Here is a 144,179-nt window from a genome sequence, read left to right as displayed (position 1 = left end):
GGACAAGTTTTCAATAATTTGAGCTTAATGCTGGGAATCCCAGAGGCTGAGATGGTGGGATGTAGGTTTAAGCTTGCTAATAATGAGGAGGAACACTGAGGAGAAGATGCCAGATAAACCAGAGGGTAAACCTGCAAATGTCTGGCTTATTTACTGCCAAATCCATTGCTTGCTATTTGTGTCTGCCAACCCCAGAGACTTCCAAGAACTAAAAGTATCCTGGGAATATGTGAGGCAGTACCCTTCTTCCCCCTATGTACTGCCTTTCTCTCAACCTTGGTCTACCCTCCTGTTAGCTTCTCCTATCTAGCTGGAATCAATCTTTCCAGAAATGTTCTTAGTTAAACAGACACAAGCGTTTTATGCATACACAACGCTTCCCGCACACTCATGTGCATACACGCAAACACACACACATCTTATCCTATGCTTATATTAATACATTTCATACTACAATATATGGTGCTTCTATAGACAATAGTACCAATAAACTAGTCTATAGACCCTAAGAACAACATTGGCGGAAGTTGAAAAATGAAATATTACATCCACATCTATTACAATTTTTTTAAATAAATTTATTTATTTTATTTATTTATTTTTGGCTGTGTTGGGTCTTCATTTGCTGCACGTGGGCTTTCTCTAGTTGAGACATGCGGGGGCTACTCTTCGTTGTGGTGTGTGGGCTTCTCATTGCGGTGGCTTCTCTTGTTGCGGAGCACAGGCTCTAGGTGCATTGGCTTCAGTAGTTGTGGCGTGTGGGCTCAGTAGTTGTGGTTCGTGGGTTCTAGAGCGCAGGCTCAGTAGTTGTGGCTCACGGGCCTAGTTGCTCCGCGGCATGTGGGATCTTCCCGGGCCAGGGCTCGAACCTGTGTCCCCTGCATTGGCAGGCAGATTCTTAACCACTGCACCACCAGGGAAGTCCCAATTACAATTTTATTTGTCAATTATACCTCAACAAAGCTAGGAAAAATAAAATAAAATACATAATTTTCAGATTGAGAAATAAAGAAATAAGTTAACAGGATTTATTTTATTTTATTTTATTTTTAATTGGTGTACAGTTGCTTTACAATATTGTGTTAATTTCTACTGTACAGCAAAGTGAATCAGCTATATGTATACATATAACCCCTCTTTTTTGGATTTCCTCCTCATTTAGGTCACCACAGAGCATTGAGTAGAGTTCCCTGTGCTATACAGTAGGTTCTCATTAGTTATCTATTTTATACATAGTATCGGTAGTGTATATATGTCAATCCCAATCTCCCAATTCATCCCATCTCCCCCTTCCCCCTTGGTATCCATATGTTTATTCTCTACGTCTGTGTCTCTATTTCTGCTTTGAAAATAAGAACAGGATTTTTAATTATATGTAATTCACTGATGTCAAATATTGAAGAAATGTTATTATATGTTAGGATATAAAGATAAGTGTTAGGCTATAATTTGCTTGAGAATATTATTTGTTGAAATTATTTTTTTCTGGAGGGCTTAGATTTCCTTTATCTTATTATCTTGGTTAGCAGGATTTTTTTTCCTGCTTTTTCCTTTCCTTCTACAGTCTCCTGGAGACTGTAGAAATGGATGTTTTACTCAATCTATTTATACGTATATTAGGAGCTTTTTAGCAAATAGTTTGTGAAAGAAAGGAGAGAATCACAGAGGGGAAGTTTACATGAGAGTTTTTGTTTCTCTAAGGCAAAGGGTAGGTTCTAAGCTCAGCACAGGTTGAGGTTCCCCAGGTCACAGGCTTGCTGGGCTATGAGAACTGTACCCCAAATGACCATCCTCACCCTTCAAAGGAAGTGTAGACAGATATTTTCACATCTAACCACCAGGCTCATTTCTCATGTCAGGTTTCTATAAAATTCCCTGCATTTTAATTGCCCAAATTAAAGGGTTAGAAAATCAGTCATAATAATAATTAAAAAAAAGTTTCCCACAAAATCATCATCCATTCTTAATTTTTCATTCATCAGTATGTCTTGTCCAAGTCTCCTAAATTCTAGCACTGTCCTTGATACATGAATTAGTTAATGTACAGCCGAAGTGGATTGTGTGTGTCGATTTCTGTCATCTAAATGGCTTCTGTTCTTTTGAAACTCTTTACAAAAACTCTTTGGAGTGTTTTGCACACAGTGGCCATGTTTGAAAGACCTTTTCTAAAAAAGAAAACTACTCTTTAGAGGAAGCATAAATGAAATAACCATCAAAATTCGCTATGCCCCTGCGAAAGGTTGAATTCAGAGAGTTAAGTGAAGTACTTCATCCAGAGTGCCGCTATGATGCGGATGAAATGAAATGAAAGCAATCTTTACGCGAGAAAAAAATCTAGCCCCCAAGAAATCTTAGAAATGCTTACTAGTTCAGTCTAAACTATGAGGCATGAGCCACGATCGGTGAAGTATTCCTCCTCAGGTTTCAGTAACCGTGAAGGTAGTTTTTATAAAAGTAGTTTTTACCCTGTCCATAGTGATAGCTAGAAAAGATAAACTCCTACACAAGGTAATGGTGGGGGCAGCGTGAGAGGAGGTTCCGATCTGTGTGGGAAGCTGTAGGTGGTCAGGGACGACTCAAGAGTCCGAGATCAGGCTCCTAGTCATCTAGCTTTAGCAGTTCCCAGCTACTTTTTAGTTGCTTGGTCGGTCTGTTTTCTCTCTCTCTCTCTCTCCCTCACATTCAACACATATGTTCAAAAAACAGCTTACATTTCTCATTAAGACACTTGAGTTTGCATGAACTTGCATCAGCAAATGGAATAAATTATTAAGAGCTTATTCACACACATTTTATCATTCAAGCCATGTGTTCCTGTAAATATCTTACTGAGTTGTTCTATTTAAAAATAAAGATGCTGTGTCATTCAATATATTAAATTCAGCATTTCATCTGAAATTCTCCAAGGCCTTGAGTTACAGTGTCATAGTTTTTTACCAAAGAAAGAATTTCTATCTTTGCATCATTCAATTTAAGATATTGTGGCTCAAAATTACCTTAGCAGAGAATCCACTCTCCCACAGAAACACTTACTGGACAGGAACTGATATTCTGAATGTTACTGGTTTTTTTTCTTCTTAAAAGAATTAGCACATAGCACAGGGAGATCAGCTCGGTGCTTTGTGACCAGCTAGAAGGGTGGGAAAGGGAGGGTGGGAGGGAGGGAGACGCAAGAGGGAAGAGATATGGGGACATATGTATATGTATAACTGATTCACTTCGTTATAAAGCAGAAACTAACACACCACTGTAAAGTAATTATACTCCAATAAAAACGTTATAAAAAAAAGAATTAGCTTTGAAATCTTTATTTAAAATGTTAACTTTTATTCTATCAAAAACCGAACAATCTCAAACTTCCGTATTTTGTGTGTTTTGTGTAAATGTATTTATATGTGTAAGTATCTATGGCTTTATATGTATTTTGTGTATGTGTACACACACATAGAAAGGTAAATGAAATAAAAAATAAAACAGAAGTCACAGTAGAACATTACATTTTCACAACTTTCTGTTATTTTTACAATCCTACCACCACCAGAAAATGTCTCTGGTGGGTATTGAAAAATCTAGCAGATGGAGATGACTACATGCACCTGTAGCTTCCCTAGAGCTCTGAAATGATCGTGAGGCCATGCCTCTCTGTCATTCAAGGAGCCCTTCCGCTCCTCATTAATACGGGGCAGTTAAACTGAGTGCAATGCTTACTTCCCGGGTCTCAACGCCTATCACCACAACCTGAGGAGGTAAGAAGGTACTTCCTCTTTATCCACAATTTTGGCACAAGTTTCTTTGACCAAATTTCCAGAAATTAGTTCAAATTATCCACCCAGTTATATCTGAGAGCCCAAGGGAACCATATCACATACCCTCCAGGATAAAGATCTCAGGTTTTCAGATTCCAGAAGACTTGACCTGCAGTCACTCAGCTGCATCAGGTAAGCCATGGTCCATCTGCTGGCTTGGACTATGAAGGTGAATATGTCAGAAGTTAGAAGTTACACTGCTATCTTGCAGAGACGTGGAAAGTGATGTGTATGCTGTAGAGCCTAAAGCCAGACCCTGGGGACCCAAAGACCAGGGCTGAGGATATGGTGCGTGAACTCCACAAGAGGATGGTCACCACTGGAGAGAACAGAGGCCAGAGATGAGCAAGAAATAGTGGGTCTCCTCCAGGAGTCAAGCAGTAAGATCCAGGCAAGTTACTCATCAGTGAGACAGGCAAGAATGCACGTTCTCACCTCCTCAAAAATACGAGTGACAATTTGTAGTTGTGCTCATCTGACATAATTAAACTCACTGCAGATGGTATAATTCTTTGCATTGTCATGTAGATTATACGACTACTCTGCATATACAGCCATTTCAGTGGCGCATCACTTCGTTTCCTCTGCTCTCGCAAATTCTTTGATGCAACAGCTTCGTCTTCAAGTCATAGCACTGTTACCTTCAAGATTCTGCAAGCACTAAGCAGCAATTATAGTGACAACAGTTCCTGTAGAATTTATGAAGTGTGTGCTCAAGTTAAAGCCTGAGCTGAGAAAATGGAATGCCTTTATGAGATTCTATTGCAGAAATCTATCCCAACAACATGATACTATCTTCAAGGTGATTAATGTAGGACCAAGATAGCACACTTCTTCCCCAGTCAGGGTATAAAGATGATTACTACCGATGTACAAATATTCCTAAACAACATATTTTGGCTCTACCCTCTAAGTATAACTGAACTTGACTTCATAATCCCAAATTCTCAGACTAACAGTAGAAGAGCATCTTTCAAACAGAGCTTCCAGAGTGTACAGGCATCACCAGCCAACCAGCAATCCTGTCTAAAGAGCAGTGTCCATACGCTAACACTATAATCTGCCCTACCTAGAATGACCTTCCCCTGGAAGCTATGTTTTAGTAAACTTTCCAGACTCTGACCCAATACAATTTAGTGCTTTTGTTCAACCACACACATGCATGATCTCAAGTCATCGTTTCATTTGTCAAGATTACTAACAAATGGCAAATGGATGAAATCATACTGAGAGAATTTCTCCAGGTCAGAGATAGACTGTGATTCTCGTTTCATTCACATATAATTTCTTATAAGTAAACAGTTATTTCATTGATCCCTTCCAAATATTTTCAACTCTATTGTAACTGCTACATTCATGTTTACCTTGATTCCTCTTCATTTTTGGCCAGCTTAGTTTTGCTGTCTAGCTATAACCATTAAAGTGAGGAGTCAAAAAGAATTTTCAGTCCAGGATAAAACCTTTAACCTCCAACACGTCTATTTCATGACTGTGATGACGTGGACCCAAAGAAAAGCCCTGGGAATTGGATGATTTCATTTGGGGCCTTTGACCTTTTCCACCTGCTGTTCATACCCAGCAAGCTTAAAGCCTCACCTTACTCTCGCCCTGGGGTTTTCCTAACAGTGGGCAGTAGCATACTGTTTAGCTCTGTACAACTTTCCACTCATAGATACAGACCCTTTTTAGGAAGAAAAGAACCAAGTAAGAAATTTTACTATCTCATCTCAAGGGGTTCTGGGTACAATAATTTTTCTTACTCCTGACCCTCATGGCTGATTCCAAGATGTGACAACTGACTCTGACCCAGCTCCTTATCTGAATACTTTGGCTTGTTTATTTCTTGGTTCTCACTCCTGAATTTCTCCAGTAACTTAATATCCTGATTCATTGGTTTGACTGAGTTTTTGTACTAACTGGCAAGTCAGACCTCCCAGCCTCCCACAGAAAGCCCCTTATGCCCACAACTTACCCATACAGCACTCTAGCAGTACCAGTACTGCCTGGTAGTACTAATACTGTCTAGCAGTGCTGTCAGCTGAAGCTGAATCTATGCTGAGGCATTTCCATTAAAGTTCTAGCAACTACTAAAACAGTTGCTTTCTGCTTGCCACTTGTTTTGGAGCTACTTGACCATTTGACGACATTATGTATATTTATTTTAAAAAGTTGTCTTCTACTTGTAAATTTGCTCAAAGCCTCACCTCACTTTTTTTTTCTTTTTTGCCCCATTCAAGCTCTTAGCCTGGGTACATTCTTGAGGGATGACTTTGGCAATATGTCCAGTAGAGAGTAGAGACAGCCCCCATCTGAAGATGTGAATGAGTTTCACACTCCCAGGCTACTTCTACTTATCACCCCCAGTAGAATTTGCTTAGGCAACAAGTGGAGATGTGGGGATTTTTTTTTTTTTGGAAGATTTTTTAGGAGGTTCTTTGTAAGAAAAGCCATCAGAGTGAGAAAAGAGCCCAGCTTTTCCAAGAAGCACAGCCACAGATGTCTTTGTGAGCGAGCAAGGACACGAGGGCAGACAGCTGCTGGACCCTCTGGCTGCCTCTGAGCAGGCGGGGGCAGGTCCCCGGAATCACTCCCTCACAGGGGCGGCCAAGCGTGCCTTTTCGAGAGACAGGAAGTGAGAAGCGTGGGTGGGCAGGGCGTTCGACAGCATTTTGAGGAGTGGTTTCAGAATGAGGCAAGAAGGGCTCCAGATCTGCTTGATGGATTATAGAACGAGGGACAGGAGATTGTGCCGTTTTGTTTATTTTTCTCAGAAGTGGTGCTGTGGGCTGTGAGATACCCTTTAATGTTTTTCAAAAGACAAAAATAAAACCAGAATTAAATTTTAAAGTTTGATGGTTATTGTACATATTTTAGTGTCTCATAGGGCAGTCTATCACTTAGTATTTGCTGTGTAGCAGATCACTCTAAAACTGGGTGATGTAATAAAACAACTAATTATTTAGCTCACAATTCTGTGGATTGCCAGTTTGGCCTGGGCTCAGACAGGCAGTTCTTGTCTCAATGGGACTCATATATGTTTGCAGGCAGCAGCTGGTCAAGCAAGGCAATTACGCTTTGGGGGGTTGCTGGCAATTAACTAGGCAGGAGATGGGGGGCATCTGGGATACACGTCTCTCCTCTTGTTGGGAGAAACTAAAAAGTCGCATTGCTTCTACCAGCACTAGGGTAGAGTCTATTTCTCTGCTGCCTGAATCTGGGCTGGCCTTGCAGCTTGCTTTGCTGATTTAATGTGTAGGAAGCCAAGTTGCATCATTTCTGAGCGTGTTTGCTTCTGCTCTCTTTATTTAGAACCCTACCAGGTAACCAGTGAAACAATGATGAAATGTCATTGAAATCTGAATTGCAATATGGGGGTGAACACACGGTTCGACACTGGCTACTTCAGGTAGAGAATCAAACTTACGTGATATTGTGTTGCTTCAATAACTTAAGGAAAACTCAATATCTCTCTCATGAAGTTGTGAAGCTGTCATCAGTTTTTACCCAACATCCATGAAGCACTAAGTTTCCTGAGAAATGGCAAATAGCTAAGTGGGTATCCTTCTTGCTTGGATTATTGCAGACTTAATTGCTCTGCTTCACTAATTGATCGCAGATTCTTTATGCAGGTGGCTATTACTGTGTGACTTGTAATCAAGCAAGCTTTGAATTATGGGCATAAGGTATTTCACCATAAACTGGACAGATTCACAGAGAGCATGCATCTCTGAGACCCTAAGGAGAAGACGGAGTCTTGTAAACTATACCAGTGACACAATACAGGATGGAAGTCTCAGAGGCTGAAAAAAAACAGCAGGCAAAAGAGAGGTTTCTGGGGTGGTTCATGATCTCAGAGACACACAGACCATGTAGAATGACCTCACTTCCCAAGAACAAGTGATTCAGAGTACGGTGACAAGGATTCTCATGGCTTCGGCTTCCCATTCCAACTGGAAGGCAACCTGTGGTCAAAGAATGTCGCCTGCCATATCAGTAAACAAAGGATGTGGAGGCCATCTAGCGATCAGCCACTGCAGCCACCCCCCAACTGTGCACCCTGAGGGGATTCAGGATAGAAAAAACAGGACACTGGCCCTAGACAGCTAAGGTGCACATCAAAGGAATGATTTCAATGAGCCCAGACTCTTGCATCTTCCCGTACATCGAAAAGTGCTAAATTCATTAACTTGAGATATCCGGATTTTTTTTCAATTAACAGTAATCTTTTGATGTTCTGCCTGGTTTTTGTTGTAAAAACTCCTGTATACCCTGGCTCCTCCCTCACCTCTTCGGAGCAGTCCCTCAGAGCTCTCTGAGAGGTTATCTCCCGGGCCTAAGTCCTCAGTAAGTTTGCCAAATAAAACATGATTCTCAACTTTTAGGCTGTGCATTTTTTTTTTCAGTCGGCAAACCACAACAGATCAACTGGGAGAAGTGACAGGAAGATGTTTGACAAAGGAGAAGAAAGGTCCAAGTGGAATATACTTATGGCTAACGACGGCTGAAGAATCTTGATATTCCCACCCTAAGATGAAGTATAAAGAGATGAGTCTTCTGTGGCTCTCCAGGAGCAACATAGAGGAGGGAGAGTCAATCCCAGAAAATGCAGTGGACTTTGAGGGCTTCAAATAACGCCACAGCTTCTGAAGTCAGGCCCAACAAACAAGAACCTGGTGGTGGAAATAATCAGGTTCCCCTATTCTAATCAGCAGACATCCCAACCACAACTTACTGTCCAAGCCCCCACCTTCCTGTCAGCCTGGACCTCAGACTGTGGCTACATTTACAAAGTTGACTTCATCAGCCTGAGATGGGTCACAAACAGGAGGGCTGCAATTCACAAACCCTGCCATGAATGGGCAGCTAAAAGGCTGCCTCCTTGGTAAGGTTCTGTTTCTTGAACTGGGTGTTGGTTACACAGGTATATTCAGGTTTTAAAAATTCATCAAGCTGTATACTCATGATACATGCACCATTTCTATATATTAATACATCAATAAAAAGTTTAAAAGAAAAAATGACTACTCCCTAGATGCTTCCAACACTGGGGTTTGGACATACCTCTGACTTTGCTTGTAACTGTGAGATGATACTTTCCAGAGAAACAAATATTCCTTTTCCCATTACCTGTGGTCACAACCCTAGGAATAAAAAAAAGAAATCATGCAGACACTTCCCCAGCAGAGCCTGGCAAAGGCAGGGGAAGTGCAGTGACACTGACCAGGGAAGAAGGAGATGAGGGTTCCTGCTGGCCTGTGAATAGAAGGACGGTGAGGAACAAAAGGAGTCTGGACTTCTTGGAACAGAGGGTGACATAGATGTCATTTGGGTGTCACCAGAAAAACTCCATGATCACTTATGGCGAGAAGAGCAGTCACAGAGACAAAATTTGTACATTTTGGAGGATGGGTTATAAAACGCCCCAGTCCTCCACCTGTGAGTCTTTCAGCTGTTGTGTCTCTTTTTGCTTTTAAACTATTACCACACTCACACAGGACACTTCACATTTGACCCTCTGCTCACAGTACGTGTGGAAGTTTTCCCCCGCAGCAAGTAATTCTCTGCCACCTCAGCTGGGTGTCCATGAATTCAACTAAATTCTGGTAGGGCAGAGGGATTGAAATGGAGAAGTGAATGGGTAGAGAAAAAACCAGAAACAGCGAAGGCTTTTACATTTAGCTTTGAATCTACTTCTCACCCCAACTGACCTTAGAAATTCTTGATTTATTTGTGTAACAGTCATAAAATCACTCTGTAGGACAGTGTGAAAAATATGTTTCTGCCACTCATAAACCAGGGTCTGAATCTTAGCTACGCTAATTACCGGCTGAGGTAAAGTGACTTAGATGGGTCCTTTGGTTCTCGGCAGGGTTGAATTGGATACCTGCACCTACTCTTGTTCCGTTCTCCTCTCTTATTGGCTGATGCCGTGTTGAATCAGGTGTCAAATATTTTGAATATTACCTCTGCTTCTCTGAGCTTCCTTTTCCTCATGGATAATAGAGGCCTAGTGACACCTTATTTGCTAGTTACTAAAAAGAAAAAATGAGATAATGCAGTGCTTCTCAGACTTTAGTGTTCTTTAATGAGATCCCCTCTTATAGCTACCTGGAGATCTTGTTAAAATGCAGATTTTGATTCAGTAAGTTTGGGTTGGGGCCTGAGATTCTGCCTTTATTACACTTTCTTACAAGTGTTTTGCTGGTCCAAAGACCTCACTTTAAGTAGCAAGGAGGTAATGTTTGTAAAGCAACTGGTACATAATAGACGATCAGAAATTATTGCTAGTCATTATTTTCAATTATCATCAAACTCATAAATATAAATTGCTTCCATTTATATTTAATTATCATGCAACACAATAATCATAAAGTTAACTTTTCTTATAAACTTGGCTTAATTTCAGCAATGGTCTCTGTCCATATGTGTTTATTGTTTATATTACATGGCTCATTTATACACAGTTTTAAAAACCACAGAGAGAATGACATGAAAATCACTTCAGTTTATAATTTTTTTATTCTCTCTCTCTCCATTTTAGTATATAAAGAGGAAACTATAACTTATTAAACTGCAAGAGATATTCCTAGTTTCATCCAATCAAAAAATATTATTGTCACTAGTAATACTTGTTAGCTTCATCCAGTAACAAAATATTATGCTCAATAATGATACCAATTATTATGTGTATGAAGAAGAAAAAACCAAATAATAATAATAATAATAATGATAATTTGGTGCACCAAATTATCTGAAAATGGTGTTGTCTTTCGAAATCACAGCCTTATATCAGAAGTTCTTTCTCCATTTTTTCTCTTTCCTTAATATAGTTGTATACTCTTAAACTTTGCATAAGTCCTATGTTTGACCTTTGTAATTAAAAAATTAAAGGAAAAATATTTATTATTTTGGGTCCTTGTTTACTCTTGACTTTCCAGAACACTAGCATCTTTGTAAAATAGAGAAAATTTCCTTCAGAGTGAAGTACTTTCCCTTACTGTCAAACATTTTTACAGAACAATGAAGGACATGATGAGAACAGTTTTTCCTAAGGCCGAGTTACTCCTTGGTAGTAAATTCGGCATTCAAGTATACAACTATTAATTGTGCCGGGAGTCCAACTCTTCTAGGTCTTTAATACTTTGGTTTAAGAGCTGAAAGAGTTAATATAATTCCATGAGTAGAATCCACTCAGAGTCGACACGTGGTAGAACAATGTGAGAGTAAAATTTTTGTGATTTTTTTTTTCTCAACTATATAAGGGAACTTAAAAAGCATAAAGCCAATCAAAATGGAAATGTGTTGTTTGCTATTTAGGGTGTTACCAAATTATAGAATCTTTGACCTGGATGAGATTTTCAGGCATCATCTGTCCCAGTCTCATTTTTAGGAAAAGGAACTGAAATCTCCAACGGTTAAATGAGTCTGATTTGTAGTGAGGTTGTTAGAATGAATGCCATGGGAGAATAATGCATTGGTTTAAACTAAACTTCTATAAACAGATCTCAGCATTTTGTTCCTTGGTGTACAAAATTATTTCCAATACAAGCTTCAAAATTATCTTGTGAGTTTCAAAGTGTTGGAGGTAAAGTTTTACATTTGTTATGTAACCTTCTGAGTCCTTTGCGATAAAACACTGAGGGCCCCTCCCAAACTTTAGCACAGTAAATGGCTTTTCCTTAAAATATCCTTAAAGCTAATCATTTTAGTAACTGTTCCTACAGTTTTAAAGTTCCTGTCTATTCCCAAGTGTGCAAACCCCGCAATGCTGTAGATTTGGAGTTAAGATCTGAAGATCACACGAAGATCATTGGCTGTAAATGAGGGTCATAGAAGGTAGAAATCACAGCTTAAGATCAGAAGTTATTTTTCTGTTTTAGATTTTCAACTGAAAACATGAAAATGCTGTAAGAAATATGTGTCTTCAAGTAGGATGTGTAGGCCTTCTAATACCCAAACTCAGTTTTGGCACAGATAGAGAATGTATAAATTATTCAGTGTTGGTCTTATAAAATTTGGTCCAAAATGCCTGACTTCTAAGTTAATGCTCTTTGGGTGGTAATTCCTGTAAGATAGGAATGATCAAAAGCAACTTTAATGTTGAAAACAGGTATGGTCCCTGAATTTGGATGAGAAAATATATTCATTCATATTGAAAACAGGAAGGAATACAGTTGTGGTGAGGATAAAAGTCTAAGAGGTTGAGTGTCAAAGATTTCTCCTGGGATGTCTCTACACTGTCAACACCTGGGGTTGCCTTTTAAAGATCACCATGTCTCTGGGCCTGGCATATAGTAATAACTAGACTTTGGTCCCAAACAGCTGCATTTCTGATTTATCTACAGCCATGATTCATATCCATTCTCTCATTCTCTTTAGAAATAAGATTTTTGCCCCTTCTCCCTCCCAACTGTTTGCCTGATATATCCTCTTTTATGGTATAATTTTTCAGAAAAAAAATCAGATCTAGTCAGGAAAAAGTGATATTTCAATGGTTTGCATTATATGCTATTTAGCCCTTTGTTATATACACTGGAGTTTTTTTTTTTAAAAGCATGCACGCACGCGCACACACAAACACACACACAGTAATGAGGAAGAACTCAGTGAAAATGTGTAGAACTACTCAATTCCTTAAAATTTTTTTCCATTGGGAAAAAAAAGAATGGACAAAAAAGTCAAATTTAACCATTATACCTTGAGTACAACTGTTCCCAGATTTTTATGAAGGGGTATTCAGTTTTGCAAAATGATGACAAAAATTATCTGTTCTCTATGTCAATTTTCATCCAGGTGAAATTTTATCAAATAGTGAAATCAGCTCTACTCCTGGTTGTTACTGGAGTTTGAATCTGAGAGAAAAAAATGCCTTTTTTTTTTTATGAAGTAGAAAGCCCAAATTAATACTAAACTAGGCTGGGAGACAGTAGAGCAGAAGTCGCAATATTACTCTTCCGGTTGGCTAGCCACCCAGATGAGGCTCCTGGCACAACTATCTCCACCCTTGAAGTAATATTACAGGTGATGTCCTGAAGTTTTCATGCAAATACACCCTCTAGTTTGAATCTCTCATGGAAACAATGAAGACCAAAATTTGGCAAGAGGTCATGGCCTCCCTCTTGAAGGACTCTGGAGGATTATCAAATGTGTCTTATCTTCAGGAAACTGTCACCCAACAGACGGAATCTAGTTTGAACAACTCCTGAGGATCCTGTATTTTAATGGGACAAACATTGCTAGGTTCGTTTTACCATATTTCTTTTAAAACCTTACGATGATGAAGCCTTTGAAAGTGAATTTCTCAACTGTGGTACCTACATGATTGTCTGCATTCAACCTCCACTCTTACTCATGATTCGGAATCTGGGATGTTGAGAGGCTGGGAGGAAAAAGAGCCTGAGTTAGGGGTAGAGAGGGAGCGGAGAGGGCCTGGAATCATGCCAGAAAGGAAGCATGTGGAAGCACTTTGCCTGTCTTCCTCAGGATGCCTGTGGACTGCCTGCTCACGAGGCGCAGCTGAGGTCCATGGGAGCCTGGTTACCGAGTGACACATTTAGCTCATCTTTAGAGACAGGTTGGATTTGCCCTTTCCCAAGCCTAAAGCTGGGAAACTTCCTTACCTTAGCCTCTTTAATACTCTTAATATTACTTCCAGACAAAGGAAGAAATACTGAATATGACTTTCTCTTTCCCAAACTCAACTCTCAGTGGCCTTGTCTTATACTTTACCAGTCTCGTTTTCTCCGTTTTCCCCCTTTTCCCTCAGACACTTGTACCCTCAAGCCATGTGAAATTAATTTTGGATCAGTCACTTAAGGCATTAGTCTTCATGTTTCATTAAATTTTTTTCAACTCATTTCCTTATTTTTCCCTGAAGGTAAATCACTAAACAAAATGCTCTTTTGTGAACAGTAAAAACCATTTGGTCAATAGTCAGCTTTTGCTTGACGTTGATGTTACGTGGCTTAGATGGGTACTAGAAGCAATGCAGTGCTTTACGGACCAGTAATGCCTTTATTTCATGACGGTGTTCTAGAGAGAGTCCAGCTTCCCTTTTACAGTCAGAATGATGGGCGGTAGAGATAAGAAGATCTGTTCTTGAGTTTTAGAGACTCTCCCTTCTCCAACATTTCATGAGGTAAATGAAAATGATGTCTTGTTCCATTTTCCATTGACCATCCCCTTGTTCTTCCCATAGTTTTTAATGGAAATAATCTTCTTGCTTAATCGTCAATAAACTCTGAAAGAAATGTCTATGCTCTGTCCAACACTTTAATTTATGGGATCATTACTAGATTGGTCCTGAGACACTCTGGGAACACTTCAAAGTTTTAATAGCAGCAATTACGTGGTGCATTTGTATAGCACTCTGTAATTTTTATAGAAATTTCAGAAAAGGAAAATATCAGTTAGATCTAAAGCTTCCAATCTATAAGAATGACTTGACTTTCCACCTTATGCTGTTGGCTGATAAATATCTCCTTGCTCTTTTGACATCACACTAAAATGGCATATCCTTGTGAAACATTAAGTAATTATTCTTCTCATATGGAAAGAAACTGACAGGGTAAATGTCATTTTGTGTTAATTCAAAAGACCTTTTAGAAGACATGTTCAAAAGATTTTAGGAGACCTTAAAGCAACAGTACTGGTATTTTGATGTCAAATATGTTTACTTTAATAACTCAGATTAAAGACATTGTTTACTTCCTAGTTTCTGTTTAGATTTTTTTTAGGTTGATTGTATGTGCAAACTACATTGCATTTTAGGCTTTTCTTCTTGTGGAAAATTTTTGAAAATACAGAAATAAAGTGAAAAAAATATAACAAACAGTCATGATTTCACCACTCAGTATTGATATTTATAACATTTTTGTCATAAAAAGATAATGTTGAAGTTCTCTTTGGAATCCACTGACTTTCCAAAATGTGTTTGTGGAAGTGGAATTGTAGAAGTGAGATCTTCTCATGGTGTCAGTCTATTTTTCTGAAGTACAATGCCTGTTGTGATAAGAGCTGAAATGTACCAAACAGTCAAACTCCAACACAGTCTGTCTTCTCCAGCGTATTGCCCACATGCTGTTGGCAGTTTACTCTCACCATGTCTACCAGAAAAATTAACACTCCAATATAATCAAATGGTGTAAATAACCCCTAATGATTCCTATTGGGTTCTTCACCCACAATGATTTCATTTCTGAACTTGTAAAAAATTTTTTTATTACTTTGGGGAGGTTTGCCACTGCTAAAAATTCTATGGACTATCTTCTTGTATAATGAGAAAAATATACATGATTCCTATCCTATAATGCCAGTGAAGCAATATAGAGGCCATAAGTACAATTTCCCCTCTAAGGAAACACTCAGCAACTCCTTTTTAAAAAGGGAGTGGGCTTATTTCTAAATTACTTTAAAGAATGAGTGTTTAAATGTTAACCTGGCTGCTAGCTCTCTCAGGGAAAGAAATAGGAAGATGAAACAGAGGAACATTCCTAGAAATGAGTGTGTGACCTACGTGGTCCTTACAGTAAATTATACTAATTTTACATTTATGTTTATGTGTTGTGGCCCTATTAAGCTGATATAACTTTTCCATTAAGTGGGCAGGTGGATTTCCTGTAGTACCCCCAAGTGCCTGAAGAGGTATATTGTTTTCTCGTTTCCATTACAGCATAGAGACTAAGAGGGAATCCTCTGTGGTATTTTCACATAGGTTGTGAATCTTTTATCTGTAGGTTGTATTTGTATCCAAGAGGTGAATATTAGTAGCCTCTTGGTGGCAGAGTGACTTTCTTAAGAAAAAGGGGTTTCCCTGTGCATGGGGGGATTAACCTTTCAAAATATATGTTTCTACTTCAACCACTTAGTTACTGTTTGATTCAAAGGCTGTCATAAAGACAACCTCTCCACGTCTTTATTAGACCTTGTAGTACACTTACCTAGATCTGAGAGGAACTTTCAATATAGAGCATGGTGAGTAACGTATCCTCCTGCCTTTACTTTCATTTCGCTTACTTACCAGAGTTTGCCGTAACTTAATTTCTTTTTAAAATGCCTAGAGTTTTCATATTAAAACGGCATGTGTGATTGGTTTTTGAATTTGGTAATATTAGCGATTAAGATCTGGTTTTGTGTATTCCAGGTGGGAAATGAGATAGAATGTATAAAATGTGATAATGTGTGATGTTCTCCTTTAAAATTTGTATAGCTTTCACCAGTTAGCCCCTTTGTCCGTGTCAGATAAGAGATTTTGAAATGACACATTTAACTATGTGATGTTATCCTATTTACTATTTCTAACAATTCTGTAAATAATAACCAAATCGAAGCACTCATATGAATAATTTTACTATGATTGTCCTCTTAGGCAATATTGCAGGGTTCAACAATCTTGATTAGGCAATGTGCCGTGCAAGGATCCAGGCAATGTGTGTCCCTGTAGTGGATAACCTTCATTGTATTCTTCATGGTATTATAGAATCATGCTGATGGGAAGCATAAAAAGTTCTAAAAGAATGTATTTCTAAATATAAAGTCACTGGGTTGATTTATTTAAATTGTCAAATCTTCCAAAGGAGATTGGAAAATAAACTTCCCTAGGTGCAATTTAACTGTAAGCAATCAGATTGACATCCAAGGAAGGTTCATTTTAAAAGCCAGCAGTGGACAAAGGGAGACGAGTTGGCTGTGAGCACAGTGATGATTTTTTTCATTAATCTAGCAACATTAAGTTTCTGGCTTAGCCACAAAATGTTCTGTTGTGAAATACTAAGGGGCTTCATTATTCTTGGGAATCTCAGGCAATGCCCTGTTGCAGAAACTCTGAAAGCCCTTTTTTAAATGGCAAAGCATCCAAGGACCTGCTCCCACAGCACAAGGCCTTAACATGATGGGTGACAAGCAAGTATCTGTAGAATGGGTCAATGTTAACACAGACAATTTTCAGAAATGTTCTCCTCAAATTTTTGAGGCTAATTTTATTTTTCAATCGGAATTGTAATATATTTTTAAAATCCAGAAAATAATGGGAAACAAATCCTCTCATTTTCTCCTTTCCTTTTCACTCTGTATCTTTGTCTCTCTCTGTCTCTTTCCTGTCTTTCTCTCTCTCCCTCTATCTGTCTCCCTCTCCACTGGCTTCCCTTGCTCTCCACTAAGTCTACATTTTAATTAGTACATCATTGGCTTCCAGTATAATTATTCCATTGAAATTTGCAGCCACTGTACAATTTCCCAGTTTTAATGAGATAAATGAGGCATGAATGAGGAAGAAATAATCATTCTTAAACATGGGAAATGTAGTATTAAACGCAATTCCTCCAGTTAAAGGAACCTGAAACACAGGTGTTAGAGGGGCCTGTGGAACAACAGAAGAGACAGGCACCATCCTATATGCTTCATCAATCAAGGTCCCTTACTCCTTGACCATCTTCTTCCACTGGGGTTAAGCATCTTTACCTAGATAGTGAGGGGGTAGGGGGAGGGGGGAATGAAGATGCTTACCAAGTTCTTTGTCGACTGAATACTTCCTGCAGAGAATAAAACCTTAGGCCTTGTTTTAACTGTTAACTTTTAAAAATTGCTCTCTAATGTTTTATGCTTAAGTGCTGTAGCTCTCACTTTGTAAACTTCGCTTCCTCATTAAGATCAGATAATGAAGAGGTCTCAGAGGAAAACCTGTTAGGCACAGTTGTTCTCCCATCTGTTTGGAGTTGTGACAGTTTAGATATTTCAAACATTGTTTTCATGAAGGAAGAAGGATTTAAAATAAAAGAAACATATTTTACACACATATGTCCTCAAGTCTTTAAGAAAGATGAGAGAATTTTAAAAATGTCTTTCTACTGAAATTGCACAGAGCATGAGTAAACAATCAATTTTATTTGAAAACACTGCCAAGATGAAATATCCCCAGGGTTTTAAAATAAAAACAACATATGGGTGAAAATTATTCTAGTGGCTGCAAAGCACAGTCGCAACAAATGGATCCCTTGATTGATCTAAGAATGTAAAAAACTGTGGATGACAGAGAAAGAGTCACAGTGGGGCAGTTAGTACACAGTTAATAGATTATTATGGTAAGTAATCAAAGTTAATTATTCTATACTTTTGCTAAGCTGAGAGAAGAAATATATTAAGTGGCATAATTCATAAAATACATTCAAAAGTAAATTACTCCTTTCACAGTTTTAAAATACATCTTAAATTACAAGATGGTGAAATGTTTCCTTTTTTTTTTTAAATTTTATTTATTTATTTATTTATTTTATTTTTGACTGTGCTGGGTCTTCGTTTGAAATGTTTCCTTTTGATGTGAATAAATATTGATAGATTATGTCCAGATGACAGATTGCATGCTTACAAGGTATATCAGTACATTCTTCAGTAGGTTGCCATATTCACCTTTTTTCCTTCAGTTTTGAAGAATATGTTATCACTTTTCACAAACTCTTTACTAGGAGAAGTTGTTCAAAAGTGTTCTGGGAAGAAAGCTTACATTTTTTTCAACTACAAAAGGCAAAACAACTGTAGATATTAAAATAAGCAAAAAGCTTTTCAGCCTGAAAAATAGGATAATGTGCTTCCTCTTTGAATTTTTCTTGTAGAGAGGAACATAAAACATTGGAACAGTATCGAAACAATCAAATTTGATTTACAGTTGCAAAAAGTGAGTAGGAAGATTCTCAACCTTAAAGTGTTTCATGTAGACAAATTTAATCCTACCTAAATGTGTGTCAAAAAATAAGATAAATTTCTAATTAGAGATTATTCTGTTGCTTTTTTTTTTTTCATTTTTTAAAATATTTATTTATTTATTTATTTATTTTTTGGCTGTGTTGGGTCTTCGTTTCTGTGTGAGGGCTTTCTCTAGTTGCGGCAAGCAGGGGCCACTCTTCATCGCGGTGCACGGGCCTCTCACTATCGCGGCCTCTCTTGTTGCGGAGCACAGGCTCCAGACGTGTAGGTTCAGTAGTTGTGGCTCATGGGCCTAGTTGCTCCGCGGCATGTGGGATCTTCCCAGACCAGGGCTCGAACCCGTGTCCCCTCCTGCATTGGCAGGCAGACTCTCAACCACTGAGCCACCAGGGAAGCCCTATTCTGTTGCTTTTTTAAAAATAAGAAAAAATATCAAAAAATAAAACTGTAAACATTAACGTTAGATAAGACTAAAGCAGAGACTATGTAATTAGTCTGGAAGGAGCTTGAATTTCATATGTAAAAGCAAAAGGATGGATTCTGTATCTGAAATCCAGTGTCCGGAGGTCAGGTCTCATCTCAACTTTTCCTTACCAACAGAAAGCATTTATTAAAATCTCAGGGCTGAGCTCATTAACTATTCATTTTTATTATACTAAACAGTCATTTATTTTCCTTTGAGTTGTATTGAGATGGCATAGTTCTTTATATATGTATATGTTTGTTAATCTGGTGATAATCACCTGGATGTTAAAATTCCAAGGTAATTTCTATGTAGTCACAGATATTTAGGTTTATCACAATTCCTTGATGTTAATAATAATAATCTTATATTACTATAATAATAACATAATAATAACATGGTAAGTAATGTTAAGTACTTATAATAATAATAATAATAACATATTATTATCATTTTGAAAGTACACAGACTCGGACATGGCTTCTATTGCTAAAAATTTGGTGCAGGTCAGAATACACCCATCTGAAGTATATTCCCATAAAACAACACCTCCTTAATCTCCCAGTTTCATGACTATCAACAAAACATTCAACATCCATAAATAATAACATACATAAAATATTCATGTCCCATAAAAATCACTTTCTCTACAGGTTTTCCAATGAGTTTTGAATGTTAAACAGTATTTAAATTCTACAATAGTTATTTAGAACTTACTATTCACCAGAAAACTCCGGGCAAATCTCCTTGTAGTGCAGGCAAACTGGCAGTGCTTTCAAATGCAACCTCTTGTGTTTAATCTTTATGTTTTTCCCTTTGAAGATAGGAAGCATTATTGTTACTTCACAGATGAGGATATTGGGGCTCTGAGAGTTTAATTTGCCAAAAGTCACAAAGCTTGTTGAGTATAAGAGATAGATTGGGACTCACATCTTTTGACACTTACTTAATCCAATCATTCTTTGTAATATGCATGTTAAGAAAGGTGAATTTCTAAATTGGGGGACCTCAGGGGAGTCCTTCAATAGAAATCCACAGAAAGAGACTAATTCCCCAGATAGAGCTGGATAAAGGCCCAGAGCAAGCACATGCTTGTCTTGCTGCAGAATGAAAGGCCATGCTATGGACAACAAGACCCTCTCTATGAGGTAAGAATTGGCCACTGGTCATATTTCAGTAAGCCTCTAAGACATTGTGTCACAAGAGATATTGCAATATATATAACGCTAGGATGACCAATTTCACAGCACCCAAGTGTTGGAAAAGCTCTTAGCCATTATAATGTCCAATCACTTCAAATCTGTGAGATGATGATAAACAACTTATCCAGGGACGAGCAAGTTTAGTGACAGCCCTGGTAACAGAATCTTGGTCTCTTGACTCCTGATTCAGGAACTTTTCCAATTTCAGTCCCCAAATGTTAGTTTTTCATAAAGAAGTAGTGCAGGTGCCCTGAAGTGCTTGAACAATAGAGTATCTGTGGTGGTAAAGAATTTTACTCTATTGCTATAAAACAAAAAGACTTCTTAGAAGGAAATAGATGATGAAAGTCCCCTGATTGGGCAACTTTCTCAGAAATATGAAATGGAAAAAAAAAAACACAGCTCTTCTTTTAGGTATCTCTTTCTTTTGGTTTAGCCAAACAATGTGTAGCCAAAAATCTCTTTCCTATTCTCGATCTCCCTTGAGCCATTACTGTAAATGAGAGTGATGTGTAATTTTTCTCTCTTCCAATTTCTTCCACAACTGTACTCAAAGGGCCTTAAGTACCTGTTTAGATATAGGGATCTTTTTTTTGCCAGAGAAAATAAATGAATGAAAACCTAGAACAAATGCTTTTTTTTTTTTGAGTGGCATTATCGTATTCTTAAAAAACCCTGTGCATTTGCCTTATTTATCATAGAAATTATCTGAAATATTTCAGTGGAATTTAACCCTGTTTCTAGGCTAAGTGAATTCCTTTTTCTTTTTTAATTTTTTTGACTATAAAATTATTTTGATAGGGAGCTCTGGGGATAAAACTTCTTGAACATACAAACAGGTTTAAAGAGTGATTTAGACTAAACTAAGGTATTATTAGGAAACCTTATTAAGATTTTGTATTAAAAATGTTAAAGTTCCATGTACAACTTACTGCTGGCATAATTAACATCCTTCAATTCATTCATTCAACATGTGTGGCACATTTAGCATATTACAGACACTGCACCAGGTACCGGGGATTCAGCTGTGAGCAAAACAGATGTAAAAATCACAGAATTTACAGTCTGGTGGAGAAGAATGGCCTTAAGCAAATACTCACACACCAAAATAGTGAAATTACAATTATGATAAATGCTACAAAGGGGAGATGCATACAGTTGTAAGAATGGATATTAAAGGAATTTGTACAAGATAAGTCAGGAAAGATTTACTTTGAGGGGAAGAGCAATCTAAGCCAGAGCAGCTTCAAAGGTTACAGCAGAAGGGAGCGTGGTACCTTCAAGGAACTGACAAAAAGGCTAATGGGTGATAAGAAAAGTGGTTGGAAGTTGCTTGTGGGTCAATGGGGGAGAGAGGGGAGCATTTTCAGTTATCATAATGACTGGAGGCCGGTGATGTCAATACCAGAAGAGTTGCCACACAGCAAAGAACCATCACTTCCTATATCCAATAGTGACTGGTTTGAGACAAGCAGAGCCCTTTAGTTATGAGAAGGACTTTGGTCACTGTAACGGAAAACCATGAAGGTGGTTTATTTGGGGGGTGGAGAGAGGGGAGATGACAAGATCAAATATGTGTTTTGAAAAGAACACTATGTCTACCATGTGGAGAGCCAATTGAAGGGAGTCAACACCAGGAAGAGGCAGACCAGTTAGGATGCTACTTTAGTGGTCCAGGTAAAAAGGAATGGTATTGTCAGTGGTTTGCAAGCATTGGAAAGAAGCTATACAATACTTGAAGTTATTTCTTACCAGCCAATGTAATAGAACATTAAGCATAAAGAAAAGTTTGGCCCTTTATCTCCCCAATTTGTTCTTGAGTTTTGTACAGGTCACCTAATTCTACTTTAAGGAGAACCAAACACAGAGAACAATAGCACCCGTGTCTCCTTCCCACCATAAGGGTTAACCCAGTAGTGATCCTGGTCATCACCCCCGGTGCTGACAGTAAATATTTGGCAATAATCATCATGGAATTTTACAATTCAAGGGACATTAGAGATAATCCAATCAGGCCTTGATTCTGCCGAAGAGGGCTGAAATCTAGAGAAAATAATTAAAATGCTTAAAATTTTACATCTAGTTAATTTAGGAATTGGGACCAGAAAAAACTAATAAAAACGAAAGAACTTCTAGTTTCTAATCTAGTGCCTTTTTTCATATTTCTTTCTTACTAATAATCGCAAGGATCTCAAAACTTATGCATGATTATCTACATATTGGCAACAAATAAGCTCATGCTTTGGAAGTTACAAACGGCTCTGAAAAATAGACTTGATAGTTGCTGAAAGTCAAGCTCTTTTTTAAGAGCATTGTTTTTTGTTTGTTCACTTTGCTTTTTTTTTAAAAAAACTGAATTTGAAAGCCTTGAGGCAGGACATTCATTTACTTGTTCTCCACAGGCCCTACCACCACCTAATGTGGCCAATTTATCTTAGCTTCCTGATACCCTGCAGGCACTTTCCCACTCCTGACTGAAATCACTGCTCTTTTTCCAAACTCCACTTAACCAGCTCAGCATGCATTAACCATTCTGTCTATTCTCTCTGTAAACTGGCACTCAAGGCACGCCGAATACTCGCAGCTAAGGACATTCTCTTATTTCTGCCTCCAAAAGTTAAGTGGTACGTTTGCCAAGGGTCAGTCTTATTTTTTCCCCAAGCTATGTGTGACAATTTTAATTTTTTGGCAATTACATAATTTAAATAAAATTTGTATAAGCTGATGTTTCATGAGTACAAAAAAGGTAAAAGAATTGTTCTGTACAAGGTAATGTGAGTACCTTGGAAACATCCAACACAGGTGAGTTGGCAAATTTAAATTGGATGTGGGTAAGGCAAATTTAAAAGACTGGAAAAATATAAACATCGAAAAGCATTCTATTTTCAGACAGCTTTGTAAATGTCTTACAAGTCTAATTCCCTTGTAAACAAAACTAAAACTAGAATTTATGGAGGATTTGCTGTGGGCCAGAAAGCCTATGTGGAACACCATCAGTTGGTTCCTGCTGGGAAAAGAGGGCTTGGCGACTGGGGTGCACTTGTGTATTTTAAGTTACAGTAACTTATTATGATGGTAATGTGTTATTCTTCAGGAGTCCCAGTTTTAACCAATTTTTTGATCAACTGACTACTTGTAGGTCTCTTATGTGATGATAAGAAAGCATTTGTGTGTTAGACACCAATATATCATTTCTTTAAAAATCAATATAAGTGATTTCATATATGTAAGTTTGAGGGTATAAGTATGTATGTTTTCAGCATATTATAAAATCTTTATTATTTATCATATATATTTAGATATAAGGATAATAATTTTCATAATGGTTTAGTACTTACCTAGGACATTTCATCCTAAATGTATTGGACCTGGTTAACATTTGATTTTGAATTTAGTTAAGGTAGACTCTGGAATGAAACAGATTTTCCGGGTAAGTATTATGAGTTCTAAATAGTATGCCCCAGAGGACAGAGCATTTTATATAGATAAAAATCACTTGTCAGCCTCAGCTGACAGCCTTCTTTCTGTTTTAAGTAAAACTTTCATGCCTTTGATTGCTCATTTATTTTGACACATTCCAATGCTATAGCATAGACTTGACCAACATAACAATGTTATACAATTGTAGAAGAATTCTTTGGCCATTTTTAATGTGATATTTTCAAGGTCTGTAAAAACCATTTCTGCACAGTTGACCATGACTGGTAATGCTCACACCCTAGTCCTTGAACCTGACTTTAAAAATCCAAGTGTATTAAAAACTTGTCACCACAAATGGCAAAAAGCTCATAAAACTTGGTTTACTTCCAAAAGTAAGTTTATCCTCTAAAGTTGGGTTATTTTGGAACTGTGGATTGTGTAAACTTCTGCTTAAACAATCAAAGAGTTTATGATCTTCACTGATGTGCTGAAATCCATCCAAGAATCCAGGACATCTTTTGGTTAAGTTAAACAGAAAGCAACAGCCGCTTCTTGAGCAGTGAGAAACTCCTTAAAAAGAGGAGGAACTGGTGGGGGAGAAGAAAAGGAAGAAGAGAGTAACCAAACAATGGAAACAAAGAAATGTGTTCGCTTTTAGCTGAGAGGATGCTGTCAGCCAGTTAGGTACTCTAACTTCCGTGGTCTTTAATTGTAAATCTTTTGGTTCCCAGAAATTATATGTGGTTTATACTAGTCTTCCCCCAGGAAAACAAAAGTATAAAACAACCTAAGCTAAATTTTAAGCCCTCTTGTTGTCAAATTTCCTTGATATAAAAGGTAAAAATAAAACAATGTAAATAATCCATTAAAAACATCAGAGCAACTGCTGTTGACCATAGTTAGGTCCTATAATCCTCAAACTCTTAATTGTCAGTATCAGTTATTTTTCATTTTCACATCTCTCCTTCTATACAGTTAGGTATCCTTCTTAATTCTACTGTTAAAAATATTTGGTCCTCACTGTGAGATAAGTACCAGGTAGGATCCTGGAGATATGAAAATAAGAAACACCTGGATTTGAGTCTCTAAGGCTTAGCATCCTACACTCTCAATAGGATGTGAATTCTTTGAAAGCAAGCCCCTCTTTCTTTCCTCGGAATCTTAGAAGCAGAGAATTTTAGAGTCAAAAGGAACCTTAAAAGATATCATCTACACCAACCCCCATACACCAAGCTCTCCCAGTATGAGCTCCTCCTACCCACCATGAGTCAAGGTGATGAAATGATCAGTTATTTACCTCCTTCCTCCTCAGACTCTGTCAAAATGACACCCGTAAACAAGTAGAGCACACTAACTACAGGCCAAGCACTACTGTATAAATTTTACATATATCAACATATTTAAGCCTCATTACAGCCCTAATGAGGCAGGTACTATTATTATCCGCATCTTACCAGAGAGGAAACAGAGACACAGGAAGACTGTAATCTCTCAATGGGTCACCAGAGGGGCCGGGACTCTACTTGGGCAGTCTTGCTTCTCAGCCTGTTCTTAATCACTATGCTACTCTGCGTCTATCCATACAAAGAAAACATATTTTAAAAGTTTACAAAGGAGGGAAGGAAGACAGCTCTATTTTTCACCCTATATTTTAAACCACTGATATTACTTAGCTTTACTGTCTTCACCTTATTTCCTGAACTTGAACCTGATAACTTAGGTCTTTTCCAAAAATTTTGAAAAGAATGTGCCATGAATTCTAGAAGTGATTTCAGAAGAGAGATGTCAGTACTTAATTCACAGCAGCTTTGTTGGCAGAGAGCAGTCACATTACGGTCACACTTCTTATCAAGGATGATAGGGTACAAAGGTTCAGTGGCTCGTGGACCACATAGCGAACATATCTGGGAGAAATAATGGCTTCTTGGATGACCCTGCAGGGTAGAGACCAATATCACAGACATGAGAGAAAGATCTGTTGACGTCTACCTAGAAGTGAATAGAAATAAGAGTAGAGCAGGCAGACACCATAATCAGCAGTACAAACTAGACTAGTTTATATTGCAAGTACTTCAGGATAAACTGAGAAATTCACCTTGAATGGGCAAAGGTTAAGAGGGGTCAGGTACCCTATCTTTCCTTTATCTTTCTACTATTTGATATTCAGATACTCTTCGTTTTAATGAAAGTTCACCCCGTTCTATGTCTGACTTGGTTGTCCCATTTGGGATCTGCCTCAACCATTTTAAATGTTTAGCAAAGCAAAAATGCTTGAATTACACATTTTACAAGAAATGAATGAACCTCAATCAAGCTGCAGTAGGCTGCGATGTGCTGCTATAGAATTGGGGGTTCTGACCACAGTGTCTCCTGGTTTGGTGAAGCAGGTGCTTTGCTCCTGCCTGTTTCATGTCTCCACACTAGCCAATTAAATTTCAGGAAGTCCATTACCTCCCTTCCAGGCTGATTCTGTGAAAAATTAAAGGAGCAAGAACTTCAGTAGAATTCTTTATCTTATGGTTTAACGTCACCCTGACTTACAGTTAGTAGAGATAAAGTGCAGAGAGGCACACACATGTTTACTAAGTCTTATGAGACTCCTAAAGTGGTTCATTTTCTCTACAACTAAAAAAAAAAGTGAGGCACTGACATTGAGAAAGGCCCTGTGTCTTCAAGGTTGGCTTGATTTGTTTGCTTCCACTTGAAAGAGAAGCCCTTTAATTGCTGAGTGTCTTTTTCTGATTGTCTTCTTTGTTTCTCTTCTGATGGAAAGACAGCCCCCATTAACAGAAATGTATAAACTATTGGAAATTATGATTATTCCCGTGATATTGACTTTTCTGATTATCATTAGTTGATATTTCGACTTCCTGGGTAGAAGAATAACAAGTGTAAAATTCCAGCCTATGAAAAGGCTCTTTAGAAGGAATTACAATGTTCAGTAAAGTACACCTTTGAGACAACCTATTTCATCTGTTTCTAGTGCCTCAGAGGTATTATCTGTGAATTTTAAACTATAACATTTGGTTTGTCTGTTTGTTTGTTGTTTTTATTTTTTCATTGTGGTATAAACTATAACATTTTAAGTTTGGATATTTCCCTTTCCACATGCTGTTTTCGGGGATTTTTTACCACCAGAGTTCAACTAATACAATGTCCTTGCCTAAGAAATATGTTTTTATGAGGTTTCATTTATAATGTAAACATTTCATATATTACTTTTTAAATATTTTAGCATTAGATCTCATCTTATTTCAGACTTGAAATTTCACCTGTATAATGTTCAATTGTGGAACAACAATAGAAAGTCATGGACTAGGGGTCAAATGGCTAGACATCTAATCCTAGATGAGGCATTAATTAGTCAAATCATTTGTCCTCTATGGGCTTCTGTTTCCTCTTTTGTAAAATGATGATGTCATAATTCTCAGTATTCTCCAAGGTCTCAAATTCTATGATTCTCTAATACTCCAGGACCCCATGTGCCATTTCAGCTCTTCTAGGAAATTAACATTTTTTAAAAAGTAATTTTAGGAATAATGAAACCATTGAAGATATTTTTTTAAAACTTACTGCAAATTTATTTTATAAATGAATTGTTTTAAAAACCTCGTCTTCCAGAAATTACAGAGTGCACACTTAATTGCAAGTCATGCTTTGTCAGGTAGCACCTCACTTGCATGCCTTTTCAAAGCATCTGCAGAATTGTATGGTATTTCCAGAGTGCCACATGAAGAAACTGGGCAATTTTGCAATTTTATATAGCTAAAAGATAGTTGTACTAGTTGGTGGTCTAATTCCTACAACAGTCCTGAAAGGCATTCGCTTTCATCTAGCAACTGGCTACCATGGTGGTAATGGATGACTTTTAAACAGCTGTCACAAGCTGAAAAGAAAAAAAAATTAAAAAGCCACCCTCCTACACTGTGTAAAGACAGCTTGCCAATAGCTAAAACAAATCCTTCTTGGAGCAATTTAACAAACAAACTTTTTGTTGTTGTTGTTACTATTAAATAAAAACTCATAAAACTCAAACAAACTGGCTTCATGTTTCCCACAGACTTGAACAGCCTAACTTTTCTAATGGGATCACAGCAATTAGTGGTTTCCAGATGCATTTCAGATGTGTTAAGCGCCTGCAGGAATTGGCTTTTAAAACATACACACGTCTTCAAATGCTTCAATCTCAAGAATCTACTATAATCCCCATGAGGGACTATGATGTCTGTGTAATGTTTGACCACAGTTTGGTGCTTAAGTTGCAATTAATATTAAATAGGAAAAAAAATTGGGAAATGAAAAATATTCTTACACACCTTTTAAAATTTCCTCCTTTTTTAATGATCACATTACCAGTTCCCTTGTTATCCTGAAATTCATGGAAATAATCACTAACTCCTAGTGGAGAAAAAGCTGGAATGAATGAGATTCTGAGAAGAAAGCTCTTGGTGTCACTGGGTCGTTAGGCACTCCTGGAAAACTCATTCCTGGACTGTGGCTAATTGAACTACAAACATGTCAGTCTGACAGCATTAACAGTTTATGACTCGTGTGTTGGAATGTCCAGCTTTCTTCACTTGCTCCTGGACAATTTCTCCCTGTCATGAGACTCTTCCTTAACTGGAAGACTGGGTCCTTAATGTTTACACCCAGTATTTTACCTTTGATTGAAACTAGACAGAAGGCAAGTTCATGGTCTGTCTTCTCGTAACTGTCAGTGCTGAAAACAAGACATGAGAATTAAAACATGGCTTTTGGGAAAAATGTATTTAACAAGTGGTTTCTCCTCCATTGACTGACATAGTTATCTTCCCTTGAGATACGGCCAAGTCTCATGTCCTTTATATTTTTTCCTTTTAGTTTCCATGTGGACGACTCTTAAATAAAAACAAGAAACACGAAGAGAAACTAGTCATGCTCACCAATCAGTCAGAAGATTCTGAAAGGTAATTACAAACACATTATTTAGAGAATACATGCCTCTAATAGTAATATTCTAGTAGGAGCACTTCAGCTTTCAGACAAAGGTTTTCAGTCTATTAAGAATAGACGAGGGCTTGCCTGGTGGCGCAGTGGTTGAGAATCTGCCTGCCAATTCAGGGGACACGGGTTCGAGCCCTGGTCTGGCAAGATCCCACATGCCGCGGAGCAACTAGGCCCGTGAGCCACAACTACTGAGCCTGCGCGTCTGGAGCCTGTGCTCCGCAACAAGAGAGGCCGCGACAGTGAAAGGCCCGCGCACCGCAATGAAGAGTGGCCCCTGCTCGCCGCAACTAGAGAAAGCCCTCGCACAGAAACGAAGACCCAACACAGCCAAAAATAAATAAATAAATAAATAAATTTATAAAAAAAAGAATAGACGAGAACTTATCTGGATACAACCATAAAGAGTTGATAAGAAAGATATGGTGGATAACAGTGTGGACTATTTGAACACATTTTTTTTCGCTGCTCTTCAAGGGTCAAGAATCATAACAAGTTACGGAAGTTATTTGATTTTTTTTAAAGTATTTGATAAATTTCCCTTGACAAGTTTGGTTCTTCAGATAATTGCTCCTGAAGAGCACACATTTTCTCCTAGGAAACAACTCTATATCTTTTTTTTTTTTTTTTTTTAATTTATTTTTTGGATGTGTTGGGTCTTCGTTGCTGCGCGCGGTCTTTCTCTAGTTGTGGAGAGCAGGGTCTACACTTCTTTGTGGTGCACAGGTTTCTCATTGTGGTGGCTTCTCTTGTTGTGGAGCATGGGCTCTAGGCGTGCAGTCTCAGTAGTTGTGGCGCACTGGCTTAGTTGCTCCGTGGCATGTGGGGTCTTCCCGGACCAGGGCTTGAACCCATGTCCCCTACATTGGCAGGAGGACTCTTAACCACTGCGCCACCAGGGAAGTCCCAACTCTATTTCATTATTAGGGTGAAGAGTAGCTATATCTTCTCTCCTGAGTTCTTAAATCCTCAGCTCAGGTATAAGGTGAGAAATTTACTAAGTCCCTTATCAAAAAAATCCCTTCTTCAGTCACTTTCTACATTCTATCGACCATTTATGGCTTTTCTCAAGCTTCACTCTATTCATTGACCCATGTAGTTATTTCTTTGACTTCTTATTTGGCACCTTTTTTTGTGCAAGATATTGGGCCAGCTGCTTCTAGACGATGAATCAGATCCAGTCCTTTTCCTCTAGCTGCTTGCAGTTTAGAAGTGAAAAGCCACACAGCTAAGTTTAATAAATGTTGAATGTTTTGTCTCATAAAAGAGGCACAGATAATCTGCCCTGAGAAATCAGAGGAAGGTGAGAATCCTAGTTGTGAGCATAAAGAGATGCGTGAAGAAGGATTTGTTTGACCTAATTTCTGGCAAAAAGAAAATAGGGAGACAGATGGAAAAAGAGAAAAAGGAAAGCGTATTCCAGGCTGAAGGCAGAATGTATACAAAAAAGTTGTGTAGGTAAGTTGAGGACTTGTGTTGGTTCCAGTGAGCTGTTCGGTTTGACTTCTACATCTGGCATACAAAACTCATCTTGAGTGAGAGACTAAATAGTTGAGGACTTACTGTACACGCCAATGTTTCTCTGTGTATAAAGACAAAACTTCTTTCAAGTGAAAGATAATTCAAAGAAATAATTACCCTCAGGTTCTCAAGTCAGTGTTGCTCAAACTTGGGTTCTCATAACCTGTGGATCTGGAGACATATTCTCAGGGTTCTTGGTCTATGAAAAACTTTTCATTAAAAGAAGCCCATAGGTACTTCCACTGTGAGAATCATGACTGTGCACAAGGGAAGCCAATAAGAATTCTGAACAAGGATTGACAATAGGCTAACCTGGCCACAGTGTCTGAAGTTGGCAAGGGAGGGAGGTGACTAGAAGCTTGAACAAATATAGAATTGCTGATTTATCCCATTCCTCTCAACCAGTTACATTCAGTATCGATAACAAGCATTTTAGCCTTTAATTGTATAAATTTAGCATTTTATTATGTATCACAGTTTATTATTCTATAATTGTGCTGTATGTGTAAGTCTTGTCTCCTTGATGAGATTTTATCTACCTCAAGGGAAAGAACTCAGCATACAATGGTATAACCCACTTTAGCAGTAGGCCTATAATAAGCATTGATCAATTTCATATAAATTATTATAAAATGTGTAAGCAAAATAGAAATTCAGCTCACAGGAGTAGTTTGAGGATTAACCAATTATACTGACAACCTCTAAGATACTATAGATATTGTAGAAGCATAGAAGATAACATATGATGTTGAATGATTTCTAGGAAAGATGATACCCCATATTTGCCAAATATGGACCTTTGGTAGCAAAGGTCCATATTTGGCAAATTTTACCAGTTTAAAACCAAAAAAAGAATGAAAGAGAGGAAAGGAAAGAGAAGAAGGGAGGAAAGAAGGAAGGAAGAAAAGCAGGCAAACAAACCTATTGTTTCTGTGTTTTGAAGTTATGTATAGCCTAGCTTTTCCTTCAGTATAACCACAATGCAAAGAAGTAGGGATTACCTCCCCATCCCATCCCACCCCACACACCATTTTCTTCCAGGTGGAGAATTATAAGGACTCTGTAAGCTCCTGAGTCCCATTCTATTGCCCTCTCTCCTCAGCAACCCAAATTAATGTTTAGATTCTCTCCATTTACCCATGATGAAAATTACTCAGAATTTAGTAGTTAACATATTTTTTTCTACAGTAGTAAAACTTTTGTATTTCTAAGAGAATGAGACAGGTAGGTCCTTTGACAGTAATTTAAAATGCTCAGGAGATGGTTTTCAGGTTAACCTTTTTGGTGTATATGGCTTGGGGTCCAGAAGGATGGTGGATGAGGCAGATGCTGCAGTCCATACCCTCCTCTCAAGGGAGGTGAGAAAGAGAGAAGAAAGCAGGGAGATGAGAGGCCACAGACTAGGAACTGAATAGTGAGTGCTGGTCATCTTTCCCTCTTTCTCTCCTGAACTGACCCCTTTCTACTTGAACCATTTTAGGTTCTGCAGGGTAAAATTTGCCACTTCTTGAAGGTGATACACTGATATCATGGTTGTCATACCAAACTTCTCTCTAAAGTAAAGGGGCAGAGGAAACAACTTTGATCCCAGTGAGAAACTATCAAAGTCAAAACAGTATTTTATGGTTTTTATATTTCCTGTTAACAAAATCTCGAAGCATATTGTTTAAAAAGCAGCCCCACTCAATATATCATGATCCTGGGGTCATCCTTGCTTTGATGTACTCTTATAAGACCAGCTCCTCATTTAAATTTTCCTAAAGCAGAATTTTTTCCCTGTCCTAGTATTTATTTTTAGAAATTTTTTTAATAAATTATGTGTTCAGAAAATTATAATTATTACCTAGCAAGGAAAACTATTATGATTCATTATAGCCTCAAGTAGAGGTAATCACAGTAGAATAAAATGAATGTTAAATTCCCATGACGTGCCTCCTTTACCTGGCATTAAACTCACTCACATTAACACCTCTTCAACCTACGTATTGAACGTGGTCAAATACAATCTCTGTTATTCATTGCTTTCTGGGAACAATACACTGGTTTCAGATGCCCTTAAGGAGCTCCTGTGTCTTTCCCCATATTCAAAGCATTTAAATGTCTTGATGCAAAACACTGGTGGACTTTAAGAAACTAAACAGGTTTTTGTTTTTTGGTTTTTCTTCCCCTACATGAAGAGTACACTACCCGCCAGATGCAGTATTTGGCAGCCAAAGAGCTGCTGGCTATTAAACATCCCTTAAAGCTTCATTTTTTGCTCACAAAGGGAAGAACTGTGTAGGGACGTTTATGGGGTGATAGGCAGATGTTTTGGTTGGAACAAGACTGTGTGGTAACCGAAAGCTAAAAAGATCATTTTTATGATATCATAAGCATTTTTACAGTTCTTTTGGCCTCTTCATTTTTAACCTACTTCTTACCTGACCCTAAATTAAACTATTCTGGGAGGGCAGAATAAAGGCCATTTATACAGCTGCTGTCCACATGGTGAAGAGAGAAGTGAATGGTATCATCTACTTTCTCAGGCTGGCATACGTATTTTCTATCCATTCACATTGTTTTGTCAGATAAAAGAGAAATTAATTTTGAAGTGCTAAGTGTTTTTAATTACTCACAGAACATCACAGATCCTCACCTATATTTTCTCATAAATTTTATTAATTCTTAGTCATGCTTTAAACAGTTTCAATATTTAAACTTATGAGACAAATTTGTCAGTTTTTCAGAAATTATAGTTCTTCAAACTAATAAACATCAAAGTTACGTTGGGTTTCTGGACAACAGTCTAATTAAGTCTCTTCTCTTTCCGAAATAAGAAATAGCATCTCAAGCATGTGTTTATGTGTAATATATTACATAAAATTAACTTTTATTGGATGGATACATTCACAGAGATATAAGACAGGGGGCTCTTAGAAAACTTGTGTTTTCAGCCAGACTCCATAAAGCACATTTCAGAAAAGCTTTTTCCATACAAACAACACCCATGGGATGAACATAGACTTTCCATTTTCTAAGGCCCAGCTTAAACAAAATGCCAAAGAAGGTATCTATGGTATATCTTGTGTCTGTCTGTTTTTAATACTTTATGCCCACATAAACTCTTTGTTTGATTCAACGCGACAGTAACTTGTAAAGTTACTACCATGTGCTAGGAAGTGTTTGGGGAAATACTGTTGGAAAGAATACCAAATTAGAATTCTCCAAAGGAGTTACTTATCAGTTAATCTTGGAAGAACTGGAACTACCTCTCAGCATGAAATTTGTGTATCTGGAGACTGGATCTGCCAGCTTTACCTCAATGGTAACATCTTTGGCATTAACTGGGAAGGCACAGAGCTCACTTGGAGGTGTAACTAGGCCCCAGGCAGGCTGCAGACAACATGCAGCCAGCTGAAGGGGTTATAAGTCTGTTCTTTCTGTGTGTGGCAGTTCTTGAGTTGCCCTTTTTTTTTGCAGAAGGCTTCAGAGTTTAAGCTAATGGCATGTCCTCCAACGTGGTAATTAAATACACAGACCCTTCTAAGGCAGTACATTTAGTTTCGTGGCTTGAATTTGATGTGGTTCAAAGCCAATTAACATGATGGAAGATATTGTATTAGCAAAATTCCAGTTTTCAGGGCAATTTGGAAATAACAAGTTCACAACTCTCTTTATGCTGCTCTGACAGGAAGTTATGTCAAAACACTAAGTGAGGAAATAATGTGGAAAAATGAAGGGACTTGAGTTTGGAAAATTCAGTTTGGTTTTGGTTTGGATCTTTCTCTTTTATTCCTTCATATAAATTGAAATTTTAAGTTTAATACCCTCAGTGAACTGGGTTTTTTCATTGTTGGTAGGCTTCTACTTTGAATACTATATATGTCTCTGCTCAAACATAGGTTTACTTTAGAAAGGAGGGAGGTTATGTTCAGAATTTGTTTGAAATCAATTTTTATTCCCTGCTTTTCGTCATTTATATCATTTGCTAATTTTTATATTGACATAGTATTCACTTTATATTCTGAATATATTGCTCTGTTAGGAAGGATTGTAATTACTTAAATCACACATCACCTCACTTTCCAAGGCAACTGCACTAGGGAATCATTTTTCCGTTTCACATCTAGGAAATATTTCTAAGCCGGAGACATCTACTTTCCAAATACAATTACTTTCATTGTTCTAACCATGTGAGTTCCATTATTCTCCTTATATTACCAGCTCAGTAATTTCAATTATCGCAGAAAATATCAGCACATTAAAAAGTGAAATAAAATTTATTTTAAGACTCCAATCATTTGGATGATTTGCCTTTTTAAAAGTTTTTACTTTACTCTGTACTATATCACACTTTATTTATTTTAGAATATAAACAGGAAGGGAAATGTAAATATTAGCAACAAAACTTAGATGAGTTTCACACCCTATACTGTTGTTATTATCAGTACTTGAATATGACACTCTTGAGGTGCTATTGTTCAGAATCAGATTTACATTTATTTAATATCTTACACAGCTTGGACAGTCTTTTCACATTTATATCTAAATTTAGAGTAGATTACAAGCTACACAGAAAAGTAAACTTCAATATGTGATTCTTGGTTGTTTCCAACTGCTTCTGTGTCTTACCTGCCAAAAGGTTAGTTGCTCTTTATAGGAAAAGAGCTGTTCACAGTGAGTAGCACATGGTAAAGGCTCTGAAATGTTTGTTGAATGATTAAGTGGAGACTAATTTAGCTGATAAGTTTGCTCTGCCCCTCTGCTAAACAGAACATTTTTCTGACCATTACAAATGAACCAGCCACCATGCCATCTTATTCTCCATGTCTCTTTCTTTTTTGAAAATAGTTTCTATTTTCTAATTATAACAGTAAAACATGAGTTATGTCAGTTCTTTCTGTGTGTGGCAACTCTAAGAGTTGTTATATTTATGTAGAAGCCTTTAATGTTTGCAAATACAGATGAAAAGAAAGAAAAGAAAACTCAGGTTTAGTCCTAACACCCAAAATAACTGCTGATAGAATTTTTCAGATCTCTCTCTACCTCTTTTTATCTTTTTCTTTAAAAACGGGACTATAGAGAAAAGGTTGCTTTTGAAAATTTTTAAGTAGGTAGATTATAAATATTTTCCCAAGTAAATATTCATCTCGATCGTATCCAGCTATATAGCCATATCAATATTGGTTTAACTGATTCCCTGTTTGAGACATATAGGTTGTATTCAATCTTTTACTATTAGGAACAACGCTGCAACAGATATACTTGTATTTAAATCTTTGTGCACATTCACTTTTGTTTTCTTAGGGTAAATTCCTAAAAGTGGAGTGTTGAGTGAAAGTACAGAAAAATTTAAAACTTTTGATATGTACTTAACAATGTTCTCAAGCAGAATAACCCGTTTACCTTCCCTCCAGAAATAATTTTTCTACATTGTTATTATTGCTCCAAATATTATTCACTGTTGAACCAAGTACTTCACTCTGGTCAAAATTTCTTTCCTAAGAATACTATCCCTTACTGGAGTTAAAGTTGCTCTGCCACTTCAGTTGGTCAGCTTTCTAGAAGTCCTTCTCACCAAGTGAGACAACCTACCCATACTATTTTCTCTACAGTCAACCCCGTGAGTTACTTTTTTTCTAACACCCTCACTTCTCGAGCTCTCTGTCCTTCTCTCCAATCTGGATTGTTACTCTTTGGCCAGCAGTGCAGTCTTTCCTAGAACCTTCTTTACCACCTCAGAATTTCTAATCGTTGGTCTTTTCTGGCTGTTCAGTTTTTCTAGTGAGGGTCTTTCCAATTTGTAGTCTTGAGATATATGAACGGCTGTACTATTTAGAGCAAAATTGAGGGACGAGATCTCAGACTACTACAGTTTACTATGTAGATTTCCATGCAACCCCTCAACCCCACCCCAGACCTCTTCTGTGCCTTCTATCTCTGAATCCAGAGGCTTTGGGTTTCATCTTCCCAAAAGAATCAGCCTCTGGCCATGTCTGGGGTATTAAGACAGCTAGCTGCCTGGGAATAAAGACGCAGACTTGAGAATGGACTTGAGGACATGGGAAGGGGGAAGGGTAAACTGGGATGAAGTGAGAGAGTGGCATGGACATATATACACTACCAAATGTAAAATAGATAGCTAGTGGGAAGCAGCCGCATAGCACAGGGAGATCAGCTCGGTGCTTTGTGACCACCTAGAGGGGTGGAATAGGGAGGGTGGGAGGGAGACGCAAGAGGGAGGAGATACAGGGATGTATGTATATGTATAGCTGATTCACTTTGTTACAAAGCAGAAACTAACAAACTATTGTAAAGCAATTATACTCCAATAAAGATGTTAAAAAAAAAGAAGAAGATAGTTACCTGGCTGCCCAGGTTCACGTGAGAGGAGACCTCAGGGATTCAAATGCTCCAAAAGCAAAGAGTGAATCCCTTCTCTTGTTTCAACTTTTTCTTCAGTCCTTTCAAGTGCTCAGCCTCTCAGAGATTCTACGGGGCAAACTGGCCTCAATTCTCCACCGCTTCTCTCTCTAAAGACATGGGTTTTAACTTCCTCTGCTCCAGTAATTCAGCTACGACTTCTGCTTTTCTTTTTCCAAAAGTTGATTGAAAAAAATTCGTCTAAGTTGTCTCCTCTCCCAGTTCTGTGTTCTTGTGGATTAATGATGGCTTAAAGAATTCATTTCTTGGTGTTTTAACAGGGCTTTAAGAAAAAAAAGTTAAATTCATATGTGCTATATACATTATGGATATCTGCCTATTACTGAAACAGAGTAAGGCAAGGTCAATCTTGAGAATTATTTTATGAGTGACACTTGCTGTTTCCATACTATCTGAGGCTTAATGTGTTCTGACATTTTCAATTCAATGGCCAGAGACTTGGTATGTCATCAGGTGTATTCACATCCAGTTAACTTCAGAGAGTATTAATTTGTCTCATTTAATGCTTTGCACCCAAATTTTACCTTGCTGATCTCAACCCCGGCACTCTTACTGTTGTTTTCATTTGTCTGCTAGGTCAATCCCTTACTTTGAGCCTCTCAGGATCACTTGGTTTTGGAGTGTCTTTTCTACTCAGCATAGATATGGGTTTTGCTTTGTAAGCCACATTCAAAATCATGTTCATTAAATAGCCTAATTAAGTCCATTTACATTTGTTGATATGATCAGCATGTTTGTTCTCAGTTCTGTCATATTATTTGATGTTAATATTAATGTTAGATTTACTATGTTTCTTTCTCTACTTGATCTGTCTTCTTTGCTTATTTTTAGTACTTATTTTTGCATTTAGAAAAGGTTATATTTTTATTCTAGTAGTTGCCTAACTCTATGCTAATAACTCAAACTTCCCTTGATCTTTTTTTCCCCCTTAATTAGGCTTCTCCTATCTGCTTTGTTAGATTTAAGTGATACTCTTTGACTCCTGTCTATAATCTATGCAGCTACGAACTTATTCTAATTTTACTTTTTCCCTTCTCCTACAACTTTTTAAATTACTTTTATTTTGTCAGAACCCATATTTAGATAATGCTTTTTCATACTTGTTCTCCCTTTTGTTTTAGTCTTGGGTATAATCTTAGATCTACTATTTTAATACTCATCAACAGTCTTTTTTTTTTTTTTTAAACATTTATCCTCCTACAGTTTCTTTTTTTTTTTTTTTTAATTTTTATTTATTTATTTATTTATTTTTGGCTGTGTTGGGTCTTCATTTCTGTGCAAGGGCTTTCTCCAGTTGTGGCAAGTGGGGGCCACTCTTCATCGCGGTGCGCCGGCCTTTCACTGTCGCGGCCTCTTTTGTTGTGGAGCACAGGCTCCAGATGCGCAAGCTCAGTAGTTGTGGCTCACGGGCCCAGTTGCTCCGCGGCATGTGGGATCTTCCCGGACCAGGGCTCGAACCCGTGTCCCCTGCACCGGCAGGCGGATTCTCAACCACTGCGCCACCAGGGAAGCCCCATCAACAGTCTTTTTGCCAAAGTTTCCTTTAGTTGTTTTTTTTTTTTTTCCCCTTTAGTTTTAATACATGTAAAACAGCTTAACTGGAGACAAGATTCTTTACTCATACTTTCCTAAAATTTTTTTTAAAATGCTGTGTCATTTTTGTCTTGCTTCTTATGTTTCAGTCAAGAAACTTTGTAAGTTTCTTGGTATTTTTTTCCCCCAGAGGACGGATTCTTAAAAACTAAATGGTTTTACTAGACTCTGTCTTGTAATTTCGAAGGTATACGGGGGTGGGGGGGGCACTTTCAACAATAAGATTAAGATTTCCTTTTTTTACTTTGATTATAGTTTTAATGGTTGTTCTATTTCATTGCTTTATTTTTCTTATTCAGAAAATCAAATGTGTATTGGATATTTTTTTCTGTTCTATACCAAGCACTTCCTTTCTGATCCTATTTATTTCTTCATTTTATTTTTGTCCCTCTGCTCAAAATCTTTTATGAGACTCATAGCTAAATCTCTTCTTCCTTGGATACTTTGTAATTTCGCCTTCACCCATGAGATGATTTTTATCCTTTTTTCAATTTTTCTTTCCTGAATTTGGTCATATCTCATCTTAAATTGTGCTTTTGCTCACTTCTGTCCTGGGTTTTCTTGAATTTATGATTTAAGGTCCTTTTTTTTTTTTTTTTTTTTTTAAAGATTTATCGATTGATTGATTGCTATGTTGGGTCTTCGTTTCTGTGCGAGGACTTCCTCTAGTTGCGGCAAGCGGGGGCCACTCTTCATCGCGGTGCGCGGGCCTCTCACTATCGTGGCCTCTCTTGTTGTGGAGCACAGGCTCCAGACGCGCAGGCTCAGTAGTTGTGGCTCACGGGCCTAGTTGCTCCGCGGCATGTGGGATCTTCCCAGACCAGGGCTCAAACCCGTGTCCCCTGCATTAGCAGGCGGATTCTCAACCACTGCGCCACCAGGGAAGCCCCTAAGGTCCTCTTTTATATCTAAAAATGCTTATTTAGAGATGTTTAAAGCTTGTTGGAGTTTTATTACAGTTTTCCTGTGCATCTTTTATTACAGTTTCATTACAGTTTTCCTGTGCTTTATGTTTGGTTTTTTAGAGAATATTTTGATCAGCTAAAATCTGGTGATTCTCACTTTCTGTTTTTCTTCTTGTAGTTTTTAGTGGTTGTCAACTGTCCATTTTATAATCAGTTTCCTAGACTGGAAATAATAGATGTCTCGATGTAAACTTGGTGAGAATGTCTTACTAGGTTTCTTAGTTCAAGAGGACCCTCCTCTGCTGGTAAAGATAAATGCTTTTTTCTTTGGTGGTTGGTGTGTTCAAGGGTGATGTATCTTCTGATTTTGTTTTTATAGGGTTCAATTCCACAGCCTGCTTTCTTACATCCCTTCACCACCAGACTCCACAGGATGTTTCCTCCTTCCATGTCTCATACTCTCCTTCACAGTGGTGCCCACCCAAGGCCGCCACTGTCAGGGGACAATTCTCCATGGGTCTCTCATGTTCACTCATGTCTTACAAGCAGAGACACTGAGTGCCTTTGTTCTGGGTTACCTTCCCAAGACATTTATTTTAAAAAATTCTTAGAAGACAAAAGTAATGTCTTCCCTGGACTGAGGGGCACAATTGCTTACAGTTTTGGAATCTGGTGTCCCCCTTCATAGCAGGGGCAGTCATATTTACTGTCCAGTATAAAATATTCATTTTACTAAGATCAGGGCTCCTCCTCTGTAATGCAATAAACTTGGTCACATGTGCTACCTGGCTACCTTTGCACCTCGCTACGAGAACTAGGCTTGAGGAACTAGCCCAGCTTATCAAAAACGCCGATACCTGGCTACTGCTATTTCTGTGAGCAATAAAGTCCTTTGTCTCTGATATATAAGTCTCATCTCTTCTGTCAGTATCCATGAAACACTGATGGGCTAAATTGTTAGTCTGCAAGGAGAAAGTCTCAGCCTCTTCACAGTTCTTGACGGCGGCCTTTTGATCTTTGGGTCCCCAGCAGCCAGTTCTCAGACACATTCTGAGTATTTTCTCATTCAAAAGGGGACTTTCACCTCCTTTTTTTTTTTTTTTTTCAAAATTCTGATATATTCCTTTTGAAAATGTATTATGAATATTTTCAAACATATACAAAAGCAGAGAGAATATTATGGTTAAGCCCTTAATCATCACAGCAGTTTTTATAATATTCAATACATGGGCAGTCTTATTTCATCTATATCCACACCTACCCCCCAACTTTGAATTATTTTGAAAAAAATCGAAGATGTCATTTCATCTGTGGATATTTCAGTATTTCTGAAAGATAAGTATTTCTTTAAAAAAACATACTCACAATATCGTTATTACAACTAACATATTTAACAACACTTCCTTAACATCACAAAATATCCAGTGTTAAGATTTTTCTCAATTGACTTGTTTCTATTTACAGTTTATTGAACTAGGATCAAACATTTGATAATTCTAGCTAATTATCTTTTGGTCTACAGCTTCCTCTTCTTCTTTTTCTTGCAGTTTTGTTGTTGCTGTTTTGTTTTGTTTTGCTGTTGTTGTCTCTTGAAGAAACTGGGTAATTTATAGAGTTTGCCAACAGCAATCACGTTGATCATATAATAGATGTTCCTCTGTCCACTGTATTTACTATAAATTGCTTCCTAGATCTAAAGGCTTGGTCAGAATCAGATTTTATTTATTCATTTGGCAAGACTACTTTATAGGTGATGTTGTATACTTCTACCAGAAAATACTTAATGTTTGCTCATCTCTTTTTTGGATTACTATCAGCCTCTGATAATTGCTTAGATCCATTCATTTATTATTATGATTATAAAATAGCAATAGAGCATTCTACCATTTCTTCTTTATTATGTAGAATAATTCTATAAAAAATTTCCCCAAAACTATATGACTATTCTGAGATACAGATTATATAGGAGAGGCAATATAAATAACTTGATTCCGTCATGTACCTGTTTTGAAATAATGGGGACATTTTTTTCTCAGGGAGATTTTTTTGATGTTCGTCACTACTAGACCACAATGGGTTTGCTCCTCTTTTCAACTCATTCTTCACCAGACCCTGTTCTGGCATGGTTCCCAAATCTAGCTTTGTTGGTTTGAGACTGAAATTTGCAGTACTCTCTGTCTCTTATTGCTATGGACTGAATGGTGTTCTCCCCAAATTCATATGTTGAATCCCTAAACCAGTGTGACAGTAACTGGAGATAGGGCCTTTAGGGAATAATTAAGGTTAAATGAGGTCATAAGGGTGGGGCCCTGGTGCAATAGGATTAGTGTCCTTATGGGAAGAGACATCAGAGAGCTGCCTTGAGCTCTTTCTCTCCACACACACACACACACACACACACACACACACGCAAAAAAAGAAGAGATCATGAGACGGCACAATCCTCAAGCCAAGAGAAGAGGCCTCAGAATAAAACCTACTTTGCTGGCATCTTGATCTTGAACTTCCCAGCCTCCAGAACTGTGAGAAATAAATTTCTGTTGAAGCCACCCAGTCTGCAGTATTTTTTTATGGAAGTTTGAGCAGGCTAAGATACTTATTTATGCTACAGATGCCTATTGTGGATTTTATTTGCCCTTCTTGTTGATCTGTACGCATTTTGGAGGATGTGTGGGGGAATTTGGATTAGGCAACTGCTAAAATGTAACAGGAATCTAGAAGTCCATGCAATATATTGAGAAATAATCCCCTAAAGAAACACATGCACTTTTATTATGAAAGATATGATTGATTACCAAACCTGGTTCAATTTAAGACTATTAGAAATGTTCCAGAGTACAAGGATTTATTTCATCTCTATATAGTGGTAACCTTTCTTTTCTTTATCATATGGTATAATTTATTAGAAGATGATGAGACCCCTTCCCATCAATGGCTCAGGAAAACTCCTACCTATCCTTTTGAGAAAAGCTGATAGAAGTTCTTATTTACTGACAAGTAAAGAGCATCCACTATGTCAGTGACACCATTTAAAAACAGTCTTGTGGTTGAAAGTGTGGTTTCTTGAGTCAGACTGCCTGAGTTCAAATCGCACTTTTTAGGTAAATTACTTAATCTCTCTAAAAATCATCGTTTTCTCATCTTCCTGATGGGAATAATAATAGTCGTGAGGATTAAATAAGATAATACATATAGAGCTTCTGACACATAGTAAGCATTCAGATGCATTTAAAACAACCAACTTAGCTTATGGATAGAAAATGTCTCACCTTAAAAATATTTCAGTTGTCAATAATTTTCTCTATACTTAGAAGCAGTCATGTAAAATTAGGTTCAAGTATATATAATACCCCCAAATGTGTCACTGACTTGTTTCTTACAATAAGAAATATAAGAAGCATTGAGGACAGTTCTTGGCCCATAGTAAACTTCAATAAATATTTGTTAGTGAGTGAATTAAAATCACATAATAAAATTATGTATCTGATATTTATCTCTCCCCATCTGGGATCAAAGGATAGAGGACCTTGATTCTTCCACAATTATTTTATAGAGCTTCAGAGACACACATGAATACATGTGAGACTTTCCATAACTTTACTGATCTAAATTTACAAGGCAATATTCTTTCTGTGTATAATGCTTCTTGGATTTATATAAGCATCACTTATGCCCATTGTAACATCTTTTTTCTGACACCAAATGAGTGACATTTTCCACAACCAATTCTCCAACACCAACTGTGTGTCCAACAATTCAATTCAAGTCTGACACTAGCTACCTGGAGTTAGACCCCGCAGGTTAAGGGCTCAGTCCCACAAGACTGGCCTCACTTTGAATTCCAGTCACAGGGGCCACCTATACTTCTGACTGACAGGTTATAAATTTGGGGGATCCTATAACCCTCTCCTCAAGTTCTATAATTCGCTAGAATATTAATACCTTAACTCAGTGTTAGAGCAGTTAAATAGAACATTTAAAAATCACCAGACTTATGAAATAGTCTAGAGAGATTTAAAGAAGTAGAGCATCTATATAGAATTAGTTGCTTAATTCATCAACATTTAATAAATCATGTACAGAGGTCCCCAACTTATGATGATTTGGCTTATGATTTATTTAATTTATGGTGGTGCAAAAGCAATATGCACTCAGTAGAAACTATATATCAAATTTTGAGTTTTGATCTTTTCCCTGGCTAGCGATATGCATACCATACTCTCTCATGATGCTGGGCGGTGGCAGTAGACAGAGCTCCCAGTCAACCGTGCGATCATGAAGATAAACAACCAATACACCTACTACCATTCTGTCCCCATACAACCATTCTGTCTTTCACTTTCAGTAAAGTATTCAATAAAATAGACTTTGTGTTAGATGTTAGATGATTTCACCCAACTGTAGGGTAGTATGAGGCTAAGTCTTGATATTGGGTAGGTTGGGTGTATTAAATGCATTTTCGACTTATGATGGGTTTATTGAGATGTAGCCCCATCTCATAAATCGAGGAAGATCTGCATTAGTGTATCCTGGTTTCTACAAAACTTAAATAGATTTAATATTAATGAAATCTTTGATTTTCCTGAGACTTGTTAATTAATTTCTCTCTGTGATTTAGAAGTTCCTGCACTTAAAGCTGTCAAAGCTTAATGTCTTCTTTATGTTCTCAGTTATACATCATTGATCACTGTTTTTTTACTGATCTTGAGGTTATTTTTCTCTGTGCTTCTGAACAATTCTCTGAACTTTCACGGTCCCTTTATCTTTTCTCTTCAATTGTGGGTATTTAACAACACCAACAAACAAATGGCAAAAAACATAAAACAAAACAAAAAAACCCAGACCACATGTAAAGCAGTCTCACTAATGTGACTCTCCATGACTGTTCTTTTCCAATGAGAAGATTTTACTCTACCTGACCACCTTTTTCTGCTCTTAGCTCCTTGCCCTTTGGAGTCGATACTTAAATTTGTTTCTATTTTGAGGCAAAATGTCAAGAGGCAACTCCCATAAATATAAAATTAGATAGCTCTGTACCCTCAGGGGCTTAGTACAAGAAAAAAATCCAGGTTATATCTAAGTCTAACATTTCAACACCTTTAAGTTAACTTGTATTTAAAAAGTCAGAACACTAAGTAATGTGTCTATGATAAAATGCGTCTGACAATAATGAACACTTTGTAGACTTCTCATTTCTCAAACTACCCAAATTTGCTCCTCCCTCAGTCTTCTGTCTCAGTAAAGGGCAACTAGCATCTCTGCCCAGATTACTGAGTAGTCTCAGTAGTCTCCATGCGTTTTCCCTTGCCTCCCTGCAGGCTACTCTAAACCCAGCAACCAGAGTGATCTTTCCAAAATATGTCACATCATATTACCCTTTTGCTCAAAACCCTCATCTCCTCAGAGTAAAAGTCAAGATTTTGTTAATACCTACAAGCCCTCCATGAGCTGGCTCCCTTTTACCTCTAGTATTATTGACTACAACCTCCCCTCCAGCTCTGTCTACTCCAGGCATGCCTTCCTCCTTGGGTTCGATGGACACACCAGGCAAGCTGCAGCCTTCGAGTTTTGACACTAGCTACCTCAGCAGGGAGTGGAATGCTGTTTCCCCAGTAAGCCACAGGCTCACTCCTACACCTCCCACAAGGCTTGCTCAAATGTCATCTTCTCAGTGAGCCTTGCCTTTGATTACCCTACATAAAGTTGGAATCCCTACTTCCCCTACTTCTGACACTCCATAGTTCTGATCCCACTTCCCTTGCTTTGTATTGTTTTCTGTAACACCTCTACCTGTTAAAATGATGACTAGACAAAGAAGTACTGCAAATGGGAAAGGGAAAAGGCATCCACAAAGAAAAGTCAGTCAAGAACCAAGACTAACAGTTACAGAAGAGAACAAGCAAATAAAAACAAATATATTGAAATATGATCAATATCATTGGTAATTAGGAAAATACAGATTAAAACAACAGTGGAATACTCATTGTTGGCAAAGATGTTAATACACAAAGAGCTGACATCAGTTGTAGGAAAATAAAAATTCTTATATATAGCTGATAGAAATGAAAATTGCTATAACTAATTTAGAAAGTAATTTAGAAGCATTGTTAAAAGTTTAAATGTTTATACCCTTTGGCTAACAATCTAAATCTATTCTATGTAAATAAAGCACCAGTATGTAAGAATATATTTAGACAAATATTTCTTTTATGATGTTAACTAAAGTGACATTAAAAAGAAAAAACTGTTAGAAACAACTTGATATTCCATCATAGGGAAATAGTTAAATAAATTTGGCCCATTTATAATTTTCAATATTATTCGGCCATTAAAAATAATTGGTTAGATCTATATGTATGAACCTGGAGGAATGTTCAGAAAAATGCAAAATAACCAAATAATTAGCAGAGTAATGTATAATGTGACTATATTTTACTTTTCAGAAAAGGAAGAAAAATTATCATATATATCATATAAATATACACATATTTGTATGAGTATAGAGAAGAATATGGAATACTGGTGCAAATACTAATTATCACAGTAAGGTGGAACTGAGGGAAGAATAAGTTTATTATTCTTTAATCTTCTCTAGTGTTGGCTTGTTAAAGTGGGTGTACTTTTATAGCGTACAATACAGAAAAAAATAAAACAGGCTTTTATTTGAAAATACATAGCCTAATGCTTTGATAAGTGCAGAATAAGTGTATGTATCATATCAGAGGACCTAGATTTTTGTCTCAGTTCTCAAAAAAAGGTGACATTTAAAATTAATTATATGATTCCAACATTGAATTGATCTAGGGTAGTTCCTTTAATTTACACATGAAGAAAATGAGATTACCACGCACAAGGCAGGTTCTCAGTATAAGGCCATTGAATAAATGAATGGATGCATTAATTACTAGACAAAGAACGAGCTAAGTACTTGCTCAAATCACAGCTAGTTAGTGGCAGAGGTACATCTAGAATACAGATCTTCCGATTCCAGGTGCAGGGCTCTTTCCCTTGACATAGGCTTGGGAAAGCAACATGGAGAAAAATGTGTGTATGGCCTAAAGCAGTGATAAACTCTGGCTCTAAATTTGCCTAAGGCAAAAATCATGATGCACACAGTAAAGGACCATAATTATCTTTTCCTCTTAGAAAGCTTATTACTTTTTGTTTTGGGTTTTTTGCTTTTGTGTTTTGCTTTTTGAAACATACAAAATAATGCTTAGAAATGAATTTTAAACACATGAGACACAAAACAATGCCTAACAACCAGATGTTCTATGCTGGAGCCCGCTGCCCTGTCAGAAGCAGGCCAGTGACCACACACCATCTTGCACGGAACAGCCTCGTGGTTTTGGTGTTGAGTCCTACTCTGGTCCTTCCAAGCACTACATAAAGTGTCAATATGGCTACCCAGTTGTCCCCTTTTGTGGAACATTTGATTAGCATGTTTTCTGGACTTTCCTCACACCCCAAACTTCCTCTCTTGCCCCCTACTCACTCAGGCACGTCAGAAGCATCCACTGACGTAGCCTAGAGTCCATTCATAAATTAACTCTAGTTATTGCAGCCACCAAATTTCCCCCTTGACCTTCAACTCCTACTCTTTTCCCCAGCACACAGTTCTGCTTTTACTAACATTCAGAGCCTCTTACCAAAAAGTGACCTTTACTTTCACTCTCACCTAGCGGATCCAAAGAACCAGTTTCGCTTTTTAATACTTCCCTCCGGATTTAGTTCCACCTAAGGTACGTTATTTTCCAGAACAGTTCTGGTTTTCCTCTTAATAGAGCCTGAGCAGAGGACTTGAAATGGTCAGCTGGGCTGGGGGTTCCAGAAATCTGCTGGATGAAAGGGAACAAAAAGCTCTCTGCGGGAATCAAAACAAAAACAAACAAACAAACAAAAATCTGTTGAGGAAAAGATAACCAACGTGCCTGTTAGCTGGCAGTGATTCCCTGATCATTAAATCAGTCACACAGTAAGTGTCAGCTACAGTTCTGTTTGAACTAGATTGTTCTGTCATAGGAAAAGGATGCTTTCTAATCAGCAGTCATTGGTGGTCACCTAAAGCACCAGAGGAGCTGGGAGCCTGCTGGTCAGGACGTGTGTTCAAGGGTCCCTTTCTGCATCCAGAGACTGCTGGTGACCCGACAGCTGCCAACTGCCAAAATTTTGTGTAAAGATGAAAAACGTTGCTCAGAAGTGTGGAAAACCCCCCTGAGCCTAGCGCATTCTAACTAGGTACAGTTTTGAGAAATTGGGTCTAAATAAAGACAGTTGAGGCCCCTACTATGAGGTTTTTGAGAAATCTTGGACTCGAAAGTGTCCTCTTCTTAATTTAAGATTATGCAGAGGGAATTTGTAATTTTCATAGCATCCTATTCATCACAATCTTTCTGCAGTTATCCCAGCAAACCCACTGTTTAGCACTCTCAGGTGTGGTTGGTGTCGCCTATTCGGGTGAGAACAAAAGCAAGAGGAATTTCCTTTGCATGTCTGTGTCCATTTGGGGGCGTTAAAGAACCAGTCACAAGTGGTGGCCATGTCTCAACATACAAACAGAAGAAATGCCAAATGCCACCCCAATGTTGCCAGGTATGGGCTTTGCCTCTGACGATGGTTTTTGACAGGGGACACAGTTTCCAGGGCACTGTTAGCCCAGAGAGGGCCTTTGTGTAATTGAGAAACAGATGCTCCCCTTTCTGGGTGTACGCAGCCCCACGCGAGAGCTCCTGGCTTGGCAAGAGAAGCATGGGTGAGATGCCAGCCTTCCCCAGAACCAGCCAGGGGCTCTGACACAGCAACCCACAGAACTGTCCTCAGTGAGCTACCCTGACAGGTTACCTGCCCTGTCAACCTCAGAAGGATTAAGTAAGCTTCCTTAGCTTCCTTTCTTATCTGAGGGTATCAGAGGGATGCTTCAACTCCAGACATTGTGACTTGGGGTTGACATGATCCGTTTCCTCTTCTCTGGGACGTTCTTCCTCAGCCATTGTAGCTAGGTGCACACAAGTAGTTCCAGTTCTGTGGGGGGGAAATTCGGAAGATAAAAATCAGTTCAGTTATTAGTTTAGTCTCACATCTCTCAGCTAGTCATGGGTTGAAATCTTCAATCAATGATTCCCAGTTGCCACTTCCTTTTCTAATCCATTGACCCTGACTCATGGCCAGGACACCTGGAGTCCTTGTTTTCCCTGCCCACTTACTCCTGCCAGGCAGGGGTATTTCCAAGCTACATGAATAGCAAGACTCCTTTCTCATTGGCCCCATGCCCGACTTCTTTTACTTTTAAATGAAAACTGCTGTCAAGGTAACAATGAGCTTCATCGATATATCTTTAAGCTCAGTACCCTACCGATATTACAAATACTTCACTGAACTTTTCCTGGCTCTCACATTCTTCACTTACAGCGTCCCTAAGGTGGCGCCAGCCCCCATCTCCTTGAACACTTCTCAGCTTTCCTTTTCTCCTGATTTCCTCTAGATCTTCTTGTTCTGTTTTGGGGTTTTTTTGGTTTTTTGCTTTTTGGTTTGAACTCTCTCTTCTCTCTTGTCCTTGCACAGTGCTTTCAGCTGGGCCTGCCCTGTTGTATCTGGGTTCTCCCCAGATTTTTATTTGTTTTGTTGCGAGTTTCACTAAACTTCCTCCAAATTTTTTTCCAACTTTGTATCTCTAGCCATCATAGAAGGTCTATACCCTTTTCAAAACACCTCTTTAAAAACATTGCATGTTAAAGATAATCTCTTTCTTAGAAAGCTCCATAATTCTTCTTTTTTTTTTTTTTTTTTTTTTGATTTAAATACCTCAGAGCTGTATGAGTATTTTACGAGGAAAAACTCTAGGGTCTCAGTGCCTACTGCAGTCACTTTTGAGAGGAAGTGTTCTTCTCATAACGTATCCCATGATTTTGTTAACACTCTCTTTGAACCTACTCGTATTTTCCAAGCAGATATACTAAACTCTTGATAACCTTCAGGCAGTTAATCTTCTTGATCAGCATAGTTGGCCCTCACTGGATCTTCTGAGCCATGTTTATTAATGAACTTGACAGCAAATTCACTACAGTTTGTTTGGAGGCAGGAAAATGTTATAGCGGCCGTTTGTAAGAAATCCTGTAAGCTCCACAAGCGGAGGCAATTTTTTTTTCTTTTCTGCTCGTTGAGATAATGTGCCAACCACTAGGAAGAGTGTCTGACGTGTAATAGATGTTCAATAGTTATTTGCTGAAGGGATAGATGATAAACTCCAGTCATTTTTTGTTTTACTTTTTTTACCTCTGTAACTCTGTGAGGGTGATTCATAAGCAAAAAATCTTTAGTGCGTTCGATGCCATGTAAACCTCTTTGTAACTAAAAATTTAGGCCGCATATATCAAACTCATATGTTTCGGGTTATATTTTCTCGGAATGCGATTCTCTACAGTGAAGGTCATATACTACTTTTCAGCCTATTCCTTTAAGTTTTTGTATCTTTCCCGTAGTCCATTCCTTTTGCTTTAACATTTCGGTTTGGAAAGGCTATTAAAATGCCATTCATTGCTATTGTTTACCTTTCCTTTCCTGTAGTTTACAAAAAAAAAAAAATGAAATCTTTCCTAGACCAGATCCCTAAGAGAAACCAGATTCCTAGGGTCACCCAGAAATTTGTCTATTATCTCACTCCCTTCAGTTCTTTTCTAGAATCTATTTTTAAAACGTGACAAAACGTTTTTATATGCATTCAATTTTTAAAATTGCCTTTGCCTATAATCTTAGTGGAGAGATTTTATGTGTGTATTTAATCAGTCAAGCAAGATTTGTCCTTACAGAAACTTTTCTTTCCACAGCTTAAATTACTTTCGTGTTAGTAAGTCTGTATCATAAATTCTACTTCTCACTGATAAGGTCTTTGTATTTCTTACATGGCTATTCTTAATTAAAATAGTATTAACAAACCTTGTTTCTCTGTTGGCTAACAAATATTGAGGAAAAATCCTAAATTTGTCCTCAAATTCCTTCAGAATTCTTGGGTGAATCCTACTATTCTGGTTTTTTGTTTGTTTGTTTTAATAATTATTTATTTACTTACTTACTTATTTGGCTACGGGGTCTTAGTTGTGGCACGCGGGAGCTTAAGTTGCCACGTGTGGAATCCTCCTTGCGGCAGGCGGGCTCTTTTAGTTGCCGTATGTGGGATCTAGTTCCCGGGCCAGGGATCGAACCCGGGCCCCCTTCATTGGGAGCACGGAGTCTAAACCACTGGACCACCAGGGAAGTCCCGCACAATTTTGTTTATGTTTAGCTTTATAGCTAGGCTTAGACTAGATCTTATGTGTACTTAAGCTTGGCCCTAGATGTTAAGGGACACTCAAAATCTTTAACAGTTAAGTCAAAAATCAAGTTTCTTAACTCTGAACAGCCATCTACTTGATGAGCACAACTTTTACGTTGTACTGATAACTTTCTAACTGGTTTAAGTTCATTAGGCCTAATACTTTGACCCAAGTCTGTTCATATTTGGTCTTGAATGTTTTAAATTGAATTTCTATGCTACTCATGGATCTCTTTACTGAAGGAAAGGCCTTTAATACTCTGATGATATATTAATCAGAAAAAAAAATACAATACTTTATATACCCCTAGTCCCAATTTACAAAAATATGTATGTGCATAGAAAGGAAAAGGGTAAATTTACCACGATTTTATTCTATATTAAAGTTGTATTACTATTATAATAATTATAAAAATCTTTATTACTGAAAATGCTACTAGATATGCATACTTATATTTGATATGAATGTATATTTTTAAGTAATTATTAATTTTTTTTGTCTTCACAACTAAATATTTTTCCCTGGCTATTTATAATCCCACTTTTAATGCCTGAGTCTGACCAATTCTTTAGTTTTCCAAATTTCACTGGAATTCTGAATTTAATTGCATTATGATCTCCATTGCACAGTCAAGCACACGCAATTACTTCCTGAACCAGTTCCTAATTTTTAGCTCTTAAAAACCGAACATCGTATGTGGCCCTTTCTTTTCTTACTGTCCTTTTTTTAAAAAATAGTACTTATATAGAAAAATGAACTGTTTATTAAAGAGATCTGTTTCCACCAGTATTAGAACAGGTGATCTCTTCTAATTCTTTACCTTTGGCAATCTACACAAAAGCTCTGCTCAATGAAATGCAATGAGAAGAGCTCACCTGGGGCAAGTTACTTCATCTCTGTGAACCTCAGTTTCCTCAACTGTAAGGCAGGGGAAGCAGTTCCTACCTCAAGGAGGCCTTCTATGCAGTGAATGGGATAAAGCATATACAGTGCTTAGTGCAGTGCCTGGCTCAGTAGACGCTGCCATCGCTGTGACTAGCCTGGCCAGGGGACTGTGTGTTTGTATATATTTCAACAAGTGTCAGGTGAGTAAGGGTGAATGTCATTTTTTAGTAGAATGCTACTGTTTCCCATCTATTCTGTCATCACTCATAAGAACAATGTCACCTCACCCACCTGCTGGTCTTGTTTTCACTACAGAATGCTACCTGGCCTTTGGAGATGATTTTTTTTTTCACTTCATCTCGAAAATACCAGTTAAATGTGAGATTTGCTTTTTCTGCCAAGTATTCTAACATACCCAGTTTTAGGAAAGCCTCCTCTAGTCTTTGTGTAGTTGCATTTATACAAATACCTGAATTGCTTTTATGTCACTCCTGTAAAGATGTTTGAAGAACAAGAAACAATTTATACCAAATGACTGTTTCACTTTGCTGGTTTCTCGCATAATCATGACCCTTGATAATTTCCTTCCGAATTCAATGATTTGATGTTTTATAACAAAGAGAAACCAGTGTTTTTATTGTCCATTTCACTCAAGAATAAATGATCCATTCTCTCTACTCAGAAATACACAAGGTCAACAATAGTTTTATTTTATAGTTTTTTTTTTTTAAGAAATTCACGTTCTTTTATTTATTTATTTATTTATTTATGACTGTGTTGAGTCTTCGTTTCTGTGCGAGGGCTTTCTCCAGTTGCGGCAAGTGGGGACCATTCTTCATCGCGGTGCGCGGGCCTCTCACCATCGCGGCCTCTCTTGTTGCGGAGCACAGGCTCCAGACGCGCAGGCTCAGTAATTGTGGCTCACCGGCCCAGTTGCTCCGTGGCATGTGGGATCTTCCCAGACCAGGGCTCGAACCCGTGTCCCCTGCATTGGCAGGCAGATTCTCAACCACTGCGCCACCAGGGAAGCCCTATTTTATAGTTTTTGAATCCAAAAATAATGTGATAAAAATCCATTTTATTTATTTATTTATTTATTTATTTATTTATTTTTGGCTGCATCGGGTCTTAGTTGAGGCATGCGGGATCTTTCTAGTTGTGGCACTCGGAGCAAGGGCTTCTGTAGTTGTGGCGCACAGGCCCCAGAGCATGTGGGCTCTGTAGTTGCAGCACACAGGCTCACTAGTTGTGGCGTGCAAGCTCAGTAGTTGTGGCATGCAGGCTTAGTTGTCCCGCAGTATGTGGGATCTTAGTTCCCCGACCAGGGATCGAACCCGCATCTCGTGAATTGGAAGGCAGATTCTTAACCACCAGACCACCAGGGAAGTCCCTAAAAATCCACTTTAAACCCCTGTGCTATTCCTTGATGCCAAAAGTCATATCATTGTGTTTAAAAAAAAAAAGTAATTAATGAAAGAAAAAAATCTCCCTTTATGCACATTTCTTTCTTTTGGAATCTCACCCAAAATCATGAGGACATAGGCTCTTGAAGGTTAATAGACTTTATTACATAAAGAAGTTTTAAAGAAATATTTGTTGAATTAAATGAGAAAAAAGTCTTTCTGAGTTTGGGTTTTTTCTTTTTCTATTGTGCATGGATTTTAACACTAGCCCACATTTCCAAAGGCAGGCTTCTATAATCTGAGGAGTTCAACAATTTTCAATATGTTTATTATGAGAAGTACACAAGGAGGTGAAATGCCAGACATTACAGAGCAAAGATGAAGACATTCAAGGTTTGGGAGTTTTGTTTATTTATTTTGTGTTTTCTCCTACCTGGGCTTTAAATATTATGGTAGAAATAGCTCATTTCATTTTTGGAATCCTTGGGCTAGAACAGACTATCAAAGTAATTTGATTCACACAAATGCTCTTCTTCCACATTCTCTTAGAAAAGCAAAACACTAAATCATCTTTGCTTTGTTTCAGTTTGCACTAATTTCACAAATCTCAAAGAAGATTTATTGGCCTGTATCTTAGTTTCTGCAATATAATGAAATGCTAATTTCATTTTCATAAGATGATTTCTACATTGAGTATAAGATAAAGTGTCAAACCGATTTTATTTTTTAGGTTTAATATTTATGTACTTTTTTATTTTAAAATAATTTCAAACTCCCAAGAATTTCTAAGTGTATCAAGATCTTTTTTTTTAATTTTAACTGAGCCATTCAGAAATAAATTAACACTGGATTATTTCGTGTGCATTTCCTATAACCAAGGACATTCTCCCATGTAACCACAAGAAAGAAAAACTTTTCCTCTACCCTCTTAGGTTCAGTGTCGGGGGGCCTGCTAATTTAGCTGACAAAGATTGATTAACAGGAGAAAAGCAATACACACTTATTAATATTTGTATTTTCATGGGATTTCACGAAAAGAAATGAAATTCAAAGAAGAAGTTAGACTCAGGAGCTTCTATACCCTTCTTAGCAAAGGAAATAGTGTTTGGGCTTCAGGGGACAATAAATTGTATGGAAGAAACTAGGAAATATATGGGCTATTTTAGTAAGGTTTGTTTATGCAGACTCATTTTGGTTGCCGGGTTTTGATCTCCGGTGATGAGTTATTCTTCTCATCCCGGTATAGAAAAAGGGCAAAATTTATGCCACCTTCACAAAAGGAAATTTATGCCCTGCTTTTAGAGAGATCAAGGAGGGCAGATAACTCTTACCATACTTGTTGATTCTTCAGCTCAAAATAATCTTCATATCAAAGTGGCATATTTTGAGGGTGGCAAATTCTGATCCCCTTTGCATCAAAATCAGAAAATGAACATTGTTACAATACTATCATATAATCCTCGAAGCCATTCAAGTTTTTGCCAATTATTCTGTTCGTGTCTTTCCTAGAAAAAGAAGGATCCCATCCAGGATCATAGATTGCATGTAGTTTTCATGATTTTTAGCCTCTTTCAATCTGGGACAGTTTTCCAGTCTTTGCTTGACTTTCATGACCTAACACTTTATACATTTTTAGCAGGAATACCACAGATGTGAAGCTATGTTTTGATGCATCTTATCAGATGGTCAGTTTGGATTTTTCTCATTACAGGTGATTTTATTCTTGATCATTTCATTAAGGTGGAGTCTGCCAATATTCTCCAATGTAAAGCTACTCTTCTGTATTTCCTTTAGTATTAGCTAAGTATTGGGGGAGGGAGATCCTATGAAATGATGTAAAGATCCCATTCCTCATCAAAATTTCAGGCATGAGTTTTAGCATCCATTAATATTTCCTATTTAAATTATTACTATGATGGCTGAATAGTGAATTTCTGATACCATAATTTCTTCTACATTTATTAGTAGGTATTCTAATGTAAAGAAAAAAGATTTCTCCTGTCCCCATTTATGTCTATTTCTAAATTTTTTATCAGTATAAATTAACTAATCCTATTTTATTTAATGAGTTATAATGCATTTTTATCATTACTTATTTTGATGTGAAATTGTCCCATGTTTAACCAGTTCTTTAAGTATTTCCTAATTTCTGGCACAAAAAGAAATTCTAGGCTCATCAATTTCACATCCATATGAACACTGAAAAAAAAAAGAGAAAGAGAGAAAGAAAGAAAATGAATATGGACCATTTCAATCTTTAACAAAGTTAACTTACCACTATAGTAGGAAAGCTATTCGGTGTAAGTCTATTACACAAATGTTAAACAACGGCTGCAAATTTTAAAAAAAAACAGAACTTTATTAAAAAAGAAAGAAAATTTTTATTAAAAGTTTAAAACTCGGTAAAAAAAACAAGCTACAATTATTACAAATGTACACACCATACACTTCTCTCTCTCTCTCTCTGCTGACCTCAAAATTCAAAATAAATATCATAACAGAAAATGTGAGCAACTTCAGAAACTAGTTTCTACCTGAACTGAATGCAGAGTGCCCTCTAGAGGCACCATTTAATCAATGCAATATATCCAACTGCAAATGAACCTATTTATAACATAGCTCTGTAGAAAGTGTTCAGAAGCAGTTCTCATTCAATACGTAGGTTTACTCTACGCATACTAATAACTCATCATGATTTGATTCAGTGTATTATGTACCACCTCTAACAAAACTAATGCAAGGGATCCAACAAAAAAGTGGCTCCCACCTTATCAGCTACACAAGAGAATTGAGACACGTGATCACAAGATAAGACATCAAATTGTCATATGTCAGTTTGTGACTTTTGGTAAAGCTATTGCCAAATCTGAAATCTCCCAAAAATTTTATGCAGAAGAAATGTCTCCATAATTTATTCCATTATTTCCTCACCATCCATAGATGAATCAGCTGTAGATTCAGCTTGTAAACCGCCTCACTTGGCTCTGTACCTTTTATGTACTGCTGCAAACTTCAAAACTGCTGGTGAACTAAAATCGAGAACTGTAGTCACATCTTGAAATGAAACTCCAACACAGATGTGAAAAATTCACATTTAAACTGATATCGTTTAAATAAGTATTACTTAAAGATCAAGTAAATAGAAAGGCAAACTACTTCTCCTATTATAAAATTTTTATACAGCTCTCAAGTATATGGGGGTCTAAATTACTTTATACTTCAGCTATAGTTATTGAAAATATCACTTTCTCACCTTCTTTGCAATAATTTAAAATAATTCGAATAAAATTATTTTACCAATGGCTGTTCCTTAAAAAAGTCCTTTCAAATATTTGTCCGAATGAAATTCAGCTATAACAATATAGATTTGAGTTAAGAGAATAGTTTTAAGATAATATTGTTTTATTTGATCATATTTTTTACCTAAATACATAGTCAATATTAAACAGCAATGAGATACTAGGGAAAATATTATAATTAGACATGACTCAAAATTTAGTCTTCCAATCTTCCTAGAGAATGTCACAACTTGGTAATGTGTAAAGAAGAGATTTGAGAGATACATTTTGATAAGTTAAAGGAAAACTATAGTTGACACCAAAATGTGGTTATATCAGATGAGTGTAACCAGATCTAATTTATCTACTTTGCTTTTTTGATATAGATACGATTGTAAAATATATAATTTAATGTTCCTGTCGAAATGCTTATTTCCAAGAACAGTGTAGGGGAGGAAAATTCTTGAATGGGCTCTGCAAGAAAAGACAGCTTAATAGGAGAAAATCGCACAAACAAGTTTTTGGTGACATGGGAGCCTAAGAGGTTAGGAAATGAAGACCCAAAGAAATGGCAAAACCTAGTATAAAATGCTTTTATACTAAATTGATCAAAGAAAGACAATTAGAGAAAAGTAACTGAAACATATGATGAGGCTAAAGGAAGATAAGAATTATTTTAACAAGGTCTGTACAGATTTCTCTTCATCTTAATTTCCCATCCTTGATGATAAGAATGCTTCTTTCTTCCTAGTATAGGGAGACATCTTTCACAAGGGAGTTTTATCTCCTGTTTTCAGGAAGAAAAAGGGAAGATCAGAATGCTCTTTTTGTATTTGCTGTTTTTCAAGTATCTTTTGTTCAAAATAATCCTTATGCTTAAGTGACATATTTTGGGGTGGCATTCTCTGCCATCATTCAACATTCACAATAAAATATATAATTTTGCTCTGCATGTATAGCTAGTTTAATTTTGTTTTCAATAAATCAGTATGAGCATATTTACTCTGCAGAACAATGTGCAAAAGCTTTAACCGCGTGATACAAATGCTAAAATGCCAAGGTTTTCTTGACCTGAAACTAGAGGCTTAACTTATTCACAATGCTGGTTGGGAATTATGTTTCCTATCACCTGAATCTTTAAGAGTATTCACTTTTTATAGTCTCTGCTTCTTCAAAAGAATGGAATTTTAAGTAAATAAAGAACGACCTTCATGATAGTCTGCCATATTAAAAAAAATAGTAACAAAAACACCAAGGAATCTATCCCCTATTGACCCATAAAGCTCTCAAGCTATGTCCCTCCTGTATCCCTGTTAGAGGGTGTATTTTGTGTGTTTTCAACCCCGTAATAAATAGTAGGGAGAGTAGCAATATTTGCATGACTTCTTCGTTTTTCTGCTGTTCCTCCAACAGGGTCCCTGCTCCCTGGAGTAGAGAAACTCACATCCTAACAAACCTTGATGTTCCAGGTTTCAGTCTATCTAGCAGATCTAAGACCTAAAAACGGTGTCATTTTTCTCTCAATAAAAACTCAGAAAACTTGTTAGGAGAGGAGAGAATCATGCTTACTACTTGCCCTCGGACAAGATTTTATCCTGATTTATATTTCTTCTCAAGCATCAACCTGACTACAGGTTTGATTCCAGGGAATTTGGAAGGACTCCACAACTCCAAAATCCCTCCAGAACCCTGCTTGCTGATGCCTAAAGCTCTATGGCTTGTAGCAGAAAGTTGTGTCCCCTGTTACAACATCCCTAGCTGTTAGGACTTTGTCAGCTCCTTCTCCCAGAGGCTGACTACTGAGATGAGGAGGGAAGAAATCATATGGATCCCATGGAGAGAACGCATCTAGAGAGAACAGATGAGCAGCCTACACGTGACTTTTTAATACAAGCGTCCCCTCCTTCAGGACTACCTGGCATCCTTGTTGACCTCAGACCTAGTTGTTCTTGACTATCTGTTCTCTTGTCAAACATTTCATAATCACTCTGAGACTCTGGAGTTACAATGATAAGCAAGCCAAACCCGAGCCTGCCTTCAGGGGTTTCTAATCTAATGGAGGATACATGTGAGTAAACACACAATTACAATCAAGTGTAATAAGCTGCCTAATGTAGGAAATACACGTTGCTATGGAAATACATAGTTGGAACACCTCATGCAATCTAGGGTCTTGTCACGCTCCCATACTTAAGGTGAGAACTGCACAATGGCTAACATTCAGCCAGACGAAAAGGCCAAGGTTTGCATGTATCACAATATCTCCTGTCGAAACAGTGTGTATTCATAGACGCTGTATCCTGTCTCATCTGTCACTCTGCCCTTGTGAACGAGAATGTTTCACTGGAGCAGGATAGTTCCAGTAAGATGGCCAAACCTTAACTCCGTAGGGTAGTTATAGGAAGATGTGTTTTCTACAGAACTATGCTCACCTGTAACCTTTTGCGGTCTGAACAACACCTGCAGCTGCACCTTATCTCCACTCCAATCTGGCTCCTCTGTCCACGCGTTCCTCCAGGGAGCGGCCACAAGAGGTTTGGCTGGGGTATGTGGCATCAGCTCAGCGACCTGGCACATCACAAAAAGCAGAGAGGAGATAAATAGGGATCCAACCAAGAAAGCAGACTGAGGGCAGTAATAGAGTCCATGTTTATAAGGAATATCCCTATCCTCCAGGCTTTTGTCTCAGACACGCAAAGACCATCTTTAGACATTTATTTAAATTATTAAGCCACATAGCCTTGGGTTGAACTCTAGAAATATTCACTCTTGCCCGAGGCCAATGCTACTCTGAAAATTTTGTGAGCAAATCTTTTCTCTTCCATTACCTCTTTAAGCCACAACTGTTAAAGCTCCCAATTACGAAATAATTAAGACACCATGACTTGTGGATCTAAAGCACATTTACACAGAGTAACTTCTTTATTGAGTCTTTATTGAGTCATCTGTTTCTCCCTCTTATAGCCAGTAGCACACTCAGAGTACTAATCACAATAACAAAAAGTAAAACCTAAATTCACGGCTTGATTATAGTATTTTAGACAACACTTTTCATTCTGGGTCCCCAACGGTTGTGATTCCTAGTCTTTGAACATCTGGAAGTGTTTCCATTATAGAAGAACATGCTATTGATTCTTCCTTGTCTTGTATTTGAAAACTTTGTTCTCCGGAATCTTTCCTGAAAAGACTTGGCTTATGACATAAGATCAAAGCATAACGTGTGACCTTGGCGGCAGGTTGGGAGAAAATGTGGACATTTGAGGTGGGTGAGTGTGCAGAGGAACAAAGAACACTAGTGTCCTTAATTCTCGCCCTGGCTTTGCTATCTGCCAGTTAACCCCTCTGAGCCTCATTTCTCTGCCTTCTAAATGCAGGAGAGGAATTAAATGATCTTCAGGTTATTTCCAAGATTGTGGTTTCTGTTTTGTCTATTGAGTGTAATTGTTTTCTTTAGGAATTTACACTGCTTGCCAATACTAATAAGGCAACCACAGCATGTAACCATAAAAACCAAGTCTGGTGGGGTTTTGGGGTTGTGTGTTCACCTGAAGTCATTATCGGTAAGTGGAAGTTCCATGGTCTTAAAGTATAGATACCCAGTGATGTTAATGTACAAGGCACAAAAACTTAAAAATACAACCGTCCTACAAATATAAAATGAACATATGTTCAGTTTTAATTCAACTCGTTAATTAATGAGGTATCCAGAAAGATAAGAGAGCTCATTCAAAAAGCATTTGAAGAGCTGGGTATTTATAGGCAATTTAATAAAGGAATGTTAGAATAAGATGTTAGATTAGATACAAAAATGGTAATTCCCTAAGAGGCAGTAAATCATAAACTTTGAGATTATCTTTTCTGCCAGAGAGGATTCTACAAATTAACAATGTCCTGGCTCTAATCAAATGGTAAAATTTAAATAATTAAATAATCCTTGGATGAGCGTATTAAACGATGGCATACGAAGACTTCGCTTTATTGGATAATTTTTTGGAGGCATCTGTACTGGAGACCCTTGAATATGTAATAAAAGTCTGAGGGCTCCAGATATACTGGCAACTCATTCACCTCTTTCCCTGATCTCTCTGGTTGCTGGGTAACTGGGCAGATTGTTACCTCCCAAGGGTAGTCTAGGGGAAAAAGAGTTCACACATCATACATAACATAGGGAAAACTATTTGTAGAATAAGCTTCATGGTCACATTGGCCTAACCTATTATCCTATTGGTAAAATCTAATTCACATTAATATCATTTCTATTTACTTTCTAGGTTGATTTATTCTTGTTGAATGAAGGGTAGGAAGGAGCAATAGTAACATAGGAGATTTATATCCACGTAAGTTTAAAACAAGCAACGAATAAGCCAAGTATCTAACAGGGATTAATTGGACTTCATTGAGTTTTGTCACCATTATCTTGGAAAACTCTTAGCCTAACAATACTGCCTCTATAATTCCCTGTTCACTTGCGATTTCACAAGGATGCCACCTCAAATAAAGATTTACTTAATAGTATTTAAGAGTCATTTTTGAATTTTCATAGTTCTTCCATGGTAAAAAGAATATATTTTTTTAAATCAAAGTGTACTCTTGGACAAAGAAAGTCACGATGAGATTTGAATTTAAAGTGGTCACTCATGGCAATAACTCAAGATGGGTCAGTGATTTTTAGCTTTTTTGGGAGGTCAAAAAAAATATTGACCCTCTCTTCAGAAAGAGACAATGAGCATATAACACATATATTATAATATATATATAATTCTATACTTAATTTGATTTGGGATGACTCATGGACCCCCCGCATTTCATCCTGGACCCTGGTCCATAACTCCCAACTTAGAAAAACAAGGAGGCTTGTAAAAGACCATCAGTGAAGCACCTGGTCCTCATAGCTTGTCTCCCAACCCTCTCCTGATATCGGACTTTATAAGTCAGCTACCTTTCAGTTGCAGGCACCAATAAGTTGTTTTCTTTGGCACTGAAGCAGAAATGCCCATCACAATGGAAAACCTAAACCCGGTTATTTGGGAATAACACAGTCCTCTATGGTCTTGCTGTAGTGACAATTCCTAAAATCACTAGCAACCCAAAGGTAGCTTAAAAAGTCATGGGCTTCAGAGCGCATTCTTACCCTGCCCCTTATAAGTCAAGTGACCTTAAAAAAAGGTACTTAACTTCACTAAGTCTCAAGTTACATAATTAAAAAATAAGGATGATTAAGGGGTAGGGCCCAGAGCACAAATATCTGGAGCCATACCCCTCACCTAATCAGTTGAGTAGAATCAGGGAACAGATCCCAGGTGAGGATAATATGGACCCAGTAAAACTAATGCAAGGTTATGTAGGATGTGTTCTATTTGTGTTTAAAAGTTTGGTAGAGCGTTTTTTTTTTTTACTATACTCCAAACCTTGGGTCCTAATGTTACATACAATGTTATATGTTGCATGCAATTATTTAGTGATCTAAAGAGGAAAGCAGAGCTTACAAACTTTAATTAATTCTGCCTCTCAATTGTCACAATTTTGAGCTTTCTAAGAAAGAAATAAACCTAGATAGTATTCTCTTCTGTAAAATAAATCTAAGGCCAATTGAATTTCATGAAACATAATGAATTTCACAAGTTAAAGACAGAATATAAATATATTTTCATTCACTAAATTCTTATGTTAAAGAATAATCTAAAAGATTTGCTAAGAATTTCATAAAACCCAGGTAGGTAACATGGCTGTCTTTTAAGCAAGGTGCGACTAAACTTTTTGATTATTTTTTTAACCAAATTAATATGTTTGTGCTTTTTAAATTATTTTTCCTTTCAGCAATATACTAAATTTACGGTTCCTACTTTCCAGTCTCATTTGTTAGAATGTTTGGTAACTGTGCCAGACCCTCAGAATAATAACAGTGATATCAATTATTAAGTACCTACAGCATGCCTGGCACTGTGCATTGTACCCATGTTATCACTAATCCTACGGACAGCCTCACGGTACAGCATTATTTTTCTCTTTTTATAAACCAGGCTAATAGGACTCATAGAAGATGTGGGACTTACCCTAGGTCCCACTGTTATGTTCAACCCTAAAAAACTTACTTTCTACTTTCTTCTGCAACATAATGCTTCTTTCAGAGGCTTCATATGTAAGTTCTGAGGCATACTCATTATTGGGACAACGGCTGTGACAATGACAATGACTGAGATATAATTCCTGGAGCTCCATCCCTCCCCTGTCCTTTCAGCTCCCAGCTGGGTTCCTAGGTGCCTAGACCCGCCATCTCCATAGGTGTGACTGGAAGCTCCCCGCCTCCATTCACCACCATGTGCTTCTCTTCCTCTTTGCCGTCACTTCTCCTCTTTCTAGGGTGGCCGAAGTCACTGCAGCTGTGGTCACCACCCTGAGGCTCACTCTGCTCCAAGTTCAGGAATCCACAAGCCCCACAGGGGCCCCTCGCTCTTTGGCTATTGTTCTGAGGGACATGTGTGAACCCCACTCACAAGAGAGGGAGCAGGGCCCCTGCTCTGAGGCAGAACATTCACTCACTTGTCCCAACAAGAAAGGAAAGGGTGGCTGTTGGCCTCTAAGCAGGTTCACCACTAAAGTCCAAACAGTTTGAGGATCATCGTGGATTGTGATTATTCCTGCAAAAAGTCAGGACCCTGCAATAGTGGATACTCAATGAATTATTGTCGCATATTGAAGAAGGCACATAATTCAAGGATAAAAGCACAAGGCAGCCACGAAGGCAGTAATAACTAGGTTCAAGTGCCCATTCTATAGCTGCCATTAATGTTTCCATGCTTAACGATTTGTGCCTCCACTTTATCAGTCCTATGAGTTTGAGGTTATTTGCATACATTTTAAATAAGCATCTAATTTACTGTTAGATTTGAGTTAATGTTTTGAATTCAACTTCATCACAGAGTCACTTTTATTCAATAACAAATATTTATTGAGGGAGGTCATACTACGTGCCAAGAAAGAGCAGTGAATAAAAGCAGGCAAACACCCTTTTTTTTAAAAAATTATTATTTATTTATTTATTTTTATTCATTTATTTGGCTGTGTTGGGTCTTCGTTTCTGTGCGAGGGCTTTCTCTAGTTGCAGCAAGCGGGGGCCACTCTTCATCGCGGTGTGTGGGCCTCTCACTATTGTGGCCTCTCTTGTTGCGGAGCATAGGCTCCAGATGTGCAGGCTCAGTAATCGTGGCTCACAGGCCTAGTTGCTCCGCAGCATGTGGGATCTTCCAGACCAGGGCTCGAACCCGTGTCCCCTGTATTAGCAGGCAGATTCTCAACCACTGCGCCACCAGGGAAGCCCCAAACACCCTTCTTTCATGGGACATATATGAGGCCTATATGGGGGTGGGGAGAAGAACAGTACACAAATAAGAAATGAAGGTAATAAAAAATTCTGAGAAAATTAGACAGAATTAAGGGCCATTAGTGATGGGTGTGAGAAAGCTATTCTAGATAGGTTTGTCAGCAAATGCTTTCTTGATAAAGTAACATTTGAGACAAGCCCTGAACGGCATGGGGAGAGCAAGACATGTGGAGGAAACAGCAAACGCCAAGCCCCAGTGTGGGAAGCATGCTTGGCAAGTTCAATAAACTGTGATGGGGCAAGTGTGCCTGGAAGAAAAAGGCAGGGCGGAGGGGAGCGGACAATGAGCTCAGAAACATAGCAAGGGAGCCCAATCATTTGGGGACTTGGAGATCACAGTGGGTCGTATCAAAACGATCCCCTCTGGGCGCTGGGCTCAGTAACATGTTTGCCACAGAGGAATGTAGTACCGGGAAGTATTGTGACCTCTTAGCAGGTAAGTGTGGTTCAGAATAAGTCAGAAAGCTGCCTCAGGGACTTAACATTCAGTCTGGTCCAATTCCATAGGACTAATTAATTAATTGAGAATCTAATTAACCTGAAGGATTTGGGGCAGTTATTAAAGGAATTCTGTGACTCTTCTCAGAGGGTTGTGGGAAACCTTGAGGATAGGTCCAAACTCAATGCTACACATATACAAACTTTTGGGCCTTGAAGGGTTTTACTGTACACCCAGTAGTTTGTTGTATATGGTGGCATCATATGTGGGACATGAGGTACAGATATTTCACAGCCCAAGAGAAAGAATAAATAGAAATATGAGGGTTAAGGTGTATTATTTAGAGATTTTTTTTTCTATTACAAATAACAGACACCAAAAAGCCAGCTTAAAAAAAAAAGACAGAGATAATTCATTATAAAGATATGGGATGATTAGCAGAATATAAGTGTAGGAAGGCAGTCATGCCTTAGAAAGGGTTGATTCAGGACTAGAAAATTGCCAAGACTCTATCTCACAGCTCTGCCTTTCCCTACCCAGCTGCTTCATTCTTGGCTCCCTCTGCACACAGAAGAGAATCTCATTGGCCAAGCTGGAATCAGTTGTTTACGCTTGGTCCAATCAGCTATAACCAAACAAGTGAGGTCAAGTAGTGTCAGCAAGCATGGCTGTCAGAGCCTCTTCCTGGGAGCCACTCTCAAAGAAGGCAGAGGGTTGGGCAGACAGCCCAAGCAACCTCTGCCACATGGACATGCGATTAGGTCATCCACCTACATATTTATTCTACTTGGAGACAACTTTAAGAAGTATTCCTGAAAAAACTCCTACCCCAATCCAAGGGGTTGTTTTTAAGGGATGAAAAATGATGAGGAAGACAAAAATATATATATATGTAAAGAAAAATCACAAAATGAATGCATTTTTCTCTTGAATTGTGTTTTTAATGAGAAGATTTCTCCATCATGCCAACATGATATAATGGAAAGAAAAATGGATTGGAGTCAGAAAATCTGATCTAAATTTTGATGTTACCTCTTAATAGTCATGGGAATGTAAGCAATTCATTCTGGTTCTCAGATAAATGATGCAAGTTGGACTAAGTTCTTTTTAAGGTAACTTGCAGATACTCTTTGACTCTAATATAATATTTCCATTTGGTGGCAAATAATTCCTTAGGGATTTGTTCTCAGTTTAATTGAAGACATACAGCAAACATAGCCAAGAGACAGGCCATAGAACCCTACAGATCTGAGTCTGATCTTGGTCCTGCCAATGTTCTGCAGTGTGATTTCACGTAAATTAGTAAGTTAGTTAACTTCCTAAGCCTGAGTTTGCGCATCTGTATAACGCAGGTAATGCTGACTACGGTAATGGACTGTTGTACCCACTGAATAAGAAAATGGATGTAAAGCACCGGGCTTGCTGGGAATGCTCAGTTCTGGTCATCGTTATCAGAATGTGAAAATCCCTAAACTTGCCTGTATCTTACTTGATTACTTAGAATAAATGTGCAAGTAAGTGAAAATTAAACTCCAACACTCTTTAAAGTTCTCTAATGGCAGCAATTAATGAATACAGAATGAAATTAGAGAACTGGAGATTTTAGAGGGATATCACACACTAATAACACCTCCACATCGTTCACAAAATTATAATCATTTTTAATTACCTTTGTAAAATGTGACTTTCCCATGTCCCCTGGGCAGATGTGAAAGCATGGAGCTCGATAATAAAATCTGCGATCTGATTGAGAGGAATGCTTCTCCTGATCCCAGAGGGGTCACCCCGGGGCCAATGCCGAGTCACAGAAGTCCATGTCCTGTGAAGGTAAGAAAACATCTTCTTTCGACGTTTTCTCAATACACCCTTCAGCAGCGTGTTCACCGAGAAGGATGCATGGGGACAGTCCCCAAATCATTTACAGTAATGCACTTCCTTGACGGCTGAGAGGACAAAGTGAACCAGTACCAACTTCTCATACACAGTCACTTCCTGTTACCAAGGAAACCCTCAGCAGAAGCTCCTTCCAGTTTAAAGCATGATACCAGGGGAAGCAGAGCTCAAGCCGCAAGAAAGAACGCTTAATGCAGCGACAGCTCTTTTACTGGGAGGCGCTAACCTCGTTTTGGTAAACCCACTGGGTTACGAAAGTCTGCACAACTCACGGCCTTTTTTTTGATGAAAGAACAAGGTTTTCCTGATTAGAGAAGTTGTTTGACTTTGACTTTCCTCTTGTTTTAGGATATTTGTCTATGGTGCTTTATGTAAGCAAAGAAAATTCAAGGGTAAGCTCAAGCTAGGAATTTTGTGCATGACTTTCTAGAAATACATCATAAATGACAACATAAGCTCTTAAGCTCTGCAGCCCTTCTGATTAGAAACCGTCTCTAATGATCATTTCAAAAGAGATCTAATGTAAGTAAATTAGAGAGCATGGCTGACATTAAAAACATTGACATAACTTCTGCTTTGGTTCTTAGTTCTAAAATAATTCATGCTCATTGTGGAAAAGCTATACTAAGCATAGAGAATACTATAAAAATCATGTAGAGACAGATTTACTGTGGAGCTAATTAAGCTTGAATTCCCCTAAACAAATATTTACTTTTGTAACTAATTAGCATTCACAGATTTGTGTCTTTTTCTCTTAAAGGAGGTCCTGGAATTGTATAAGCCTCAGGCCTCACCAAACATGTATCAGCCTCTGAAATCCCCTCCATGCCCACAGCTCCTAGAGAGCCTCTCTCAGCATTTGGGGTCTGTCTGTGTGTCTCCTTCTGTCACACACACACACACACACACACACACGTGCACACTCTGTTTTGTTAAACTCACCTTTTTTCACTTAATAAAATGTTGTGGATATTCCTATAACTCTTTCATTCATTTAATGACCAAATAGTATGGTGTGTGTTCTTCCCACTTCTCCCTGAAAAAGAAGTATTGCTTTTCAAAGTTAGAAATGACTCTCTGCTAATGATGAGGGGCAAGGAGGCTTTTCTTTCTTCTCTTCTCACTCCCACCCCCATACACATACCTCTAACTCCCAGTTAAGACTTCCTTCCTTCACGAAATGTGTGCTTTTTTGTAGTGGCCATCTTGTCTAATCCCGGAAAGAAATTTAATGATGAGAATTTGAATCCCCTCCAGTACCCTGATCTGCATATTCTCTGATTATTAGCCCCCAAGACTCATTTGACTGACTTCCCTCCCCATTCCGTTCGTTTTGTTTTCTGGATTCCTCCTTATATGGTAAAGACCTCTTCTCCATCCTTATTGCTACCATCTTGGAAATTAGCTCGCTCTGTTCTGGGGACTTAACTGGAACTTCTACCTCTCTTTAAGATACTGTTTCCCCTATCACTTTGTTGATGAAATTGGCTCATTTTCTGATACATATCCAGGCAAAGGAGAACAGGTACCTGGCTGATGTGAAGTGTGAGGGAAAGACATCTACAGAGAATGCGAGGGTAAACGTGAAGTCCAGTGGTTAACATAAGGGAAGATATGAAATGGCCATTGAGAGACTGAGAGACAGGAGAGAGGTGCAAAACTAAAATTAGTTGCTGAGTAGCAGTGAGGACCACTTAATAACACCAGTCACTAAAGAGTATTTGGGCTCCTAAATCTTCAATCTCTCCATCACCTCTTGCCAGCTTAATTCTCCTCAACTTTAAACATTTATGAGACCTTATATTATTTTATGGGTAATGTTCTTTCTTTCTCACCATTAAGTATGATTTTTTTTTATTTTTTACTTTTTTATTGAAGTACAGTTGATTTACAATGTTGTGTTAGTTTCAGGTGTACAGCAAAGTGACATGTATATATTCTTTTCCAGATTATTTTCCATTATAGGTTATTACAAGATATTGAATATAGTCCCCTGTGCTATACAGTAGGTCCTTGTTATTTATCTATTTTATATATAGTACTATGTACCTGTTAATCCCAAACTCCTAATTTATCCCTCCCTCGGCCCCATTTTAGGAGTAATGTTCTAACTCACTCTAATACATGATAGCCAAGCTTATTGATCATGACGTCCAAGACTTTCCAGCTCCTTATCACAGCACTAATAAGCTCTACCCTGATAAATCCACGGTCATTTTGCATCTGATTTTTCACTTGTCCTCCCATCTGCATTTGATACTATTCAATAATTCAACTTTCTTAAAATGTCTTACTCCATTTACATCTATAAAAGTGTCCCTCAACACCCTCCTTTTTCCTTCTGATCTTTTCTTCTCACTCACCTTCACTGACTTCTCTTACATCACCTGCCTGTGTTATACTAGTGTCACCCAGGGATCTGTCCATAATCATTGGCTCACTAAACTACAAAATATAGGCTGATGACTTCCGACACATACACCTACTAAAGGTCAAGTTCTTTTCTATACTCATATCAGCTTCACTCAGCATTTTCAAAGGTGAATTCAGTATCTTTCTTGTTAAAACTGCTTGTTTTCTTTTTTTCCACTCTCCATTTCCCACTTCCCCAAATGCACCCATGTCCCAACACCCCACAGTCCTCTAACAGACCATGAAGTTTCATGTAGTATGCCTTTTCACATGCTGTTTATTCTTCATGGAAACCCTTGTCTCCTTGCCCACTGGATGAACTATCTTTTATGCCAAGGTTTGAACATTTCATGACTCTTTAGTCCCACAGATTTCTCCAGCCCCCTTTTGCTCTGTCCTAAATAAATACCTTCTTTATACCTCACTCATAGGCTTTATCACCTTGGTTTTGTAATCATTTATGTATAGACATGTCTTCCCCACCAGTCATGGACTTCCTGAGGATGGGGTATAAAGTGTCACATGAATGTGTAAAGTATCACAATATAGGTTTTTCTAGAGGGTACCAGTGTTATGCAACATGTTTGTTTTCATGCACTATGAGAAAACTAGATATACAAAATCAACTTATCTCCAGAATCCCTTCACAAATAATTCTCAAAGTCTACAGGGGAATATTGAATATACACTTATAAGCCCAGTTTCTCATCCTAAAGCTTTTGACTGCCAGTGATTGTCAGATGCCCACCTATCACTGCTGCTTCTAGATGTCAGCTGTACCACTCTCGGTGGCATTGTTGTGGTACCACTCACTGTGACAAGTAAGCCTAATATTTGGATATATTCTCCAGAGCCCAAATGCAGTTAAATGCTATTGCTCTCTCCATTTCAATGGAAAGACCTTTTCTTTTCCAACTTTAGCTACACAGGCCCCCAGTGCTACTTTACACATCCAGTGTTTGCCAGAAATATGTGTAACAGTCTTTTTGACTTTCATCCTTCTGCAGATGGGGAAACTGAGGTTCGGTGAAGCTAAATCATTTTCTCATGGTCCTACAGCTAGTAGAAATTGGTTTCTGGACCTAAACCCAGATTTGTCTGGGTTGCCCTATATATCCTGCTCTTAATTTCCCCTCCCTCACATAAGAACCATTCAGTGACTGGGCCCAAGTTCAAGCCGGTATCAGGAATGATGCTATTGTCAGAGCAAACCCTCCTTTCTGGCTTAAAGCATCACCATTGGATCAAGCTACTGTGCCTTTACTCTCTCTTTGAGGGTAAGGTCTCCCAGGAAAAATCCCTGGAAGTTTCTCTTTATCTCACGGACTTCTGGCATCTCCTCCTCAGTTGTCATCTGAAGTATCTTAAAATACTTGATTCCTTAAGTAAACACAGCTTAGTTTCCAACTGGAAGCTCTGCTGAATTACTGTTTACAATAGCACTCTGCAGAAGTAAATCCTACATTCAAAACAAACAAAAACTGTTGCATTCTCACTGAGATACTGATGGAACTAAAAAACGTATAGGAAAAATCTTTTGGGGTAAGACAAGGGTGAGCCAATGACAGAAGAACAGTGGAGGGCGTCTCTCATTTTTCCACTGGAGGAAGTAAGCATAAGAACGGTAAGGTAGACTCCCTTTCCAGGAAGAGGAAATGAATTTCTTTATGACATTATGAGATGGGAAGAGTGTGGCTGAATAAAAGAAATATGATTTAATGAAAAGTCCTGAGACATATGTCATTTTCCCTTTTTGCTCTATCTTTGCCAAGAATAAGTAAATAGGGAGAATTACTGTAAGAGAAAATGAGCAGACTGACTCATTGCTTTGAGGAAACAGAAAAACATTATTGATGAACATGAGGAACTCCATCAGTATGAAAGCAGGTTTTAATATTCTGGGAGAGCTGAAGTAGAAAGCTGGTGAATAGAAGGCATTTAAAGTCTCATAGGCAAAGGACAAATAATTTTCTAAGTGAGAATAATATTCAATTCCAAAATGGGTGTTAAATGGAAGTTACACTAAACCAAGACATGGTCTTAATACTATGAGAAACTTAACATATGAACATTAATTTATGACCCTGTAATTGTATGTCTTCAAATACAAAAGCAAGTGATAGGAGACTTGAGATGTATTTCTTGGACAAACAAATACATTCCAGTAATGCTGGGAAACAAGGGTGCCACTTGGGAATGGGAAGGAAAAGTGTCCAAATTTTAAGAAGATATACCATAACTGAATTTGCTTAAGGGCATTGTCTTGTGTTTAGATTCTATTTTGCTTTTCTGATTTTAACTGAGACAGCACTAGAAATTGGCTTTTAACAACTTTGGTACCAGCTAAGGGAAGATTTCCCAGTAACTGGAGAAAAATTCTAGATCTGGACATTCTTCTCAAGGCAAAAAGCTTTGGGAAAATGTTTCGAAATGTTCAGAGAGTAATATGAAACTTCTTGGAAAGTACAGTAAGTTGACACACGTTTTTTGTAACCACATTTGTTGAAAAAAACAAAAGATCTAGTTTCCGTTTCCTTATTTCCCTTTTTAGAAAGTTAAGCTATTTCTTTATCAAAATAAAATTTTGATTATTGAAATCTTGTTTTCTCATCTCTAAAATGGGTTGTCACAAGAATATACTAAAGTGAGTGAAGGAGAGTGAAGCCGCGCGCTCGCTCAGCAGCCGCGGGCCCCGCTGCTCCCCTGCTGCACCAACGCCGCAGCCTCAACTCAGATTTTCTCCTGATTTCATGCCTCTTGACCCGGGTCTCTTACCGTTCTGTGGAAGGCAGCTCCACACACGCCTCCTCCTCGAGGTAAATACTTAGGAGTGGAATTGCTGAGTCGTATGGTTGTAAATCTGGGAGGTCCTTATCCTGGGATCATTTAATCTGCAGTTATCTTGAAGGCTCCACTGTGGCTGGAGGGTCCAAGTTGTCTTCACTCAGATGTGTGGCAGTGGGTACTGGATGTTGGCTGAGACTCCTCAGCTCTCCTCCACATGATCTCTCATCTTCTGCCATGTGGCTGACAGGGTCTTGGTGCTCCAGCCTGGAGTCAGGCCTGAGCCTCTGAGGTGGAAGAGGGGACTTCAGGACATTGGACGACCAGAGACCTCCCGGCCCCACGTAGTATCAATCAGCGAGAGCTCTCCCAGAGATCTCCATCTCAACGGTAAGACCCAGCTCCCCCCAATGGCCAGCAAGCTCCAGTGCTGGACACCCCATGCCAAACAACCAGCAAGACAAGAACACAACCCCATCCATTAGCAGAGAGGCTGCCTAAAATCACACTAAGTTCACAGACACCCCAAAACACAAAACCGGATGCAGCCCTGCCCACCAGAAAGGCAAGATCCAGCCTCTTCCATCAGAACACAGGCAGCAGTCCCCTCCACCAGGAAGCCTACACAAACCACTGAGCCAAACTTACCCACTGCAGGCAGATACCAAAAACAACAGAAACTATGACCCTGCAGCCTGCAAAAAAGAGACCCCAAACACAGTAAATTAAGCAAAATAAGAAGACAGAGCAATACACAGCAGATGAAGGAGCAAAGTAAAAACCCACAAGACCAAACAAATGAAGAGGAAATAGGCAGTCTACCTGAAAAAGAACTCAGAGTAATGATAGTAAAGATGGCCCAAAATCTTGGAAATAGAATGGAGAAAATACAAGAAACATTTAACAAGGACGTAGAAGAAGTAAAGAGCAAACAAACAATGATGAACAACACAATAAATGAAATTAAAAATTCTCTAGAAGGAATCAATAGCAGAATAACTGAGGCAGAAGAACGGATAAGCGACCTGGAAGATAAAATAATGTAAATAACTACCACAGAGCAGAATAAAGAAAAAAGAATGAAAAGATTTGAGGACAGTCTCAGAGACCTCTGGGACAACACTAAATGCACAAACATTCGAATTATAGGGGTCCCAGAAGAAGAAGACAAAAAGAAAGTGTCTGAGAAGATATTTGAAGAGATTATAGTTGAAAACTTCCTTAATATGGGAAAGGAAATAGTCAGTCAAGTCCAGGAAGTGCAGAGAGTCCCATACAGGATAAATCCAAGGAGAAACACACCAAGACACATATTAATCAAACTATCAAAAATTAAATACAAAGAAAAAATATTAAAAGCCGCAAGGGAAAAGCAACAATTAGCATGCAAGGGAAATCCCATAAGGTTAACAGCTGATCTTTCAGCAGAAACTCTGCAAGCCAGAAGGGAGTGGCAGGACATATTTAAAGTGAGGAAAGGGAAAAACCTACAACCAAAATTACTCTACCCAGCAAGGATCTCATTCAGATTAGACAGAGAAATTAAAACCTTTAGAGACAAGCAAAAGTTAAGAGAATTCAGCACCACCAAACCAGCTTTACAACAAATGCTAAAAGAACTTCTCTAGGCAGGAAACACAAGAGAAGGAAAAGACCTACAAAAACAAACCCAAAACAATTAAGAACATGGTAATAGGAGCATACCTATTGATAATTACCTTAAATGTAAATGGACTAAATGCTCCAACCAAAATATATAGACGGGCTGAAAGGACACAAAAACAAGAGTCATATATACTGTCTACAAGAGACCCACTTCAGACCTAGGGACACATACAGACTGAAAGTGAGGGGATGGAAAAATATATTCCATGCAAATGGAAATCAAAAGAAAGCTGGAGTAGCAATTCTCATATCAGACAAAATAGACTTTAAAATAAAGACTATTACAGGAGACAAAGAAGGACACTACATAATGATCAAGGGATCCATCCAAGAAGAAGATATAACAATTGTAATTATTTATGCACCCAACATAGGAGCACCTCAATACATAAGGCAAATCCTAACAGCCACAAAAGGGGAAATCGACAGTAACACAATCATAGTAGGGGACTTTAGCACCCCATTTTCACCAATGGACAGATCATCCAAAATGAAAATAAATAAGGAAACACAAGGTTTAAATGACACACTAAACAAAATGTACCTAATTGATATTTATAAGACATTCCATCCAAAAACAACAGAATACACTTTCTTCTCAAGTGGTCATGGAACATTCTCCAGGGTAGATCATATCTTGGGTCACAAATCAAACCTTGGTAAAGTTAAGAAAATTGACATCGTATCAAGTATCTTTTCCAACCACAATGCTATGAGACTAGATATCAACTACAGGATAAAATCTGTAAAAAATACAAATACATGAGGGCTAAACAATACACTACTTAATAACCAAGAGATCACTGAAGAAATAAAAGAGGAAACCAAAAAATACCTAGAAACAAATGACAATGAAAACATGATGACCCAAAACCTATGTGATGCAGCAAAAGCAGTCCTAAGAGGGAAGTTTATAGCAATACAATCCTACTTCAAGAAATAAGAAACATCTCAAATAAACAACCTAACCTTACACCTAAAGCAATTAGAGAAAGAAGAACCAAAAACCCCCAAAGTTAGCAGAAGGAGAGAAATCATAAAGATCAGATCAGAAATAAATGAAAAAGAAATAAAGGAAACAATAGCAAAGATCAATAAAACTGAAAGCTGGTTCTTTGAGAAGATAAACAAAATTGATAAACCATTAGCCAGACTCATCAAGAAAAAAAAGGAGAAGACTCAAATCAATAGAATTAGAAATGAAAAAGGAGAAGTAACAACTGACACTGCAGAAATACAAAGGATCATGAGAGATTACTACAAGCAACTATATGCCAATAAAATGGACAACCTGGAAGAAATGGACAAATCCTTAGAAAAACACAACCTTCCAAGACTGAACCAGGAAGAAATAGGAAATATAAACAGACCAATCACAATCACTGAAATTGAAACTGTGATTAAAAATCTTCCAACAAACAAAAGCCCAGGACCAGACGGCTTCACAGACTAATTCTATCAAACATTTAGGGAAGAGCTAACATCTATCCTTCTCAAACTCTTCCAAAATATAGCAGAGGGAGGAACACTCCCAAACTCATTCTGCAAGGAAACCATCACCCTGATACCATACCAGACAAAGATGTCACAAAAAAAGAAAACTACAGGCCGATATCACTGATAAACATAGATGCAAAAATCCTCAACAAAGTACTAGCAAACAGAATCCAACAGCACATTAAAAGGACCATACACCATGATCAAGTGGGGTTTATCCCAGGAATGCAAGGATTCTTCAATATATGTAAATGTGATATCAATGTGATACACCATATTAAGTTGAAGGAGAAAAACCATATGATCATCTCAATAGTTGCAGAAAAAGCATTTGACAAAATTCAACACCAATTTATGATAAAACACTTCCAGAAAGTAGGCATAGAGGGAATTTAACATAACAAAGGCCATATATGACAACCCCACAGCCAACATCGTTCTCAATGGTGAAAAATTGAAACCATTTCCTCTAAGATCAGGAACAAGACAAGGTTACCCACTCTCGCCACTATTATTCAACATAGTTTTGGAAGTTTTAGCCACAGGGAAGAAAAAGAAATAAAAGGAATCCAAATTGGAAAAGGAGAAGTAAAGCTGTCACTGTTTGCAGATGACATGATACTATACATACAGACTCCTAAAGATGCTACCAGAAAACTACTAGAGCTAATCAATGAATTTGGTAAAGTAGCAGGATACAAAATTAATGCACAGAAATCTCTTGCATTCCTATACACTAATGATAAAAAGTCTGAAAGAGAAATTAAGGAAACACTCTCATTTACCACTGCAACAAAAAGAATAAAATACCTAGGAATAAACCTACCTAAGGAGACAAAAGACCTCTATACAGAAAACTATAAGACACTGATGAAAGAAATTGAAGACAATGCAAACGGATGGAGACATATACCATGTTCTTGGATTGGAAGAATCAACATTGTGAAAATGACTATACTACCTAAAGCAATCTACAGATTCAATGCAATCCCTATCAAAAACCAATGGCCTTTTTCACAAAACTAGAACAAAAAATTTCACAATTTGTATAGAAACACAAAAGACCCCGAATAGCCAAAGCAATCTTGAGAAAGAAAAACGGAGCTGGAGGAATAAGGCTCCCTGGCTTCAGACTATACTACAAAGCTACAGTAATCAAGGCAGCATGGTACTAGCACCAAAACAGAAATACAGATCAATGGAACAGGATAAAAAGCCTAGAGATAAACCCACGCACATATGGTCACCTTATCTTTGATAAAGGAGGCAAGAATATACAATGGAGAAGAGACAGCCTCTTCTATAAGTGGTGCTGGGAAAACTGGACAGCAGCATGGAAACGAATGAAATTAGAACACGTCCTAACACCATACACAAAAATAAACTCAAAATGGATTAAAGACCTAAATGTAAGGCCAGACACTCTAAGACTCCTAGAGGAAAACACAGGAAGAACACTCTTTGACATAAATCACAGCAAGATCCTTTTTGACCCACCTCCTAGAGAAATGGAAATAAAAACAAAAATAAACAAATGGGACATAATGAAACTTAAAAGCTTTTGCACAGCAAAGGAAACCATAAACAAGATGAAAAGACAACCCTCAGAATGGGAGAAAATATTTGCAAATGAAGCAACTGACAAAGGATTAATCTCCAAAATTTACAAGCAGCTCATGCAGCCCGAAATTAAAAACAAACAACCCAATCCAAAAATGGGCAGAAGACCTAAATAGACATTTCTCCAAAGAAGACACAGATTGCCAACAAACACAAGAAAGGATGCTCAACATCACTAATCATTTGAGAAATGCAAATCAAAACTACAATGAGGTATCACCTCACTCCGGTCAGAATGGCCATCATCAAAAAATCTACAAACAATAAATGCTGGAGAGGATGTGGAGAAAAGGGAACCCTCTTGCACTGTTGGTGGGAATGTAAATTGATACAGCCACTATGGAGAACAGTATGGAGGTTCCTTAAAAATCTAAAAATAGAACAACCATACGACCCAGCAATCCCACTACTGGGCATATACCCTGAGAAAACCATAATTCAAAAAGATACATGTACCAGAGTGTTCATTGCAACGTGATTTACAATAGCCAGGACATGGAAGCAACCTAAGTGTCCACTGACAGACGAATGGATAAAGAAGATGTGGCACATATATTCAATGGAATATTACTCAGCCATAAAAAGAAACGAAACTGAGTTATTTGTAGTGAGGTGGATGGACCTAGAGTCTGTCATACAGAGTGAAGTAAGTCAGAAAGAGAAAGCCAAATGCCATATGCTAACACATATATAGGGAATCTAAAAAACAAAAAACAAACAAAAAAATGGTTCTGATGAACCTAGGGGCAGGACAGCAATAAGGACACAGACATAGAGAATGGACTTGAGGACACGGGGAGGGGGAAGGGTAAGCTGGGATGAAGTGAGATAATAGCATTGACATATATACACTACCAAATGTAAAATAGATAGCTAGTGGGAAGCAGCTGCCTAGCACAGGGAGATCAGCTCGGTGGTGCTTTGTGACCACCTAGAGGAGTGGGATAGGGAGGGGGGTGGGAGGGAGATGCAAGAGGGAGGGGATATATGTATACATATAGCTGATTCACTTTGTTATACAGCAGAAACTAACACAACATTGTAAAGCAATTATACTCCAATAAAGATGTTAAATAAATAAATAAATAAATAAATAAATAGAGTGAAAATGTGAAAGCATTTTGTAAGTAACTGTAAAGGGCTGAAACACAGCACTATTATTATTATTATTATTACACTAGTGGGATTAGCTTGGGCCTCAAAGTCCTCTTAGTTTTTCTCATACAATTACTGGCTTCCTCTTTGAATTCCATTATTTAATTTTCAGTTGTGGTAATCGTGGAGTATTTCGATCCTTTTTTTGTTAGGAAAAACCGTTGCATTGTTGTGTGAGGACCTGTTTACTGTTCCCTGGGAAATGTTTGAATAGCTGGCTGGAAAAACAGCAAGTTCTTAGGCAACAAGAAGGCCTTTCTCAACTCAGCTGCTGCACTTTGTGGTGTTTGAAGCTCACAGTTGGCAACCTGGGTGAAGTCATTTAAATGAGCTATGTATCTTTCTCTTATCTCTAAGTTCAGCTAGTAGTTTTTAGTCTTATAGTTCTAAAAGTATAATCAAATCTCAAAACTAAACAGATTAGTGGATAAAGAGGCCAGGTTGTGTTTCCCAAGATATCACCATGCCTTATCTACGACATATTATTCCTCCATTCATTACAAAGATTTTTAAAGCTTCCACTATGCATGAATATCAGGTATATGTCCAGATAAGGAGATCTTGCTGTGTCTGTCCACCTTGAACTCTATTTTGTAATAAGGTATAACAGCAGGCACCACAGGAAAACAGACACACAAGTCTGTAAGCTAAAATCGAACTCTAAGACACAATTAAAACTCTTATAAAAGAAGGGAGACAGAAACTCTCCCTAACACTTGAGAGGCGTCCATTGTTGGACAGATGGCTGTCTATTGGATAGAAGTGAGGCGATAAACTCAAGCTCCTCTCGGTTAATAAGTAAGAGACACTTTTGAGTAGGACACTTTCTTACTCAAAGGTTTTCTCTTCCATCGCTGGGAGGATTTGCCCCAAGTTCCACAAGAGAGGGAGTTAGAGAACACTGGAAGATGCAGGTTGTCCTTTCGAAGATGCCGGCAGTAGGTGCAAGAGGAGTCCATCTGCCTCTGAACATAATGATCCTGGAAGGTCCAATGCAGGCTGCTTCGGTGGCCAGGAGAGCAGCATGCCAACACGAGGTGGGTGTTAGTGGAGGAAGCCACCAAGTCTTGAAGTGAAGGGTGACATCTGGGTGGAAATTATAATACATTTTATAATTTTAACAGAATAAACGAACATAAGGCATCCAGGAGGCTGCAAAGAGAAGAAAATGAATTCGGAGTGTCAGGGCTTCTAGCAAACAGACTTTTGGAACTAAAAGTATTATCCTTACTTTTGGAATCGTTGCCCTCTCCTAGACTTAGATGACTTCAGCAATTACGTTTGAAAAAACTTCAGATATGTCTTTCTTATTATGCAGAAGGAAGAGTAACATCAGCCTCTGGGTTCAGAGATTTGTAAATTTGTGACACTATTAAGGAAGCTAAGTTCTTGGCTTGGGAGATACCACGAATAAACACGTTCGTAAGAGTTGTTTAGCAAATATGTATTCTTTATATTCTTGATCTGTTTAGCTTTGTGACAGAATGTGGATCTCTCATAGGGACTTCTAAACCTAAGATGGGTTTTGGAATCTAATGCCTCAAGAAGCCTTCTTTCTCAAGCAAGCCTTCCCATTTCTAGTTTGGTTAGAAACAATTTCTTTAATGGGCGTGGGGAAAGTACCAGCGAAATGGGCACTTTCAGCTCTCACTGAAGAAGGCTCATAGTATTCTAATGTCTACCATCTAGATGAAATGCACCTTAAGACTCTTTTTACCTTCTTTTGTACTTGTGAGGGGAGTGAGGCTGGACCCACAAAGTATATAAATATCTTTTCCTATGGGATTCTGGGATAGGATGCAAAAAGTGAGATAATTTATTCCTTTTTTTTTTTTCTCCAGTAAGGAAGATTTACTTTTTTAAAGTAAATGTTCCTTAAATCAGTAAGATCAGCTAGTAAATATTTGCAATATTTTCAAGCTATCATATTGAGAGATTTTCTTTGAGTCAGGCTCATTTTCAGACAAAACAGTCCCAATATACTTGTGTTTCCACAAGTCATCACCGTAGGCTCCCATTATTCCCATGTCATCTTTATATGTACATGCCCTTTCTTAATTACTATATGTAACTATAATTTTTGCTATTTAAAAATAGTATCTAAAGCTATGATATGTTGAGATGTATTGTCTCAGGAAGAAAGTAGTCTCTTTCACCTGAGGTCTCCAGGCTAATCGCTTGGTGATTATGAAATGATGCAGAAAGGATTTCATCATCAATGGACTGATCCCTCTAATCTTCTGATTTTATGTTCAAAAACCAGAAAATACATGAAAGACATGTCTGTTTTGCTCATCTAGTACTTATCACATGTCCAATACACAGTCCATAATCAATAAATATTTATTATATGAATGAGTACATGAATGAAGGTGAAGTCAACACATGTAAGCTAAGTACAAGAGAAAAATAAAGTGATTTGCAAAGACACCGAGTGATCATGGATTAAAGTCCTGGCAGAGAAGAGAACATTAAAAAATTCAAATGCAGGATTACACTTTTCGAAGGCTAAATTTCTCTTTTCTGACCACCAGTCACTGGCAGTAGAAATTAATCTCTAGGCAAGTAGTGACGGGAACTGGTAAGATTTTGTTTGGATATGATGTTGAAGGTCAAGCCAGTTCATATGTGGCCCTCAAGAAAGCTCAACTCCCTTGAAACTTTTCTGAATTATATTTCTTAATGGCTCAGGCTCCTGTATCAAACAAAGTAAATTATGTTTTGTCCAATAATCTTTAGCTATGTTATTCATGTCTCCTCGCATAGGTGAAAGGCTCTTTGTGGGGAACAAGCCAGGGGACTGAGTCCTGGTATGGGTTCAGCCACCCACTCATCACGTAATGACCATGGGCAAGTCACTTCTCAACTCTGAACCTCAATTTAATCCTTCTTAACATCAAAGATGCCTCTCCGGACAGCTGCACAGGACTGTTATGAAGTTCAAATTGAAGCAGATAAAATGTTTCAAACCACAGAACTCACATGTGCAAAATTGTAATTTTCTCCATTTTTTAAGCTGAGTTTAGTTTCAATCTAGGACCCCTATGCTGTCTTTGAGAAGATAATTTAATCCAGTTGACTTCAGGAAATCTCAGCCACTTCAGCGTTTTCTCAGGCAATTTATATTTTCAGTGCAGCCTTATGCAGGGGTTCTCTCCTCTGTCTTCTTCTCCCCACAGCAGCACCTACAGTCTGTGATGCAGATTTTGTGGGAAAATGCAGGTGGAGTAGAGTTGCCAGATGTGACAAATAAAAATACAGGATGCCCACTTAAGTTTGAATTTCAGATAAACAACAAAATACTGCATCGGACATACTGTTACAAAAAAAGTTATTGTGCATCTAACACTCAAATTTATCTGGAGGTCCTAGGTTTTTCTGGCAACTTCGGGGTGAAGGTACCAGGTTTGCGATAATCCATCATCTTACACTGCCATTAGCACTGCTATAATCTGCTCCTTGGGCTCTTTTCATTGGCTTATTGCTTCACTGGCAATCACTGAAGCTCCCAGGTCCCTCTTCTCATCTCCTGTCCTCGGATCCATGTGATAAATACTGCATTTTCCCCAATTTGACAGTAAAGCATTCTTAAATCCACAAAACCCTAGTTAACCACTGTTACATCCTTCTCAGGAATGCAGGAAATTTCTGACTCTGCTTCCACACCACTCTGGGTTTGAGGTGTCTGTCTCAGGATCTCCCTACCTAGACATGCTGCGAAGTCCCAGATGTGTGCTATGCAGAAGTTCTCAAGACTTGCCCCTTCCCCAGGTTTACCTCAGGGGGTAAGGCCAAAGCTCTCTCTGCTCTTTGATGTTCAATCTAGGCCGTTCGATAGATGATGGATGAGCCCCTAGAAGAGTTGTACTCAGTTTCCCCAAGAGGACTCACAACATTCAGGGCTCTTTTCCCCTGATTCTTTTCTCATTTTTCCTCAGGGCCATATACCTTTTTTTACTCTTCTCTGGGTGGGATGGCGTAGGGAGTGTGGAAGAGGTAAGGAATAGGATATACCATCTCTTCATCTACCCTCTCTTCTGTCAGTTGTTTATGGTATAAGATTTTATGGCTTGATTCTGATTTTTCTCAAACATTTTGTTATGAAAATTTCAAATATATAGCCAAGTTGAAAGGATTTTATGGTGTACACCCATAGATTTTACTATTAAAACTTCACTCTACTTGTTTATCATATATCTATTCATCTACCCACCGCACATTTCATCCATCAATCCATGTTACTTTTTGAAGCATTTCAAAATAAATTTCACAAAAGGAATTAATCTTTAAAAAAATTTTTTTAAATATATTACTTTCAGAAATACTAGCTCTTGCAATTCAAAGCTTTGGTTTTCAGGATTGTCTCTAGAGTTTGAAGAGTCTATTTTGAAGTTCAAAGGCTGAACAGGGACTGTTTTTCCCTTTGCATTCAATGACAAACTTACTCAGCCCTGAGACGAAAAATATCTCTTACTGAACAAAGAAAGGATTAGTTACATGAAACAAAGAACCATATGTGTTTGGGGGAATCACCAGTTAATACTTCAAGAGATTAACTTATCTCATAAGATATAATAAAGCACTGTACAAATGTAGGAGATATTATTGAAGACCACATTTATACCTTTTAAAAATTCCCTCGTAACATGTATAATCATTTATATTATTTATTTATTAAATATTAACTAGGATTAGGAGAAAAAAATTTAAGGAGGTTTTGTATGGAGACAAAATAATATTGATCACGTAACCAAAATAAAAAAGGGTGAAATATTTACCTATAAAATGAATAAAAAGAAAATACATTTAAACAGAACAGCTTTTTAAAAATGGAAACCCCTACTTGATCCTTTCTGATTTGGAGACAAAACATATAACGTTGTTTATCCCTGTGGTCATTCTCCTCTGGGCTGTGTTCTGAGATGTAGAAGTGTACTATGATTTCCTACTGAAAATTTATACATAAACAGGTTTATTTTTTTTAAATGTGTTATGTCACTACTCTGTACTCTGAAGGTACTATGTCAGTTCCCAAGGCTGAAATGATAAATATTGACCCTACCTTCCAGAAACTTACAGCCTTGGGAGAGAAAGGTACATAAAATTAATGACAGTTTTACAATAAGTGCAGGAATTGATGCTTCACAAAGTGCCCTGGATCACAAAGGAGGAGGTAACTAACTGCTCTGGAAAACCAGGGGAGACTTCAAAGGGGCTGCTGGTCAGGCTGTGTCAGATGGTTTATTGCTTTGGGCAACGCTGAGAAATCTTTAGACATGGAAGTTTCATAAATTCTGCAGTTTCCTAAAGACTAGAGAATAGTCAGCAAAGTCCAATTTGCCCTGTGATGTATCTGCAATGCACTAAAAACTAAAAGTGTGCAGTGGAAACAGACATGTATGTACTGCATGGAAGAAGTGCTTCAAAGCGCCCACCTGGAGGGACACAAGCCCGTATCCCCCTTGAGGCTGTGGAATTTGAGACACGCCTCTCATGGGACTCTTCTAGTCCAAACCCAGGTTTGGGGTATGAAAGAGAGGTAATTTACTAGTTTGGAGGCCAAGAAGTTGACTTTTCTGATCTTGAGATCTTCTACAACCTCTTGAGAAGATACATGACTCAGCAACATTACAGATTTAGTTTTGGGCGAGGAGGAGGCTTTACGTGTGTCTGAGTACTACGTGTACTTGCATAGGCACTAACATAATTGGCACTATTTTAGGTTCGAGAAATATAGAATGAACACAACAGACAACAACTGCTGTCATGGAGTTTACGTTCTAATGGTGGGAGGCAAAGAACAAAGAAGAAAAATATATAGGGTATGATATACAGTGCTGTGGAAAAGCACTGGGAAAGCAGGAAAAAAAAAAAAAAGCAGGAAAGCACTGGGATGGAGAGTAATTTTAAATGGGGGAGGGGTAGGTAAGATCTTAATAAAGAGATGACATTGAAGCAATTACCCGTTTGGGGTGGAGGGTGGGATGAACCATGAGGTTATCTAGGAGAAAGTTCTGGGCGGACAGAACAGGGAGTGTACACGAGAGGTTCATGGACCAGCAGTGTGGCCAGGACATAGAGCAGAGTGAACAAACAGGAGGACACTGAGAAAGAGGTCAGAGGAGCACAGGCTAGAGTGTCTAGTACCCTGTGGGCCACTATAAAGAGCTTTGCTTTCTCTCTGAGATGGGAAGCCATTGAAAGGTTTTGAGCAGAGGAGTGACATGAAATGACATATTTTAAAGACCCACAGTGGCTACTGGGCTGAGAATAGATGGGAAAGGAGCAAGAGGGGAAGCAAGGAACATTGCAATAATATTGCAATAATCCAGGTAGGAGATGATGGTGGCTTGATCAATGCAGAGATGCTAAGCATCTTGCCCAAGGTCACATATCTAGTAAAGGATGGAACTAGGATTTGACACAGAGACAGATGTCAGTAACTACTGGATGTTCTCAAGAATTTTCATGTGAATAAAATCAGGAAGTAATCATTAAAGTTTCCATTTTGAAAATTTATAAAATTGTATGTTTATTTCACTCTCTCCTTAAACTGGGAAGTCTCTAGGCTCTTGTGGCAACATGCTACTCTCCTTTCTGTGTATGTTTATGGAGAGCCTAAAAAATGTTCAGATAGATTGGGTACAGGCTGTGAGGAAAAAGAGGAGTCAAGGATGACGCCACAGTTCTTAGTCCAGAGCATGGAATTTGTCATTGTCATGGGAAAGACAAGTTTTGTGAGGGAAGATCAAGAAATAGCTTTTATATAAGTGGATAAGGAGGTACCTATTAAGCAACCAAACAGGTATGGTGAGTAGGCAATTAATATAGGTGTCTGGAGTTCAGAGGTGTGGTTCATTCTGAGTGCCCCAGGTGAACTGATTATTAAATATTTTGATTACCATGAGATGTTAAGTATTTTGAATATTACTTTTGATAATATCTATTAAGTGGTATTGCAGTTGTCTAACCCATTTAGTACATAATGTGCATATCCAGGTTTATTTTTACTAAAAAGCCACTTTGATCATATAATTCCTTTCCTCAAGGGTCTTTAGCAGTGCCCCATGGCCTATGCAATAAACTTAAAATTTCTTAGTCCGAAATTAAAAGCCTTTCACAATTTGATCCAAATCGACTTTAGATAGACCACATGAGCCCCCCTCTAGTTACACTGAGCTTGCTATAATCCTTCATATTTAGGCTTGTCTATCTCTGTTTCATTTAAGTTGCTCCCCTTACAATAATATATCTCAGTTCTCGCCATCTATGAAAATCCTATCCAGCCTTCAAGGCCCAGCAGAAATTCCAACTCCTGCAATAATGATTAAAGCTCTGAATTCTTACGGTCATGTCTCTCTCTCTCTCTCTCTCTCTCTCTCTCTCTCTCTCTCTATATATATATATATATATATATATATATATATTTATTTATTTATTTATTTATTTATTTATTTATAGATATGTAAATTTCATTAGAAGTAGGAACTTTTGTTACTTTTGTTTATTTTCCTTTGGAACCCACTTAGTGCCATATGCATAGTAAGTGATGTGTAAATGATTGATGGTCCCTATCTTTAAGGTCATATCGTTATTAACATCTAAGCTCTTCTATGTATTATCATAGACAGCAACCCCAGGAAGAAGACACCTCTACTATCCCTAGTTTACAAATGTGGAAGTTGAGACTTAGGGGCCTTAAGCATCATCCCCAGATTTACAAGCAGTGAAGGTAGAGCTGAGATATGAATCCAGATGACTGGACTCTAGAGTCAGATGTTTAGTCACCACTACGTACGTACTCTGTCTCCTACCTAGATAGCACATTCACTTAAAAATCTATGCAAATAGATTCAGGAAGCAAAGGAGGTTTTTTCACCCCCATTCTAAATGGATATTAAAGAAAAAGCCATGTTTATTTTACCTGCCAAAGAATCCCTCCAAGCATGTATAGAAATGTGATGATCTCTCTTGAACTAATTTTGAGAGAATTATCATCAACCGGAATGATAGTTACAGACCACTGACCGGTAGTTCCTTGGTCCTTTACTTCACCATATTTCCCTCTGTTAGTTATTTTCCTCTAGAGATTATTTTATTCACTTGAGAAATAAGGACTCTTCAAAATCACTTTGGAAACATGGAGTGACATGTCCATTTCTCTGAAAGTCGTTGCAGCTAGTGAGACTTCTCATGAAACAAAGCTTGACTAAAAGCCAGACTCTTAAAGTATATAGCATATGTGAAAGGGATGGAGGTGAGGTGAAGAGGGCATATGTAACAGAAAATATCCAGTTTATTCCTAGGACTGTACTAATGCAAATTCCTTTTTTCTCAAACCGAACTTGGGACACTCCAGAAGAGTTATTGTTTATTCATAAATCACCACTTGGCTCTCTGGAGCTAATAGAAAATCTGTTTGTTGTTAAACTGCCATAGCAGAAAAAGAGGGGAAAATTTATAATGAAAAATGCAAAGATACAGGATTTCCATTCAGTAGAATCACTCACATCATGATGGGTTACAACGATGAATGTGCAACAGGATACCCACACAGAGGGGACCCAAAGACAGTGCCTGGCAAGAAAATGTTCTTTCTAACCATTTCTTTAGGTCAGTGTTAACACATCCACTGGGTTATTATTACCAAATACACAAATAAGGCTGAAGGGAACCTTGAACCATATATAATTATGTTTTGTGTGTGTGTGTGTGTGTGTGTGTGTTTGGGGCAGGGATTGAGAGGGAAAAAATATATTTTTATGTTATTGTCTTTTTTATTCTTTTCTGATGAGTAGATTTTTACTGTTAATGAATTGTCAGTCTCCAGGAAATCCCTGCTTATATTCCCTAAAATCAAATCATATGTGAGTCATAAGTTTTACCTTTAGAACTCTGAACAATTTCATTCCCACTTGTATTTTTGGATATTGCCTTAAGGAAATATCATTCTATTTCACTCAAGTGTACCCCCCAAACAGACCAAGAAACCAGCAGAAAGTAAATACACACGCACACACACACACACACACTCCAGGTGGAGAGAGCCACAGATATCAGGGGGCGTGACCAGTTCAGGAAGCAGAGGGAATTCAGTTCGTCTGGAGCCCAAGAATTGGAGATGGGTAGAAGATCTAAAGGAGAAAAAGGAGGGTCAAATCTTAGCCAACCATTCATTCCCTTTTAAAGAATCTGAATTTCAGGAGTTTAAGGATTTATCCTACGTATATGTGGATATCAAATAGGGAGGTCTAAAGAAAAACGTAAATTAAGTGATTGACTAAATTCTTCCTTTTCTCCTTTCAGCAACACATTCTTTCCTTTCTATATTGTTGCCTTGTCTTCTGTCCCCTCTCCTCCAAGTCAAGAATGAGGTCTTCTGCTCTATCACGGCCCATCTGTGTAGCTCCAAACATCTGCTTTCCGTGCTTTTATCTGCCTTACTTATAATGTGCTCCATTATCTCAGTGCCCTATAAAACGACAAGCCAACTCATTAAAGCTAAATGTTAGTGTAAAGATTTTACTTCCATGGGATCATGGAGAAAATGTGGACAACCTATGGAAAAGACAGTCTTGAGACTTTAAACTTGAGAACCAAGTTTAAACTTCCTGCCAATACAGAAGATTAGTTTTTACGAACAATACCCAATAACTTTGTAATGAATTATTTTCTTTTCAGTTCCATGAGAATTATGTATGACTCATTAAATTCTGCACAGCTAAGCTGACATGTATAAGGCGTTGCCAGAAAATCCTTCCCTTAGGGAAGCAAGGAACTGGGCTGTCAAAAAGTCAACAGTTACCTAATTGATCTGGAAATACAGTGAAGTTACGGCAGCTAGTCTACTGAGGAAAGACTTGGCTTGCCTAGGCCTTCTGTGGTAACTTCTTCCTCCAGTGGGAGAAACTGCCAGTAAGGGAAGAATGGCAATTTACATACCATAGCAAGGCTTATCTGCCTTGTGTGTTAGTCACAGCCTGCAGCTTGAGACATGCTGGGAAATCCCTATCTGGAAGAGAAGAAAAGTTATAATCACACTTGCTGTGCTTTTAACCTTATTCTGTATAATTCACATACAGAGTCACTTCTGTACATTTTCAGTGAAAAACTGTTGCTATTATTTTCTATCATCAGTTAACTATTTGTGTGGTATTTTAAAAATTATATATATATTTGCTTTCACTTTAAAAGACACCATTAAGAGATATTTTCTTTGCTTCTTTCTTTCTGCTCTCCAAGACTCCAGGAAAGCCAGCTTCCGTGACACATTTCCTACAGTCCACAACTAGAATGAGTGGTACAGAAAGTTCTACGGAGCATGCAGAGGTAAGAACGCATTTCTAGGGGATGAATTGACCATATATATCATCGACAGCATTGCTAATGGCGAATTATGCAATGATTAATAAGAGTAGAAATGGCTAGTTTGCTTTCTTTAGCTAAGATCTGCTCTATATATTTCAAGAATGTTATTCAACAAAGGAAAAATATCTAGGTGACTGGTTACATTTCCTTTGACACCTCTGAGCTACATTTCTTCTTTTACAAAGTGAGAAATAAAATCTTGTCCTGTCAGCTTTTCAATTCTATGTGTTTCATATTTTGCTCTTGATTTCAAGGAATTTGGTTTAATGTAAAATGTAAAAAGAATATTATATTTGTGTGGTTAGAAATAAAAGCTATTATAGCAATAGAGTATCTATGGTGAAATACTTCTATATACGTAATTAATACCACAGTCATTGTTCTGTTACTGGTTACTGCAACAGATACTTACTAATTGAATGAATGAATGAAACTGCTTTCTTAAAGATTTTTTTAGAGGTAACTAATATATAATAGGAAACTGAGACTTTTTGGTACATTTAGGTATTTATTTAGCAGTCTCAGCACTTGAATCTTTTAGAAGTTGGTCTGGGTATTAGGGTAAATGAGAAATCAAGGTCCAAATACTTTGAACACAGATTACATTTTATAGGGAATAAATGTTCTTTAAATGAGCCCTTAGAAGGACCAGTGACTAAAAATCTTTCTATGCCTTTATTAGCAACTGGGAAGCACAGCAAAAACAAGTGAAAAGTTTCCCCAAAACTTTGTATTTAACTGACTTTCTTTCATTTTAATGCACACCTAAGACATATGAATGGTGGTAAAATGTTGATTAATCCTCAGAGAAATCCCTAGTGATACATTTATGACTTATAAGCCACACCTATTGCTGTGCTTTCTCTGTCTTGCAGATTTAATATCTTTACTAAATCATTTTATAAATGATTTTTATAAAGTTATTTAAATATAACTCATTTATAAGAAAATCAAGGGTCAAAATATTTCATAATTTTTTCCAGAGAAAATTATATATGGAAAAAAATGCATACTATCTGATTACTCTTAATCTAGATTCCCAGAAAGTAGGATCATACAAATATTTGTTGGTCACAGATTCTTTTTTTTTTTTTTTTTTTGGTCTATATCACAAATAGAAAAAAGACTTTTTGAGGACCTAAAATTCATATTCCGAAGCATGGTATGGAATGGAAGAAGCTTGAACTTTAGTGTAACTCATGATAATCAGTGGTATTTATTAAAAATAGAGGTGGGATAAATAGGTGGAGCACAGAGGATTTTTAAGACAGTGAAACTATTCTCCATGATACTACAAATGATAGATACATGTCATTACACATTCGTCTCAATCCATAGAATGTACAACAGCAAGAGGGAACCCTAATGTAAACTGTGGATTTGGGTGATAATGATGTGTCAATGTAGGCTCATCTATTAACAAATATACTGCTCTGATGGGGGATGCCAATAACGGGGAAGGCTACCCATTTGTTGGGGCAATAGGTATGTGGGAAATCTCTATACTCTCCACTCAATTTTTCTGTGAACCTAGAACTGCTTTAAAAAGTAGTCTATTAAAAAGAAGATAGAGGTGCTATGGCTCCCTTTCAGAAATTCTGATCAGTGTTCAGGGTGCCCTATGTTTAGCAAGCTCCGAGGGTGATTCTGATGTGCTCTAGTGGTGAGAACCACTGGTCTAGAATCCAGTCTCACCAAATCTCTGCTTCACAGAGCCCAGGACACACTAAGTAGGGTTGGTTCACAGCATTCTCCAAATCAAAGATGCCTGATATTTAGTCTGTGCTGGTCCAGAATAAGTCGAGTCCCTTGGAAGTCTTCCTAAAAAAGGGAAATCTCAATTGCAGGACCCAACATATTTGTCACCTGGAAATTGATGTCACTTCTGGCACTGGGCTAAACCACCTTGAGGTCAGAAGCAGGTATAATCATTCTCATTGTGTTGACCTACAGAAGAATGGCTTTTTAAATGCAGTCTTAGTTACACATGGATCTGAATAGGAAGTAGCTAAGAAAACTAAGAACAGCATCCACAGAGGTATAAAATACCGTCAAATCCTAAAACATTGTGAGACAAAGGTAGATAGAGAAAAGATAGAAAATAGTTTTATAAATCATTTCTAATGAAAAAAGTCCTTGAAATCCTATGATGATTGCAAAACAGCATTTCCTGTAACGCTTGTGGCAAAGGCCAACATGTTTTGAAAATATTTCTTAATTGCTCATGAATACCCTTAAGCAATTTCGTGGTCCACAATAGCTATTGAGCCTGAAACTGAATAGCAGATTTAGGGAGGACCCTCATTACCCCATTCATTGTATTACTTATATGACTCAGCCATGCGATGGTTTTAAGACTACTGAGTTAAAACAGAGAAAACAGTACTTAAGAAAACTTTGTTGATGGTCGATTTAGACAGATGTCAGGGAGTTTCCAGAGCTTGTGCGCTTTCTTTAAATGAATAATATTTTTTTTTTTAAAAACTGAAAAGAAAGGTGGTTAATTTTTCACCATACCAAGGATTTATTATTAATCTAAATTTGTCACCTAGTAGCTTTATACAAAGGGCTGGTGAAAATTACAAAATACCAGATAATCTATGCCCACCTCTATAACATAATCATAATGATGGTCATTGAGGTAGTTAATTTATTGTATTGTTGTTTCAGAATCAATTTGTTGCCATTTAACTGTAGTGTGTTGGTCTTTTTTTCTTGGTGGTTCTATCACTTCTCTGACTTTTGCCAGGGCCACTCTTCAGATCATGGGTATGTCTACAAAAATGAGCTTTTAGAAATGTTTACCAGGTAAATACCTAACATATATCCATGAAACTTACTTGATTTCTATATACATTATACTCTGAATTTTCATTTTTTTGGAAAAGGATTGAAATCCAAATTCATAAAATCCTAATTTCTTGCTTGTCCATTATATAGATACATTTGTAATTTATTAGAGAATTATTTTGGTACTTAATTCATATAAAAGAGTCTAAAATATAAAGCTTCGTCATCAACAGGTCTCTATGAAGGACTATGGTGTGAGCATTATTATTGCTAAAATATTTTTATGAATTACAACACAAGAGTTTGTGAAGAGAAGCATTTCTCCTGTTTATAGACTGTTCTGTTTCACTCTTTTTCTTTTTTTTTTTTTTAAGTGGACTCAATCATCGAGAAGAAAGAACTTAACAAATTCCCTTGAACAAAAGATAAGGTGCCTGGAAAAACAGAGAAAAGAGGTAATTTTGAAATATTAGTTGAAGCAACATGTGCCGTGGATTAATGCTGAGAATAAAATAGGCACCTAGTGCCTTTTATTTTTGTTATTGGGTCACAGTATTTATCTTAAGGATACTGGACTGCATTATTTTGAGAGCAAATACTTCTTTCTTATTCACCTACATATCTCTTACTCGGTCCCTCAGTGCTTGTGCAAATGAATAAAAATGACAAAGCCATAAATCCAATAATTATAATCTTAATTTTTTTTTAAACTTAGACATTTCCTCCACATGGGCTAGGTGAGCTTATCATCTGTGCCCTTTATGCTTGGCACTTGACACACCTTGAAACTCAAACTGTCAGAGGCTTTATTGCATCATTGATTAGGTGCTATGACTTCATGAGTTGGGCATCTGACCGACAGGGGTTAAGGAGCATTATCATAAAAGAAATTTGTTTTGAAATGTCATCGGGAATGTGATGGATAGTATTTTGAGTTCTGTTTTTCTGAGTTTAATGAATATTAGAACCTCTTTATTCTCCTTGACAGAGAAAGAGGTAAAAAGTTAACAATTTTGGCACTCTGTTGTCAATTTTGTAATTCCTTTTTGAAATCATTTTCTATGCTACAGCCTTCATGTCTTCTTCTATGGTTTCCTCTACCCTTCTTTGATACGGCATAAAATAGTGTGCCCTTCTGGAAAATTACTGAACTATAGCAGAGTAATGTTACCATAGCATAGAAATGTTAGTCCCTAAAATAACAACAGATCAGGGATCTTTACATAATAATATTATATAGTCTTATACTAAATAGTCATATCTATTTCCAGCATAAGAGTTACCTAGCAACTGCCACTCTGGATTAGATATTTTGTTTTGTAATTAAGAGAAAGTCTTGCTACATTTTAGTCATTGTGACAGTCTTCTCCATGTCTGTCCCATATTTATAGGTGTTGGAATTTCTCTTAATGTGGAAGGCTGTAGACTTCCCTTACAAGAAAAGTGAAAACAGGTCTCAGTGTTTTTTCTTTCATCTATTTGGCACACAGTTTTAAAACTTTCAAATTGTTTGCAGCCTAAATTGTTTCTAAATATTTTCTTATGACAAGACTATTATTCCCTGAAAAACCTATGCTTCCAAAAAGGTGATATTATCCATTAGCTGAGTATATAATACAAATCATGTACTGATTTTTTAAAAAAACACAGTATTGCAAGCAAATGATTATCAGTTAATTGAACTTGGAATTTTTTAATATAAATTCTGCCTTTAAAAAGCTAGAAGAAATATTTCATTATACAAATCAATGTAAGCACAAAAAATATGGAAAGGTTTGAAAAAAGGCCCTTCAAATATTAATAAATCTTACATAAAACCATTAATACTTACAATTTTTTATCAGATTCTGGTTAGATTAAACAAGAAGATGAAAATTCAAATAACTAAGCAAAGTTAGAAGTTGCTAATAAACTGTTCAACTGACTAGTCAAGATATACCTAAGGCTTAATAGTTTTTCATATGTGAACCAATTATGAAAGGCGAATGTGTTCAATTAACTTATCCCAGATCTACCAGAACTTGGTGGAAGGAATACTGTCTTCACCCATGGCTTCCAAAACCTTAGTAGCCTCGAAAAGTGATTTCATTTTGGCTAAATTTCCAAATGGGCAAAATCCTGTGTTGATTTACCAAACTTTAATAATTTCAGCTCCTGGAAGTTAACCAGCGATGGGATCAGCAATTTAGAAGCATGAAAGAGTTATACGAAAGAAAGGTAAACACCGCTCTGTTTGGTATTTGCTTTAAATCAGTAATCTGGGGGAGACAAGTATGTGAAGATTCTCATTGATTTCAACTACAGGAGATTTGTGGATAGCCAGCTGTCTGTTGAAAAATGATAAGGGGGAGGGTGCTGAGTGCATTATTGGCCTCTTGGTACTGAAGATTAATGAACGAAGGAACGTGTCAGTGAAATGTCTTAAGCATGGCAAAAGAAAGGTACTAAATATAGCCCCCAGTGCTGTCTCTAGAGTTCTTGCCCACATTTATCATAGCTCACACAGTATCCTGGCCTCGGCTTTGTTACTAGCAGCCATAAAAACACAAGGTTATAAGTGCGGTGAGAAATGGCTTAAAGTTCATACTTTTTTATGCAAGGCTACTTCTCTAATTCTTTACAGCATAAGCTGTTTTCCACAGAAAAAGAGACAAGCAGTGTTAGCGGTGAAAGTGTGAGGGGAAGTGGGGAATCCCTTCTTCTCTCCAAAGCATGTTCTCTGTCAAGAAACGTTTGCTTTGGTGAGAAAGAAATTTTTAGGAGGAAATATATTTTAAAGGGTAAAAGTCAGTTTATAGTTTAAAACCATTCCATGTTCTAAAAGAGAGGAAAGAGAAAGTAAACTCCCCCAAATAATTCAGAATCAAGAAACTTGACCACAAGTGAGTAATACATTAGTATTGCTCTTTTCTTCCTCATTTTGATACTCAGAGTATTAAATTTGGAAAGAGCAGGATAACGTTTCACTACACCAGGCCATGGTCAAGCCACCTTATAATATTCGGTCTGGACAGCTTTGGGATCTCCAAATTTTAAGGCACATGATCCCAGAGAAAATTGTTTAAGCTGCCTTCCTGAACGGCTTGCAGCTGCATGAAGACCCAGGGTTAACAATGGTCACAGTTCCCATCTTTGATGAAGTGCCTGTCCCTAAGGCTTTTCTCACTGGACCCTTGTCACTCAGACGACTAATTTGGCATTTAGTAGCAGGTCAGATGCTGCAGGTTACTGATGAGTTAAAGGTCATGTCTGTTTTTCGGCAAGGTAGGCATATTCACTTATCGCCTATCCTTCGCTGTCCTTTTCAGATCAGATGAGGCACACCTTGCGAGCTGAGAATAGAATGACAAGCCTAGAAGGCTCCCTTAAGGTCTACGGGTTTATTTCCTCGAAAGTGGTGTGGTCTAAGAGAAAGGAGGCTGGAGGCCGTTTTGGTGTTTGCTTTTTTTTCTTGTAGAGGAAACTTCTTTTTAAAAGCAAAAGACCCGATCTTGGTTTGGGGCGGTGGGAAGAACAGCCACTCCCTAGGGGACGCCCAAGACTGAGTCAGTTCTGTCCCCGGGTGCTTAGGCTGGGAATAAATCCAGGGGTTTGTGGGCTTCAGGCGAGGTGTCGGCAGCTGTCTGTGAACCGCTTCTACAGGTCGCAGAACTGAAAACGAAACTGGACGCCGCAGAAAGCTTCCCAGGCACGCTGGAGAAGGAGCTGCCGCAGAGCCAGAGGGAGAGCGACCGGCAGCAGCGCGAGGAGGTGGGCGGGGCTCGGGGAGCGACCTCCCCGCCCCCAGGAGCGCGCGGTAGTGGGTGGGGGCGGGGGCACCTGCCTCCAGACGGTTGAACACCAACCGTTTATTCAAATCAACCCTCTGCAGAGCGGTGACCGATGGGCAAGGCTGTACGGGTTACGCAAGTCCCCAGAGCCAAAAATAGGGGCCACTTCTCTAGAATCAGGAGGCGGGAGGTGCCCGGCTCACTTCCTTCTTTGCCGCGCAAACAGGCAGACCTTCATTTGCCCGGCTCCTCCCGCGGGGAGAACTGAGCCGGGGCTTTGGGGTATCTTTCTCGGACATCGCCGCCTGGGAGAAAATTCATTCTGCGTTTTTGCTTTTACTCATACCGATCATTTTTATTACCGGTGTTGATAATACGACAATTCCTTGTATTTGTACAGCTGCTTTTCAGCTTACACAGAGCTTTACAAATAAGTGTTACTTTTGTCATCTTAAAAATATAACATTTTTGAAAAGTATCTCACCCTCGTCGTCTCATTTAACATCCTCAGCCCATCTGTGAGGAGACTCTTATTTTTGCCGTTTTAGAGATGAGAAGGCTGAGACGTAGGGCTTCGATGACTTAATGTCGTCGATCATGTAGCACGTGGAAAAATGGGACTTGAGCCCAGTCTCCAGACTGGAAGCCCCCTTTAATCCTCCTGAGAACTAGAAGGTGGCCATTGAGGTGATGGCATCTCTTAAAATAGACTCCCGGTTTTACTTTTAGTTATGGGACTCCATGGATTTGTAGAAAATGGCAGGAGACCCTTGAGCTCAAATGGCCTCTCATTTTTTTCAGGCATGTTAGGGAAGAACGAGAAGGGTAGATTTTCTCAGGTGAAGTCTTGTGATGCAGTTGGCTGTATTTTAAAACGTGCACAAATCTTAAGGCAATGTCACAAATCAGTGCAGACATCATCAGTCCAGTTTCCCTTCCTTGCTTAGCAACTCCCTTTCTGCCACGTAAGAACCTTTCGGTTCCATGTACTCGCAGCACAGGAATCATGGTAATTTTTTCCCTATGCAGTTGGGACCATTTTCTTGTGGAAATAATTTTCTCTTAAACTATGCTAAGTTAGAAAAAGATTGGTAAATTTTCTATGTGTGCATATGGACCTATTCTGTTTAAACAAAGGCAAAGAGAAGTGTTTTCACTTTTAAAGAAAATGACTCACCTAAAGTGGATTTCTTTAATCATTGTGATGGGAAATATTAGCTATTAAAATAATATACTTTAACATATATCTTAGCTACTTCCTCATCTCGATTTACCTAAATTCCAGAATGTTTATTTTACTGGGTTAAAACTGCAGTCTCATTAAAAATTCAGTTCACTCCACAAAAAGTTTACTGTCCAGAATATAAAATTAAGAGATAGGAGGCAGATGTTGTCTGAATCCAGAGTCTGTTAGTGTCTAAGCCACCGACCTTGCTTCAGGTACTTAAAACACTGGATTCCTTGAAGGTGATCTGGAAAGTGGAGGAGTGATGGCAGTTGGACTAGCTCATCTCCACCTTTTAAAAGTAATCATCAGAACAATACAGTGCTCTGAATAATTATCTGTGGTGAAATGTCTTTTTTCCTGAGGTTTTATCTTTTATCCTCTTCTCCTTCTCTCACCAGTCCTGAATGATGCAGGATTGGACTTTGAGATATTTGGTATCTTTTGTTGCAATGACACTTTGCATATTAGAACTTTCAGTTATTTTTACCGAGTCACTCTTTCATCACCTTGTAAGGGTGCATAGCAAGTAGCTTTTTCTGCAGACCCATTTGACCCTTGAAAGTGAGGAGTGGGGATTCTGATGGCTTGTTCTGGGGTCACGAAACTTAGTAGCAGTAAGGATAACATAAAGATTTCTTCTATCCTAATCCTGACCTCCACCCAGAGATTATTGCTCAAATGGAATGTTAAGTGAAAATCTAGCAGGTCCTGTTTCTTGTTTGTTTGTTTGTTTGTTTTTTATTTCAGAAGTAGTCCTACAATATCATCTCATCTGAATTTTATTGATTTTGAATTTGTTTTCTTGCTTTCTACTTCAGAAGGAAAAGGAGAGCCTAAATGAAGAATTACATGAATTGAAGAGAGAGAATAAGCTTTTGAAGGAAAAAAATGCTCTCGCGAACCAGAAGAAGCAACATTTTGAATGCGAAATAAAACGCCTCAATAAGGTATCAGGCCAGGTGAAGCTGGAGAGATCAAATGAGAGGTTTCTGTATAAAGAGCACTTTCTGGGCTGAGGCTCACAGCAAAATCCACACTGCAATGCAGCTCACAGTCTCGGGGGCTTGCACGGGAGGTCTCTGTAATTGCATAAATCACTCCTCTCTGCTTCGTTCAGCCATACTTGGCTAAGAATTTTTTGGTGAATTCATGTCTCTGCAAAGAATTGTCATTAAAGAAAGAGATAAGGAGAAATTATAGAAGAGAGTAAGAACTTTTTTTTTTGGTAGTTCAAAGAACCACATAAAGCAAGTGGGTGTTTGCGAATAGTAGCGTTATCTCTTGGTCAACCGCAAAAGTTTCCTGAGGAAAGCAGGCTGCTCTTTAAAATCATCACTGTGGAGCTGCTGAGTGTAGTACAGACTATATGGAAGCAGGCTAAATGCCAAACCCAAAAATGAGATGGCGGCCTTCCTGAGAATAAGCCTAAAACTCACCTTTAATGGGGGGTTGGGGAGTAGGGTGTAGGTCTATTAAGAAAATGCTGGTGATTTAATGCCTTTGCTCCAACAATTCAAAGGAGCCTGTGAATTGTTGCAAAAGGATGACGTGTGTGTGTGTGTGTGTGTGTGTGTGTGTGTGTGTGTGTGTGTGTGTGTGTTGTTTTAATGAACTAAACCTTAATTTTCTTGGGGGGAGGGATTGCTGACTTGTTCAGGGAAAAAAAATAAATCCTTTGCTGTTGACTTTTCCAAGAGCCACGTCGTATGTGGACCATAGTAATACTTGTAGTACATGGTTGAGTTGAGATAGTCATCTCTCAAGCTAGATATTTCTTGACCAAAGTAACAGAAATTATCTTCTAAAAAAAGAGTAGGTGGTTGACTGGCCTTAAACACGTGCTCAGTGCTTGCCTTTGGGGCCGTGTGCCATCTTGTAGTTAAGTAGTGTTCAGAGGTGTAACTTAAATATCCCCAAAGTGTTAACTATATGCCTGTATGGTTGATAGGGTGCTTTACAAATGTCATGCTATGTTTGGTCTGTTTATGGGGCAAGTTATTATTCAGGAGAAAATGAGAAATTGGAGATTGACTTCGTAAACAATGTACTTCTCTGTCGTTTAAGAGAGAAAAACAATGTTCAGAGATACAAATTCAGGGCAAATGAATTTTCTGTCTTAATCACTGCTGGAAATCCTTCACAAATGAATTAGAGGAACTGACATTAATTGAGATTATATTTGAAATCTCTCCCATTTTTAATATGTTATTACTTATCAGTTTTCTTCTGTTCTCTATTTCTATAAATGTAGGCACAAGGATATAAAGCCTGTAGAAATTAAAACAGCCAAGAACTCTGTTTTTTACTCAAACCCATGTATAACCTTCATTTTTGTGTAGGTGTGTTTATAGAAAATTTTTTTTAATTAGTAAAAACTTTAAAACTCATGATTATAATCATAAAATCTCAATGAGAAAAATTAATTTCAGTAAAATTCAGAGCTTGTCATCTTCTCAAAGAGGATTTTTCTGGTTATCTTAATTAAAATTGCATACTCCACTTCTAATATTTCCTGTTTTAATTTTTCCTTGGAATTCATTGCATTCTAGTATATGCATAATGTCTCATATTTATTATCTTAATTGTATCCTGTCTCCCAGTCTTGATTGTAAGCTCCATGTGGGCAGGATATTTGCAGGGCAGACTTCTCTCCTAGGCAAGATGGACACAGTATTGAGGGCCCACAATACTTACAGTGGCCCATTAATATGCTTAATTCCTCTTAAAGTCAGAGGAAAAAAACTAAAGTATGAGGTTGAAAAAATATTTTCATATTAATATTAACATATTCATCTTTGTAAGAATGCAATTATAATATATAATTTTACTACATATTTATTTGGAGGAAGGGACTACACAAAGACAACAGTCATAATGGGGCCCTGAGTTTCTCTATTTTGTTCACTGCTATATTCCAAGTGCCTAGAACAGGGCCTTGCTCATAATATGCTCTTAAATATTTGTTGACTGGATGAATGGATGAATGAACTAATTAATGTAATTTGCTGGTACATAGTATGTTCAGTAGCCAACTTTGGCCCTGAGATTCATGCTTTAATAGGCGTAACACATTACTTATGAGTAGTAAGAAAAAATAAAAGGTACTTCAAGCCAGAAAAGATTTCATCTCACACATGTATACCTTCAACTGTCACTTTAAAAACATAGACAGAAAGTGATGAGCTATAAAGAGATTTTTTTTCTCATTTTTTTCTCATTTAGTGCAAAGAGATTTTTTTCTCATTTAGGTTTTTTCTCATTTAGTATTAGTGTCTAATGAAATGTAAGAAATTATTATTTTACAGTATAGATTTTTCTTCTGTTCGCTTTTACCACTGCAATAAATAGAAGTTACTCAAAATGATGATTTGGGTAGCTAATTGTGCACACCATTCATCACAGCATGGAAATTTGGGGTCCACTCTGCTTGCACAAACCCACTGCCTGCTGACCCGGTCTCAGCAGAAATTGGTAGCATGTCACCTTAGCAATTAACATATGGTTTTCAGAAGTTCACACAACTGTGTGTACTGAATTTTACTTATTTGCTTTGAGGGAGATACCTAAGGGCATTGTTTTCATCAGGTTCTTGACAGAGAAGCCAGATGTTTGATCAAAGTGAGAGAAATTACCTGAGGCTAGTCAACCAGGGCCACCCATGGGCAAAATTGCTGTGTCTGACATCTTGCCATTGTGAGATGGGTAGATCTGTTTAGTATATCCGTGCTTATGGTAAACTGCTGCTCTAGAGTAGGTTACAGGTGTTTGTTCAAGGAAGTTGGAAAACCCCAAGATGGAATAAATGTCTACTAGACTCACCTTTCGTTTATGACTCATTTGCAAAATTTCTAGAAGTCTGAATAGCATGAAAGGTAGATCAGAAAATTCAAATATTACAAGACCTACAAAAATCGTCTATTCATAGCTGTAGGATATAGAACCAGCATATTTGATTATCTTGACTCACTTGGCTCACCCCACCCTAGATTCTATTACTAGTGACACATTTTTTAAAAATATAACTATTATGATAATTCCTAGAACTATGTAGCTTAGCAATAAATTCTAACAAAACATAAATTATTAAACAACTTCTGTTGTCTAATAATTCTTGGAGGAAGAAAAGAGTTCTTGTTTTTCTTACAACTACCTGAAAACTGATATTTACATCAGGCTAGACTATAAGACATTCTATTAGGAAATTTCTAATCTTAACTATGCATATTTAAGACCTTAAATTTGCTTTGCTTTTCTATCCTTATGACCATATTGTATAGTAATGCAGGGAAGTGCGTTACTAATAGATTCATCAAATGAACACCATCGAAGCTACTAAAGAAATAGAGAGGTAGTAAAGTCTTGGAGCTTTGGAAGTGAGCCTTTTCTATTTGTATAGAGGACTCATTTGATAATGAGCAAGTAGGCATATTGTGTGTGGGCTCTGAGACCACAACAGGATGAGGCATGTTCTGTCACAATTTTTGGTGGCCGTTTTATTTAACTCATCATGAGCCAGAAGTCTTCAGAACAGAGACAATGTCTTTCATATAATCTGAAAAAGTATAGTATATGTAAGAGTGCCGTGGAATTATGAGCAAGGATGATGATCTGGTTGGCAAATCTAAGTGTCTCTTATTCGCTTCACTTCCTCACCCCACGGTGAAAACACCAAGTTGTACTGCATGTCAAGAAAGCAGAGCACTCTCTCCACCCTCTAGTGGGTTAATGGATGTTTTATTGGAGAATAAATATGACTGTGTCTAGGCCAAGGCATGTTATGCTGAAGGAGTACAGAGCAGAACCGTACAACAGTGGATAATGAATCTGCCTGGGTTCCCATTTATGTGAGTTTCCCTCTGTCCTGTAAGGAACATGGTTATATAGCAGAAATATATTATTCAAAAATGTCATCTGATGGGGATATATGTATATGTATAGCTGATTCACTTTGTTATAAGCAGAAACTAACACACCATTGTAAAGCAGTTATACTTCAATGAAGATATTTTTTTTAAAAATGTCATCTGAGATCAGGAGCATCAGCTTTTGAGGAATGCAGATTCTCAGGCCCTGCTTCCAGATATACTGATTCAGGATCCCTGGAGGCAATGCCCAGGTGTGGGTGTGTTTGCTACCTCTCCAGGTGATTCTGATGCTCCCTAAAGCTTGAGCCTTATTGATGGAGCATATATTTGACTGAAGCAGAGACTCTAGAGAAAGGCTGTGTATCTGTTTTCCACTCATGGTTGGCTAGGTGGAAGGGGCTCTAACACCAAAGCCTTCTCAAGTAACAATGAGAGTTGAATAACATAAGTACCATCATGGAGAAAAGACGGAGATTCTGATATAAATGCATATATGAAGAAAGTTACTCAGTGATGAAAGTAGCATTAAAAATGAAATTCTACCTTAGGAGTGCATTTGAGATGACTGTAAGAATTGTAGAGAAATTCATATGATGTGGCAACTCTCAGGCCAACAGTGTGCTTATCTTATAACACAGGCCCTTCAGGATGCCTTGAAAATGGAGTGTTCTTCATCTCCTGAGGACTGTTTGGGGAAGTCTGAAATGGAGTGCAGCCATGAGGAGATGAGAACAGAAATGGAAGTGCTCAAACAGCAGGTGAGAAGTTGAAAGTGGAGCGATCATGCGCAGAACTTAGGGCCCATTGTTCACGCTGCTTTAGCCAGTTCTGGAAGTCCTCCTATTCAAAACGTGTCAAAGGTTTTTGCATATATTTTAATTAGAATTACCTAATTTTAAAGCTTTATGGGAAAATATAGATCCCCTAGTCCAACTCTCACACTTTATAAAAGAGAAAATTGAGTTTCAGATGGGTTAAGTGGCTCGCCCAAGATCCTACACTTAAAAAGGGGGCATGCTAATTAACCTCTTAGTGAAATTCTATTAGCACTGGGTCTAGAGGGTTTCACGTAGACATGATTTATTTTGAAGACACTATTAACCCAAACTCTGGACCTTTTCAGAAAATGGTAGCAGCTGGGCTATTATTCTGTAGCTGCAGGCCTCTGGGCTTTTGAACAATGAGGGCAGCTTTAAAGGGAATACTCTGCACTATCACAGTCACTGAAGAGCCAGGTCTGTTCATCTACCCCTACATACACATGGCACCACCTAGGAATTTACTGGTGTACAATGGTTTCCTCCTCCTACCTCGCCCAACTTCACTCACTGTTTCCAAGTGCACAGCAAGAGTAAAGGATGTTCTCTCTAAGCTTCTGCATGCACCAGCAACATAGGGCTGTGGGGATATAGCACTGCCTAAACTACTTGAGTCTAATTTTAGTTCAGCCAGCTGGAGCTGGCTTAGCTGAGGAGCCACCCATGCATATCACATCTCTTTTCCTGTAAGAGGTTAAATAAACTAATATAAGCAAAGGGCTGGAACAGTTCAAAGTGATATTGATAAGTACAGGAAATATAGGAATTCCAATCCCAGAGGCACACATTGTCAGTAATATGTTAGCAATGGCAGGGGCAGGGGATAGGATGTCATAGAACAAAGAGCCGAGAAGTATTATTTTCTGATGCCTCTGGGTATGACTTGTTGGCTGTTTTGCCCTGAGCAAGTGCCAATTACAAGGATTCCTGATGCAATACAAGGAAGAATAGAGCAATTGTGATATTGTTGTTGTTATTTACTTTATTGTTATTACTTCATAGGAAGTAACCTATCTATAAATCTAAAAAATTCAGAGCATTTGACATAAAGTTGGATTTTCTCTTCCATCAACTCAGTTTGAATAATCTGCTTCATTACATTCAGGATCAAATATACAGCTTGAAAATAGACCCATGGAAAGAGTAAGTGTATAATCAGAGTGTTAAAACTGCCAAATTCTCAACCCCTAAAGTACCACTGGCGCTAGCCAGGATTCCTCTGAAAAAGGTACTGCTTACGTTCAGACACCTGAGTCATCTTCAGTGCTCCCATATAATGTACACCACATGCGAGAGAGTTGCTCTTACACGTGTTTACAGTAAAGGTTTAATTCGTATTTGATACAGACAATGGCAGGTAGTCTTCTTCTCATAAACCCCAAGAGTAGACCAGAATCCGTCTCCTTCGTTTCTGTATGGCCCTTTTGCTAGCTTTCGGCATTCACATTTTAACTGTGCACATTTCTAATTGGGTACCCACAATCATTACATCACCAAGTGCTGCGTGAAACCCTAAAGGATTTAAATTCACAAAGAAACTGAGCTTGAATCTTGGCCATCTAAGTGATGAAATTGCTATCAGTGTTGTGTTTGATACAGAGTGTTCTGTTCTAATCAGATGGACTTCTCCCACTTCAGATGCCTCTGGTAATTATTTACAGAGCATTGGTTTAACTGTGTCTGGATTTGAATCGAGCTCTCAACCAAAAAAAAAAAATACCCCAAAACAAAATGTCAGCTTGGCTGGGTATAATTCCCTTGCAACCTTCTGGTGAATAAAGCCTTGAAATTAAATATGTATATCTGCATCTAGATCCATGTAAAATGTTTAATTCCCCCCCCCCTTGCCTATTACATTTTGTTCTATTATTATTGACTTAAAATTGATAATCCTTTAGTTAAAATTTGTTGCACTGTTGCTGATGGTGGTGCAATGTGCATTAACTTTAATAGACGAAATCTAGCTACTAGGTTCGCATGTAAGGTGTAGGTTAAATCTGGTTTTAGAGGAATTCCTTTGCTTCATTTCTTAAGCTTCATTTGTTTTCATAATTCCACATTCTAGTCTCCAAGCCATCAGCCAACACTACTCCAATTAAAACAATAATAATTAAATCTGTTTTGGGGGGGTTTGTTTTGATTACTTTTCTGGAATATTTGGAGTACCTCTTGAGAGGCATTCCACTAGAATGTTACTCTTTTTTATGATATACTCCCACAATTATTTCTAAAGGCCAACTCTGGTGAATATCTTTCAATAAACATGCTTTGCTTTCCCACATACATGAGCCTTCCATTTCTATCTTGTGCTAAACTTATAATTTATATTTAGAAACTTTGGCATGTCAGTTTTTAGTGGCTTCACTTAGCAGCTATTGTCAGTAAACTGTCTTTCAGAACTTCAAGCAATATTTATACATCAAAGCCTTGTTTTAGAGATGGATGATTTGCTCCAAAACAGTGAAACTTAACACTGATGGGGTGGGAGGAGCAAGGCTTCATCACAATAATGGAATATGCAATAAAAAATCGGTGAGGGGAATTATTTTCAAAATATCCGTGTTATTACTTTACTTATGAATTTCTGATATATGCTCAAGGAGAAAAAAGTTGAGAACTGCCATTATAAACAAAGTGAAAGATAAAATTATAGTCATATGTATCAAGATAGAGCCCCACCATAAAGAAATATTCATGAAAAGAGGACGGGAATGTCTCAGATTGGACAAATGCAGATAGCACCACTCCAGAACTCATTTAAATGGCTTAAGAGAAAAGGAAGCTAGCAGTAACAGTAAGTTAATATTTCCTAGGTGCAAATATACGAAGAAGACTTCAAAAAGGAGCGATCAGACCGAGAAAGACTTAATCAACAAAAAGAGGAGCTACAGCAAATTAATCAAACTTCTCAAACCCAGTTGAACAGGCTGAATTCTCAGGTATAAGTCCAAATAATCTTTGCCAGCACGTATGTATTTTATTTTTATTTTCTCATTTAAAAATCCAGACATTTTGGCTTCTGTTAATTGCCGTTGGATTTTTTTTTTTTTTTTGAGAGATTAGCACCTGGTATGAAATCATTCTTAAACAATCCTGTAAAGAGATGAAAATGACTAGAGATTTCTTTCATCTTAAGTATATTAAGGAGTTTTCCAAGAAATTGGATTCCAAAGTCTTTTATAAAATCCAATTCTTTTGATCTTTTTCTCATAATATTTATCTTGGTAGAATGGGAGTTGGAACTACCTAGCACTCAAATTCAAAGCCAAAACACTCTAGTACAGTGAAGTTGTTTCTAAATTCTTATCATTTTCTTTGAAGGGCTATGTTGGAATGTTCCTGTCTTCTAAAAACATACATACTAAATGTCATTTATATACCTAGTGAAACCAAGAATTTTGTTCAGTGGGTTCCCAGATTTAAAGTAACTGGAGTGCTCTCAAGGAAGCCAGATAATGTTAGCCACTTTATTAGACTAGAATATTAAATGTAAGCATACTAAAATTAGGTGCAAGAGAATTTATTAAACATAGACTCGGGAAGTTGCCGTGATGGGTAAATATTCATGTTAATGAGGGAAATGTAGCTAACACAAATTTGGCTTAAGAAAAAACAATGAACCACGAAATTTTTAATTTGCAAAATTATGCATTGTTTTTCAATAAATAAGAAATTGTTGTGGGACAGGGTGTGACAGCTCTGTAGCTTCAAGATTCTTAGTCTTAAAAGAGATTTTAAACTCTTTGTCATCCCCTTCTTCCTAATACAAAGTAGATTGTGAGTTAAATTTAGTTTCTTCTTTGACATCTTTTTTAAGGATTAACTTTAAATTCCTAGTTTTACATGGAGAATTATCTGGCAGAACCATTACCTTTCTAAGAAACTGGAAGGAATAAAATAACGGTAAAAATATAATAAAATGCTTTTTCTGAAAATAATTCATGCAACATAATTTTACAACAGTGGGTGAGAAAATGTTCTGATTGTTCTTGGTGAGAAAATCACTGTCTCAATTTGTATGCCTTACCTGCAAAGCTGCCTTAATTTTTTTGAAGTTGTCACTGCACAAATCATTTTACTTCCTGCCATATTTTAATTTTATTCATTCTACTACATTAAATTCAGATTGATGATAAATATTTGTCTAGACTGGCAATGTTCTTGCCATTATAAAAGCTGTAGTACAGCCAGAAACACACAACCACATACTTACATTATAGACTATAATTCACAGTAATTTTCATTCCCGTGTCATCTGTAATTTTTGATTGATATCAAAAAATAAATGTATTGTCTAATTACAGTACAGTATAACTGCTTATGAACTAGGGGAGGATCCTAGTGATATGCTAAAACTATCAAAATTTTCTATATAATGATAATCCAAGCATTTATTCTTCAAAAGTCTCCTTTACTCAGGTGAAAGGAAGACAGAATTCACCAGATGTAATAGATGGTTTAGCAATCTATGTTAAATGTATTAACAGCAGATTAAATGCCGTGATAGAATAGGCATTACCTTATTTGAGTAGCATATTACCTGTGGTCCAAACGGACCACTTGACCAAAGGAATTTTTAGGTCAAATCGATCTGCCACTAGTTGCTTACATACCAGAGTTTATTCTTCCTATCACGAAGGACATTTTAAGGCAATGACTGGTAAAACAGTCAGTGTGGTGAAGTGAAAGATACTTAGGAGATACTTAAGGATAAAAGCCCAATGTTCATGCCTGCTTTGACAATCAGTGAGGACCTTGAGCAAGTATTCAACCTTTCTGTGCTTTCTTTTCTTCATCTGTAAAATGAAAAAGTTGGAGTAGATGATCTCTAAAATGTTCTTATAACTCTAAAACCTCTGTCTCTAAAAATAAGTTGCTTAACCTCTCTTAGCATACTCACCTGTAAAATATAGATAATGGTACCTACCTCATGACTTCACAAAGTTGTTCTCAGGGTTAAGTGAACAAAAATCTATGCAGAAACATCTAGTTCAAGTCATGGCTCACAGGTATTTCATAAATAATCTGTTGGAAGGGAGAATTTTTAATAGTTTCATTTAGTTGTATAATTAGCCTGCCACATTCAGTGCCTCGTAATCTCATTTTGATGCTTTCTTTCTGCAAGGCATTCTGCTATATGCTGTGAGGGAACTAAAAAATGATCCTTTCTATTAAAAGACTCACAAGGTAATGAGGGGGACATATATAGTCTGTCCTCATCATTTTTGCAGATTCCATTTTTGTGAATTTGCCTACTCACTAAAATATATTTGTCACCCCAAAATCAATTCTTGTGCCACCTTTAAGGTCATTTGTGAACTTGTACAGAGCAGCAAAATACTTGAGCTTCCTGACACACTTGTTCCCAGTGGAGGTCCAACAGGTGATGCTGTCTTCTTCTTTCAGATCTCATACTGTAGAAAGTGTCCTTTTCATGGTCTATACAGTGCCACATTTTTCACATATTTGTGCTTTTTGGTGGTGATTTCACTTTTTTTTTAATAAATTTATTCTATTTATTTTATTTTTGGCTGCGTTGGGTCTTCGTTGCTGCATGCGGGCTTTCTCTAGTTGTGACGAGCAGGGGCTACTCTTCGATGTGGTGCGTGGGCTTCTCATTGTGGTGGCTTCTCTTGTTGTGGAGCACGGGCTAGGAGCGCAGGCTTCAGTAGTTGTGGCACACGGGCTCAGTAGTTGTGGCTCACGGGCTCTACAGCGCAGGCTCAGTAGTTGTGGTGCACGGGCTTAGTTGCTCCACAGCATGTGGGATCTTCCCGGACCAGGGCTCGAACCCATGTCCCCTGCATTGGCAGGCGGATTCTTAACCACTGCACCACCAGGGAAGTCCCCGGTGATTTCATTTTTTTTAAGTGGCCCCCGAGCATAGTGCTGAAGTGCTGTCCAGTGTTCCTGAGCACAGGAAGGCTGTGATGTGCCTAATGGAGAAAAGGCATGTGTCAGATAATCTTCATTCAGGGATGAATATAGCGCTATTGGCCATGAGTTCAATGTTAATGGATCTATAATATTTATTAAATGAGGTGTCTTTAACAGAACACACGTAAAACAAAATAATGTATTGATTGATTTACAAAAATGGCATGACCAGAAGCTGGTAGGAACCTAAGCCTGCATTTCCCTGGGAGAAATGGTTCAGTGTTTGCTACTTCTGTGTTCACAGTGACTTTATAGAGCATAACTACTGTGAATCATGAGAACTGACTGTACATAGTACACATTAGACTATAAAAAGTCATATAGTAAATGTAAGATGCTATCTATATGGGAGGACCAAAGGAGAGAATAATTCTGATAGGTAGGACTTGGAAAGGTATCATACAGTAGGGGACATTTGACCTTGCTTTATAGGGATATAAGGATGACAATAGCATTACTAAAGAGTCCAAGGAAAACCAGCTTTCCCTAGATGTGTCAGATGTTGGGGGAACCCAGCATAGGTGACTCTGCTGGATGAGGTTGGACCTTAAATAGCAAGAAGCATGAAGTGTAGCAGTGTGCCTTTGAACAAGTTACTCAGCATCTCATGCCTTAGTGACCTCATCTGTAAAATAGGAATAATAATGTTAAGTATCCCATAGGGGTATTGGGAAGATTGAATGTGAGCTATTAAGTGTAAAGCACTTAGATCACTGTCTGGCATGTATTAAGTGCATATGCAACTTCTAAAATTTATTGTGGAAGCCTTTGACTGTACAATTGACCAATTCCAATTACATTCAATAAGCAGTAGAAGCTGTTTCTATATCCATATCTATGTCTATATCTATATTTATATCTAGAGCTAAATACATCAACCTAAAACTGAGAATTATAATGGCCCCAACAAATTGGAATAACAATTTTAAACTATCCAACTTTCCAAACTTCATTTGGGAATTTCAAGATAGAACCAGTGCCTGTCTGAAAAATCCAAAACTCAGCTATTTTCGTTGGCATGACTGTTATCAATGCTTCACCCCCTGGATTTCTGAGTAGATCACTGCCCTCTGGGCCAAGAGTAGCTTTAGAACACTTGAGCTCTTTCTGATATACAAATGCCTTTGTTTTGTCCACAGATAAAAGCTTGTCAGATGGAGAAAGAAAAACTAGAAAGGCAATTAAAACAGGTATGTTGATCCTTACTTAAATTCACCAGTCCTCTTGTCGTGTTTGAAATGCCAACTTTAAGTTTTACTCACACATTTATTCCCAAGTACAGCAGTTCCTCATGGTCCCAATTGAAGGCATTTTCAAGCTCTGCTACAGATGGCTTAGGACAACTCATGCTTTTCATTGTCAACTAAAATGTCAGTGGAGAGTTAAAGCTTAGGTACCACCAAGGCCTCTCAACCCTAACACTCATGAAAAGCACATGCTACAGAACACGTTTTTACAGTAGCACAAGCTTTAGTGTGTGTTCATGCAAACGGAGATTTCTCCATAGACTCACAAACTCCTGGGAAATATATTTCCTTGGTATTCCTTGCAGTTGCTTCCACAACAGTGGAAAACTACGTCAAAGACTTGTGCCTTCTTTTGAGAAAGTAGACTGTCTTCTTGGGTATTGGAGCATTCTATCCCATTGGTTCGCTAGTAGCCTTAAGGAATGAATATTGTTTCTCTTAATTCCTAATTTCCTCTCTGGACTTTAGTTATGTCATCAGTGTCTCTGGTTGCAGTTTAAGAAAATTTATTTTATGGCTTAAAGGCTGGTTCTTCTTAAGCAAGGACTCTGTGAAGATAACTCAGAGACACAAAGTTAACTCTACATACATTTTCAAGTGTTTCTAATTTCTTCAACATGGAAAAGTAGCTACAGCTTCACCTTAAGTAAAATTTGGCCTGTGAGCTTCATCTGTATCAGTCCAGAGTCTGCATTGACAGGCCTCCTATCTTGAATTTGTATTATGCCAGATTTAGGCTAAACCTTAAGATTTCAACCAAACTTTGTGGTTGTATAAAACAAGTGTCAGTGTGATTCCCCAATTTCACCCACTTCCCGTGAACCAACAGCATTGTTCTCCTCAGATGTATTTCCCAACCAGTAACTACGGCTGGAATTTCCACCTGCGGGATCCATGCCTACCGACAGGCCCTGGGGCTGTGCAGGATCTACAGAGGTACCCAGTAAGTAAGAGCTCTCATTGCAACAAATAAGTGCTTATATCTCTAATAAGTGCTAATATTCTCTTTTGGTAGAAATGATGTCTGTCTCAGGAATTTTGGCACATAGTACTGTCTACATAAAGAGCCTCTATTTATTTCAGCCTCTAATTTGCAGAGTTGCAGTGGTCTATGTACACTATAATTATCTTTGGGACACTGTATCCATAGGACATATAGATAGGAATACATTAACTGAAAGGTATCGAATTGAGCTAAAATTCCAGGGACAAACATGTAACATTTTATATGGGTCATTTTTAATGACATACCTGACTCTACCAAAGACATTTCTGTGTATAAAGAAAAGCAAAATGAATACAGCAAAACAGTCTGGGAGATGCCTTTTTCAGTTGTAGACTTATATTCAACTACTATGAATATTGCTACATCTGTGCAAAATAGTTTTTGACATTTTCCAGTTGAAAGGATCTTCTTAAAGGATCCAAGAAAAAGTGACCCACTTAAGTTGCTCTCTATGGCTGTGTCTACCCAAGCAAAAAGTGAACAGTGGAGCCATTAGTTGTGAGTGAAATTGATTTGGACAGTCAACCTGAATAAGTCAGACCCAGAGCGCCCTCCCTTTCCTTCTCAAAGCAGTGTTCCACCCACCCTCCCCCATGGTCTGGAAGTTTGTCTCTACTCTCTATTTTTGCCTACATAGACAGAATCTTTATACAGGAAATAAATCATGCATTTTTCTGCATTTTGGATTGGCTCAGACAACCTCCTCCCCCTTAGTTATTATTAACTGTGTTTCTAATTAGGCAAAGAATCTGAGATTTTAAATGGGATTTTCCTAGCAGGACACTTAAGGAGTACATAGTTCTCTTAGCTGCCTGAAACTTCTCACACTTTTGTATTTGAATGTGACTCAGAAGCCCTTTTCCCAAGGGAGGAGATAATGACTCTTTGGGTGGTGAAAGGATGTCAGAATTTAATGAGCATCTCTTATTTGACCCTGGTGTGACACAGCATACAGCTGAGAATTTGGTTCTTTTTGTGTTGTTGTTGGTTGCTTCTTCTGTCTGCTCTCCTGCCTCCATTTTTTTTTTCTTTACCCGTTTGCTTACTTTTTACTTTTCACTAGAAACATTTCTGGGAATCTCCAAACACAGCTATCATTCTGGATTTTTTTCAGAATGTAGAAGGAAATTAATATTGTGGGAAACAAAGAGATAGAAATTTACTAAGGAGTTTAGTTGTCTGCAGGTTAGGGAATCGGGGGAAATACTCTCGTGGAAGGTTGACTATAAATCCAATGAGTCATTCAAGTTTGCCTAGAAGTAAAAATGACTATTTTCTTCAAATCTTCGTTTGTGGAAAGAAGGCAGAAGTTCACCTACTATAAAAGCTCATCAAACCTTTTCTATCAATTACAAGAGATTAGGCAGTCCAGATCACTTAAAATTATCACCAAATAAACGTCTGTATTTGAAACAAGATTCCAAGCCATGTAATGACTACATTTTCAATCAGTATTCACTTAAACAAAATCTCAGTATAAGGAGAGAAATTACATTTTTCATGTAATTTCATTTTTCATTTTAAAAGAATATTTCATGTTTCATGCTTATTTCTAAGCCTGGATTAAAGCACATGCGATAGCGTTTGTAAAATTATGGTATATTCACCTTCTTTTGGCAACTGTCCTGGAATATAAAACTGAGGTTCATGTCACTTATCCTATGTGTTATTTGAGACATCTAAAAATAAACGAGGAGATGAAAAACGGAGGTGATCTCATTTCCTCTTTTAGCTTTTTGTGGACCAAAAAGAGCCAAGAGCCTAGGTGTCTGAGTGAGGATAACGTGGGGTCAGACAGTACCAAATGCAGCATTTCTTAGCGTCTTAGATAATTGAACTCTTAGGCTACTTTCAGTGGTCTGGCAGCCCTGTAAAATGCCCCCTATTGGCTCGTTGTTAGAGAAAATTCTCCTGAGTTATTTTCAGGTGGTAATTGGATAATAGAACAAAAGGCCTGTGTTCTCTGTGTCTTGGAGAGAGGTAGAGGAAGCAGGAATAAGCATCTGGAGCAGGAAGACAGACCAACCTCCTTGGCAGGTAAAGCTGAGATTCCTCTGGTCTAAGTGGTTAAATACAAAGATTCTGGCCTTGGAACTGTATTTTGAAATTCAGGTCTATAGTTTATGATTTATCTCAATGCAATTTGTTTAACAGGTTTCCTGATGTTCAATGTCTAGCTGTTCTTAATTGGTGTAAATCTAGGGAAAAAATCCCAAGAGAAAAATCCAAGTCTACCCTCTCTTCTCACTGACTTTCTAGTCTAAACTAAGCAATTTAGAATAGTTTCTACAGAGGAACAGTACAAAGGGAAAGCTTTTCGCTCCTTTACCATCCTGAGCCTCTATAAGCCATGTCCTCATGTAATGGCTTAGATTCCTTCCTTGAGCCGCCAGAAAACATTAAACTTGTACACTGTTGTCTTGGTCTTCCTGTTGCCTCCTGTGCGAGGGTTTTATAAAGAGTATTTGTTGATGATAAATTCTTTTGTTTTATTTACGGGCTATAGTAAGTTTTACAAAAGTGTTTATACTTCTGCACATATCCAAAACACATCTGTTTTTTTTTTTTTTAAAAAAAGCCACAATCTCAAAGTAGTAGACATTCTGGCTGAACACAGAGTGGATTTAGGAGGGGGGTAGGGAGATGGTAATAGTGATGAGGGAGATAAGAGGGGTGAGGAAGATTGGCCATAGGTTTGGATAGAAACCCCTTTTGTGTTGCCTGCATAACAAAAGCCACAGAGGGTAGTTATATTTTTAACATGCCACTATGTTTGGTTTGAAGCCCATGTTGCTATAATAATGTTTTATTGTTCCACGCAGCCAGACTATCAGTGGTATGCTCCCGACCTGTTTCCGCCAGATGTGCAGCACAAGGCGAATGGTAAGACCGCAGCTGTATTGAGCATTCTTTCATGTTTACATTTTAATGGGCTCTTTTGGGGATGTTTACTCGACATACATTCACTCATACTCGGGGAGGACCCACTATAAAGTTGAGTTGCATACACAACTCTAATGTGATGCACCTGGGGTTAAATTGAACTCCTTTAGAAAAAGAAAATGTTCGAATGCAGAAATGCATGGATCTCAGTTCTGGCTTCTGTTCCCATTCCATCCCAGAGTCAGTATTCCATCTGGGGTTAGAAATGAGAACTTCCAGCAGAGCTGCATTATAACAACAACAACAAAGTTCTGTGATTCTACTGCAAAAGACAGATGCACATGCACTATTCCAGGTTGAGTTTGCTAGACAGATGTTTTAAATGTCACTGGCAGACAGACAGAGGAAACCAAAGGCTCAGAGCTGTGTTCCCTAATGACTAAATGTCAGGCTCCAAGTTTAGGCCAGAGTTGCCCACAACGCCCACTTCTAAGTATGCTGAGAAAAATGAAAAAGCCACCTACCAAGTACTCACAACTAAGAGTACTCTTTTACCTTATTTTTCTTTGGTTTACCATTCTCTTCTTTCTTTCCAGAATCTGCTATACTTTCTACTGCTTGTTTCTCTGGTCTCATGAGGCCACCCAGGAGTGGACTGAATAAACTGGGCTATAATCATAATCCCTCTTCTGTTTTCATCACATATAATCAAAAGTCAGCAATGTCTGCTACATGTTTAAAATTCCATATGACACATACCTGTGACTTTAAGTTGTTAATTTCCAGAGATTGGAGTCTATCTACAAAAGCTGAAGAGGAGCCATATTCCAATTTCAGGCCATACTTGGAATGTTATCTCATTTAGTTCAGATCTGAGGTCACAGAATTCTAGTGTTTAGTACAAGGAATCCATTATGGAGTGGAAGGAGAGAGCCAGGGATGCCATATGTAATTTTCCAGTTGGGAACTTCACAAGTCCAAGGGCTTTTCATGGTCGTCTCCGTAAATGGAGCCTCCTACAGTTGTGCACCCACAACCCGGGCAGCTGTACACAGCAGCGCTGACGGTGGCAAAGGCCGTAGCTCACAGCAGCATTATGCAGAAGAAAGATAAAAAGTGGGAACTGTATAATAAAATGTCTGGGTAATTATCAGAAAACTGTAGGACTTTCTTTTTTCTTTTCTTTCTACTACTAATATAACCATTGGTTTTAATGAAGTTCTTGGGTTCCAGTCATAAAGGAGAGCTTTTAATAGAAAGGCATACTATTAACCATAATGACTGTTGCATAATGTCTGTGTGTCTGAAATGCATTAGCTGAGTTGCCACCCAATTATAATTTCCCATTTTATATTATATTGGTCTGGAATGAATATTAAAGATATTTTCTCCTGAGTTGGAGTTGAATCACTAGAAAATATAATTATGCAGTAGAGAATTCAATAATATCATAAAGCCATTTATATATCACTATTGTATTCGTCCTGGACCAAAGTAATAGAAACTAATGATTATATAAAATAGGAATGAATTGTGATGATCTTCAGAAACTAAATAACATGCAAAAATATAATTTTATAGTCAGTGTGTGAAACCTACTGATTTTTATCTACTTGGGAAGATATATAAGAGCTCTGTGATGTATAAACATGTTGTGTGACAGGGTCTACATATATAAAGTAAGTTTTGTTATTATACCATTTTACAGATGAGGAAACTGAGGCTTGGAGAGTTTAAGTAGCATGCCTAAATCACAGAGTTAGGAAGATTTCACCCTGGGATTAGATTCCAGGTGTATAACATTTCAAAACCTGTGCTTGAATCATATCCTGTAGTGCCCTTGAAAACCTACCTCTCTTACTATATTAAAATTCTCTAAAATGGTAGATATAAAAATGACAATGGGGGTCTTAACTTGGATAATTATAGGTCTAGTATCTCACCCTCAATAATCTCTTCTTCCTAAGAACTCATAGCATATATTATCTGTGCTTCTCATTCGACACTTAGAATATCACAAGTAAAGACACAGTACTATGTAAGAATAAGTGCATAATAAATGTGTTATGAGGTAAATCTTGCTTGGGCAGTCCTGGTGGAAACTGAAGGGTTATATTACCATTTGAAACCTGTCCTCCGTACCAGCACGGCTCTGCAGCTGACTGTGGCTTGTCTGGAGCAGGTAAGAGGGCTGATCATGACTAGGGGACTATTATAGAAAGAAACTCCTTACTTTAAAATCTACCTGCTTGGAATTCCTGTTGCCCCTCTTCTAGCTTCCAAAGCTGATGCTGTTTCAAAGCTCAAGCCAGGTCATGACACTTGGCAGAAGCTCTGAAATCACCCTTGTCACAAACATCCCACGTGCCCTTATTTAATTTCGGTAGTGATTCTTGTTATTTTTTGTTTTATTTAATTGGAAAGCTCCTTTTGCTTTGTCGATCCAACACAATTGCTCAGAGTTCTTAAAAATAATTGTGTAGTATTGATTGTTAAAAAAAATATGGGTTTAAAGAGCTTTTATTATAAAGATATTTTTATTGTCTCATTATATGACCAATACATTTATTCTCCACTATTCAAGAATATACTGCTAGTCAATATAGCCTGTGTTTTGGACTAGAAATACCAAAATGCAAACAATGGAAAGAAAAATGAGTGGAAAAATTAGACTGTTTCTGATAATCTATAAACAAACTATTTCTGAAAACTGCTATACATTTTATTCATATAATAAATACTTAAAATATTTTATTTATATTTAAATAAAAAGGATCCTTTTTAAAATGTGGATATTTAAATTAATATTAATTAGTACATATGCTTCCTAGATTGTCCTAGTTCTCGGTTTTTATTAATTTCCTATTACTCCTGACAAATTTATTTTTCTGACCCCAATATATGTAGGATATTTTTATCTTAGTATCTTCCTTTATAATTATTCCTCTTATTATAATTTAACCTGAAATAGTGGCTCCAATGTCTACCCGTAGAGCGGTAGCCTTGTGATTTTTAAAAGGTACAGTGGGTACAAAATGGGTGACTAAACGTTTCTGCTACCACTAGAGCCTCCTCTGACATTCCCAGGGTCTGCGACAAGAACACAAGGAAAGCTGCATACTTTATTTGTAAATATTTAAACGTTATGGATCAGGCTTAGAAGCTATTAAAGTATAGTCTATCCTCCTATTGATAAATATACCTGGAAGGCCAGCGTCAAATTTAGAACACTCAGATTCCAACCAGTTCTGTGCCAGAACGCAGTGGCACGAGAAGACCTGAGCCGTGGCCCACCCCCTTCCCTCCCACCTACCCACTGGGAAGGGTCTTGAGCGTGAATTTGAGGTCAGCCAGCAGGCACATCCCAACTTCGTATACCCCTCACTACCCTACAAACAGCACCCCTTGTCTTCGGGCCTGGGGAAGAAGACCACATGGGGCCTGGAAGCAGACCCAGGCTCACCTGGCAAAGAATCTGGGGGTCTGCTTGTGGGTGCCAGGAGCTTGTTCTAAAGGAAGGTGGGCTCACATGATGAGGGGGAGTCTGGCTGGAGGAGGGCCAGAGCAGGGTCCTCTGAAGAGTGGGGACCCAGTGAAGGGCTCCCTGGCAGAGGATTAAGGTCAGTTGGTACTGAGTACAACATGGAACAGTCTTCAGGTCAACTGATTTCCAGCCTTGCTGTCAGCTACTGTCTGTGGTTATTTTGGAGTGCTTTGGGGACACACTGAAAATCAAATCTTCTTTCAGAACCTCAAGATTTAAAGTCTCAAGCCTTTGAGACTTTCCTAGCTTTCTCTCTGCATAGCATTAAATAATGGCATTTTTCTACATGATGTAGAAAATGCAACATCTACATGATGTCCCCAGATGTCAATGGGTTACAGTTTCTGTTTAAACATGTGACTTTACAAAGAACTTTTAATCTCATTTTATCTGTTATCAGAATGAGATGCAAAATGACTTCCATGTTTCCAGAACAATTATGGCACAGTAGAGTTAGTATAACCTTGAAAGCATGTTGTTTGTTTCCTCCTTTTTGAAATGTCAAAAGGCTATGTTTTCTGACTCAATTGTATGCCAATCACTTCCGTACATTCCAAAATTTTCATATGGTGTAGAGTTGAACTTTGTCTAATGAGCTGGAGCTCAATTCTTACATATTTGGAATGGCATGAAATGTAGGCATGCAAGATTGTGTTGTGAGCAAACATCATTATTTCTTTACAGTATAGAAGATCAAAGCCCAACCATTATAATTGGCCTTTACCGATGTCTAATAATAACTAATTAATTGAATACTGCCTGAATTCATTTCCTAGGGCTACCATAATAAAGTACCACAAACGAGGTGGCTTAAAACAGCAAAAATTTATGCTCTCACAGCTCTGGAGGCTGGAAGTCTGAAATCAAGGTGTTGGTAGGGTCGTGCTGCCTTCAGAGCCTGTAGGGGTGGGGTCCTTCCTTGACTCTTTCAGTCTCCAGTAGTCCCAGATGTTCCTTGGCTGTGGCAGCATAACGCCAATCTCTGCCTCTCTCTTCACGTGGCTATCTTCCCTCTGTGTCTGTGTCTAAATTTTCCTCTTATAAGGACACCAGTCATATTGGATTAGGCTAATCCAGTGTAACCTCATATTAACCTGATTATGTCTGCAAAGCGCCTATTCCCAAACAAGGACACGTTCACAGGTACCAGGGGCAAGGACTTAAACATATCTTTTGGGGGACACGGTTCACCCAATAACACTAACTATATGCCAGAAACTATTTTAGGGGCCTTATATTTATTATCTCGTCAAAACCTTACAGCAACCATGTGAAACGAGGACTGCCATTGTCCCTGTTTTGTAAATGTGGAAACTGAGAAGCAGAGAGATCATGTAACTTGCCCAACCCCCCATGGCTGGTTATTGGCTGGGACACAGACGAGCCCACACAGTCTAGCTCCAAAGCCCACATTGTAACCGCTAAGCAATATGGACCACCCCATGCTCCGCATTAAGTAAAATGTAATAGCGTCATACTTTGCATTTATTCTATTTAAATAAATTCTAATGGTCCTGTCCTGAAAGCCAGAATCTTTATTTCTCAGGGTGTGTCTTTTTATAACTGTCTTTATATTTAAACATTACAGGTGATCTTACATTGGTAAATGGCTTGGATTAGTTGGATTTTTTCCAGTTCCTAATAGTATGAAGAGATAAAGGAACCAGTGTAAATAGTAAAAAGTACTTAAGAAATGTAAGGAACAGAAGAAACTTAAAGACCATACTTGGTATAATTTTCAATACAGATGGATAAAATATTACAATATTTTTCTTTTATAAAATACATTACTTTCTTAATAAAGGAAATTAATTGAAACTTAGAGGCAGATAATTTTATGCCTGTTTCTAGATTGTTTGAAAAGAATTACAGGAGAAATGCCACCTCACCTTTAACGCTCTAAAGGTCAGCTTATCAGCAAACTAAATGATTTTGCTAAAAGAATAATAAAGTGCAAAAGTATATTTATATGTACAGGAACATATGAAAATACAGATGGTAAATATATTCCTAGTCAAACATTGATTTTATAAGCAAAGACTAAACATTCTATTTAACATTTTGTATGAATAGATATAGAAGATAGATAGATGATAGATAGATAGATCGATCTTAGATGAGAAAAATGCACACAATAAGTCTAGACTAGTCACAATTCCACCAGGTAAATAAAATTGTAATAATTGTCTTAAATGGAAGATAAAAATACATAGGGAAGGAAAGCAAGGTATATGTTTTATATACATATAAAATGTGAACTCTTAGGCATGAACAGTAAGGAAACCTAGGTAAGTAGATTTTCTGCATCCCAACTGGGAAGAAAGTCTACTTACCTAGGTTTCCTTACTGTTCATGCCTAAGAGTTCACATTCAAAGAGGTTAGTGGGCATGTAGAGAGCAGAGTCCCCTCAATCCTTTTAAAACCCCCCTGCGGCACTGATACCCCCTCCACTCTTAACCACCAACTGAACTTTAGATTCAGCTAATACTTGATGTAGAGTTGAGACATGGCTTCTGCCACCAAGATCTCTGGGGTCTATTCAGATCACTTTGGCATCAGGCTACTTAACCTGTGCTCCTGTGAACATGGAAACCTACAGTGTAACCAACACCATTAATAGATAGTTACTTACCCAATTATTGGGTGGAGTCCTTCACCAAGCAATAAGGCAAGGCCAACTCTTCCTAGCAGGTGAGGACCCACATTCCCTTGTGGTGTTTCTCTTGTCCTGCCCCCATAACTGCAGAGCCAAGTCTCACGACAGAAGTCTCTAACCAACTTCACTATATAAGGACACTCTGCCTTCCATTCAAGGAACTCAAGACCTGTATTTGCCTTTGTTCAGATTTCCATTCTGCCATGGATTATCTCATGGGCCATAGCTGCTCTCCATCTAAAACTTGGGGGTAGTAGCCCTTGCCTCTATACCTGTTTCACAAGAGTGTTGTAAAAACTACACAGGAACTAATTTTTCTTAATGTTTTAAGATACCTAGAGGTAGGTATCATTAATGAATGGATTAATTCTAAACTTCAGGATTGGTTAGACCAGTAGATCATGCTCCTGGATCCAAATTTATGTTCTCACCGTATTAGATATCTTTTCTTTTCGGAAATGCAAAATCTTTTTAATCAAATTAAGGAATGCTTCCAGACTTTAAAAAATTATTGTAAAGTTATCATATTCCCATCTAAACACATTTTTACCTATATTTTTATATTTTCTCAGTTTAGTGCATAATCATGTCTACTCTGTCTTTAAAATACACCAAAAGTTCAGGTATATATTGTAAATCAATTCTTTGCCATAAAATGTAATTCAGTGCCATAAATTGCATGTAATTTCAAAAACGTACACCACAAATATCTTAAGAACGTTATGCGGCTAAGTTCCTGTAGAAACTGTAGCTAACATTTCTGAGAAAGTATGATACTTATTATGTTTAATATAACTTTCCAAAAAGGCATTAAATTTTTTTTTCTTTTTTTATTGAGGTATAGTTGATTTACAATATTATATAAGTTTCAGATGTATAACATAGTGATTCACAATTTTTGAAGGTTATACTCTGCTCATAGCTCATTATAGCATATTCATCCATTCATTATAAAATATTGGCTATATTTCCTGTGCTGTACAATAAAGCCTTGTAGCTTATTTATTTTATGTGTGGTAGTTTGTACCTCTTAATCCCCTGCCCCTTTCTTGTCCCTCTCCATTCCCTCTCCCCACTGGTAACCACTGGTTTGTTCTCTATATCTGTGAGTCTGTTTCTGTTTTATTATATTCCCTCGTTTGTTGTATTTTTTAGATTCTACATATAAGTGATATCATACAGTATTTATCTTTCTCTGTCTGACTTATCTCACATAATACCCTCCAAGTCCATCTATGTTGTTGCAAATGGCAAAATTTCATTCTCTTTTATGGCTGAGTAATATTCCATTATATATATATTATGTATTATATATATCCATTATATATGTAATGGATATATATAATACATATAATATATATTTTATATATATATATATATATATATATATATCCCACATCTTCTTTATCCATTCATCTGTTGATGAACACTGAGGTTGCTTCCATATCTTGGCTATTGTAAACAATGCTGCTATGAACATTGGAGTACATATATCTTTTTGAATTAGTGCTTTTGTTTTCTTCGGATACATACCCAGGAGTGGAATTGCTGGATCATATGGTAGTTCTATACTTAGTTTTTTTGACAAACCTCCATACTGTTTTCCACGGTGGCAACACCAATTTACACTCCCACCAACAGTGTCCAAGGGTTACCATTTCTCCACATCCTTGCCAACATTTGTTATTTGTGGTCATTTTGATGATAGCCATTCTGGCAGGTGTGAGCTAATATCTCATTGTGGTTTTGATTTTCATTTCTTTGATGATCAATGATGTTGAGCAGCTTTTCATGTGCCTATTGGTCAAATGACTGTCTTCTTTGGAAAAATGTCTGTTCAGGTCTTATGCCCGTTTTTAATTGGGTTGTTTGTTTGTTTGTTTTGATATTGAGTTGTATGAGCTATTTATATATGTTACATATTAACCCATTATCGGTCATATCATTTGCAAGTATTTACTCCAATTCAGTAGCTTGTCTTTTCATTTTGTTTCCAGTAGATACCTTTTTATATAATGGCCACAGTTCTCAGAAGAATATTTTTTCAGCCTGAAAAAGTAACCTTTTATCTTCCTGTTACTAAAATGTTAGTTTAGCACATCTTTGAAATACCAAATGCAGGGCAGCAAGTATAAAACATTTAACATATACTAAAACGTTATCATGAACTAGGAAAACACCTTATTTCTTGGCATTTATGTGATTTTTTTTTTCTGTTGCCATGAGTAGACTTCTTTGATTTTGTTTTCCCTATGGCACTTATTTGTGGCATTTTATCCTGGTCTTACTAAAATATTCCAAATTTTTCATATTGGTTTTCGTGATACACTCTCACATCGTAAGACCTGTGATCTTTTCTATGGCTTCGGCAAGAACGCACCCAGCATCGTATTTTTAAAGTACTTTATTTGGCAGTTATCTCTCTGTGGGATGAGTACTGAACCAAATAGTAACACATATGACTCACTTTCATAAGCAAATGCCAGAGCCACCAAAATGCCAGCAAGAATGAGAAGTAGTATATCCTTGTCAGGCGTGATTAGGACTAGGCCACGAGTGGTTTCACGAAATGGTAAGCATATGTCAGTCCTGAAAATAATAACCTTCCATTTGCTGCCTCTTGATTTCTCAGTGTAAACTTGTGGGTGCACATGAACAAAATACTTCTTTTCTCGCCAGCCTCGAAGTTTATGTTAGCCTTAAGCCAGAAGAAGAGAAATGAATTTTTAATTTTCAATCTGAAACATTTCCCTGCTGTTTTTCATAGGTTTCTCCTCAGAAAAGAAAGCCAATGCGTAGAAGCGCACGCTGTTGGAGGAGCACACAGGCCGAGGGAGAGCTCAGCTGACGGCCCTCGTTCCTCTTCTTACTGTGGCTTGTGTCCGCCACACCTGCACATCACCTCCGCCACTGCTTATACCTGGTAATGTTTCCCTTTGGCACGGATGGAGGACAAGGCTGTGCCAGCTGAGATCCTGATCAAGTCCTAGGGGCCAAAATTATACAACCTGTCACAGCTTCCGGCTTCCTCGAAATGAGATTTGGTTGATGAATGAGGCACCACGCCTGAAACTCTCTTCAGCACGTCGCTGTTGGACTCACAGGGGTGACTTCATGATTTCAGCAGCTCCATTTGCAGTGCAGTAATATTGTATGTTGATTTACATATGTGTTCCCTGGGGGAAAAGTTTCTGCGGTAGTAAGATTTTAACATTGCTCCCATTCTTTTTATCGGGGCTTAGTTCTTTAGCCAGTTTATCTAGATACCATGTTCATCGTTGTTGTCCTTAGTGAAACTATAAATAGAATCAAAGAAGTGTATATACATTCTTAAACTAAGTGAGTGGTTCAATCTGAATGGTAAACTTGAAACTATAAACAAATCATTTTTTTAAGATGAGAAATTGTGAGCCTGCTTCATTTTTAGCTGGACTAGATTATGAAACATAAAATCCTAATGTGATGGTGATGGCTTTGCTGCGTACATATATACTTAGAGAAGCAGTTCAGAGACACATCGATTTGCAGTTAAATCTGTGTTTTTCTTCCTGTGCATTTGCGTAATTATTAACAAAAAACGTAACTCTGTCTTCTCAAACCAATTAAAAAGGAAAACGAATGTATCCAAATTTTATTGCAATTAAATTATACAGGGATGTGACAGATGTCTAAAGATTAAGCAGGTAAAAGTATTAAGTTCATCCATTTAATAAGGATTCTACTAGGACCAACTGGAGATCATCTTTGCGAGGAGGTATAAAGTAGGAGTGTGAGACTCACGGATATCTGTACTTCTAGAAGTAACTAAAGAAAACCAGGAGTGTCAACTGAAGCTGCAGTCCAATAAACAATCCAGAGATAAGAGCTGAGACTATCTAGCTCCAACTTCCAAAAGTTATTCTGCTTAATTCCAGCTCAATCTTTTTTTGTTTTTTCAATTTCTGGACATACTTGAAGCTTTGTGTAATAAGAAGATGAAAGAGCCTTACTAAGCAGTTAAATACTTTCAACCTCAGTCTTTGGCTATTTAATTCTTGATAATTCTTGAGAAAGAATTATCCTTCTCTTACGTTAATTCACTAAAGCTTTGTTTTTTCTATTACTGATTAAAGAGACAAATCATTCTTGGCCAATACTTCAGTATAAGTGAATCAGAAAAACAATAGTTGCATCATAACATTGTGGTGTATTTTTTTTAATTTCCATTTCCTTGAATTAGTGAAAAAGTCATTGTAATCCAACTTCTAGTAGTGGATTAAGTTTGCCAACTGAGGTGTGCTCACTAGAATAAAAATTGAACATATATATAAGAAGTACCCCTTGGTGGCCTTGTTATAGGTCAATTCAACAGCAGTAAAACATGATTTAATCATGCCATTACTATTACTGAAATCATCCTATTACTAATTAGCAAACTGCCAGACATTGGCAAGATTGTACAAATGCTAATGTATTGGGAGAAAATCCAGTTTAGGTGAGACCTAATTTCATTTGAACTCCCGGTGGGTGACTGCAAATGTGCAAAGAGGACCCCTTGCTCAGGGCACTACTGTAGCTCCAAGAAGACAGGCTTCCACATCCCCGGCCTGCGAGTCAGCCAATCCCTCTGGTGACCCTCTCCCAGAATCATTTGGGGACGTCTCCGTTTCAGCTCATTATAAAGGTCATACCCCTGTGCTGTGGCACTTGCTTCATTATCACACACAGTTTGTAGAAACTGTGTGAGGAATAGCTCTATCTCTTTGAAAAGAGAGGAAGTCACACCACACGGTGGTCTCTATTACTTTGGAAATGTAAGACCAGGCATATTTTAAGTTTTCAAAGGTCATGGAGAATTCGATCTTTGACTTGAAGGTATCACATGAAGAGAAAGATATATTCACTTTGTCATGGTTGTGATGTGATGTCAGAAGAAAACCTTCCTCGGAGTCTAGTTAGGTCTGGGAGTGAGGCCAGCCTGTAACGCTCACTAGCATAGATTTTTTTTTTAACCCCATTTTCCTTATCAACAAAAATGATATTTCAGACTAAATTTCTAATATTATTAAGCATGGACTAACTTCAGATGATTTTCCTTAGTTTATTTATTGAGCTCTGTCACCCAGCAAGAGAGGTATAATTAATCCAAGTCTCATGGCAAGAAAATGGCAGAGCTAGGATTCAAAACTGCCCCAGAGCTGGCCGCCCAGTTCTATGCATGCTATAATTCTGCTTCCTAAATTATTCCAGCAAGTTCCACTTGTTTTATGGTTCTTTGGGTCTTCATCAATTTGCAGTTATAAGAGCATACTTCTAGGAGAAAGTATTTTGATAAAAAATGCTATATATTTTATAGAATTTATGTTACCCCCTGGGTTAAGAGAAGTATCTCATTTAAGCTCCTACATAGAAAAAGGAAAATGTACATTTAACGTTAAAATGCATTAAAGGTAGAAGTATGGGCCTGATTGGTTGCTTTCATGTATTGATACTTTTTCATGTAGCTCAGGCACTGGTAGAATTGAATCTAAAAGACATATATCTCCCAATTCAATGATTCAATTTAACAATTATTCTTTAAACACTCAGTTATTTTCAAAAATGTCCAGGCGGCTCAAAGCATCTCACACTGATTCTTTTTCTATGCACTAAATTTGGTTGAGTCCATATTTGGAGGGGAGGACAGAGTCATTTAGCAGCCATTATTCTCCCCAACTTGAGGGTCCCTTTGCCCCGTTTCATTTCTGTCATTTGCTTCTAATCATCCTGGGCACCTGCAGGATGTTAAATCCTAGGCAGATATAAAATCAGTTGCACTGCTCTTGCAGCCACAGTATGATCCTTTTGCTGGCTTAAAATTGCTTAAGCTCCAAGTACAAGCTCAAAAGAAAAGAAAATGTTTGCTCTAATCCTCACTTTTCAATAATTTTAGAAATAATTTCTCTTGCCTAGTTTCCATCTTATATAACTACCTCTTCACTTTCATCAGTCTTTGCTCCAAGGGAAAAAGGTGTTACGGGGAAACAGGTATACCTCCAGCCTTTGTGATTCCATAGAAAAGGAAAGTTTTGCCAGTACACACATGCTATACACACATGCACACACACACCACACACACGCGCCCCGCCTCTGCCTCTCCAGCCTTCCAGGCAGCCCTGTGGGACTCTAGTTTCTCCATTTGTGGCTGGGTAGATATATTCAAATGGAAAATTTTGCATAATAAAGTTATTTCTTTCCATTTTGCCTCCAATGCTGGTGTGTGTGTAATATATTGCCAAGAATATTGACAAACTCTATCTTAAGCCTCCTACAGGAAGTGATAATGTTGAGATCTAGAACCAATTAACTTGCCAATAATTGCTGAGTAATAGGGGAGGAATTCAATGTTTGTGGAAATGCGTGAGTTTCGCCAATTTGTGTCCTGCACTCAGAAGTTAAAATAATTTCTCTCTGCTCTTCTTCCACTTTGTTCCACTCCAGCGTCAGAAGGAGAAGCACAATATATGAGGCTCACGAAGTGCTGCTCTGGTAAACTAAGCCCAACCCTAGGGCTTCCCAATGCTCTTAACCTATTACTGAGAATTCATTTGTTGGGAGAATCATCACATGAGCTGACTTTCCTGAGTCTGCCCTTGACTGGGGGGAGCATTTGCACATCTGCGGGGGAACCTCACAGCTCCCTTCTTCCTCTCCGCCTCTGCAGCCGTCAGATAATGACGACCCACATCAGCCAACACAGACACAGAGGCGGCTGGCGAGCACGAGGCCCCCTCCCCTAGGAGACGCCTCTGCAGGCCGAGGGGCTGGCTTTGTGCTGGTGAAGGTGCTCGGCGTGTCGCTTCACGTGCATTTGCCACACTCGGGCCATTTCCATCTGCCCCGGGAAGGGGGGCTGAGGGAACGCCTGTGCGAGATCGCAGGGGCCGGCCTAGGCTGAGATGATACTCCGCATTTCTCACAAGGGGTTACAGCATTGAGCAGGATTTAGCATGTAAAGAATGAGACTTAAGCCTCCTCTCCCCCTTTGATTCTGTTTAACTTCCACAGGTTCTTTCTCTCTGTTCCTGGGTGGAGACCCTAATGTCTTCCTGCTTCCTGACCACTTCTGAATGCCAACCAAAAACATGTCTTTCCCTTCAGTTTCCTTTTTTCAGACTTTTCTCATGTTCCTTTTAAGTAACGGAAGTTTCAAAAAGGCAAGAGGGACGCTAGCATGAATGTAAACAGTGTGATCTCAAGTCCTCTCAGATGTGGTAACTTACCCGGGGGTCTCCAGATTCCTATGACTTAATCCAGACCCCTCTCCTGATTCCTAATAAAGAGCTCAGTGCGTCCCAAACTGTGATGAATGCCATCGTCCCTTCTAAACCCACTCTGTCTTCTATTTCCTATTTTCATCTGCAGAATTGTCATTCATCTAGTCCCATAAACCAGAGACCTTTGAAGCAGTAGCAAAGCAACATTTTCGGCATATTATGCTTTACTATTTTGAGAAAGGTAAAAATGCAACTGAAACACAAAAAAAGATTTGTGCAGTGTATGGAGAAGGTGCTGTGACTGATCAAACGTGTCTAAAGTGGTTTGCGACGTTTCGTGCTGGAGATTTCTCACTGGACGATGCTCCACAGTCGGGTAGACCAGTTGAAGTTGACAGCGATCAAATCAAGACATTAATTGAGAGCAATCATTGTTATCCCACGCAGGAGATAGCCGACATACTCAAAATACCCAAATCAAGCACTGAAAATCATTTGCACCAGCTTGGTTATGTTAATTGCTTTGATATTTGGGTTCCACATAAGTTAAGCGAAAAAAACCTTCTTGACTGTATTTCTGCATGCGATTGTCTACTTAAACATGATGAAAATGTTCCGTTTTTAAAACCTCTGCCACGCAGCACAATAACTCTGTGAGTCTGACCAAAATACTCAGCCTCTATGAGCATCAGGTTTTCCTTGAATAAGTATCCCACATAGTATTTGGGGGCTTCAAGACCCTCTGGCTTGCCATCTCTGTTTAGCCATCTCTGTTTTACCAACTCATCATGACCTCCAAATCTCTTGTCACCCTGGATGTAAACCTGGATATGAAATTCAGAACCTTCCAGAGGATCCGCAAGTAATCTAATCCCTGAAATGAGTTTCTCATGGTTTGTACAGTCTGTCCTAAATATTTGTGGGATCATGGGGATTGCATTCATAGCCTCCCACTACAGGTTCCTATCTAGTATTTGTGTACCCTGCCTTGCCCTCTACCACAGCTTTATTGCCTTGTTATTTTTATTTTATTTTTACTTTCTCTTCTGCCTTTTTCCACTTAGTATTCAGTCTCTGACATTTTCTCTAACTTGCAACTCTTTCCCTTCTTTCAGTAGCAACAAACATTTACTCCTTTGTCAAAAATATAATGACAGTCATTTATTTTTCAAATGTGTCCTTCAGGTCTTACCCTCTACTCAAGAGTATTATCAATGTATTCTGTCACCAAAACAGACAGACAAATGGCAAGGCTCTCTCTGAAATGAATTCTAATGAATTCTCTAAGTGCTAAGGCACAAAATGAAGAAAATAGTTATTAATTTATGGGATTATTTAAGGATTAAATTATGTATATAAAGAGGTTAACACAGTGGCTGGTACATGGTAGGGACTCAATAAATTCCTTGGTTTCAATATCTATAAAGAAAAATGTCAATGTTGATAAAGGCTGCTATTGTCAAGAACTGTAAACATCTGAAATACATAAGTCAGCTGCCATAGTTTCAGGAATGCTAGCAGAAGACACAAGATTCCTGGGTCAGAGACAGAAGACTTCATTACTCCCAGCAATAGCAGTAGCCACAGTATCAGCATTTCCTTGTGCCCGTTATCTGAGCCTGATTCCCACAGGGCAAAGTGAAGAGGGCCAGGTGACACCTACACATGCAGTGGCCACATTACAGGAAAGGAACCCTAAATTTAGAGAACCCAAGCCTTTTATGATGGGCAGTAATCCTGCCTAACTGTTGCTTTGGAAAGAGACATTATCTTTATTATATTGGACAGCAAACCTGTCTGCCACCTACTCCAGAAGGAGATACTTCCTCTATCTTCTGAAAAAAAAAAAAAATATATATATATATATATATATATATATTTTTTTTTTTTTTTTTTTTTTAATTTTTGGCTGTGTTGGGTCTTCATTGTTGCGTGCGGGCTTTCTCTAGTTGCCATGAGCGGGGGCTACTCTTTGTTGCGGTGCACGGGCTTCTCATTGCGGTGGCTTCTCTTGTTGAGGAGCACGGGCTCTAGGCACGCAGGCTTCAGTAGTTGTGGCACACGGGCTCCGTAGTTGCGGCTCGCGGGCTCAGTAGTTGTGGCTCGCGGGCTCTAGAGCGCAGGCTCAGTAGTTGTGGCACACAGGCTTAGTTGCTCCGCAGCATGTGGGATCTTCCCAGACCAGGGCTCAAACCCATGTTCCCTGCATTGGCAAGCGGATTCTTAACCACTGCGCCACCAGGGAAGCCCCTGAAAAATATTTTTGAAAAGATAATCCAGAACTAAGGCAATCAGTGTCTCTGCTTGCAAGATGTAAAGAAATGGGATATTCCCAAGGAGGATTCTCTCCCAACAGATATATATGAATAAAATCACCAGTTTTCTAAATGCTGTAACAAATTTCTCTATCTATACGAGCTCGGAGTTAAAACTTGGGTTACATATACGGTAACTATCTCATTTATAAAATGGGATACTTCCAATTAACTCAATCTTAGACATAGCTCAATACCTCTTGTCAGTTATATGCTTTAAGGTCAATTATTAGGCAATATTATTCCTTATATATCTTTGCATGTGCATACTCAAAAGAATGAGAAAAAATACACATAAGATTTCCTGGTTCTCTGAGGAAAGTTACTCTAGCATACTTTATTAAAGGTATTTGAGAGATTGTTGCTTTCTTGATTTCCAAACATCCATTCCATCTTCTTTTGGGAATAGCACCTTAATATCCTTTAGGAAAATTATCTTTTTCCCCACTGGACCCAGTTTGATCTAAAGTGTCCTGTCCTCTCCTAGGCAAGGGACACCCATGAGATGCAAACCAGGCCGGTTGGACTTTCCCTTGCTGGAATTTGAACTTCAAGGCAACAGGGTGCCTTGAGGGGATAGTGCTTGCTACCTTGGCCCCTTAAGATTGACCACGTTCTACAACCTCCCTCTTACTCATGTGAGTAAACCAGTATCTCTCCAATCAGTTCTTTAAGTCAGTCAGAGTTAGTTTCTCTAGTTTGAAACAAACGAATCTTAATCACAAATGTGGGAGTTAAAGCTCAGAGTTTAGATCAAGGGTCTTGTGAAGAATATATGTACACATACAATATACATATTTTTTTCTTTATTATATCTTTGAAAATGGAAAGTAGGACTGGTGGTAGCTTTATAATAATATAATCAGATCCAATATAATCAGATGAGTTAAACAATTCAAATGCTATGCTTGCACGTCTGACAAAATATTACCTTGGATCACTGCACAGTACACTCAAATATATTTTAAAGTGGAAAACTTCATAATAAAAATAAAATACAATTATTCATTTGAATTTCCTACAAAATCTGACAAAGCTCCTTAAGAAAATATTTTAATGAAACAACTTTGGGAAAAGTTCCAGTGAAATAAAACCACCAAAGCCCATGTCTAATTTCCTTATTTCTTTCATTGAAGTGCCTACTTGCATATAACTGATAATCTACATTTTAATAGGTTGTTAATAAATAAATCATAGGTAATAGAATTCCTTTGTGAAAGAACTATACCAAATGAGTTCTGCTTTAAAACTCAGTGAGATGGTGGTGTTACTTTCCAGCAAAGTTGAACTCTAGCATTATAAACTTCAGATTATTCTGCAGCAAAATGTGAATTCAAATACAGGGCAGCTCCTCGATAAGAAGTTAAGGTAAAATTCCTGATGGCTTAAAAATTTCTTGTAAATCAATACATTTTTGGATATTTGGCCAATTCTACACATATCCTAACTCTCGTCTTGATCAATTATCTATTTTGGATTATTATTTGTCATTGTCATTTTATTGGAAATTTCTTTTATTTGCATAAAACTGTACTGTATGTGGCGTGATGCGTGGGTGATACCAAAGAGAGGCAGTTCCTATCCTTTCTATTGTCTAAGGAAAAGTATTCTAGCAGCTGTGGGGAGAATGCATTGAAGCCAGGGGAGATTGAATCTCCTTTTAATTTCCAACCTATTCCTCGGTCTTTCAATGTCTCTAGAAGTACTGCCTTCCTTTTATAAATCACAGGAGGCAATCAGTCAAAATTTGGCAATTTAAAGTGAGCAAACTATTATAATATTCAAATATTCTAGCAAAACTTTGTAAGTTTTTTAATCAAAATGTATTATTCCATTAATTAGCAAAATGTAGATCCATTTTCCCCAAAAGAATAACTAGCCTTTAATTTATTTTTTCTTTAATTTATTATTACTCCTAGTTCAATAGGTTCCAACAGTATGGCAGAAATCTATCTTTCCCATAAAACATTAAAGTTAATCCCAGGACATAGATTAATCACTAAGAAACTTTACAAACAAAGTTAAAATGAATTTTTTAAATATAAGGAAGTGGTAGGCCAATGTTTCTGACATAAATTTATATTTATATTCGTAAATTTAATTTTTTTCCAGTTTGTCATATGTTTTTCAAAAGAAACTATCACGAACAATATTTAGCAAACTTTTAATTTACCTTTAGACATTAATTCTTGCTTCATTACCAAATTATTTAGTATCTATTTCCTTCACCCTCCACTGATTGCTTTCCAGTAAAATGAAAAAATCATCAGGTAAAAATAAGGGTTTTTTTCCCAATAGGAATAGTTGAGATAATTTAAGAGCTTTTATCTGAGATCGTCAAGAGATTCACTTCTATCAAATAAGAATGTAATGAATGAGTAAATTTTGTAGAAAATTTTGTAGAAAGAGCACGGGATTTGGAGTCAGGTACAGATTCTGGCCCTGATTGCACGGGTATGAACACGAGCAAGTGTGCCTGATGTTAATAAACCTCAGTTCTCATAACTGAAAAATGACAAGAAAACAATCTCAGATTTTTGTAAAAAGTTAAATGATATCAAATATGTGATGTTTGGCAGTTGGGTGGTTTTCATCGTATGTTAGCTCCCTTTGCTTACTGTGACGGTTAAAGAAATTTCTCTTGGGTAACACTTCCCAAAATGTGCTTGATAGGAGGAAAAATAGGAGCTGTGCAGGAAAGGATTTCCTCATAAATGTAAGAAATGCTTTGTCCAACCCAGTTTTTACTGTAGGAGTTCTCAGATCTTTTCATGTGAAATTGCAAGTTATGAAACTCACTCTGTGAACTGTTCCCAACTTGTGGAGAATTTAAGTCATGTTGATAAAGATACCATAAATAGAATTAACACAAAAATCAGATGCCATCCAAAGATTATCTCTGCAAGACAAAAGCATAAAAAGTGGTTATTCTCTGTTAAGTTTAGATATATTATGCTTATTAAAAGAGTGGCTCAAACACAGAAAGGGTTATCCTATCACATACCACTCAAAGACATAGGGTTAGCTTCAGGGGCTGGGACAGGCTAGAAGTACAGGAAAGGAAGTACAGCACACCCATAGGGTGGGTGGTATAGACCCAGATGAGGAAGACACAGCTGCAGATGACGGGAGGAATGGATGGGATGTTCCAAGTCGATGGTGATAGACAGAGGGGCAGACCAACCTAGATGTAAGCCCCAGGAAAACCCAACAGGGAGTGATAACGATGTTCAATTTGAAAGCAACTGAAAATGGATCAAAGCATGCAAATTAAAAGAGCTCATCTTGATCCAGACAGAATGAACTAAAGACTATACAGACACATTCTGAAGAAACTATTTGTATTACAAAAATAATAATCAGAAACTTGAAAAAATTCTCATACAGAATGAACTAAAGTAAAGACTATACAGACACATTCTGAAAAAACTATTTGTATTACAAAAATAATAATCAGAAACTTGAAAAAATTCTCATACAAGTTTCTAAACTAAAAACATCAGTTGGTCTACAAAGGAACTGTAGAGGGAATACCAACCAATGCTGGACAACTTGACATACAAGGAGATAATGGAGCAGCACTTGTCATTTTTTTGGCATTATACTTTCATTTTTCATTTATCTTTTCAGTCATCTTTCAGGGGTATCCTTGTATAAATAATATGCAAAAATTAAATTACATTACATTTTATATAAATGGCTTTATAATGTCTGAATTTATGGTAAAGTGATTATAAATACCTTATTTCTTAGTAGTATATATTTGCATTTTAAAAAATACATTAAAGTGCTCCCATATCTAGGGTTAGTTAGAATGTAGCAATGGTACCATGCAAAGAGCCCACCTCCCTGAGAGTTTATCTTTCTGTTTAAAAATCTGAAAGTTATTAGTTTCATTACATATAGGCCACAGTTCAAAGCCAAGGGCTACTTGGGCCAGAAGCGCTTACTTTTAAAGCCTAAGAGCATTTTATATTTTGGCTATTACACAAAATTCTTTTCATAATTTTTATTCTATCTTGCAGTTCTGAGGAATTTCAAGTTAAACTCAGATTCCAGTTTTCACATTTACCTTCTGTAGAAAAACAAATCATATCACTCAAGGAGAAGCTAAATCACAGGTGTGGATATGGGGTTAGCAATTTGCAGAATGAGGACTTTTTATGTTATAGCCTAGTTTGCAAGCATCCTTATGAAGGTGAACTTACATATGTCACTCTATGTAGAGACATTTTGGAGATCCGGCAATATTCCAGCTTCAGGCACACTCTTGATGTTCATGTCTGCAAGACAACTCCAATTTCCAAAAGACAGATTGTCGATTAGTTTCAATAGAATATGCCTCCTAGTTCCTAATTAGATTATTTCAAAAACTGGAAGTACAGATACTCCAAAGATACACCTGAAGCTATTTGTTTAAGTAAAAAAGGAAATTAATAGTAAGAAACATATATGCCAGATGTTTTCCCTTTATAGATAACATATAAAAACAATTTATATATGATATATATGTTAAATCTTATATATATATATATATTAAGTACAGGATTAAATAGTCTGCTGGACAATAATCCAACAAAAAATTAACAATAAAAGAAAAACTAAACTTCTGATAAAATTTTTTTTCTTCTGATGACTTTCTGAAAGTTCTTTTGTACCAATAAACATACCACCTGAGTGCATTTCAAATTCTTTATAAGCGAAGTCCAAATTGATTGCTAAGGATGTTACATTGCAGCTTGTAAAAGTTAGCAACAGTCATGCCAGTGTGGCATTTACATGTTCTTGGATTGAGGATTGCTAGAATAAGAAACAGAACTCAGAGTGTGGGAAGCTTTAAAAACTTATTCTCCCATTCTCATCTAAACTGACCTCTTCACAATCTTCTGATATTACTTAGCTTTTGCAAGGGGAAGGAGGCAGTTGGCAGAAAGAGGAAAGGCTGAGGGTTTATTAGTGTAATGGAGAAAGGACAACATCAAAGAACACCCATCATCTGACACTCCAGGAGCAAAACCAATCAGCTTCGCTTCACTGGGAACCGCAGGAACATTACAGCCAGAAGTTCCTTTATACTTAAGTGTCAATGTCTGAAGCATTGAGGTCATCTTTGGTAAATTAGCAGCCACTACAAAACTCCATTACGATTATCCACCAGGCCAGCAGAGAACACTTTTCTGAGAAAGGCCATCTGTTATGGCTCTTTATGGAATAAGAATCATCAAGTTCTTTTTTGGAGTTTCTCAATCTTCGCACACAGTTCACGGTCTAAGACATTTCTCTGTGTTCTTGACTAGCATCCTGTTAGCTCGCGCAGAAAGGGGCTGCCTCTCTTCTGCTATACTGGCATTCACTGAAATCACTGGCTTTTCTTTTTCCACTCTTCAAGAACTTTCTTAAGAAAAATGCTGCTTTTCTTTCTTCACTTTTTCATCCACTTGGAAATCACTGTCTTTGATTTTTGGAAGACAATTCTTGACTAAGAACCTTCCTCATCCTGACCCAGCACCTGCAGTGCTGGACCACGTGGTCCTTCCTGACAGGGTCAGGGCTCGAATCCTAAACCTTCCACGTGGTTGAGAGCAGCTCTCTGAGCCAGATGGCTCCCCAAAGTCAGAGAGGATCCTCAGAAAGTACTTGCCAAAATCTTACACCACGTGCAAGTGCTCCTGTACATATATCTACAATAACTATATATCTATAATATCTATATAGCTATAATGTATCTTTAAAATGTTTTTGTTTAGGAGTTACGTTGTAGCTGAAGGGTTTATTCTAGATGGATTGAGGGGTAAAAAGGAAAATATAAAATCTTAAAAGAAAGACATAAGTGAAAACACCTTACAGGGGTGTGCTCAGAGCAGGGAGCGAGAAGAAATGGCTCGTCTGTTTATAACACACTTGACAGGAATCTGGGCTCATTGTGACAAGGGGCGCAAAATACCCAACAAATACCCAACACACGTCCTCCACGTGGCGGCTGGGCAGGACCAGCGGGACAGGGCTCAATACTGGAAGAAAAGCTACAGTGTTTAGTGGGGGAGTTTGCCACCTAGAGCCTGTCCGGTTCTCGCATGGGTGGGCCATGAGTGGTCTTATAGACATAAAGGCTTTGAAGCTCTCTTTTCAAGGAAAAAGAAAAAAGAAAAATAGATTCTATATGCCATTCTGGAAAAGGCAAAACTGTGGAAACAATAAAAAGATCAGTGGTGGTCAGGAGTTTGGGGGGGAGAGGGGAGAGGAATACAACAGAGTCCAGAAGTTTCTATGAGCAGTGAAAATACTTTGACATTATGATTGGTATATGTCATCATACTTTTGTCCAGACCCATAGAATGTGCAACACTATTCACTTCATTAAAGTGAAACTTAAGGTGAAACAAACAAAAAAGAATCTACAGATTTGGTCTACAGATGCAGCCATAAGTATGATGACACCACAAATATCATATGTGGTATTTATTGATACATGTAATATCTGTAAATATTTTTAAAAACAACATAAATAGGTAAACATAAACTAGAAAAACATACACATCAAATATGGTGAACAATTGGCTAATATGCTTAAAATATATTTAATAAATTTCTAATATGTAAGCTATTTTGTCACTATCAAAATTGTTTACAAAACTTTAACATGATAGAACATTAACATAACTTTTAAAAAATTTTTTAAATTTTTTCTAAAATATAACTTTAAGTAAAGAAACGACACCATTTAAAAAAATGTGCTTAGGTTCACAATTCATTACCTGCAATTCTGAAATCTAATAAGCTCAGAAAAACAAGAGACTATTTGTGACTAATTGTGAGTCAGTTAATAGCAAAATATGACCGTAACTCATATGAGGCTGTTTATAGTCTTTATTAATCTCAGGTATTATGAACAAACATTCCACTATTAATGTATTTGATTGCAGGGTCCTGCCCCAGACACACTAGGGATGTTACGTAATGTACAGTTTATATAAAATCACCTTTTTATACCCAATCATTTCTCAATTCTCAAGCACATTTTGGTTCCAGAGTTTTCAGATAAGAGATTGAAGACCTATGCATAGCCTCAATTAAAAAAAAAAAAAAACCTATCCATTTATATAATTATTTTTAATTCTATCTAGGTGGATAAAAGGAAGATTGGAAGGAAGGAAGTGAAGGAGGAAGGGGAGAGGGAGGGAGGAAAGAGGAAGAAGGGCAGGTATGAAGAAAGGGAGGAATTTTTCTAAAATATTAGTAGTTATCTATGAGTAGTGGGATTATGGGTGATATTTATTTTCTTTCTTTTTAATATTCTGACTTTCCTAAAATAAGCAAGCTTTTAGAATCAAGAAAAATAAAAAATATTATAAAAACATTCTTTGAAGTCATTTTATGCTATTAGAAGCTCTTCATGGAAAACACAAAGATAAATTTTTAACCAATAGAGTGTTTGAATTAATCACAAATTTTAAATTAGTGGGAAATACATTAATAGACTTTCAGTGTAAAAACATACATATAGTTAATATTTAATTTTAATGTAGCTTGTATTTATGTACTCATGTAAATATATATTATATTATATATACACATACAACTTTATAAGATATACATACATCTTTCACCATGAGGTCTACGCTATCCACCTCATTTAAAAAGGCAACGTCTCCTGTGCAGTAGAAGCTAACACAACATTGTAAAGCAACTATACTCCAATAAAAATTAATTTTAAAAAAACATAAAAAAAGAGGCTACATCTCTTATGTTCTAGATTTTCTCACCCTGCTCTGTATTCCCCCATTGCACTTATTGCTTTCTATCATAGTATATCTATTAATCTGTTATGTTTATCATTCATGGTCTCTCTTTTCCTCACTAGAATATTAGCTCACAAGGGCTTCAATCTTTTGTCTACTTTTGTTCACAAATGTATCCCAAGCACTCAGAACAGTGCCTGGCGTGTATGAGTTACTGAATAAATAGTTGTTAAATTAATGAATCTGTATAGTTTTTAAATACTCAGTAACAAAAAGAACAACAACATTAAGTAATACATAAAATCTTAGAATTCTTGGAATCATATTAGATCTGAAAGGAGCCTGAGCTTTCTTTAGTACAGCTAAATATGGTTTAGCTAAATATAATTTTAGAACATTAATCACTATTAGATAGGATATCCAAGTACAATTTTCTTTATGCTAAAAAATGTTTATAACCAGTTTGTTTTAGTAGAAAGTCTTGAGGTTTGCCTTTTTTTAATGTTTTTCAAGTTTCCACAGAGAAGGTTAAGAATTCTTCTTCAAATGATATTGTTCTGTGATTCTGGCTTAGAGATTTATTAAGATAACATCCCTTTGACCTTTTCAATCTTGTTTGAGGAAAAAAAATCCTATAATCTACTTTGTAACCACAATGTAGAACATGATAAGAATATGCACTGTAAATGAAATTATCAACATAAACTTCCATTATATTATCTACATAATCTACATTGTTTCACAGGACCCTTACGTTGAATTCATAGAACCCAAAGAGCTCACAATTCTTCCTGAGAACAAACGCCTTCCTTTTCATCTCCTGTGCTCCTTCTCCAACAGGATACCACAACCCAAGGTCAGGCACACAGCAATGCTAGAAACAGCCATTATGAATTTGTGTGTGTGTGTAAGCACAAAGAACCCATGGAGTTGTGCTGGGGAAAGAGGCAGCTGGACCAAAACCCTTTTGCTGTCCCAGTATTTTGCAAGACAAGTCATTATCCTTCTTGTACTTTGTATACATACTGGCTGAGGAAAGTAGCCTTAAGATGTTAGTCTGCCTTTGCCTTTGGTGATTAGGAGTCAGAGATAAAATTCCCAGATAGCAGAAGGGATAGATGGAAACACTGACCTAATGTGTTTTCCTTTCTTTAAGTCCTCTAAGCATATCTTTCACTTATACATTCTATTTTTTTACATTTATTTATTTATTAATTTATTTTTTGGCTGCGTTGGGTCTTCGTTGCTGTGCACGGGCTTTCTCTAGTTGCCACGAGCTGGGGCTACTCTTCGTTGCAGTGTGTGGGCTTCTCAATGCAGTGGCTTCTCTTGTTGTGGAGCTCGGGCTCTAGGCATGTGGGCTCAGTAGTTGTGGCTCGCAGGCTCAGTAGTTGTGGCTCGCGGGATCTAGAGCGCAGGCTCAGTAGTTGTAGTGCACGGGCTTAGTTGCTCCGCAGCATGCGGGATCTTCCCGGACCAGGGCTCGAACCCATGTCTCCTGCATTGGCAGGTGGATTCTTAACCACTGCGCCACCAGGGAAGTCCCTATACATTCTATTTTATATCAAGGTACCTTCCATGCTAAAAGTTTCTCCCCATCGATCTTTGGGGATGTTAATTTCTGTTGCTTTATGATGTGCCATGTAGGAGACACTTGGTTTTTTGCCAAGAGCCCTTTTTCCTTCTGTAGAACCCATATTTGATGCAAATCTTAGGGCTCAGGAAAGATTAGTCCTGCCCTAGTCACAGCCCCAAGAGGGTGAATCTTGATTACCTTCAACCAATCATAACACAGTAGTTCAATTTCCCTTTCCATTTGGAGATTGAGCTGGAAAGAGATACCTGATCCAAATCTAATAAGGCATGAGTGGAAATCTGTTGGAGTGACTCCTGGAGAAAGATTCTAAGCTCTTAAAAAAAGACATGTGAGAGAGGGCTCTTGAGTTTGTTTTTTCTCCGGACATTGATGTGTGAGGATGTAAAGTTTGCAGATAGAATCATTTTGCAAGCATGAAAGGGCCTATCCCAGATGGCAAGGCTGACAGAAGGAAAAGAATAATTCTGGGTATTTAACGGCTTTCTTAAGTTGCTGAATTAACAAACCCTGGAGGCTCCCTACATCTGCAACACTAGTTATGTGCGACAATAAAGTTTCCATGTTGACCACATCGCTTTGACTAAAAGACAAATGCGTGCCTCTTCAGCAGCATGGTAACAGCAAATTTGCACCCATTTGAGCCTGGCTTGGCTATTTGCTGTAGTAATGATCCTTACATATTTTCAGTTCTTATTTTTGCCAACCTCAGTCTATGATTTCATTTTGAAGAATCATTTGGAAATTTTGAAGTTATCTGTCTACTGTTAGGCCACATCTAAGTCCTTTTGCTTTCTGATAAAGCAAAGTAGAATACAAAGGCATGTATGACCCAAAAAATCTGGATATCTAACTAGCTGCAAATCAAACACTAAACAGACTCATTGGCAGTCTTATTTTAAAGCTATTCTCTGAACTTAAAAATTTGGCCTAAGTTTGAGTATCTTTCATTATATGGAATAGATGTGTTTCAGATTGTTAACGTGCTATAAAGCTAATGCTGCTGATTTAATTGCTGTCTCACATGATAAAATTAAGGGCATATTCATAACCAAAAAGTCCTCTAAGCAGAATTGAATTTTAAAACTTCCAGCATAAAGAGACTGACGATCAGCAAGAAGACGTGCTTGCTGTTGGAATTGCTAGACGTCACTCACGGTCCTTTGAGAACTTGCAGAATTTCTCCCATGGGAGATTTTTATTGTAGCATTGCTACCAATTTTCAGTGATTCTGGGGTTGTAGAACTTCTCACGTTCCCCAAATTCTTTTGACCACGTGTTTGTGATACCCCAAATTGAACATTTTTTTTCTATTTTGATTATCTACCATACAAATGGGGACCCTGTGGTAAATTCAGATGGAAAGAATGAAGAATAAGAGTCTGTAAGTCTGTCTTCCCTGAACTTTTCTCTGAGCCTAGACACAAGCTGGAACATGACTTTTCTCATCTTTCAAACAAAGGGAATGAGCTAGATCCAATATTTCTAAAAGTTTTCCACTGAAGAACCTCTAATAGTAAGACAAAAATGAATGTGTTTGAAACAGAGACACTTTTGGAAGATTTCCATCATAGATTAAAAAAAAAAATCAGGCTAATTGTGCCATCTAAGTCACAATAAACATTTATTTTCATATATAAATGTCGAATAAAATTGAGATGTCAGAAAGATGTGCCATGCATATTCTGTAACTACTTATACTCCAGCCATAGTGTATTTTTCCAGGAAGATGCATTCTGTAATTTTAAAAACCTGACAAAACATGGGCTTCCCTGGTGGCGCAGTGGTTAAGAATCCGCCTGCCAGTGCAGGGCACACAGGTTCAAGCCCTGGCCCAGGAAGATCGCACATGCCACAGAGTAACTAAGCCTGTCTGCCGCAACTACTGAGCCTGTGCTCTAGAGCTCGCGTGCCACAACTACTGAGCCCGCATGCCGCAACTACTGAAGCCTGCGTGCCTAGAGCCCGTGCTCCGCCACAAGAGAAGCCACTGCAATGAGAAGCCTGCGCACCACAACGAAGAGTAGCCCCCCTCGCCGCAACCAGAGAAAGCCCGCACACAGCAACAAAGACCCAACGCAGCCAAAAAATTTAAAAAATAAAAAATAAATAAATTTTAAAATAAATAAATTAAAACCTGACAAAACAGTTTCTTCCTATATTAAAGTCTTTAGAATTTGTTTCTAATGATGCTAGACTGCAATATCGTACATTGTCAGTAGGTGCCGCTACTTCACATAATTTACTAGAAGGTGAAAATTCCTTAGTTCACTGTCCATCAACTAATTAGTATATTTTAAAATGAGTGTCAATTTATGTAGAAGATGCAGAAAGTATCTTTATTTAATTTTTGCTGAGACGTCAGTCTCTTTTTGCTGGAAGCTTTAAAATTCAATTCTGCTTAGAGGAAATTTTGGTTATGAATATGCCTTTAATTTTATCATATAAGGAGGGATTTTTCCTCTATGAATCTAGAAAAAGTTAAATTCTGTAGATGAAGGCTATGCGAAATCAGTGGGGGAGAATTGCTGCATCCTTTAGAAAGGCGTCCATTATTTTCCCAGAGTTTGCGATACCAAACATACTTTTATGATAGATTATGTTCCTATTCTGCCTTGCAAAATTTTAAAATAAAAAGATAATATTGTTTCCAAATATATTAAAATAATTTTCCTTCTTCTTAGAGAAAAACACCAAAATAATAACACATTGCTGTGGAAACTCATGGGATTTGGAGTCAGACAGACCTAAGTTTGAGCCCATCTCTCCCACTTACTACTTGGACAATCTTAAGCAATTTACTTGGGCTTTTTGTTTCTTTTTTTTTTTTGCCAGAGTCCCTATATCTTAATTACAAGGTTTACACATCTGACAGAGTTTTTGGAAGACTAATAATGTACATAAATCCCCTGGCACATAGTAGGCATTCAAAAAGCAGTAGTTATTAGCAGTTGTCATGTTTCAGCAAAGCCTCAGTAACTACGTTACCACCATGGCATTAAACAGGGTAGTGTTCAACATTATTATTAATATTAGTAATATTAAAGTTAATTTTAATTTGCTCTAATGCCTATGAATCTAACATTTAAGAGGTAAATATATTTCCTTATCAAATCAAATTCCACTTACCTTTGAATCTGATCTTGAATCCGATCTTTTCCTTGGATTCATTTATGGTGAGTACACTGAAGGCCAAGCAGTAGGGAATAAACTGTAGGGACCAGGTCATCCTCCTTGGTGAGGAAGCCCAAATACTCACAAGCTCTGAGGACTTAAGGGTGCTGAGCGTGTCAGAAGTGCTTAAAAGAACATGAGCTAGGGCTTCCCTGGTGGCGCAGTGGTTGAGAGTCTGCCTGCCAATGCAGGGGACACGGGTTCGAGCCCTGGTCTGGGAAGATCCCACATGCCGCGGAGCAGCTGGGCCCGTGAGCCACAACTACTGAGCCTGCGCGTCTGGAGCCTGTGCTCCGCAACAGGAGAGGCCGCGATAGTGAGAGGCCCGCGCACCGCGATGAAGAGTGGCCCCCGCTTGCCGCAACTAGAGAAAGCCCTCGCACAGAAACGAACACCCAACACAGCCATAAATAAATAAATATACAAAAAAACAAAAAAAAAGAACATGAGCTGCTTGACCGAAGTGGGTTAGAGTGAGTCTTTGCTGGTCAGCCCATCTGGGATTTACGGTTACCTGGCTCTACCCCATGGGCAGAGTGCAAAATGGCAGCCATCAAAATACTTACACCGTGGGAAGAGGTCTAATCGAGGAGACTTTGTGTGTACAGTTTAAAACAACACTCTATATTGGTCTTGGCGTCTTGCATTTATAGAGGCACATTCAAGACACTCACACCACACAAGCAAAGCATGTAACTAGAAGGGGAACAACTGTTTTTTCCCAGTATAAGAGAGCCATAACGAAAGGTGCTGCGAAGGCTCTGTCACATTGATCTCAGCTAGTCTTTATTTCACCATCTGGCTCCTTTTCCAGGGCTCCCTCCGAAAGGATACCCCTAACTAACCCAACAGGGCCTTCTCTCCCACACATCAGTCCGCAGAGAAACAACAAAAGATGTCAATTGTGCTGATCTTCTGTGTAAGGCCCCATACCAGGCTTGTTAGCAGAAACCCCCTCCTTCACCCAGCCTGGCTGGCCTCCCCTTCACAGTCAGGAGTCTGCATTTAAGTCCCTTTTAATGAGAGGAGCTGAGAGCGAACTCAATAGTCCCAACCTTCCTCTTAAAGGAACTGGGCTCCACCCTCCCATCACAGCTACTTCCAACAGTATTCCTAATAAGACTTGGTAATGTTTTCCTATGATGCTTATTCAGTGCCTGCACAATTTTATTTTCGGAACCAACAGTGCTGTTGGTTGACCAGTCTGAGCTTATTCCACGGTAGTCCCAAACCACGTATCATTTTGTTGGGTGAAACCTGTTCATTGAAGAGATGAGTCCAGTGATCAAAGAAAGGAGGACAGTGTACAAAAGCTCTTTCTGCTTCCAATTATTTCAGTGATTTATTTGGGGCCAAATAAGCCACTCAATCTAAGCGTGTTTAAATAACGCACGGGTGAGTTGCAGCTGAATCTCAGTGGTGGCTCTTTTGATTTAAGATGCTTATGGGCTCCCAGACCTGCCTGCGGACATCACCGGGAAGTCTATTCCATGCTATTCTCTTTGTGCTTGTTTCCAGCTGATGGTATTCTTCAAATACAGAGTGGCACGTTCAAAGATATATGTAGCATAAATTTTGCTCTGGCAGATGATTGGAGCAAATATATGCCCTCACATTTACCTTTAGGGAATCTTTTAATCATTTAATAGAAAATTCACAACAAACTTGTCTACAGTTTCCACATCCTCCATTTACTTGGTATGACCCAATCAGCCTTGCCTATTATAATCAACTCTCACCCACTGAGGTCAAATTTATGAAACACTGCTATATTGCACCTGTCACTTTGGGCATGAGATCTTTGGTAAGCAGACTGGGGACAACTGGCAATCTCTCTTTGTGGCAGAGTGAGAGGTGCCCATATTTCCTGGGGTGTTGTCTTAACTCAGTAGCTGTATCACCCGGCTTTATGAACTGTCCAACAGCTGTGACTCTGGGCATTTAGACACTGATTTCTTCATTGTAAGAAATGACATTATTAATGTTTACAAATGGTGGTTCTCAAAGTGTGTTCCCCAGACCAGCTGCATCAGCAACAGCCGGGAACTTGTTAGAAACACAAATTCTCAGGTTATACACAAGAAGTTGAATCAGACGCTCCAGAGGGTGTTTTAACAATCTCTCCCAGGGCCTTGATGCCTGCTGAGCCTTCACGTGTGAGATACTTTGCGGACAGCAGATTTTTACCTGCACATTAATTGGATAACACAGAGAAGAGTCTCTCTTGTGCTGAGGAAAGTCTGAACACTGCACTCTATAGCAGACCTTAAATAATCTTTTTTGAAGCCTTTTGTCTTTACTACAGAAAGGTTGACATTTCAATATTTTCTTGTTCTCACCCAATCCATTTTATCACATGAACCTTATTCCCTGAAACCAAAAGTCCTGTTGAAAAGAAGCGGGTGAATAATTCTAGGCAGTGGAAACATCCTAGATGTGTACAGCAAGCATGGTTCCCACAACATAACTGGCGGGCTGTGCTTCTTTTAAATATTTAAAAAATGAGAATCTCCATCTATAGGCTGTTCCCTTTCTTCCTTACTAAGCTGAATCTCTTATTTAGGATGTTATTTTGTCCAAGGACTCTATCCTTCTCCTAATAGGCTTTCTCAAGCAACATTTTCTTAATTCTCTCAGGTCAACTCCAAATACAGCCACTCTGATAGTCTTCTCTGTTATTGTTTCTTGACTTGACATGCCAGTAATTTCCTTTCATCTTTTCCCATTAATCACCAAGTTCATATCTTGAGCCTTCATGTCCTCCAGTAATCTTCACCAGGCTTTTTGGTGCTGTGTGGTCTTCTCCATTCGTTCACCATCTTCTACCCAAGCCATTATTTTATTAGCTTCCTTCAGTTGGTCCTTAGAGTCCCTTATCTTTGCCTTTTTCTGACATCTATTTAATATCTGATAGCGTCACCTGGTCTGGATGTAGGTAAGCTGAGGGGCTGTCCACAGTGACAGGATGCATCCAAGACAGGATGAGAGTCAGACAATCTCCTTGTGGGTGAAACATTTTAACACAGAATCTATCTGTGTGTGGAAAAGGATAGAGGCTGTTGAGTGAAATAGACCACAGTTGGAAGTCAGGTTGACCAGCGTGGAGCCATAGCTTCGACATCACTTGTTTTGTTCTGGGCACTCTAAGCCACCTCCAATTCCATCTCACTTGCCCTGCTTTGCATGTTGCTTCCAGCCTTTGGTTTACCCCATGCCTTTGTGCGTTACAAAAAGGTGGCCCCTCTGAGCAGACATACCCACGGGGCAGACATTTAACAAAGGGGCCCTTTTGAGTGGACGAAATACAGACAAGCGGCCCTGCCCGTATGCCCTCAGGGCCTAGCAAGTGCAATAAGGGCTGGATTTCAAGGTCCGTTGCCACCCCACAGCCCATGCTGGTGCCTTTGTTTCATGCTAAAACTGCACAACCCGACCTATGGCACTGCTTGCTTTTCCCCCATTTCTTACTGCTCTGTCTAAATCAGTGGTTCTCCAAGTACAGTTCTTAGATCAATATTACCATCACCTAGAAACATGTTAGAAGCACAAACTCTCAAACCCTGCTGCAGACCTCCTGCCTCAGCAAACAGCAATCTGTGTTTAAACAAGCCCTCCAGATGATTCTGATGCACACTAAAGTTTGGAAACACTAGACAAATACCTGACATGTAACAGGTACTTAGTAAATGTTTGTTGGTTGAATGAGGAAATTAATTTCTCCATCAAAATTAAGCTCAGGCGTCATTCCCCTGAGCCTCCTCCAGCCTCCATCTCATCAGGCTATGCCCCCTCTGTGTTCGCACCTGAGTCTGTAACACTGCACTGTGCAATGAGATTTAACGCACTGCGGGAAATAAATTGGACAACTTGGCTCTTTCCATGACGCAAACTGGCGCTCCTTCAGGAGGAGAAGAGGGTAGAAACTGTGTTTACTGAACTTCATTTTTGTACCCCTCAACACAGTGCTTTGTCTGCAATAGGAACTCAATTCCCATAGAAGGAAGTGACGGAGAATGATGCAAACAAGCAAACAGGAAAAGAAAAAGTAGTCAGCAGGCTGGGAATTGGTACTCCCCAGAGGACCCAGGGCTGGAAGTCTTCTTTGTATAAAATTCCAATCAATTCACAAACTCATGCTCAAAAAGATCTTTCCTTACCGTGCCTGAAATAATATGCTACTTCCTCTTGTTCAGTTGTTTTGCTTACTTTTAGTTAATAATAAAATTTGGTTATTAAAGTATTTAAGCAACTTGTGTCTAGGGTGGCACTTGTTTC

The 144,179-nt window shown here is 37.9% G+C and overlaps 1 protein-coding gene across 2 annotated transcripts; it reads left to right on the top strand.

Annotated features, from left to right (window-relative positions):
* Window positions 1-63,138: 63,138 nt before the first annotated feature.
* On the top strand, window positions 63,139-122,963 carry TNIP3 (TNFAIP3 interacting protein 3). 2 transcript variants are annotated; one of them, XM_082462982.1, is made up of 12 exons: window positions 63,139-65,535; window positions 86,977-87,063; window positions 90,267-90,347; window positions 92,044-92,109; window positions 93,535-93,642; window positions 95,709-95,837; window positions 100,394-100,513; window positions 103,387-103,512; window positions 107,650-107,700; window positions 108,602-108,700; window positions 111,586-111,646; window positions 120,615-122,963. In XM_082462982.1, the coding sequence occupies exons 1-12, from the start codon at window positions 65,425-65,427 to the stop codon at window positions 120,644-120,646; spliced, it is 1,071 nt and encodes a 356-aa protein (XP_082319108.1). In that variant the 5' UTR covers window positions 63,139-65,424; the 3' UTR covers window positions 120,647-122,963. The 2 variants fall into 2 exon arrangements, with proteins under 2 accessions (XP_082319108.1, XP_082319107.1); XM_082462981.1 differs by lacking the exon at window positions 63,139-65,535 and having other exon boundaries at window positions 71,133-87,063; window positions 108,587-108,700.
* The last annotated feature ends 21,216 nt before the right edge of the window (window positions 122,964-144,179 follow it).

Source organism: Balaenoptera physalus, assembly GCF_965194825.1.
Source record: "Balaenoptera physalus genome assembly, chromosome: 5".
Lineage (NCBI taxonomy): Eukaryota > Metazoa > Chordata > Mammalia > Artiodactyla > Balaenopteridae > Balaenoptera > Balaenoptera physalus.
This window is presented reverse-complemented; position numbering and strand designations above follow the sequence as displayed.

Coding starts and splice junctions, on each gene's coding strand:
- TNIP3 (XM_082462982.1), top strand. CDS start 65,425: ATGGAGCTCGATAATAAAATCTGCGATCTGATTGAGAGGAATGCTTCT. Junction 87,064..90,266: donor GTTCTACGGAGCATGCAGAG/GTAAGAACGCAT, acceptor TTTTTTTTTAAG/TGGACTCAATCATCGAGAAG. Junction 90,348..92,043: donor TGGAAAAACAGAGAAAAGAG/GTAATTTTGAAA, acceptor TAATAATTTCAG/CTCCTGGAAGTTAACCAGCG.